Genomic DNA, 121,665 nt, shown 5'->3' with positions numbered 1-121,665 from the left:
AAATTGTGCTTTTCTGTGTTGTCGTGTGAAATATTGTGGCAATAATGGCGTGTGAGAAACGTAACACTAGGCTCCAAAGTAAACTGTAAAATGACAGTGAAGACGAAAGCAGTGTGTTAGCGCCACCGTGTAATGAATTAACTAATGTTCAAAGTAGTAATTTGGTAATTGTGCATAGGGAAATGGAGCGGGCTGCAAATAATGGTGTAGGCAGTGAAACAATTAGTGAACAGGGAAGCATTATCGATCGATCGGTCGGCAACAGCTTGCCTCAGGTATCCGAAATGACAGGACACAATCCTGCAAATACTGTAGATTCAGGTTTTGCGTCCTCACCGTTTTCTCAAATAAGTCAAGACACATTTCCTGCTTTTCAAAATGCGAATATTGGCGGTTCAAATGCATTGCCGAACAGCACTGAGGAACATGTTTCAGACACCAGTGCATTGTTATTACAATTAATGCAACAAATGGGACAAAAGCTTCAAAAGTTAGACACAATGAAACAAAATCAGAGACAAACACAGCAACAGTTAGACACAATGGAACAAATTCTTCAAAAGTTAGACACAGTGGAACAAAATCTTAAAAAGGTAGACAGAATGAAACGAAATCTTCAAAAGTTAGATACCACACTTGAACAAACACGTGAAGGTTTAACTGCTGAGTTACTTAAAATCGAATCGAAATGTCAAAAGGTCTGTAATGATGTAAAAACACAAAATTGTGAGCATTTCCAACCTATTTTTTCGCGTCATGAAAATGCATTACAGAATCACGAAGCAGCCATAATAGAACTGCAAACTATTGTTCATGAAAATCATGAGACCTTGCAAGCTAAAATTGACTCAGTTGCATCTACCGATTCGGTTACGCAACTTGCAAAAACTCAGGAAAACTTAAAGGACACAGTAGATACGATTTCAACACAAATGGACACTCTGAAACTTGGTGCAGAAAAACACACAGAGGAAATAATTTCACTATCGGATGAAGGAGCCGAACTTTCAGATCAGTTCACTAACTTATCTACAAAGGTAGATGATGATCTGAATGACACAAGACCTATAGCCTGCACGGACACTGAAGAGTATGAACAAATTAGAAAATTCAAACAAAATCAAAATCAAATCAATACACAGTACAAAAGAGAAATCTGGGAAGTACAAGATCAGTTGGCACAAGTAATACAAGAATTACATATTTCAGAGGACACTCGCGCTCCAGTACGGGAAGAGGGACATAGAAATACGGAACAACCACAAAATAATAACACAGGAGATTTCGGAAATTATGAAAGAAATTGGCAAGGTGCACCGAATTTTGAAATGGAACCGCCGAAACGACGTAACAATGACCGAAATGCGACTCGCCGACATGATGATTTTGACTATAAGCTATTCATTACTGCACGTAAATTTAAAACATTTAAGAATTCTGGCAACGACATTCATCCACAAGCGTGGCTCCATCAATTCTCTCATTGTTTTCCTCCCAACTGGTCATTAGAGCACAGATTAGAATTTATGTGTGGCTATTTAGAGAATGAACCAGCTTTAAGAATGCGATCGGTCATTCACGATTGTCACAGTGAAGGAGAATTTTACCATGCGTTCCTCTCAGCATATTGGTCTCAAACTACACAAGACCGAGTAAAACATAGCATCATAATGATGAAACATTTCGAAGAATCTGAATTTTCCAGTCTTGTGAAATATTTTGAAGACATGTTGCACAAGAATCAGTACCTGTCAAACCCATACAGCCCTTCAGAACTCATCCGCATTTGCTTAATCAAATAGCCTGAACATTTACGACAAATTATTTTAGCAGGACGTTGAAAAGACGACATTGAAGCTTTTCAGGGACTCTTACAAGAATTGGAAATTGACACTGACTATAGCGGAATGCGAAAACACGAGAACAATAATTACAGGTCACATCCGTCACAATTCCGTGATGATAGAAATAATAACCGGACACGACAAGGCTATTCTCACAACACAAATCGTGACCAAAACAGACACCATCCGTATGACAACCGTTGGCAGAGTACTAATAATTACAGAGAAAGATCGCATTTCCTAGTAATGAATATGACATAGATAACCACAGAAACAGACAATATGGTAACAAAAATAGTTATTATCATGGGAGACAGAATAACTTCAGACGCAACAGTTCAGAGCACAGTTACGAATCAGGGAGATATTCTAGACCATGTGACCAACAAGAAAGATATTACGGAATCTACCGTTATGACGACAAACGATATAATCGTAACAACAGACCAGAATTTAATCAGAACTGGCGGGTTTCAAACAGGGCAGGGCCTTCTCATCAAGGTGAATTTGTAGAAGTTAGGTCTCCTAATCCCAATAACGGTGTGCGCCAACAAAGAGACAGACAATGACTCACACCGAAGGCAGCCACGTGCGCCGGCTGCCTCAGAGAAAAATAACATAGACGCTATAACTTGAGAAAAATTCCAGCATTCTTTACCGATGTATACCACATGATAATTGCGTTAAAGTTGAAACTCTGCGTACTAGGAAGAGCAAAGGGTTACAACACATTTCACATGTAAAACCATTTATTGAGAGATAATCTGCTTTTTAACTTAGTCTTTGCTATAAAATTTTTCACTTCACATTACTAGTACTCCTTTTCAATCTTAGAAACTGTTACCATGCAACAATGTTTGAAGTTAAATATCCAGTCAAGAACCAAGAGAACTTATTTAAACAGAAATTACGAATGCATTGTTATTGTGAACAGATGACACAGTGTTATTGTGTGTGTACATTCTTGCTTGTTAGTTGCACGATTACGTAATGACTATAAGGCTCACATACTTAGGACATTTACCAGTACTGCTAATGAGATTTTAATGCAACATTTTGGTTTACTTGAAAATACATTCTGGACTTAAAGTACTTTCTGTGAGATACCAGATGAGACAGTGGTTAGTTTATGTGACAGCTACACGATTTTATCACGACGCTACTAATGAGTGACAATTTACAATGTTGCTTTTGCGGTGTTTCTGTTTTATGTCTGCACTGTTTTCTGTATTATTCTGGAAAGTAAAACATGTTTTAGTAGTAACTTTTGTGGTATAGCTACAATGAGACAGCCTTTTCCGTAGCACAACAATACGTTACAGCACAGTACTTTCTTCATCACGGCAATAAGCGCAATAACTAAGATATCTATAAGCAAAGCATTTCACTTTTGTGTATCATGAGGTAAGTACATTGACTTCTGCAGAACTTAGCTTTTGGAGCACGATAACTAGGACACTTCCACAGAGATTATCTTACAGCAAGACGCACATTTAGTGCTACAGGACACGTATTTGAGTGATTAATTTTGCACTTAAATAATTTATTTTTAAAGCTATTTGAAGTACAATGATACAAAGGTGATACATTTCATTCCACTGCTGTAATCTGTAACACCTGAGGGTATAATTACATTAATCCTCAGGGGGGTACACGCCTACTTTGTGTACTATGTGTTTGGCAAGCACAAGGAGCCCTAGCTAATATGGTATTTGCTTATACAACTTTACACATCGGTACCATATTCCTCTAACACATAAATTACACAGCTACCTGATCATTTAAATGAGAGATAAACATTTTTTTTACTACATCAGTGACACATGTTTACGCAATTACACAGTTGGGTAACTTCACACTTATGAAATTGCATTTTGTCTGTACTTAGTGAACTGTTCATATTTTTTCGGAACCATTGTGATACTATGAGAGCTTTGAATGATGTGTTTGGTAAGGGAGCATGATTTTAAAGTACGTTTGAGGTAGATGACACTATTGAAATGAGCAGAGAATTTTTTTTTAGGTTTTGACATTATTGCAGAAAACTACGACGATTTTGAGATTTGACTGAGGTGTTATGATGTTATTATTATGATGACAATGTGTATTATGCTGTTGAAGTATGTTTATTATCAATAAACTGATGCTATATGAGGAATTTGATTATGCTGTGTATTTATTATGATGAAATATTGAAGAAGTGTCAACGAATATGTATATGAGTAATAAGGTAAGGAATAATAAGTAGTAGTTAGGGACTCTGATTTGTGAAACAGGATGTTGCAAACCAAGAATCGTACTTTAAGAGTTATGAAATGTGTGTATATGCATGAATGTATCACAATGCCGGCGAAAATATTTTGGACACTGTTATACAGGGTGATTCAAAAAGAATACCACAAGTTTAGGAATTTAAAACTCTGCAACGACAAAAGGCAGAGCTAAGCACTATCTGTCGGCGAATTAAGGGAGCTATAAAGTTTCATTTAATTGTACATTTGTTCGCTTGAGGCGCTGTTGACTGGGCGTCAGCGTCAGTTGATGCTAAGATGGCGACCGCTCAACAGAAAGCTTTTTGTGTTATTGAGTACGGCAGAAGTGAATCGACGGTATGGGGCACTGAGAATCCGCGGGAAACAACTCAGTATGAACGTGACTCGCCTAAGGTGAACGTTTTCTATGCCATTTCAGCCAATAAAGTTTTTGGTCCCTTTTTCTTCGAAGGTGCTACTGTAACTGGACTACAGTATCTGGAGATGTTAGAGAATTGGCTGTTCCCTCAGCTCGAACAAGAAGCACAACAATTCATATTTCAGCAGGATGGAGCGCCACCACATTGGCACTTATCTGTCCGTAACTACCTGAACGTCACCTACCCGAGGTGATGGATCGGCCGCCAGGCAGCCCGTGACAGAGCACTTCATCACTGGCCTCCAAGAAGCTCTGATCTTACCCCCTGCGATTTTTTCTTTTGGGGGTATGTTAAGGATATGGTGTTTCAGCCACCTCTCCCAGCTACCATTGATGATTTGAAACGAGAAATAACAGCAGCTATCCAAACTGTTACGCCTGATATGCTACAGAGAGTGTGGAACGAGTTGGAGTATCGGGTTGATATTGCTCGAGTGTCTGGAGGGGGCCATATTGAACATCTCTAAACTTGTTTTTGAGTCAAAAAAACCTTTTTAAATACTCTTTGTAATGATGTGTAACAGAAGGTTATATTATGTTTCTTTCATTAAATACACATTTTTAAAGTTGTGGTATTCTTTTTGAATCACCCTGTATTTACAGGATTTTGTTTCTACACATTTGTAAAGCAAATTCTCGACTCGTGAAATTTTTATATGAGACTGTCACTGTAGCAGAAACTGCTGTCGTAAATATTTTAGTAAGAAAGGTAAGTGACCTTGACGTAATGCGTTTTGGGCGCCCAGCTGAGAGGTAGTCATCTGACAAAAGAAAGCCATTAGGTGGAAAAAAAAGAGGCCATTATCCTCGCTATTGACATTTCTTTGTCGAAAGCATCGCAAATACGGCACGCTCAAACTTGAAAACATGATTACACTGTGTAGCTCTTAATTTACGATATTTACTAAAATGCCTAATGAAATGATGAGAAACATTTTACATCTATTGTCTTTCTAGTTGAGAGATTTTTTTGCCTTTGGAGACGCCATTTGCCTAGTGAATGACGTTTCATATGTTGCTTTATATATATATTTGCTCATTTCGTTTAACATCTAGTTTCTAGCTGCACTGCAGCATTGGTTAAAATAAAATTTAATAGATGTACTAATATAAATATTTTATGCCTACAGATCCAGTAAATAACCATTTTAAAATCTACTTAAAAAAAACGAGGGAGTACAAAAAGACATTTCCCTTCACAGGAATTGCATACATAATTTTTGTCAATGACTGGGTAACTTATTTAGTGGTGTAAGTTAAGGTGATGCATCACCCTAGTGTTAAGATGTGACATAGGTATTAAACATGGCCATTTTTGCTGTAATAATTTTTCTGCTTGAGCTTTGTCATGTTTAGATATAAGTTATTGCATTTGCTGCTGCTGTTTGCCAGGCATAGTGCTACTAAATTTCACTTTGTATTACTCTGTTAAGCTAGTTTTACTACTAATTTATTTTTCTTGTTGCTGCACATTGGCTCATATTAGTTGTAATGTTGCATTGCTTGGTAATTTAGATTTACTGCAGCTTGCTTTGACAATTTCCATTTTTTTGTCATTGCTGTTTGTGTTAATTATTTTGTGCTGCTGCATTGCCTCGTCCCTTAGTTTAGCATCTGAGCTCAGTAGATTTAAGTTAGCTTAAGACGGGGTAGGCCATATAAGAGAACAAGTTGTGATGAACTGGAAGAAATGCACTGAGAAGCTATAAGAAAATGGTTTGGCCAAACAAGTATTTTGAAAGAGGATATGAACAAAAAAAAGTAGGGTTTAGGGACAACAGGTTTAGGTAGGATTTTCTTGTAAATAAATGATGAGGTAAGATAATGGAAAATAAATAATGAGGTAAGAAATATGTGAACATATAAATACAGAAAGCATGCTTGAATAGGATTTTTTTGGTGGGAACAAATGTTGAAATAAGACGAAAGATCTATGGAATGAAGTTTTGGGTTGGACTGCAGTGCCAAATGTTACCCTGAAAACGAACCCTGTCTTTCCTTTCGTATTATTCCGCTATGTTTTTACGTATCCTTGTGTATTTGTCTTTTTCCTGTCTTTATGTTTTTAGCTAATAAGATTCATGTTGTTGAATTTTTCAAATACTATGTTATTTTCTTTGTAAAGATGTTTAGACATTATTTGTTCTGTTCTGTTTTAATGCTCATGTGTGAAGTTGATGTTTCGAAAGTTATTCTGATCTTTTATGTATGTACTCATGTCATAATTCCTGTAACACTGATGTGTATGTTATTTCGATTCTTTTGTAAAGCCTGTACTACAAATGTTATCTGTATTGTTATGTTCTTTAATGATGTATTTTGTACCTTTGTAATTGTATTCTTATGTTATAAAATTGTAATTGACACCAGTTCATCATATTATTAACTTGTAAGTTCCATTTCACTGAACACGTTTCTGTTGGTCATAGTATATGGACAATATATGAGAAGTAGGGACTGTTAGTGTTTGCACGTGTGTTAATAATTCAGCAAGGGACTGGATAACAGCATTGCTGGTTCTAAGGACAATTCCAAAAACTTTGTGAGTGCACAAGTGGTGGTTATGGACTTGCTATATTATCCGCAAGACCCTTCAATGGTGATTGTGCACCTGCACAGTCACAACAGATGGCTGCTGGCCATCTCTACAAGGACTACAGTGGGTCTACACCTTTGCTGACTCACCAGTACCATTATTTCTAAAAAAAATGGCTCTGAGCACTATGGGACTCAACTGCTGTGGTCATAAGTTCCCTAGAACTTAGAACTACTTAAACCGAACTAACCTAAGGACAGCACACAACACCCAGCCATCACGAGGCAGAGAAAATCCCTGACCCCGCCGGGAATCGAACCCGGGAACCCGGGCGTGGGAAGCGAGAACGCTACCGCACGACCACGAGATGCGGGCAATTATTTCTACAAGGACTGCAGTGGGTCTGCACCTCTGGTGGCCCACCAATACCGTAATCTCTACCAGGGCTACAGTTGGTCTGCTCTGTTATGACCTACCTACCAATATCCTTCAACTTTGACTGACTCTGCTGTGGGTTTGCTCTGTTGTGGCCCATTACCTGTCTGCATGTCAAGAGTCAGCACTGTCTTTCTGTTGGAAGGACACCACTACTTCTTCAAAACTGCATGGAAATCCACTACTTCCGTGTGCATTTTCTTTTACTGCTTAGACATTAAGAAAAACACTGCTATTTTATTGTGATGAACGATCAGAACTGTCTTTATGGACTGTGAGAAAATTTTAGCTTTTGACCAACATTGTATTAATAAGTGTGTGCATTTGATATCTTTCTTACTGTAACTATGAAAATTATTTTCAAATCTGTATTGGCTAGTGCCCAAAACAATTTGTAAAATTTTTTGTGGGGTGCATGGTGGCTATGTAAGTAGGCTTTTTAGGTTTTCTTATTGGTAACGCCACGTAGCGCTCTGTATGAAAAATCACTGGCTGTGCTGTGTGCTGTCTGTGGCTAATTTGCGTTGTTGTCGGCCATTGTAGTGTTGGGCAGCTGGATGTGAACAGCGCATAGCGTTGCACAGTTGGAGGTGAGCCGCCAGCAGTGGTGGATGTGGGGAGAGAGATGGCGGAGTTTTGAAATTTGTAAGACTGGATGTCATGAACTGCTATGTATATTATGATTTTTCAACACTATTAAGGTAAATACATTGTTTGTTCTCTATTAAAATCTTTCATTTGCTAACTATGCCTATCAGTAGTTAGTGCCTTCCGTAGTTTGAATGTTTTACTTAGCTGGCAGTAGTCGCGCTTGCTGTATTGCAGTAGTTCGAGTAACGAAGATTTTTGTGAGGTAAGTGATTTGTGAAACGTATAGGTTAATGTTAGTCAGGGCCATTCTTTTGTAGGGATTTTTGAAAGTCAGATTGCGTTGCGCTAAAAATATTGTGTGTCAGTTTAAGCACAGTCATGTGTAATTTTTCTAAGGGGACGTTTCACTTACATTACATGCACAGCCACACTATTTTCGGCATACGAGATATATTCTTCAAGCCAATCCACTGATGTTTTGAGAAGAGAGATTTTACTTACAATACGATTGAGCTCCACTTCACAAAATCGATATGCCAGGACGTGATTGAAATGGGCGATTGATGCGTCGAAGTGATATTGTGGAGTATCCACCACAATCCATGTACTTAAAGTTTCTTGACTTTTTCTCAAGTGAACTATGAAGTATGTCATCTACGAAGGCGTGCAACATTAAAGTAACCAGGAGAAAAGTTTGAAGCATCTTGTACAACTGTCATATTGATCACATTGACATCGCTAGTTTGCTTAGAAGTTCGACGCCACTGATATTATTTCGGTGTTGATGAGGTACGTAGAGTCCTACCGACATCTACCCGACGGCCTTTCATGAAAACTAGTGTAATCTGCGCTTTGTTTAAACCGCTCGGTACCCTTCGTTACTCCAGTGTCATACGATCAACTACTGTTAAAGACGCAGCAAGTTCTTTCGCATAATCTGTGTAGATTCTCACAGGTATCTCATCCCGTCCAGTTGCCTTTCCACTGTTGAGCAGTTTTGGTTGACTTTCTAATTCAGAATCGCCTAACTCAATACGTGCCATTTCGGCATTTGTGCGATGATTGAAAGGAGGAACCATATTACCTTTTCTGCGGAAAACAGTTTTGGAAGACCGAATACAATGTTTATGGACTCAGAGCGACTGCATAGATGGTTTCGATCGAGTTACTGACGTTACGTAACACCAAAACTTCTTTGGATTTTTAGTCATATGGTTAGAGAAAATTTTACTTTGAAATTCAGTGAATGTTTCACGCATCGCTCTCCTCATACTTGTTTTGGCTTCATTGAGCTTCCGTTTATCTACCAGACTCAGGCTTCGCTTACATCTTTCATGGGGACCACATGGCAACTCTATTTTTTTGTATTTTTATTTATTTATGGTACGTAAAGTTCAGAAATCAGATATTCATCTTCAAAAGCAGTTCGATGCAACCCATAAAAATTCTCGAGAAAATAGACTTCGACTTTGTGATTAATATACTCAAGGAATGTCAATTTTTTTCCCCCTCAAGGAGTGATGTGGCTGTGTGGTACAATGCAAGTTCACCACGCGTGTGGCACAGGTTCGATTCCCAGCCGTCCCAAAATTTTAAACGAAGGTTCATGCTCCAATAAAATTTCCGTGAAGCGTTAAATACTTAACGATGAAAATGAATGTAATTCTTAATTTTTTAAAATTCAAACCATCTTTTAGAATAGATCGGTAATGAAAAATTATACTGACAGAAAAAAATCACGACAACAAAAAATAATTAATGTAGAGTAATGAAATTTTGGGAATACATTTGTCTAAGTAACATGGTCACATGATTGACTTGTAAGGTCACAGGGTAATGCAAGAACGGTATCAGGCATTCGAAATATGAAAATCTGGTACACTAAGAACCAGTGTAACCGCCAGAATATTCAAGGCAAGCTTACAAACTTGCATGCATTGTGTCGCACAGGTGACGGGTGTTAGTTTGTGGGATCGAGTTCTAAGCCTATTGCACTTGGCTGGACAATAAAGGAACGTTTAATGGTGGTTGTGGATGACTCTGCAGTTGTCGACTGATGGCGTCCCATATGTGCTCAACTGGTGATCGAGCAGGGCAAGGCAACATGTCGACACTCGATGCAGAGCACGTTGGGTTCCAACAGCGGTATGTGGGCTTCCTGTTGGAAGACACCCTCTGCAGAGGGTTCATGAATGGCAGCACAACAGGTCCAATCGCCAGACTCACATACAAATTTGCAGTCAGGTTGCATGGGATAACCATGAGAGTACTCCTGCTGTCATACGAAACCTCACCCTAGACCATAACTACACATATACACTCCTGGAAATGGAAAAAAAGAACACATTGACACCGGTGTGTCAGACCCACCATACTTGCTCCGGACACTGCGAGAGGGCTGTACAAGCAATGATCACACGCACGGCACAGCGGACACACCAGGAACCGCGGTGTTGGCCGTCGAATGGCGCTAGCTGCGCAGCATTTGTGCACCGCCGCCGTCAGTGTCAGCCAGTTTGCCGTGGCATACGGAGCTCCATCGCAGTCTTTAACACTGGTAACATGCCGCGACAGCGTGGACGTGAACCGTATGTGCAGTTGACGGACTTTGAGCGAGGGCGTATAGTGGGCATGCGGGAGGCCGGGTGGACGTACCGCCGAATTGCTCAACACGTGGGGCGTGAGGTCTCCACAGTACATCGATGTTGTCGCCAGTGGTCGGCGGAAGGTGCACGTGCCCGTCGACCTGGGACCGGACCGCAGCGACGCACGGATGCACGCCAAGACCGTAGGATCCTACGCAGTGCCGTAGGGGACCGCACTGCCACTTCCCAGCAAATTAGGGACACTGTTGCTCCTGGGGTATCGGCGAGGACCATTCGCAATCGTCTCCATGAAGCTGGGCTACGGTCCCGCACACCGTTAGGCCGTCTTCCGGTCACGCCCCAACATCGTGCAGCCCGCCTCCAGTGGTGTCGCGACAGGCGTGAATGGAGGGACGAATGGAGACGTGTCGTCTTCAGCGATGAGAGTCGCTTCTGCCTTGGTGCCAATGATGGTCGTATGCGTGTTTGGCGCCGTGCAGGTGAGCGCCACAATCAGGACTGCATACGACCGAGGCACACAGGGCCAACACCCGGCATCATGGTGTGGGGAGCGATCTCCTACACTGGCCGTACACCACTGGTGATCGTCGAGGGGACACTGAATAGTGCACGGTACATCCAAACCGTCATCGAACCCATCGTTCTACTATTCCTAGACCGGCAAGGGAACTTGCTGTTCCAACAGGACAATGCACGTCCGCATGTATCCCGTGCCACCCAACGTGCTCTAGAAGGTGTAAGTCAACTACCCTGGCCAGCAAGATCTCCGGATCTGTCCCCCATTGAGCATGTTTGGGACTGGATGAAGCGTCGTCTCACGCGGTCTGCACGTCCAGCACGAACGCTGGTCCAACTGAGGCGCCAGGTGGAAATGGCATGGCAAGCCGTTCCACAGGACTACATCCAGCATCTCTACGATCGTCTCCATGGGAGAATAGCAGCCTGCATTGCTGCGAAAGGTGGATATACACTGTACTAGTGCCGACATTGTGCATGCTCTGTTGCCTGTGTCTATGTGCCTGTGGTTCTGTCAGTGTGATCATGTGATGTATCTGACCCCAGGAATGTGTCAATAAAGTTTCCCCTTCCTGGGACAATGAATTCACGGTGTTCTTATTTCAATTTCCAGGAGTGTAGATCCGATGTGTCTAGCAAGCAAACAGTTTGAGTGCAGGCTCTCAACTGGGCTCCTTCTATCCAACAAACGGCTATCACGGGAACCGTCGGAGAACCAACTTTCATCAGAAAAATACAACAGACCTCCACCCTGCCCTCCAGTGAGCTCTCGCTTGACACCACTGAAGTCACAAATGGCGGTGGTCTGGGGCCATTGGAATGGACGGTACAGGGTGTCTGGCTGGAAGATGCCTTTGAAGTAACCGATTTGTAACAGTTTGTTGTGTCATTGTGGTGCCAGATGCTGCTCCAATTGCTGTTGCAGCTGACGTACGATGCCCCAGAGCCATACACAAAAAACGATGGTCTTTCCTTTCATTGGTGCCACGTGGCTGTCCGATGCCAAGTTTTCCTACGACCGTGTATTCGCGTGACCACCGCTGCTAGCAATCATGCACAGTGGCTACATTCGCGCCAAATCTTTCTGCAGTTGTTGTTGTTGTGGTCTTCAGTCCAGAGACTGGTTTGATGCAGCTCTCCATGCTACTCTATCCTGTGCAAACTTCTTAATCTCCCAATAGCTACTGCAACCTACATTCTTCTGAATCTGTTTGGTGTATTCATCTCTTGCTCTCCCTCTATGATTTTTACCCTCCACGCTGCCCTCAATGATAAATTGGTATTCTCTTGATGCCTCAGAATACGTCCGACCAACCGATCCCTTCTTCTGGTCAAGTTGTGCCACAAATTTCTCTTCTCCCCAATTCTATTTAATACCTCCTCATTAGTTGTGTGATCTACCCATCTAATCTTCAGTATTCTTCTGTAGCACCACATTTCGAAAGCTTCTATTCTCTTCTTGTCTAAACTATTTATCATCCATTTTTCACTTGCATACATGGCTACAATCCATACAAATACTTTGAGAAACGAGTTCCCGACATTTAAATCTGTACTCGACGTTAACAAATTTCTCTTCTTCAGAAACGCTTTCCTTGCCATTGCCAGTCTACATTTTGTATCCTCTCTACTTCGACCATCATTAGTTACCCTGCTCCCCAAACAGCAAAACTTATTTACTACTTTGAGCGTCTCATTTTCTAATCTAATTCCTTCAGCAATACCCGAATTAATTCGACTACATTCCGTTATCCTTGTTGATGTTGATCTTATACCCTCCTTTCAAGACACTGTCCATTCCGTTCAGCTGCTCTTCCAGGTCCTTTGCTGTCTCTGACAGAATTACAATGTCATCGGCGAACCTCAAAGTTTTAATTTCTTCTCCATGGATTTTAATACCTACTCCGAATTTTTCTGTTGTTTCTTTTACTGCTTGCTCAATATACATATTGAATAACATCGGAGAGAGGCTACAACCCTGTCTCACTCCCTTCCCAACCACTGCTTCCCTTTCATGCCCCTCAACTCTTATAACTGCCATTTGGTTTCTATACAAATTGTAAATAGCCTTTCGCTCCCTGTATATTACCCCTGCCACCTTCAGAACTTGAAAGAGAGTATTCCAGTCAACATTGTCAAAAGCTTTCTCTAAGTCTACAAATGTTAGAAACGTAGGTTTGCCTTTCCTTAATCTAGTTTCTAAGATAGATAGATAGATAAGATAGTTTCTAAGATAACGTTAGGTGAGTCACACTGTATACTCGCGGTGTCTCCACTTTCAATCAGATTATCACACGTAACTTAGACTAGAAATCTCGTAATTCCTAAACTAGACAAAATACATTACCACAAAATAAATTACTAATAAATTTAATACCCAACGACTCTTCTGGCGGCCTTTGCAAAAGCAAGCTCACTCGGACATACCAAACAGATTCCCCTATTACACAGCAACTTTCTCACGCTTACATCTACGCACTCTTAATAAAATATCACATTCTCACTTTACGCATGTCCTCCATTCACTCTCAGTCTCTCCAAAACCTCACACAACGAAAACACAATGATTTAATAATTCTCCATAGTACTATTAATTTCGCCAGAAGTTTGTGACAATCAAACGCTCTCTTGGAGGGCACTGCCAAGTCGTAGGTGACTGTGTGAAAAAGATCGAATAACCAACGAAAGGATAATGTTCTAGAGTCAGGGCGTGGAATGGCAGCGATCTGAACGTTGTAGTGAAGCTAGAAAATCTGAAAAGGGAAATACTAAGGCTCAATCTAGATGTAATGAGAGTCAATGAAGTCATTTAGAAAGGCCGGCCGCTGAGGCCGAGCGGTTCTAGGGGCTTCATTCCGGAACGGCGCTGCTACTACGGTCGCAGGTTCGAATCCGCCCTCGGGCGTGGATGTGTGTGATGTCCTTAGGTTAGTTAGGTTTAAGTAGTTCTAATTCTAGGGGACTGATAACCTCAGATGTTAAGTCCCATAGTGCTTAGAGCCATTCATTTAGAAAGAAGACGATTTCTGGCCAGAAGAGTATAGGGTAATATCAACAGCAGCAGAAAGTGGTATGACGGAGGTAGAATTCGTTAAGAATAGGAAGGTAAGGCAGAGAGTGAACAGTTTCAGTGACAAGGTTGTCTTCATCAGAGTCGACAGCATATCAAGACGGACAACAGTAGCTCAGGTATATATTGCGACGCCACAAGCAGAAGAGATAGAGAAAGTATGTCAGAATAATGGATAGGTAATTCAGTATGTAGGGGGGGGGGGGGGGGGCAGTGAAAATCTAATACACTCCTGGAAATGGAAAAAAGAACACATTGACACCGGTGTGTCAGACCCACCATACTTGCTCTGGACACTGCGAGAGAGCTGTACAAGCAATGATCACACGCACGGCACAGCGGACACACCAGGAACCGCGGTGTTGGCCGTCGAATGGCGCTAGCTGCGCAGCATTTGTGCACCGCCGCCGTCAGTGTCAGCCAGTTTGCCGTGGCATACGGAGCTCCATCGCAGTCTTTAACACTGGTAGCATGCCGCGACAGCGTGGACGTGAACCGTATGTGCAGTTGACGGACTTTGAGCGAGGGCGTATAGTGGGCATGCGGGAGGCCGGGTGGACGTACCGCCGAATTGCTCAACACGTGGGGCGTGAGGTCTCCACAGTACATCGATGTTGTCGCCAGTGGTCGGCGGAAGGTGCACGTGCCCGTCGACCTGAGACCGGACCGCAGCGACGCACGGATGCACGCCAAGACCGTAGGATCCTACGCAGTGCCGTAGGGGACCGCACCGCCACTTCCCAGCAAATTAGGGACACTGTTGCTCCTGGGGTATCGGCGAGGACCATTCGCAACCGTCTCCATGAAGCTGGGCTACGGTCCCGCACACCGTTAGGCCGTCTTCCGCTCACGCCCCAACATCGTGCAGCCCGCCTCCAGTGGTGTCGCGACAGGCGTGAATGGAGGGACGAATGGAGACGTGTCGTCTTCAGCGATGAGAGTCGCTTCTGCCTTGGTGCCAATGATGGTCGTATGCGTGTTTGGCGCCGTGCAGGTGAGCGCCACAATCAGGACTGCATACGACCGAGGCACACAGGGCCAACACCCGGCATCATGGTGTGGGGAGCGATCTCCTACACTGGCCGTACACCACTGGTGATCGTCGAGGGGACACTGAATAGTGCACGGTACATCCAAACCGTCATCGAACCCATCGTTCTACCATTCCTAGACCGGCAAGGGAACTTGCTGTTCCAACAGGACAATGCACGTCCGCATGTATCCCGTGCCACCCAACGTACTCTAGAAGCTGTAAGTCAACTACCCTGGCCAGCAAGATCTCCGGATCTGTCCCCCATTGAGCATGTTTGGGACTGGATGAAGCGTCGTCTCACGCGGTCTGCACGTCCAGCACGAACGCTGGTCCAACTGAGGCGCCAGGTGGAAATGGCATGGCAAGCCGTTCCACAGGACTACATCCAGCATCTCTACGATCGTCTCCATGGGAGAATAGCAGCCTGCATTGCTGCGAAAGGTGGATATATACTGTACTAGTGCCGACATTGTGCATGCTCTGTTGCCTGTGTCTATGTGCCTGTGGTTCTGTCAGTGTGATCATGTGATGTATCTGACCCCAGGAATGTGTCAATAAAGTTTCCCCTTCCTGGGACAATGAATTCACGGTGTTCTTATTTCAATTTCCAGGAGTGTATTTAATCTTGGGGAACTGGAATGCGGTTGTAGGGGAAGGAGTAGAGGAAAGTGTTAAGAGAGAATATGGGCTTGCTAGTAGGAATGAGAGAGTGGAAAGGCTGGTTGGGTTCTGCAATAAATTTCTGCTAATAATAGCAAATACTCTGTTGAAAAATCACAGGAGGAGGAGGTACACTTGGAAAAGACCAGGAGACAGGGGAAGATTTAAGTATGTTATATCGCGCTCAGGGAGGCATTCCAAAATCAGATATTGGATTGTAAGATGTATCTAGGAGCATATATAAACTCATATCACAATTTAGTAATGATAGTAATGATGAAGAGTAGCCTGAAGTTTAAGAAACTGATCAGGAGGAATCAATGGGCAAAGTAATGGGATACGGAAATACTAAGGAATAAAGAAGTACAGTTGAAGCTCTCCGAGGCTATAGATACTGCGATAAGGATTGCCTCAGTAAGCAGTTAAGTTCAAGAGGAAGGGACAACTATAAAAAGAGCAGTCACAGAAGTTGGAAAGAAACACATACATACAAGAGAGCTAACTACGAGGAAACCATGGGTGACAGAAGAAATGCGTCAACTGATCGACGAAAGGAGGAAGTAAAAAAAATTTTCAGGAAAGTCCAGCAATAAAGGAATGATATAAACAGGAAGTGCAGGGAAACCAAGACGAAATGGCTGCAAGAAAAACGCGAAGAAGTCGGAAAAGAAATAATTGTAGGAATGGCTCAGCATATAGAAAACTCAAAACAATCTTCGTTGAAATTACAAAAAGGGCGATTACATTAAGAGTGCAATGGGAATTCCAGCGTTACATACAGAGCATAGAATGGATAGGTGGAAACACGTGGATTGAGGTCATTGCGAGAGCGAGGACTTGTCTGATGACCTCATAAAGATGAAACAAGAGAGGATAATGAAGAAATAGCGGACCCACTATTAGAATAATAATTTAAGAGAGCTATGGGAGATTTAAGATCAAATAAGGCAGAACGGATAGATAACATTCCACTGGAATTTCTAAAATCATTGGAGGAAGTGGCAACAAAACGACTATTTTCTAAGAACGTATGAGACTGACTTTTGGAAAAATATCATCCACACAATTCCGACGAATGAAAGAGGAGAAAAATGTGAGAATTTTCGCACAATCAGCTTAACAGCTCATGCATCGAAGTTGCTGACCGGAATAATGTACAGAAGAATGCAAAAGAAATTGAGAATCTGTTAGATGACAATCTTTTTGCTTTAGGAAAGGAAAAAGCACCAGAGAGTTGCTGTTGATAATGGAAGCAAGAATGAAGAAAAATCATAGCTCGTTGTCGAACTGGGAAAAGCGTTCGATAATGTAAAATGGTGCAAGCTGTTAGAAATTCTGAGAAAAATAGGGGTAAGCTATAAAGGGTGGCAGACAAAATTGAAGTGTTTGAATTAATAGGGGGTAAGACTGAGATGTAGACTTTTACGCCTAATGTTCCATCTATATATCAAAGGAGCGATGACGGAAATGAAAGAAAAGTTCAAGAGTAGGATTAAAATTCAAGGTGAAAGGATGTCAATGATAAGATTCGATGATGACATTGCTATCCTCAGTATAAGTGAAGAAGTCTAATGAGTACAGAATATGGACTGAGAGTAAACGCAAGAAAGACGACAGTAATGAGAAGTAGCATAAATGAGAACAACGAGAAAATTAAGGTCAGAATGGGGGACCACGACGAAGTTAAGGAATTCTTATATCTAAGCAGAAAAGTAACCCATGATGGACGGAGCAAGGACATAAAAAGCATATTAAAATTGGCAAAAAGGGCATTTCTGGCCAAGAGAAGTCTCTTAGTATCAAACATAGGCTTTAATTTGAGGAAGAAATATGTGATGTAATATCTCTTTATATTCGATGAATTATTCTGATAAAATTCTACCCTTGAATGACGTTTACAAATTTTCTATCTTCATACTCGCAGAATTCATGCTCAAAATAGTTTCATACAATAGTTATGCCATGAGCGCATAATTATTCTTTGTAGTACTCTCTCTGGTAGTTGTTAGAAAAAAAGCTTCCGAGATTGTCTTCGTGCCGATTAGCCTGAGCTTTTTTTTGAAGAACTGTAATCTGATTATTGAGATTTATGACAGAAGATAACTGATACGAACTGTACAATTAAAAGGGAAATATATATATATATATATATATATATATATATATATATATATATATATATTGCTCGTTGATGCAAAAGGTGTGTATTTGACATTTGAGAATTAATGATATTCATCGATATATTGCATAGTTGTTAATCAGAAGGGAACTTCCGAAAGACTGGATACGAACCTGCATTTAATAATCCAAGAGCTCCATTACTTCTTCGGAAGGTTAAACTTCAGCAAAGCCAAATATCCGCTTGATCTGAGGTTTCCCGATTGATTGTACAACGCTCCCAAAATTACGAGCCATTTTATTTGTACAGATTAGCAGACTGCCGCAAAGCACGAGCCTGCAGAGAAGAAGAATCATCGCCTGATTTCATTCTAACAAGTAAAATTTCTGAATCATTTTGAGTGACTGAGCTATGACTGTGTTTCCTATCATGAATGATTGATTGCTCAAACGAATTGAGAGCTGCATAATCACGTAGATAGGAGGAAAAATTACAGTGAAAATGTACGTTTTGAGCACAGCACTGAATGGAAGTGAATGGTGGACAGTGGTAAAAGCGGATCGGAAGAGAATTGATGAATTTGTGATGATGTGCTAAAGACGAATGTTGAAAATCAGGTGAACTGATAAGGTAAGGAGTGAGGTGAAGCCGCAGAATCGGCGAGGAAGAGGATATATGGAAAGCACTAACGAGAAACGGGATGATAGGACAACTGTTAATACATCAGGGAATAACTTCCATGTTACTAGAGGGAGCTGTAGAGGGTAGACACTGCAGAGGAAGACCGGGATGAATACATACAGGTAATAATTGAATACTGGTTGTGTTGTGTACATAGTTCCGCCCAGTCAGCGTGTACACAACTTTCCCACTAGAGCGCGCCCCACTAAGCACAACAGCGCAGGCGCAGCGCTCGTCCATCTCCGCACTACGAGATGGTGCTCCCTTAGAGACGGACCAAATTCTGCTTCCGCCGATCCGCTTATTAATATGTAACGCAGCCAATGAGATCACTGCTAACGTAGAACCTTTTCTCCTCGCGGATCACACTCGCACAGTGATACCTGAATGTGCAAGGTATTATAACGAGTGTACAGACCTCCTATTAGTCAGTCTGCATTAGTCTGTACCAGTCTGCATTAGTCTGTACCAGTCTATAGTCAAGTTTCAGCCTGCACCTAATAAGATTACCTTATTCCTGTGCACAGCCATGAAGATAAATGAATAGACACTTTGCAAGTATCAGAGATATGTGAGAATAAGATTAACGTATCAAGACCAAAGGAACTTCAAATTGTCAATTGTAATCAGCATTCAGAATCAAGTTACGTAATGTCTATGCTTTTTATTATTTTAATAAATGTGTGTGAAAATTAATCAAGTTCTGTTTAAAGTTGGTCACCGTCAATCTGCTACTCTAAGTGTGCAAGTGGCATTTCTATCGTCTGACCTAACGGCAGAAGATAAACACGCCACGATAAGACCAGGAGACATATTGCTGACACTCGCCTACTTCGTTAGAGCGACAAGTCAAATAATCTGATTGTGTGTGTACCGAAGGTCTTACAGTACACACACCACAGGTAGATTGCAAGTACTACAATGAGATGAAAAGATTGGCAGAGGAGGAGAAATCGTGACGCGTCGCATCAAACCCGTCAGAAGATTGATGACTAAAAAATAAAAAAAAATTATAGTGATCTTTACGATAGTAAAAACGTCGCCACCACCGGCTTGTTCCTTTTGTATTACAATCCGAATATATTTTTTCACCGCTGTTCATCTCTGGTTTCTGCCAAATTTCTGTTCCTAGTGCTACGTCGATATTGTTACCTTTAATCTGTGAGACTAATTCTGCGACTTTACCATACATTCCTGCAGCTTGCTGATAACAACATTAACATTTTCCGATCTGCAAGGCCGAAAGTGCTCCTCTGAGGTGTGGCGAAATTAATAAAAAAGTTAAATTTATTGATTTTTTGAAAAGAGAAAAAATCATGGATATGGGACTGTAAATTTAGAATATTTGAAAGGCTTTTTTAAGGACTGTATTGACTGGCTTGAATGCGGACAAATTCAGTGCTGCGTGAAATTTGCTTGTAATATAATTTACCATTCCGATTAATTATATTTTTGAATTCTATGTTATTGTTTATTTAATCAGAGTTCTCACCTTAGACGTAGAATTAGTCCTTCTGCCACAATATTAATTCATTAGTCGCCATAGATGTTTTTCTCTTTGTTGACCGTGTGTATCTTCCTGAGTCGGCATCCGCTCACTTCACGAAGACGGTGGCAACCAAGGAATACAATGCTACATCGCTTTAAATAATTCTCGTAAAACTTAGATACTTCTCACTATTTTTTTATTCACAACACAATAAGACTTGCTGTGCTCGTCGCACAAACCATAATTACTAACAAGATGGCTGCCTTTCCGCACACACCAAAAATTACGTCCATCCTCTACAAGGCAACAATCGAAAGTGTCTCTTAACTCCTTCTTGGAGTATGAAACAAAAGAGAATCCAATATGAACATTACAGAGATTATATTCTATATCCCTCTCAATTTAATCTTTGGCGCAGCCTTTATGGTATTGTATGTCTCTGCGTCGGAATGTGTCATTACAGAGGGTAATGTTGCTGAACAGGAAAATTTGAAGAATCTCGCTAGAGAGGAAACATTAATCTTTAAAAATACCAGAATTTGTACTGTCATTGGCATGTTTTATTGCCACCAAATCCTTTCCGATAGCAGACGTAAACATTTACAAAGTGGAATAAATAAAAAATACACAAACACGAAGGTAGCTTTGATTAATTCCTCTGCGTCAGCTTCAACTTTATACCAGTAACAGATTCCAGAACCAAGGCCCACGGATTGTACTGAAGAGGTACCGAAGTCTCTTCACATCGGTGTACTTCATATTTGGACATCATATATGCCAGGCCAATCTTTGACTGTAAAAGACCCAGTCTCATTCCTGTAAAACAGATATTAGTCCAATCACATGAGTCTCATATTGGCTTCCCTTAACTAGAACCGGGAGTTAATATTGACAAATACTTGTGAAATTAGGTTTCAAACATAAAGAAACCTGAAGTGGAGTGGTGCAGTTGTAAAATGATAATAGCAACCGAAATGAAAATCATTTAGCTACCAAAACGATAATCGAAATGGGCATCATACTGCCGCCACGAAAAAAGCTAGATCTTTTTTTAGATTCGAATCAAGATGTTAATAACGAAACGGAAGTGTAACATCATACAGGGTGCAATCAGTTTATCATAAATTCTTTACATTGAGTATCATTAGTACCGAACTGCTGCAAGCAGTGTTCTCTGTATGAGGACTTACCTATACAGTTCCTGGGACCGTCACCAAATGGTATGTACACATATGGGTGTCTCGCAGCTTTCTGCTCTTCTGAGAACCTCTCGGGGTCGAAGCGTTGTGGTTCTGGGTAGTACTCGGGGTCGTGGTGCAGGGCGTAAATCGGGATGAACACAGGCGTCCCTTTCTCAATAACAGGTCCACCATTGGGAAGATTAACGTCCTGTACACACTTCCGGTCAACAAGGCCAGCCGGTGGGTGTTTCCTCAACGTCTCTGTGAAAAGAAATTAATGTCTTTAAAGTATCTAATACCGTCTATTGCGGTTGTAAAATTACAGTTTTAAATCTTTCAGCTGTTCCATCGAACAGAAAGTAAATGACAGATACACTGACGTAAAAAAATCGCAAAATACATTTGTCTAGGCAACATATTTAAGTTATTAACATAGCACGATCCCATGTTAACGAAAGCAAGAGATAAGTCATTGCAGATGTGAAATGCTGGTACGTTAATATCGGTTGTAACCGCCAGAATGTTGAATGCTAGCAAGCAAACGTGCTTGTATTGTGTTGTACAGGTGCAAGATGTCAGTTTGTGTGATGGTGTTTCATGCCTGTTGCCTGTTGCACTTGGTTGGTTGCAGAACTACACTGGTCTAGCGGTTTGATCTGAAAGTCTACAGGCGACTGTGGGTTTAAGCACTGACAGCAATCGTTTTAACTTGTAAGTCTTCCACTTGCCTACCAGGCTATGCATCTGCTAAATTAAATCTGCTTTCTGACATTGCTCACTATTGCTAGCCTGCATTGGAGAGTGTCACTTTTATGAGAATCTTAAATAAAAATTAAATGCTGAGAAAAATTAATGAAAAGGTGGTCCTGCCATTATTGTAATCAGTTAGTGAAGGGTGATTAATGTATACCAACAAGGTCGCAATCTTTAATAAAAATGGCAAGAGTTTATTAATCATACACTACTGGCCATTAAAATTGCTGCACCACGAAGATGGCGTGCTACAGACGCGAAATTCAAACAACAGGAAGAAGATGCTGTGTGATAAGCAAATGATTAGCTTTTCAGAGAATTCACACAAGGTTGGCGCAGGTGGCGACACCTACAACGTGCTGACATGAGGAAAATTTCCAACCGATTTCTCATACGCAAACAGCAGTTGACCGGCGTTGCCTGGTGAAACGTTGTTGTGATGCCTCGTGTAAGGAGGAGAAATGCGTACCATCACGTTTCCAACTTTGATAGAGGTCGGATTGTAGCCAATCGCGATTGAGGTTTATCATATCGCGACAGTGCTGCTCGCATTGGTCGAGATCCAATGACTGTTAGCAGAATATGGAATCGGTGGGTGCAGTAGGGAAATACAGAACGCCGTGCTGGATCCCAACGGCCTCGTATCACTAGCAGTCGAGAAGACAGACATCGTATCCGATTGGCTATAACGGATCGTGCAGCCACGTCTCGATCCCTGAGTCAACATATGGGGACGTTTGCAAGACAACAACCATCTGCACGAACAGTTCGACGACGTTTGCAGCAGCATGGACTATCAGATCGGAGATCATGGCTGCGGTTACCCTTGACGCAACATCACAGACAGGAGCGCCAGCGATGGTGTACTCAACGACGAACTTGGGTGCACGAATGGCAAAACGTCATTTTTTCGGATGAATCTAGGTTCTGTTTACAGCATCATTATGGTCGTATCCGTGTTTGAACGTACATTGGAAGCGTGTATTCGTCATCGCCATACTGGCATATCACCCGGCGTGATGGTATGGGGTGGCATTAGCTACACGTCTCTGTCACCTCTTGTTCGCAATGACGCATTTTGAACAATGGACGTTACATTTCAGATGTGTCACGACCCGTGGCTCTACCCTTCATTCGATCCTTGCGAAACCCTACATTTCAGCAGGATAATGGACGACCGGATGTTGCAGGTCCTGTACGGGCCTTTCTGGATACAGAAAATGTTCGACTGCTGGCCTGGCCAGCACATACTACAGATCTCTCCCCAATTGCAAACGACTGGTCAATGGTGGCCGAGCAACTGGCTCCTCACAATACGCCAGTCAGTACTCTTGATGAACTGTGGTATCGTGTTGAAGCTGCATGGGTAGCTGTACCTGTACACTCCACCCAAGCTCTGTTTGACTCAATGCCCAGGCGTATCAGGCCGTTACTACGGCCAGTGGTGGTTGTTCTGGGTACTGATTTCTCAGGATATATGGACCCAAATTGCGTGAAAATGTAATCCCATGTAAGTTCTATTATAATATGTTTGTCCAATGAATACCCGTTTATCATCTGCAGTTGTTCTTGATGTAGCAATTTTTATGGCCAGTAGTGTAAATAGGACAAACAATACAAGTTAACTGAGGTGACAAATAAATCATGAAAAGTTGGCAACACAAATACAAGCAAAAAATAATTAGCATTCCACTGGTTGGCAACGGCTAGGATTTACCTGTGTAATCTGTTTACTCTGGCTCAAAACATGGATAACGCAATCTGAAATTATGTAACACTGAACAGACTTTGATGGGTTTATTCTACACAGAAGTTGCACTACGTTGGTGCAGCAGAGAACAAGCGGCCGGACTGTGACTCGGTTGGCCCTAGTGAGCCGGAGCAGCAACGCTGTACCCCTTTCTCAGCGCTGTCTCAGGTGACGATCGTGGCCGTATCGTCGGCACAGTAGCGATGTGCAGCGCCTGAAATTCGTTATCACGGGTACGAAATCTGCAAAGTTACGGGCAGGCGATCTGTCAGATGGATCGCAATTAGTCTCTAACGGAGCCCCAAAATCTCGGCAGATTCCATCATACGACACTTCTGTTCTCCGGTCATACCGTGTACCAATTTGGATCCCTCTTACAGCAACATGCACAACAAGATCAAACTTCAAGGTGGCAGACCTGATACGAATGGGATTATCCTCAGCACACCGAAATGCCCAAGATGATTGAGGCCCAAACTGTCGGTACAGCTAAGACTTCACCACAGACTCCCCAGTCAAGACCAATGCCAGTGCCAAGTCACGCTCAGGACAAGTGTCCCAAGGGAACCCACTCATAACAAGTGTCAAGACCAGAACTTCCTCTTCAGAGTCTGAAACAGAAGACTATTTTCTCCATTCGTCATCTTTCCATCAAAGCTCGGTAAACTCGAAAAGTGCACCAACGAGGAGGAGGGAGGAGGAGATTGGTGTTTAACGTCCCGTCGACAACGAGGTCATTAGAGACGGAGCGCAAGCTCGGGTGAGGGAAGGATGGGAAGGAAATCGGCCGTGCCCTTTCAAAGGAACCATCCCGGCATTTGCCTGAAGCGATTTAGGGAAATCACGGAAAACCTAAATCAGGATGGCCGGAGACGGGATTGAACCGTCGTCCTCCCGAATGTGAGTCCAGTGTGCTAACCACTGCGTGCACCAACGAAACTGCCCCCACACGTGTTTCGTCCCAATCACAAGACCCCACGAACGCCATTTCTCCCCTCTAGCTCCCAAATTGTGTTCTCCAAGCCACTTTAGGCAGCGTGTCTTGAGAGTTTTTAGTGAACAACACATTCGTCACAGAGATCATTATCTTGATGGCACCAACGTTACAGCATTTCAGGCTAGGGCCCTTCGCTGAAGTAAGAAAAATGCTTTTGTGTCCCAACGTAGACCATTTCAGAGCCGTCCTAAATTTCTTGCAAAGGTCCGAAGCTTCCCAAAAAACTGGGCAGAAAGAGGGACACAACCACCAGAGGGCGCCGTCTATAGCGTCCGGCGCAAGGCTAACGTAGAATCTAGTGGGTTTTTATGGATGTCAGCTCTATTCACAATGGGCATTTACAACAAATTTGAAACGCCTCGTCCGGGGGCCTACTTTCTCTTCTATGCTTCTGTCCCTGCCATGGCCAGAAACGCCTAACAGGTAGATCCAGGTAGGCTGTTATTCAACTCTTCGGCTAAAATCATTCTCTACACAATGGTTCAAGAAATTCTTGGGACCAGCACTCTTTCCCTGGTAAGTATTTTGAGATATTCCTTTCCCTAGCAGTTGTACGTGGCTTCCAAGCCCCGAATGTCCACTACAAGATTTACTGTTGAATAACCAAATAGCCTGTTTGCTCTCAATTCCAGAAAGTACTTTTCGAAGGAGAGATTCCGTAAAGATCCTGCATGCATTAACACTGTACGTGCCCCCACCACCGCCTGCTCATGTTGATAACTCCTTGTCGTCTCAGAAAAAAATGATATCTCAGGTATAATAACAGCAGTAAAGAATAGCTTTGAATATAAGAATAAGTGAGAATGTGACTTTTCCTCTCATAGTCAATACAGGGATGCTTAACCCATTTGTGCTCGATTGGAAAGATATCTGGAAATCAAGCAGGCCATGGCAACATGTTGACACCATGTAGAGCATTCTGGGTTATAACAGTGACATGTGGTCGAGCGTCATCCTGTTCAAAAAGATCCCCTGGAATGCAGTTCACGAATAGCAGCACAACAGATCGAATCATCAGGTTGACGTCCACTTACTTAGCTGGATGGTAACGTGCTCGCTTCCCATGTAAGCGGGCCCGGGTTCGATTCCCGGCCGGGTTGGAGATTTTCTCCGCTCGGGGACTGGGTGTCGTCTTCATTTCATCCCCCTCACCGGCGCGCAAGTCGCCCAGTGTGACGTCGAATGAAATAAGACTTGCACTTGGCGGCCGAACTTCCTCCCGAACAACGATGTCATACGCTCATTTCCATTTCATTTTTTTTTTATTTATCAGGTTGACGTACAATTTTGCAGTCGGGGAGCGTGGGATAACAATGCGAGTGCTAATGCTCTCATACGGAATCACACCCCGAACCATAACTGCAGGTGTAGGCCCAGTGTGTGCAATACAAAGACTGGTTGGTTGCTGGCCGCCTAGTGTCCTCCTCCTAACCAACACACGGCCATCACTGGCACTGAGGCAGAACCAACTTTCTTCAGAAAACACAACAGACTCCACCCTGCCCTCCTACGAGCTCTCGCATGGCACAACTGAGGACACAAATGGCAGTGAATTTCGTGTCAGTGGAATACACAGTGCTGGTCCTCTGGCTGGAAATTTTCCTTGAAGTAATCGATTTATAACAGTTCGTTGTGTCACTGTGGTGCCGACTGCTGTACTACTTACTGCTGCAGATGGAGTTTGATGCGCCAGAGCCATCCGCCGAACGCGATGGCCTTCCACACGGCCGGAGTGGCCGAGCGGTTCTTGGCGCTACAATCTGGAACCGCGCGACCGTTACGGTCGCAGGTTCGAATCCTGCCTCGGGCATGGATGTGTGTGATGTCCTTAGGTTAGTTAGGTTTAAGTAGTTGTAAGTTCTAGGGGACTGATGACCTCAGCAGTTAAGTCCCATAGTGCTCAGAGCCATTTGAGCCATTTTGATGGTCTTCCATTTCGTTACTGCCACGTGGGTATACTGGCTGTCCGCAGGAGCTAGAAAGCTCACAACCGCTGCCAGCAATCATGTACAGTAGCTACATTCTTGCCAAGCCTTCTGCAACACCGCAGAAGGGACATCCAGCTTCTAGTAGCTCTATTACATGACCTCGACCAAATTCTGGGAGGTGCTGATAATGGCGTCTCGGCCATCTTAAAAAGACAATCTTGACCAACATCAACTGGCCACGTCCAATATCGTAGACAACTAACGTTCCCGACTGGCACAGCGTGTATTTAAAGCAAATCTCGTTTCAGTCCTCATTGTAGCGCTACAAGCGCCACTCTTACGCGTCTGGTGCGAAACCTGAATAGATATCGCCACTCAGATGTAGAAACATGGCTACCAACTATCGTTTACGTCGCACAACTCCTTCTTGATGTTGCAGTTTTTTTCCGTTAGTGTAGATACACTTCCGTAAGTCTTAATTTCATAGATGTTCACTATCGATGAAGAATGAAGAATCTCGCCCGTAACTTGAATCGGTGCAGTTACAAAAGCGTGTCGGGTTACGAATATGTGCTATTTGTACATGAATCTTTCTGGAAGAAAGGCAGAAGTCAACCAAAGCACACGGTAATCGAGCCTCAATACGATCACTTTGTAGTGCAAAAGTCAAAACCTATGCTACCAGATACGCTACTGGCCATTAAAATTGCTACACCATGAAGAAATGCAGATGATAAACGGGTATTCATTGGACAAATATATTATACTAGAGCTGACATGTGATTACATTTTCACGCAGTTTGGGTGCATAGATCCTGAGAAATCAGTACCCAGAACAACCACCTCTGGCCGTAATAACGGCCTTGATACGTCTGGGCATTGAGTCAAACAGAGCTTAGATGGCGTGTACAAGTACAGGTGCCCATGCAGCTTCAACACGATACCACAGTTCATCAAGAGTAGTGACTGGCGTATTGTGACGAGCCAGTTGCTCGGCCACCATTGAACAGACGTTTTCAGTTGGTGAGAGATCTGAAGAATGCGCTGGCCAGGGCAACAGTCGAGCATTTTCTGTATCCAGAAAGGCCCGTAAAGGACCTGCAACATGCGGTCGTGCATTATGCTGCTGAAATGTAGGGTTTCGCAGGCATCGCATGGAGGATAGAGCCACGGGTCGTAACATATCTGAAATGCGACGTCCACTGTTCAAAGTGCTGGCAATGCCAACAAGAGGTGACCGAGACGTGTAATCAATGGCACCCCATACCATTACGCCAGGTGATACCCCAATATGGCGATGACGAATACACGTCTCCAATGTACATTCACCGCGATGTCGCCAAACACGGATGCGACCATCATTATGCTGTAAACAGAAATTCGGATTCATCCGAAAAAATGACGTACTGCCATTCGTGCACCCAGGTTCGTCGTTGAGTACACCATCGCAGGCGCTCCTGTCTGTGATGCAGCGTCAAGGGTAACCGCAGCCATGGTCTGCGAGCTGATAGGCCACGCTGCTGCAAACGTCATCGAACTGTTCGCGCAGATGGTTGTTGTCTTGCAAATGTCCCCATCTGTTGACTCAGGGATCGAGACGTGCTGCACGATCCGTCACAGCCATGCGGATAAGATGCTTGTCATTTCGACTGCTAGTGATACGAGGGCATTGGGACGCAGCACGGCGTTACGTACTACCCTCCTGAACCCACCGATTGCATATTCTGTTAACAGTCATTGGATATCGACCAACGCGAGCAGCAATGTCGCGATACGATAAACCGCAATCGCGATGGGCTACAATCCGACCTTTAAGTTGGAAACGTGACGGTACACATTTCTCCTCCTTACACGAGGGATCACAACAACGTTTCACCAGGCAACGCCGGTAAACTGCTGTTTGTGTATGAGAAATCGGTTGCAAACTTTCCTCATGTCAGCACGTTGTAGGTGTCGCCACCGGCGCCAATCTTGTGTGAATGCTCTGAAAAGCTAATGAATTGCATATCACAGCATCTTCTTCCTGTCGGTTAAATTTCGCGTCTGTAGCACGTCATCTTCGTAGTATAGGAATTTTAATGGCCAGTAATGTATTTCTCTAAGTGTATGAAGACTCGTTACAAATATTGCAGCAAGAAACAAAGTGCACCTCTCAGTGTTAATAAGCAGTTTTAATGGCCAGTAGTGTAGTAACCAGAAATGGACATGACCAGGAGACACAGGCCGACCACCGGATGACGTCGATGCCGAGGCGCCGAAAACGACGGAAAGATAACAATAGCGATGGATGGACAATGAAGAAAACACAACGAAACTACAAGTACGGAGAGTGGACCAAGTTGAGAATGTAGAAGTAGCAATATCTGGAACCAAGCAATGCTGAGTTCAGCGAGCAATATGAGATCGCAGTCGGAACACGACTGAGGTCAGGACCCCTGCACTGCTAGCTGTATAACCCGGCAGCGAGCGCCAGTAGGCTGCAGCGCGAGTGTAGCCCACACCCAACGCTGAGCCGGCGACAGCAACACTCGAAAATACACTCCTGGAAATGGAAAAAAGAACACATTGACACCTGTGTGTCAGACCCACCATACTTGCTCCGGACACTGCGAGAGGGCTGTACAAGCAATGATCACACGCACGGCACAGCGGACACACCAGGAACCGCGGTGTTGGCCGTCGAATGGCGCTAGCTGCGCAACATTTGTGCACCGCCGCCGTCAGTGTCAGCCAGTTTGCCGTGGCATACGGAGCTCCATCGCAGTCTTTAACACTGGTAGCATGCCGCGACAGCGTGGACGTGAACCGTATGTGCAGTTGACGGACTTTGAGCGAGGGCGTATAGTGGGCATGCGGGAGGCCGGGTGGACGTACCGCCGAATTGCTCAACACGTGGGGCGTGAGGTCTCCACAGTACATCGATGTTGTCGCCAGTGGTCGGCGGAAGGTGCACGTGCCCGTCGACCTGGGACCGGACCGCAGCGACGCACGGATGCACGCCAAGACCGTAGGATCCTACGCAGTGCCGTAGGGGACCGCACCGCCACTTCCCAGCAAATTAGGGACACTGTTGCTCCTGGGGTATCGGCGAGGACCATTCGCAACCGTCTCCATGATGCTGGGCTACGGTCCCGCACACCGTTAGGCCGTCTTCCGCTCACGCCGCAACATCGTGCAGCCCGCCTCCAGTGGTGTCGCGACAGGCGTGAATGGAGGGACGAATGGAGACGTGTCGTCTTCAGCGATGAGAGTCGCTTCTGCCTTGGTGCCAATGATGGTCGTATGCGTGTTTGGCGCCGTGCAGGTGAGCGCCACAATCAGGACTGCATACGACCGAGGCACACAGGGCCAACACCCGGCATCATGGTGTGGGGAGCGATCTCCTACACTGGCCGTACACCACTGGTGATCGTCGAGGGGACACTGAATAGTGCACGGTACATCCAAACCGTCATCGAACCCATCGTTCTACCATTCCTAGACCGGCAAGGGAACTTGCTGTTCCAACAGGACAATGCACGTCCGCATGTATCCCGTGCCATCCAACGTGCTCTAGAAGGTGTAAGTCAACTACCCTGGCCAGCAAGATCTCCGGATCTGTCCCCCATTGAGCATGTTTGGGACTGGATGAAGCGTCGTCTCACGCGGTCTGCACGTCCAGCACGAACGCTGGTCCAACTGAGGCGCCAGGTGGAAATGGCATGGCAAGCTGTTCCACAGGACTACATCCAGCATCTCTACGATTGTCTCCATGGGAGAATAGCAGCTTGCATTGCTGCGAAAGGTGGATATACACTGTACTAGTGCCGACATTGTGCATGCTCTGTTGCCTGTGTCTATGTGCCTGTGGTTCTGTCAGTGTGATCATGTGATGTATCTGACCCCAGGAATGTGTCAATAAAGTTTCCCCTTCCTGGGACAATGAATTCACGGTGTTCTTATTTCAATTTCCAGGAGTGTATTAGGAGCGCCACCTAGCGCATGTCGTCTTGATCCATACATTCTGGCGCGCTTTCGAACTCATCAGGCCGGTGTACCAGAGTGTCCCGGGCTAAAATGACGAAAAGAGTGTGCAAAACCCCAAGGAAAGCAGGAGAAAGCAATGGAACCAACTGGATTGTTGAACTCCAGAAGGATTTGTCGGAATTGAGGATGGAGACTGAAGGAGGGGAAAATTTGAGAAGCAAGTACACACCGACCAATACGCTGGCGATCGATGACTGATAAAGGAAAAGGATAGAGAGTTACCAGTGGAACAGACAAGAGAAGAGGATACTGGGGAAGACCATGACAGAAGAGAAGAAAGAATGAAGAGATTCTGGGAGGACAAAAGGAAAATGTAATCCATAAAGAGGCTACCCGTGGTCCTCGAGGGCCATTACACCAAGAAGAAGATGAAGAAGAAGAATATAGCACTACAGAGCCTCTAAATTCAGGATCCTTCTGTGGAAGCAAGAAGAGTCAATCAGTTCAGCCACGTTTGTGACTCGTATGGAAGATCAGCCTGCAGCAGCTCACCTGCAATAACCTTGTCCAAATACTTCATGTCCGAGATGACCTCGTACGTCAACTGTCCTGCGTTCTCCTTCAGCGTCGCGTCCACCTCCTCGTGCAGTCGCCTCTGCACGTCTGGATTGAGAGCCAGCTCGTAGAGTGCGAAACTCATGGTGGTCGACGACGTCTCGAAGCCTGCGGCGTAAAACAGGATGCACTGTGCTGCCACGTCGTCGATCGTAAACTCTGCGGAAAGAGATCGTGTCCTTAGTACAATTCCTATATCTGATAGTAATGGGTTCAACTTTGAAATATAGCAAGGCCTTGATCACACAGTTCTCTATCAAGCGTTACGCGTTTCAAAATTTCGTCATCAGACTCAAGTGTACAAGAAAATTAACTATAGCTAATTTGGATGTATTAACAGAAGTATGCATGTTAGTATTCCATATACAGATTTTTCAGTTGGTATCAAACTTATATTTAAATCAAACTTTAGTAAAAAGCTCGTTAAAGTGAGCACATAGACTGAATATATTACAGATCTCATCTCATATAAGTACGTTTGACAGTGCCATCGTCAATTCGAAGAGAACCAGAGCCAGACTGACTGGCGATTAAGCTACCAAAAATTAACGAAAGCCGGTAATTGGCGCTACTATTAATCATAGAAATAAAGACGAAGAGTAACTTTCCAGACAGCTATGCATTGCTATTCACTACATGTCACAAAGACGTGAATCACTTGTTAAAGATACATTTATCCTGACTGGAGGAGAACTTCATATACTGACAGCATGAAGTGTGAGACATTACGCAGCATCGCGAACAACATTACAGAGGTAGTCGTTAGTCAATATCCAAAACAGAAGACATGTTTGCAATCACTGGTGTGGTACAATACAAACATAACACTGATTTAGATTAGAAAAAAAAGTTGTAAAATAATATGTTTGCAACCATCAGTTTACAACCATCACTAAATGAAATGTCACGTAAGTATGACCAATCATAATCATATTACAGTAGACGAACATATAATAAATGATATACAACATGATTTAGGTGAGCATAGGTTAGTGGCAACAACTTGAAATAAGAAGGAACTATTATTACAATAAAAGGGACTTTTGCGATTTTTTTAAAAAAAAATAATAGTACAGTACTAGATTGTATAACAAGTCAGCTGTTATCAGTTTACAGTTATCAGCAAATTAAATGTTACAAGAGTATGAAAAATTGTAATCACATTCCAATAGTCGAATAAACAATAGATGACATACAATATAATAGTTTAGGTAAGCCTAAATGAGTGGCAACATTTTTAAATAAAATGGAAACTAATATTAAATTATTTCTCTCTTTATTTTTCCCTTTTGCTTTGTTTTATATTAAAAAGCATAAAGGAATAATATCAAAATGTATAACAGCTTAGCTTCAAGCAGATGCGTCAAGATACTCAAAAAACTAAGCATATTGTGGTTGAGGTTTAGAGTTAGGATAATTAGTTGACAGACAGTGACAATTGTAATGCTGAAATAGAGGTCATACTCTTTCGGAATTAATGGATTGCGTTTGAATATATAGTTATAAACAATACAATGCAAAACTATAACGAGACTAGCACTTTGAAGTAGTAGTGAAACCGAAACTTTCTACATTCGTGAGGTTAACCATAATGTAATATACGTGTGATGTAACTATATTCGATTATTTTTTCCTTTATTGTAACTTCATGCCCCTGCCCCAGATGGGCTTAACAATAAATATAAACAGGGGAACTCATACATAAACAGGGCGAAAAAAGAAGGAAATAAAAATACAGTAAATGGAGAATATGGAAGTTAAAATATGTACTAACACGTGGACATTTACTGAGGGGCAGTTAAAAAAGTCGGCATACAGTTAAAAGAACACAGCTGGCAATTTTTGGGGGTCTTAAAATACACTGAGGTCACAGACAACTTAAAAGTCGGCCACAGTGTAAAAACACACAGAGCGAGGGACATTATATTCGATACGAGAAGTCAAATTTACTGTACCGATAATGTGAAACGCATGGCGAGGAAGCATGGGCGTGTTGCGATAAAACCGTAAAGAAAGTCAAATGAATAGCGTAAAGTATTCATGTTGGCGAAATGCAAAGTACCGATGCACTACGCATCGTCTGTAATTAAAGGTTACACAGCGGGGCACGTACATTGCGGCGGCGGCCTTCGACAGCAGTTGGCTCCATCTCTTGGTATCGAGTGAAGCTATAGAGGAAATCTGACACAATAGTACGTATATCACATCGGCCCATGAAAATAGTGGCACCATCTAACAGGGCGGAATATACTAATGTACCTTCAGGTATAACTGTTGCTCACGAATTATATATGATTATGTCTTATCTAAGCGATCTTAGAACAATTGTGTCAAATCTGTGATTTATTTCGTATAGTGTCTTCAAATAAATGTAGGAACCAGTTCCTACTGAAAAACTCCTGCTCATTAGGTAACCGATACCACTGACAGATTCGATTTCTATATACACTACTGGCCATTAAAATGGCTACACCACGAAGATGACGTGCTACAGACGGGAAATTTAACAAACAGTAAGAAGATGCTGTGATATGCAAGTCATTAGCTTTTCAGAGCATTCACACAAGGTTGGCACTGGTGCCGACACCTACAACGTGCTGACATGAAGAAAGTTCCCAAGCGATTTCTCGTACACAAACAGCAGTTGACCGGCGTTGCCTGGTGAAACGTTATTGTGATGCCTCGTGTAAGAAGGAGAAATGCGTACCATCACGTTTCCGACTTTGATAACGGTCGGATTGTAGCCTATCGCAATTTCGGTTTATCGTATCGCGACATTGCTGCTCGTGTTGGTCGAGAGCTAATGACTGTTTGCAGAATATGGAATCTGTGGGTTCAGGAGGGTAGTACGGAACGCCGTGCTCGATCCCAACGGCCTCGTATCACTAGCAATCAAGATGACAGGCATCTTATCTGCATGGCTGTAAAGGATCGTGCAGCCATGTCTCGATCCCTGAGTCAACTGACGGGGACGTTTGCAAGACAACAACCATGTGCATGAACAGTTCGACGACGTTTGCAGCAGCATGGACTATCAGCTCGGAGACCATGGCTGCGGTTACCCTTGACGCTGCATAAAAGACAGGAGCGCCTGCGATGGTGTACTCAACTACGAACCTGGGTGCACGAATGGCGAAACGTCATTTTTTCGGAAGAATTCAGGTTCTGTTTACAGCATAATGATGGTCGCATCCGTGTTTGGCGACATCGCGGTGAATGTACATTGGAGACGTGTATTCGTCATCGCCATACTGGCATATCACCTGGCGTGATGGTATGGGGTGGCATTGGTTACACGCCTCGGTCACCTCTTGTTCGCATTGACGGCACTTTGAACAGTGGACGTTACACTTCAGATGTGTTACGACCCGTGGCTCTACCACTCAATCGAATCCTGCGAAACCCTACATTTCAGCAGCATAATACATGTCGCAAGTCCTGTACGGGACTTTCTGGATTCAGAAAATGTTCCGACTGTTGCCCTGCCCAGCACATTCTCCAGATCTCTCACAAATTGAAAACATCTGGTCAATTGTGGCCAAGCAACTAGCTCGTCACAATACGCCAGTCACTACTTTTGATGAACTGTGGTATCGTGTTGAAGCTGCGTAGGCAGCTGTACCTGTACACGCCATCCAAGCTCTGTTTGACTCAATGTCCAGGCGTGTCAAGTCGTTATTACGGCCAGAGATGGTAGTTCTGGGTACTGATTTCTCAGGATCTATGCACCCAAATAGCATGAAAATGTAATCACATGTGAGTTCTAGTATAATATACTTGTCCCATGAATACCCGTTTATCATCTGCATTTCTTCTTTGGTGCAGCAATTTTAATGGCCGGTAGTGTACTTCAGATTTTTCTAGAAAGTCCAACGGACGACTAATGGGTCCGGGTCACTAACTTATTGCCTTAACAATGCAATAAAAATAACCACGACGATGACTCTTGCGGGTGCTAGATGAGGTCTCAACATAATACGTTCACGTATAGCTCAGAGATGTGCACTGTCACAGGTGAAACAACTGAGTTCCCACGAATTTAGCTGTGCAACTGGTCACTCATAACATTAACGTTTCATCTTGGCATGCAATGAATTTCGGGTTGTACAGGACAAAACAGATACCATAAAAGGTAATTTTTTTTGTCCTTTAATGAAAATAACATGAAAGGCGTCTTTGAAGACCTCTTGAAATGATGATCAGGAAGGCGAGAGGGAAATAATGACTTCAAAGAAGTACATTAGTTGATAGATTTAAAACTTTCCGGGAAAGCAAAGAGCTGGCTTTGAAACTGTTTACGGAAATAACAAGTATTTTCCGAGAATATTCGGTGATGGACAGGAAACAATACTGAGCGATCAATGACGCCCTCGAAGAAGACTAGATTCAAAGCCACATTTGTGAGGGTTGGGCCATGAGAACTCTGCCCATACAGAGCTGAATAGCATTTGCTCCACGTATGGTAAACGTTTCAGTAAGAATAAATTAATATTTTGATTTAGGCGTATTCTACCCAGAATAACTTTATGAATTTTAGCGTACTTGACTCAGTTTCATCCCGACGTGGAAACTTTATACTAAGATGAATAATTTGTACTTGCTTAAAGTTTTATAACTGTTTAAGTCTCAGTTAAAACTTTTTGTAGTAAAATGACTGTTATACGTGATTCAGTTATTCAGTTACATGTTCGATACAACCATCCAACAGATGTAATTGACGTAAATGCAAATGCGGAAACAATATTTTAAAAACATCGTCGAAAATACGATACTGGCCATTAAGATTGCTACACCAGGAAGAAATGTAGATGATAAACGGGTATTCATTGGACAAATATATTATACTAGACCTGACATGTGATTACATTCTCACGCAATTTGGCTGCATAGAGCCTGAGAAACCAGTACCCAGAACAACCACCTCATGCTGTAATAACGGCCTCGATACGCCTGGGCATTGAGTCAAACAGAGCTTGGATGGCGTGTACAGGTATAGCTGCCCATGCAGTTTTAACACGATACCACAGCTCATCAAGAGTACTGAATGGCGTATTGTGACGAGCCAGTTGCTCGGCCACCATTGACCAGACGTTTTCAATTGGTGAGAGATCTGGAGAATGTGCTGGGCAGGGCAGCAGTCGAACATTTTCCTTATCCAGAAAGGCCCGTAAAGGACTTGCAACATGAGGTCGTGCATTATCCTACTGAAATGTAGGGTTTCGCAGGGATCGACGAAGGGTAGAGCCACGGGTCGTAACACATCTGAAATGTAACGTCCACTGTTCAAAGTGCCGCCAATGAGAACAAGAGGTGACCGAGACGTGTAACCAATGGCATCCCATACCATCAAGCCGGGTGATACGCCAGTATGGCGATGACGAATACACGCTTCCAAAGTGCGTTTACCGCGATGTCAGCAAACACGGTTGCGACCATCATGATGCTGTAAACAGAACCTGGATTCATCCGAAAATATGACGTTTTGCCATTCGTGCACCCAGGTTCGTCGTTGAGTACACCATCGCTGGCGCTCCTGTCTGTGATGCAGCGTCAAGGGTAACCGCAGCCATGGTCTCCGAGCTGATAGTCCATGCTGCTGCAAACGTCGTCGAACTGTTCGTGCAGATGGTTGTTGTCTTGCAAACGTCCCCATCTGTTGACTCAGGGACCGAGACGTGGCTGCACGATCCGCTACAGCCATGGGAATAAGATGCCTGTCATCTCGACTGGTAGTGATACGAGGCCGTTGGGATCCAGCACGGCGTTCCGTATTAGCCTCCTGAGCCCACCGATTCCATATTCTGCTAACAATCATTGGATCTCGACCAACGCGAGCAGCAATGTCGCGATACGATAAACCGCAATCGCGATTGGCTACAATCCGACCTTTATATAAGTCGGAAACGTGATGGTACGCATTTCTCCTCCTTACACGAGGCATCATAAGAACGTTTCACCAGGCAACGCCGGTCAACTGCTGTTTGTGTATGAGAAATGGATTGTAAACTTTCCTCATGTCAGCACGTTGTAGGCGTCGCCAGTGGCGCCAACCTTGTGTGAATGCTCTGAAAAGCTAATGATTTGCATATCACAGCATCTTCTTCCGGTCGGTTAAATTTCGTGTCTGTAGCACATCATCTTCGTAGTGTAGCAAGAGACTTAAAACACAGTGACGGGAAAAATTTGAAATATCAAGAAAGAGTTTTGCGCGATAAACGAAAGTTGGTAGGATCTTTCTACATCCGAAACATGACATCTATTGACATTTTGTGCCAGTCGGTTATGAGTGGCTCTAGTGCCGCCACTACGGGGATGCAAATCAAGTTGACCTTAAATACGCGCTGTAACGGTCATTAGTGTTTGTTACCTTCGAGATTGGACTTAGTGAGTTGGTGTTAGTGAAGAGTGCGTTTAAGAGAACGACGACGTCATTATCAACAGCTCACTGAGTTTGTACGAGGTCGTGGAATAGAGCTACGAGAAGCTGTATGTTCCTTCGGCGATACTGCAGAAAGACTTAACAGCAATTATTTTAAACATAGCTGCGTAACAGCAACGGTTCCACGTAATTAGATTAAAAACAGCCGACCAGTTGCAAAGGATAAAGTAATCTTTACCTAGGTTTCGATAGATTTAAACCTAACTTCTTCAGAAGGCGGCCTGAGGAAAATGAACATCGTGTTTTATATGAAAGGTATACACATAAGTCAAGATTAGAGTTTAACATATATTAAGAGAATCTTGTGTTACAAAATATGAGAAGGATTTCTTGTACTTACAGTATTACATTAACATGGAGTGATACGTCATTGCCATTTTTACAAACATCTCCATAGCTCCATTAGTCCAAATAAAATATAGCCCTAAGAGTAGGGTTTGTCAGATAAATGTCTAGAGCTCAAAGACGGTAATATACTCAACGATCAGTTGAACCTTGCCTGTAGACAATTTTTTGAAGGCTTTAAACCCGTACTATTTAATTCATAACATTAATGTTGATAACCTCAGTAGTCTATTTCCTCAGGAAGCTATAATGCACTTTTATATGTCTAAGCTCACTACCTTTTATGCAATGTGATTTACTCATGATGTATGGCTGCCACTACACCGGCCCTCATGTAATTCTCGCTTATCCTAAAACCCCGGATCCCAGTGAATGTATAATAACTAGATTGTGGACCAGGTTTCGTAATTTATGTCTTAAGATGCCATTTCTGTTTATTCTTAAAGTTTTGACTTATATACGTTCTATGTGCTTAACTAAATGGTAATATAATTTTATTTTGGCTGTATATGCCACTGCATGTAACTCATGGCGTATGCGCCACCTGCCTTTTTGATGTATGTTTCTATGTTATTGTTTCTAAGGCTCCCACATTGTCATAATGGGAATGTTAAATTCTTTCCTTTTATTTATTGTCACTCTATCTAAGGACGCAATTAATATTTACATTTTACACGTTGCTTCAGTACGCCAATCGGCACATAGTACGCGACCTGAGCGCCACCTGCCCTGGCCGCAGTGCTACCACGCAGGCCGATTTTACTCAGTTACTTACGCGCTCTCCAACTTCCATGTACTTAATTTTATTTATCTGACAAACCCTACTCTTAGGGCTATATTTTATTTGGACTAATGGAGCCATGGAGATGTTTGTAAAAATGGCAATGACGTATCACTCCATGTTAATGTAATACTGTAAGTACAAGAAATCCTTCTCATATTTTGTAACACAAGATTCTCTTAATATATGTTAAACTCTAATCTTGACTTATGGATCTCCGGCGGTACACCGAAAGGTTACCGCCCTTCGATAGTGCACCTTCGCGCTAATCGAAGTGTTAGGGGTTCCAGGTGCCAGCCAGCCAGCCAGCCAGCCAGCCAGCCAGCCAGCCAGCCAGCCAGCCAGCCAGCCAGCCAGCCCGCCCGCCAGCAGCAGCAGCAGCAGCAGTTCGCGGTACCGGCCTGCAGCAGTGGTCAGCCAGCCAGCCAGCCAGCCAGCCAGCCAGCCAGCCAGCCAGCCAGCCAGCCAGCCTGCCAGCCTGCCAGCCCGCCAGCCCGCCAGCCCGCCAGCCCTCCGGTGGCAGCAGTCCAGCCAGCAGCAGCAGCAGCAGCAGCAGCAGCAGCAGCAGCCGCCGCCGCCCCGGCCCCGTCCGCGGCAGCAGCGTCCCTGCCTCTCGCCGTCGCCGCCGCCGCCGTCGCCGCCGTCGTCGCTGCCGTCGTCGCTGCCGTCGTCGCCGCCGTCGTCGCCGTCGTCGCCGCCGTCGACGTCCGTCCGCCGTCCGCCGTCCGTCGTCTCCCAGTGTATGTCCTGTCCTTTTAGTGTTGTGTTTTTTCTTTCTTCTTCTTGCCGTCATGTCCGCCCCCACCACCACCGTCACTACTACCACCACCGCCATCGTGTATACGTCCCCATCCGCCGCCTCCACCACAATCACTTGGTGTGCCCAGTCCCACCCCCCTCCTTCCATCCCTCCCCTCCTCTCTATCCCTTCGCCCTCGCTCTTTGTCGCCCCCTCTCCCGCTTCCTCCTCTCGTTCTGATCCCTTCCCCCCACTCCCCCAGCCTGTCACTGCCGCTCCGGCTAGGGTGGTGGCCCGTCGGGCCACTGCCCACGCCCAGCTCTCCCCGTCGCCGTCGCCATCGCCATCGCCACCGCCGTCATCATCATCATCATCATCGTCGCCATCGCCATCACTGCCACATTCGCCTGCACCGTCACAGTCACTTCCTCCGGCGCCGACTGCTGCGTCTGTGCCGGGACCTGTCCCTTCCCACCACCTCCCCATCGTTCCCGTCCCTCCTGTCACCACCCGCCCATCTGCCGCTGTCAAACGCCCTAGTGGCGCCTCCGCTTCCTCTACTCCTAAAAAGGCTCCACCCCGCCCCCCATCCCCACCCCAAAATGCCATGGACGTCTCCCCACCAGGCCCCGCTCCCTCCTCCTCCTCCTCCTCCTCCTCCTCCCCCCCCCGGTCTCTACAAATATATCCTGTCCCGTCCCGATCCTTCCTTCCTCGAGGCCCGGAATCTCTCCCTCCTCCTCCGCCAACATTTCCCAGGCGCCCCCATCTCTCTCCTTACTCCCAGGCGGGATTCTGTTCTTATCTCCTCCCCCAGCCCGACCCTCCATACTGACATCCTCTCCCGCCTCCCCATCACCCGTTTTGGTCCTCACGCCTCCCTCACCCCTGCTCCCTCCCCATCTCCTACCCGCCAAACCCAACCCCCGCGTCGCCCGCCGACCCTCACCGCCGTGATCACTCGGCTTAGCCCGTCGATCACGGAGGAGGAGGTGCTGGCGGAGCTGAAGGCCCATCCCACCCTGGAGGTGCGGGCAGTCCGCCGCATCTTCAACGCGACCGGCCCCACCCGCCTTATGCGGGTTTTCTCAGAGGACGCCCCCTCCATTGACCGTCTCCTGAAGGAGGGTGCCCTCCTCTTCAATCAGCGGTACAAAGTCGACCCCTCCCGTTCCCCCCCTCAATCCCTGCGCTGCCAGAGATGTCTGCGCTACAATGCACACACAACAGCCGAGTGCCGCGAGGCCCCCACATGCCCGCATTGTCGCCAAGCGCACTTCCTCCGGCAGTGCCCCAACCTCCAATCCCCTCCCTCCTGTAATACCTGCAGCCTCCCCCACCCTACCTACTCCCAAAAGTGTAAAGCCCGGCCCCCTCCCACCAACCCTGAACTCACCGTCCCTGTCCGTCCCCTGGACGCCCCCACCCCTCCTGGCAATTCCCTTCGTCCCCCCCCCCACTGCTGAGGACATCATCAGGTTCCTCACCATTGTCCTCCAAAACGTCCATCCCTTTCAGCGCCCCCACACCCTCCAACAGATCTCCCTCGCCGCCCGTTCCATATTCCACCTTAAAATGTACGCCACCTATTCCAATAACCAGGCCCATTTCACCTTCTCCCGCCTTGACACCCTCGTCTAAATCCTTATCATGGCGCGACAGCATCGTATCCTTTTCAACAATATCCGCTCCCTTCCCTCCAACAAGAACCTCTTCCTGCACACCCTTGCTACCCACCGTGTGGATGCTTTCCTTCTCAATGAAACCTTCCTCCAACCCCACCACTCCATCCACACCTCCCCCTATCTCCTCCACCGCTCCGATAATCCCCTCCCAGTTGCGCGTGGCGGAGTTGCCATTGGCCACCACCGCCAGATCCCCGTTCGGCTCCAACCTCTCCTTCCCGACCCCACCGAACACCTGATCCTTAGTCTCTTCTTCCCCGGCCTTACCGTTACCTGTGCCACCATCTATGTCCGCCCCAACGCCCCTCTTCCTTTCGACTTCCTCTCCCACATCGACCGTACCTTCTCCTCCTATGTGATCGCCGCCGACCTCAACATCCATAGTCGCTCCGCTGCCCAGTTGCGGCGGTGGCATCGGTTCCTCTCCTCCCTTCAAGGCGACCTCGTCCCCATCCCCCAGCACACCCGCCCCGAATCCAATTCCACTCCCGATGTTATTCTTTCCTCCCCCAACCTCCTTGGTCGCATTACGGTGGATGTCCTGGAGCCTATTGGTAGTGACCATCTCCCTGTCCTCCTCACCGTTTCCGACGGTCGTCGCCTCCGCCCCGACCCTCGTCATGACCCTCCCCCCAAGTACATCCATGACTATTCCCGTGCCAACTGGAATGCCTACCGGGATACCCTCTCCACTCAGGTCGACAGCCACCCTCTCGCCTACCGCCATCCCGATGATGTCTCCCATGCCGCCTCCTTTCTCCAGCAGACCTTGTCTGAGGCCGTGGAGGCCCACGTCCCTACTGTTGCCATCCACCCCCACCGTCCTACCTTACCACCACAGGCCGTCCTCCTCCTCCGTGAATCCCGTCGTCTCTACCGTGCCTTCCTCCGCACGCGTGACCCGGACACCCTACGACGCCACCGGCAACTACAGCGACACATTCGAAATTTGCTCGCGGCTAAGAAACGCCGGGACTGGCGACAGACATGCACCCGTTTAAATGCTACCCTCCCCATCAACTCGTCCAAGTTCTGGACCGCCTTCCGTCGCCTTACCGGAACTAAGCCCTCCCCCTACTATCCTCTTCTCCACGATGACCACCCCTTCCCTGACGCCCTTAGTAAGGCCAACCACTTTGCCTCCTACCTGTCCGATGTGTTTTCCATCCCTGATGATCCCCGGTTCGATTACTCCCTCTTCCCAGATATCCGCGATCGAACTGACACCTCTGTCCCTCCCCTCGCTCCTGGTTTCCAGTACTTGGACAACATTCCACACACGGAACTTAACGCCCCCATCACTACACAGGATCTCATTACTACACTCCGCACCAAACGCAACACCGCTCCTGGTCACGATCGTGTCACCTACCGTCACCTTCGTGAAGCTCCTGTCTCTTTTCTCTCCACCCTGGCCAGGCTCTACAATGTAGTCCTGTCCACTGGTTACTACCCCGACCTGTGGAAAACCTCCCGTATCCTCATGTTCCTCAAACCTGGCAAACCGCCGTCCGCCGTCTCCTCCTACCGTCCCATCAGCCTTACCTCGGTCTTCAGCAAGGTCCTGGAATCTATCCTCACCCGCCGCATCCACCAGCATCTCCGCCAGCACCGCCTCCTCCCCGTTACCCAGTGTGGCTTTCGGCCGTCCTTCTCTTCCAACGATCTCCTCCTTCACCTCACTCATCTCCTTTCCGAACAGCTCAATTCCCGTCGCTCCGCAATCTTCCTCTCTCTTGACCTCGAACGCGCATATGACCGCGTATGGCATTCCGGTCTCCTCTTCAAGCTCCAAACCTTCGCCCTTCCCATTAACTACGTTCGTCTGATCGGTTCCTTTCTCTCCCGCCGTCCTTCCCATGTCACCATCCATAACACCGATTCCTACACCTTTTTCCCCTCCGCCGGTGTGCCCCAAGGCTCCGTCCTCTCCCCCCTTCTGTACTTGTTGTACACGGCGGACATGCCGCCGCCGTCACCCCCCGTCCACCTTCTCCAGTTTGCCGATGACACCGCCTTCCTTGCCCTTGCCCCCACCCTGCGACGCTCCCAACACCTTCTCCAATCCCATCTTGACCGGTTCACCGCTTGGTGCAACCAGTGGTTGCTCAAGGTCAATCCTTCCAAAACCCAGGCGATCATTGTAGGCAAAACCACTCCCTCCTTCCGCCTCCTTGATTTTTATCTCACCGTTTATGGCCGTCCCATCGCTCTCACCCCCACCCTTAAGTACCTTGGCGTCACCCTCGACCGCCGCCTCTCCTGGACTCCCCATCTCCAGACAATCCAAGCCAAGGCACGTTCTCGACTCCGTCTCCTCAAGCTCCTTTCCGGCCGAACGTGGGGTCTGGACCCCTCCACCATCCTCCACACCTATCAGTCCCTCATCCGCCCTATCCTCTGTTACGCCCATCCAGCCTGGATCTCCGCCCCCCCTTCCTTTTATAAATCCCTCCAAATCCTTGAACGCCATGCTCTCCGCCTTGCCTATCGCATCCGTCTCCCCTCCCCCACGCGGATCCTGTATGACCTTATCCCCTTCCCCCACCTCCTCCTTTTCCTCGAAAGGATACGAATCCTCTACATCTCCCGTAAACTCGATCCTCCTCACCCGCTCGTCTCCCCGATCCTCTCCCAACCCCGCCCGCTGCCGCGCCTGTACTCCCATGTCCCACCCGGTCTCCATCTCTCCACCCTCCTTACCCTCTCCCAAGGTGGCTTCCGCCAGCTCCCCCTCCCTGATGATGCCCTCCTCCCCTCCATCTACCCCTCCTACCAACTTTGATCCTCCCGCCCTCCTCCTGTGCTTGCTCCTCAGGGCACCCTCCCTCCCTTCTCTCCCTTTTCCCTCCCTCCTCCTTTTCTCGTCCCTCGTCCCCCGGGCCCCCCCTCTCCTGTCCCTATCCTCCTGTCCCCGTCTCCTCAGCCGTGGCATCCTCTTTTCCTCCCCTCTCCCCTTCCTCATCCCTGTTGCCCTCTTGGCAGGTCCCCGGACTCGCACACGCTAAGTGGACATTCGCGCGCCGGAGATCACCGCCATCAGTGTATCGTGTGTGCCGTCATGTTTAGTGTTCCGTTTCGCCGTCACGCTCCATTGTTCACCTGTGACATCGTCTTCTTCAGTGTTTGTGCGTCGGGTCTCCAGTTCCTAGTGTGGATTGTCATCAAGTGTGAACGGCTTCTTGTGCTTTTCTGTTCTTGTGTCTCCTGTGTTTTCCCGCCGTTTTTCTATGTAATGTCTCTTCTTTGTTTATCTCCATGTACTCTCTTCGGCTGAAGAGCAGCGTATTGTGCTGCTGCCAGCCTACCTGTTTGTTCAGGTTTCAAAATTACAATAAAGTAAAAAAAAAAAAAAAAAAAAAAACTTGACTTATGTGTATACCTTTCATATAAAACACGATGTTCATTTTCCTCAGGCCGCTTTCTGAAGAAGATAGGTATAAATCTATCGAAACCTAGGTAAAGATTACTTTATCCTTTGCAACTGGTCGGCTGGTTTTAATCTAATTACTTAGCAGCAACGTAGCCACTGTGCATGATTGGTGGAAGCGATGGTCATAGGATGGTGCGGTGGCTAGAGGACCGCGGCCCGGACGGCCACGTGGCACTATCGAGAGGGAAGACCATCTTGTTCGGCGTATGGCTGTGTCGCATCGTACTGCATCTGCAGCAGCAGTTGGCACCACAGTGACACAATGAACTGTCGCAAATCGGTTACTTCAAGGACAGTTTCCAACCAAACGTCCTATAACGTGAATACCACTGACCCCAAACCATCACAGTTCACGATTACGATGGTGTCAAGCGAGAGATCATTGAGAGCAGGATGGTGGTCTGTTGTGTTTTCTGATGGAAGATCGTTCTGCCTCAGCGTCAATGACGGCCGTGTGTTGGTTAGGAGGAGGTCAGATGAGCACCTGGAACCAATCTGTCTGCGGCCTAGACACACTGGATCTACATCTGGGATTATGGTCTGGGGTGCGCTTTTGTGTGACAGCAGGAGCTCTCTGGTGCTGACTCCGCGCACCATTACTGCAGGTTTGTTTGTCATTCTGGTGATTGGCCTGTTTCGCTACCATTCATGTGCAGCATTCTAAGTGTGTTTTCGAACGGGATAACGCTCACCCACTGTCGGATCCTAACACAGGATGGAGGGAAGACTGGGAGTTTGAAGTCAGTCTGCAATTTCCGGTGAGGTGAGGAGCAAATACAGAAAGGCAAATTCCAAGTGAAGGCAAGCTGATGACTCGGACCGGCGCCAAACACCGTCTCATGGCATCTACGAGAGGAGCGGATTTTGGGACTCAACAGGACGCTTGTAGCAGGAGAGTCATGGAATTAAATACAAAAAATGGTTCAAAATGGCTCTGAGCACTATGGGACTTAACATCTATGGCCATCAGTCCCCTAGAACTTAGAACTACTTAAACCTAACTTAACCTAAGGACATCACACAACGCACAGTCATCACGAGGCAGAGAAAATCCCTGACTCCGCATGGAGTTAAGACTACTTCACTGAAGGCTAGTTCTAAACATTAGGAAATGCAAAGGATGTTGCACCGCAGAAGTCAGAGTCAGAAATCATGGGGTGAGCACTAACAGGAGTAGCGAACACTAGATGCATGTTTAGTACAAACTTGACAGCAGCACTTCAAGTGAGAGAAGCAGACATGTCGGAACTTATCGAAGAAACGTGGCTGCACACTATTCCTCCCTTCTTATAGTCGACCCACCATCCCACCGGGACTTAACAATCTTCGGCCAATCTGACGAGTTGTTCCGCACCTCAGACCTTTGGAGAGTGGGGACTGCTGTAGTAACACTCTAACTTACGTAACCCCACTGACGTTGCAGTTCTCAGGAACAAGTATCAAGCTTGCTGCCTCTGTGAAGACGTGACTTTTCGCGGCCATCTTCTACTGCGACGCCTTACAACAGCGTCTGGGCGGAGCATGGAGTTACCAGTTAATTCTCTGAGTGAAACCTCCAGTGCGTCTGCAGTTTGCATGGCTCTAGTGTTACTACGTATTTAGCTCCGACAACCTAAACTTTTGCCTACTCTCTGCATTGTGTCTTTGATTTCCTATCTTGTAGTGCCATTGAGGGCTTCCAACAGCCTTAAGGGTAACAACATAAATTCATTATATAGTCAGTATGTGACACGACATACCGCCGTTGTACCCCAACATGCTCTTCAGAGTGTCGTCATGTTGCTTTGGCCTGCTCGATCAGCAGATCCGTCTCCAATCGAGAACGTATGCTACATGATTGAACGAGGATTCCTGCGTCATCCACTAACAGCATTAACCGGCACTGTATTGACCGACCAATTGCAACAGGCACGGAATTCTACATACTGACATCGGGCACCGTGCGACACAATGCTTCCACTTATGCATGCCTGCGTTCGACATTTTGGCAGTTACACCAGTTTTTAATGTACCAGAATTTCAGATGTGCAAAGGCTTACCTCATGTTTATATTAACCTGTGATGCGATGTTAATCACAACAGTATGTTACCTAGACAAACGTATTCTCGAAATTTCGTTACTCTACATTACTTTTTTCTTGGTGTTGCGATATTTTCCGTCAGTGTATATTAAGTTACATATCATTGTTAAGCGTGAGTAAGTTCCAATACAATCTTCAGAAAAATAGTAAGACTTTCCAAAATGTTTATGTATCCAATAGCATCTATGCTCGAGAGGACGACGGTTCAAATCTCCGTCCAACCATTCTGATTTTGGATTTCTGTGATTTTCCTGAATCGCTTAAGGCGAATACCGGGATGGTTCCTTGAAAGGGAACACAGGATTTCCCATTCCCATCCTTCCTCAGTCCGAGCTTGTGCTCCGTCTCTAATGACCTCGTTGTCGACGGGACGTTGAACACTAATGCTCCCTTTCTCCTATGCCTGCCAGTCACACCTTCGCACGAGTGTGAATACAGACACTTTGCAGATAGCTGGTGAAGAAATGACAACTAGTGTGAACACAATTCCATTGGGTTTTGTGTTCATACTTACTCCAATTATCAATTTCCTGGGAGCCAGTTTTACTTTGTTCGTCAATGAAGCCCTGGTTCTTCAGCTGCATCATTAGATGCAGTAAGTCGTTGCGAACTACGCCGTGTTGCTCCCGGTATTCCATGGTCTCCTTCACCATATTCCGGAAGTATCTCGTCACGTGTACAGCGCCGCTCGGAAGCCTGGAAAAAATGGAAGTGCATAAACATTCAAAGTCTTGCATACAGTGGTATTTGTGAAACCGACGCATATGAAATGTAAAGTAACGCACATGGTTGTCAAACTACACGGTCCGAGACACTGTTCAGTGGAAAATCCTTTTAAACATTTTTTGAAGCTGATTATCAACAGTCGACAAGTAATGTATAAAATGCATGTTTGACCATCAGCTGTTTTCATTTTAAATCCAAATATTAACCGGTTTCACTCTTGGACCATCTTCACAGATAAGGATTAAAATGGTTTTAAGCCACCACATTACATTTGTCATTACTTAGATGATGTGCAGAGAACGTCATGAATGTCAATATACGACACAGGACTTGTAGAATCAAACATACGAATACTAACGTTCACAGAGCAGTACTGAAGGGAAGATCATTCTTCGCACCTCATTAAAAGAAAATTCTTCTCTTTTAATTTTAATCTTGTTTCCGGGTTACAAATATCTTAAACGAACTTCAATGTGAAGGTGTGACTGGCAGGCATAGGAGAAAGGAAGATTAGTGTAACATATTCCTAATTTCTGTTAGAGCTAAGGGTGTTTCACACTAGACTAGTTAAGTGTAGATTTTAAGAATATAGTGGCCGTCCTGCATACTCTAGTATTCTGCTGTAAGTAGGCTAATTAGACGAAGTGACATTATTATCCTTAAAATGTAAGGTCAGTTTTTTTAGACAACGGTAGTGGACTGCAACGTAGGTGTTCTTTGTGCTACGAAGCAATGCTCTCTTCTTTGTCACGACGACATACCAGTGAAGGTGATTTTCTGAAAGTTTGGTGTTTACCATACAACGGTCTGGCAATAATTAGAGAAGAGACACTAACACAGCTCGAATGGAATAGAGGCGAAGTAACTGTTTTTTTTTCCGTAGAATCACCGCTTTCATTCACTTGAACTGGTTTAGGATACCCACAAAAAACATATTCTGAGAGGCTGGAAGATGTTATCCCAGGTCCTCCCAAATGCGGTCCCACTGTTATAGCCACTCAGCACCTCACTTCGTGTGCAAGAGAGGAATGGGAAAGGGGGAACTGTAAATCTATGGGTGAAAAATATATTGTTAGACCCAGCGGTGATGATAGGTTTTCCGAATTTTGTAGAATAAATGTGCAAGTGACGGATGACTACTTTTGTAGCGTCTCTTCCCTCATTTGTGATTTCACAACTACAAGATGGTCCCGTTTTCGTATGTCTTTTCAATTCATCATTCCCTGCATTCTCCAAACACACCATAACTTGGCGTTCAAATTAATGAGTACAACAAATCGCGTTCTTTAACGATCGCTGCCCCTAACCACCTGGTCGTAGTGCGAGCTGTGGCGTTCCGCCGATCCTGCACTTACAGCGGCAACCATCAACGTTCACATTATATTGTACTAGCAAATCCGGCAATGCTTTGTAATTGCTAAATATGTATGAGGAATGGAATCACATCCTAATCTGTGGTATCCCTCGGAATTGCGTCAGGACGCAAATTTCGGTTCCGTGATGAGCCTTCGCCCACTTTGATCGTATGGTACTAGAAATTATAATGAACCTTTTTGAATAGGAATGACAAATACTCCTTTGTTTTTGCTTTTGATAATTATTTTTAATTTTTTTCATGGTACAATTACAAAACTTCAGAATATAGGTACAACATATTTCGATTTTTGGGTACTGTGTGGTAAAAGTACGAACTGGTTACAAATGGCTACACGAAAAACTCTCTGATCGTAAAACAGTCCCAACATGTTTAGAGTGGCGGCTCATGCAAAATTTAACCAATGTGCCACACATGTGTTGGCCTATAGCCTTTTGACTTACAAGGGTAGTAATTCTAACGAAATTGAATATATTAATTAAAAGTGTATAAACTGAACTATTTAAATATATTTAAATTTTACAATTTATCACTTAAGAGTGTGAGAAGCAAAATGAAATTTAAGAAAATTTACTAAGTTCAGCATCAGTATTATCACCTGACTAAGGAAATCTAATTATTCTATTCAGCATTGAATGAAAAACTGCATATAGTTGAGTTGGAAAACTTTTAAATATATTATATCTGTACAATATTTATAAAAAACATTAAAATGGTGTCTACCTTCGTGTTCAGGAAGCCTTAGATCAAGAAAGCTAATACAATCATTATCCACAATTTCAACAGTGAAATTAATGCGAAAGTGTTAGTTGTTAAACAGGTGGCATACAGTTCGTATACCATTTGAGCTTCACATACATAGTGTATGTAAGTAAGCTTGGTTGGTATCATGTATGTATACCACTCTCTTTGTATTTATTGATAATTTTATTATTATTTTTGAGATATTGTACTATACTTGTTATAGAATTGCTTTCTACTCATTTAAGCTTCTTTGGTATCATGTATGTAAGCTACCCTGCTTGTATTTCTTGATATTGTCTTGTTATTTTTGATACCATAACATATGGTTCATATATTACATTACCCATTCATGTCCTTCCTTAGAAATATGAGATGTCCTATTACTGCTTTGGTGTGACTATATGGTTTATTGGAACTGAAGTATCTCAGTCTCTGCTGTAGATAGTTATGTAAGCATGTCAATAATGTGTAATGGCTGAAAACTGTTTTTGTATTTTTGATTTTATATTTCAAATTTATGCATTTACTGGTCACACCCTTCATCACACACAATAAAAGTTTAATTGCCTAAACCTGATGGCTCTGAACCTTTCTTCATTTTGAATAACTTTTATAAGCTCATTAGTTATTTGTCTGATGTACCATATTGATGCCACACATTTGGGTATAGTGTATTGAGCCCTATGAGGAAAAGTATGGTTCAAATGGCTCTGAGCACTATGGGACTCAACTGCTGAGGTCATTAGTCCCCTAGAATTTAGAACTAGTTAAACCTAACTAACCTAAGGACATCACAAACATCCATGCCCGAGGCAGGATTCGAACCTGCGACCGTAGCGGTCTTGCGGTTCCAGACTGCAGCGCCTTTAACCGCACGGCCACTTCGGCCGGCAGGAAAAGTATTCCAAGGAACTCCAGTTTGACTATAAATCAGATGTGTGATATTTTAACCACACAAACGGACATGAAATAATGCTTTCTGACAATTCTTCTGCATACCATCACTCAAGTATTCTTTATTAAGTTATTGAGTTGTAAAAATATGTACTCTGTACTGTTTAACCCTGGTTTTCTTGTTTCCAGGTTGATGTAGCTTCGCAGAGAGATACTGGGAATCAAAATTATTTGTTTCTGTGTCTCTGTCTGTTGGGACATGTGATACATTGATTTATGCATTGTACCTAGGATTTGGCACTCTTTTAATTTTGGTTCAAAGATTTTTGGCATAGGTAAGTTTATTGACATTAGTATCATATAAACCCCGCCCCCCCTCTATGAGCCATGGACCTTGCCATTAGTGGGGAGGTTTGTGTGCCTCAGTGGTACATAGAGCCAAACCATAGGTGAAACCACAACAGAAGGGTATCTGTAGAGAGGCCAGACAAACGTATGGTTCCTGAAGAGCCTTTGCAATAATTGCAGGGGCAACAGTCTGGATGATTGACTGATCTGGCCTTGTAACACTAATCAAAACGGCCTTGCTGTGCTGGTCCTGCAAACGGCTGAAAGCAAAGGGAAACTACAGCCATAATTTTTCCTGAGGGCATGCAGCTTTACTGTATGGTTAAATGATGATGGGGTCCCCTTGGGTAAAATATTCCATAGGTAAAATAGTCCCCCATTCGGATCTCCGGGGGGGACTATTCCTGAGGACGTTGTTATCAGGAGAAAAAAAACTGGCGTTCTACGGGTCGGAGCGTGGAATGTCAGATCCCTTAATCGGGCAGATAGGTTAGAAAATTTAAAAAGGGAAATGGGTAGGTTAAATTTAGATATAGTGAGAATTAGTGAAGTGTAGTGGCAGAAGGAACAAGACTTCTCGTCAGGTGAATACAGGGTTGTAAATACAAAACCAAATAGGGGTAATGCAGGAGTAGGTTTAATAATGAATAAAAAAAAATACGAATGCGGGTAAGCTACAACAAACAGCATTATTGTGGCCAAGATAGATACGAAGCCCACGCCTACCACAGTAGAACAAGTTTATATGCCAACTAGCTCCACAGATGACGAAGAGATTGATCGAATGTATGATGAGATAAAAGAAATTACTCAGATGGTGAAGGGAGACGAAAATTTAATAATCATGGGTGACTGGAATTCGATAGTAGGAAAGGGAAGAGAGGGAAACGTAGTAGGTGAATATGGAATAGGCATAAGGAATGAAAGATGTAGAATTTTGCACAGAGTATAACATAATCATAGCTAACACTTGGTTCAAGAATCATGAAAGAAGGTTGTATACATGGAAGAAGCCCGGAGTTACTGGAAGGTGTCAGATAGATTACATAATAGTAAGACAGAGATTCAGGAACCAGGTTTTAAATTTTAAGACATTTTCAGGGGCAGATGTGGACTCTGACCACAATCTATTGCTTATGAACTGTAGATTAAAACTGAACAAACTGCAAAAAGGTTGGAAATTAAGGAAATGGGACCCGGATAAACTGACAGAACCAGAGGTTGTAGAGAGTTTCAGGGAGAGCATTAGGGAACCATTGATAAGAATGGGGGAACGAAATACAAAAGAAGAAGAATGGGTGGCTTTGAGAGATGAAATGTTGAAGGCAGCAGAGGATCAAGTAGGTAGAAAGACAAGGGCTAATAAAATCCTTAGGTAACAGTAGAGATATCGAATTTAATTGATGAAAGGAGAAATTATAAAAATGCAGTAAATGAAGCAGGCAAAAAGGAATACAAACATCTCAAAAATGAGATCGACAGGAAGTACAAAATGGCTAAGCAAGAATGGCTAGAGGACAAATGTAAGGATGTAGAGGCATATATCACTAGAGCTAAGATAGATACTGCCTACAGGAAAATTAAAGAGACCATTGGAGAAAAGAGAACCACTTGCATGAATATCAAGAGCTCAGATAGAAACCCAGTCCTAAGCAAAGAAGGGAAAGCAGAAAGGTGGAAGGAGTATATAGAGGGTCTATAGAAGGGCAATTTTCTTGAGGACAATATTATGGAAATGGAAGAGGATGTAGATGAAGATGAAATGGAAGAGATGATACTGCGTGAAGAGTTTACAAAGCACTGAAAGACCTAAGTCAAAACAAGGCCCCGAGAGTAGACAACATTCCATTAGAACTACTGACAGCTTTGGGAGAGCCAGCCCTGACAAAACTGTATCATCTGCTGAGCAATATGTATCAGACAAGCGAAACACCCTCAGACTTAAAGAAGACTATAATAATTCTAATCCCGAAGAAAGCAGGTGTTGACAGATGTGTAAATTATCGGCCAGAGTGGCTGTGCGGTTCTAGGCGCTACAGTCTGGAACCGAGCGACCGCTACGGTCGCAGGTTCGAATCCTGCCTCGGGCATGGATGTGTGTGATGTCCTTAGGTTAGTTAGGTTTAAGTAGTTCTAAGTCTAGGAGACTGATGACCTAAGAAGTTAAGTCGCATAGTGCTCAGAGCCATTTTGTAAATTATCGAACTATAAGTTTAATAAGCCACGGCTGCAGAATAATAACACGAATTCTTTCCAGACGAATGGAAAAACTGGTAGGAGCCTACCTCGGGGAAGATCAGTTTGCATTCTGCAGAAATGTTGGAACACGTGAGTCAATACTGACCCTACGACGTATCTTAGAAGCTAGATTAAGGAAAGGCAAACCTAAGTTTCTAGGCATTTGTAGACTTAGAAATAGCTTTTGACAATGTTGACTGGATTACTGTCATTCAAATTCTAAAGGTGGCGGGGGTCAAGTACAGGGAGCGAAACGCTATTTACAATTTGTACAGAAACCAGATGGTAGTTAGAAGAGTTGAGGGGCATGAAAGGGAAGCAGTGGTTGGGAAGGGAGTGAGACATGGTTGTAGCCTCTCCCCGACGTTATTCAGTCTGTATATTGCGCAGTCAGTAAAGGAAACAAAAGAAAAATTCGGAGTAGGCATTAAAATCCATGGAGAAGAAACAAAAACTTTGAGGTTCGCCGATGACATTGTAATTCTGTCAGAGACAGCAAAGGACTTGGAAGAGCAGCTGAGCGGAATGGACAGTGTCTTGATATAAGATGAACATCAACAAAAGCAATATGAGGATAATGGAATGTAGTCGAATTAATTCGGATGTTGCTGAGGGAATCAGATTAGGAAATGAGGCGCTTAAAGTAGTAAAAGAGTTTTGCTATTTGGGGAGCAAAATAACTTAAGATGGTCGAAGTAGAGAGAATATAAAATGTAGACTGGCAATGGCAAGGAATGCGTTTCTGAAGAAGAGAAATTTGTTAACATCGGGTATAGATTTAAGTGTCAGGAAGTCGTTTCTGAAAGTATTTGTATGGAGTGTAGGCATGTATGAAAGTGAAACGTGGACGATAAATAGTTTGGACAAGAAGAGAATAGAAGATTTCGAAATGTGGTGCTACAGAAGAATGCTGAAGATTAGATGGGTAGATCACATAACTAATGAGGAGGTATTGAATAGAATTGGGGAGAAGAGAAATTTGGGGCACAACTTGACTAGGAGAAGGGATCGCCTGGTAGGACATATTCTGAGGCATCAAGGGATCACCAATTTAGTACTGGAGGGCAGCGCGGATTGTAAAAATCGTAGTGGGAGACCAAGAGATGAATACACTAAGCAGATTCAGAAGGATGTACGTTGCAGTCGGTACTGCGGGATGAAGGAGCTAGTACAGAATAGAGTAGCACGGAAAGATGCAAAAAAGCAAAAAAAAGGACATGTTTACTGATGCTTATGGTTTTCTACATTTTTTTACTTGTTTCTGTAGTGTAATTGTTGTAATCATGGTTGCTTTGTTCTTAAAATTATCTTTGTAGGTTATATATCGGCTGTACATCTTCTTATGTGTTGTCTTGAAGGCTGCAAGGGTTTTGGTTTCTCGTGAAATGTCCTCACTACATATGGCCAGTTTCCTGTTGCGGGTACATGGAGTAGATTGTTTATGTATAAAAAGTATTATTCTTCTATGGTATCACTCATGAGATTGGCAGTTAATACAACTGTATGTTTCGGCATGATTGACATGTCACCTGCAGTAACCAATTTTTCGTGAGTTACATTTATGTATTTCGTGTTTTTATGACTTTTTGCACTTGAGTTTTTACTGTCAATTCTGTTTTCTAACATTGATTCAGTTGCCAGATGACGGCCAGTGACCGACTGTGGTAGCAAATTAATAAACAGCTCTAATGCAACCAAGTGTCACGAATTTCCTGGAACATGTTTGCTGCTGATAGTTACCTGAAAAATACTTCAATAGTGTAACATTGCGAGGAATAAAATACAATTTAAAGAAAAAATTAGCAACAGCACCAACTGAACTCGAATTGCACTAGACCACTTGGCCACATCACTGTTGTGACAACAACAGTCCTCGTACTCTACACTTGCACAATACGCTATTAGCAATATCCAAGAAAAATACTGACTTGCCGTTGTGAAAAACTTAGCACCCATAGTTCCAGAAGGGATGACGTCATATCGGGCATGTATAATCGAAAACAGACTGCTGCTGCCCCTATTTGGGTGTATCGTAGCAAGGCTGACCATCATTTCAGCACTGATCACTGGTTTCTGGTTATCATGGTCTGTGTGCTAAAACACCTGTTCGCTACATCTACATCTACATACATATTCCGCAATCCACCATACGATACGTGGCGGAGGGTACCTCGTACCACAACTACCATCTTCTCTCCCTGTTCCACTCCCAAACAGAACGAGGGAAAAATGACTGCCTATATGCCTCTGTACGAGCCCTAATATCTCTTATCTTTGTGGTCTTTCCGCGAAATGTAAGTTGGCGGCAGTAAAATTGTACTCCAGTCAGCCTCAAATGCTGGTTCTCTAAATTTCCTCAGTAGCGAATCACGAAAAGAACGCCTCCTTTCCTCGAGAGACTCTCATCCAAGTTCCTGAAGCATTTCCATAACACTCGCGTGATGATCAAACCTACCAGTAACAAATCTAGCAGCCCGCCTCTGAATTGCTTCTATGTCCTCCCTCAAATCGACCTGATAGGGATCCCAAACGCTCGAGCAGTACTCAAGAATAGGTCGTATTAGTGTTTTATAAGCGGTCTCCTTTACAGATGAACCACATCTTTCCAAAATTCTACCAATGAACCGAAGACAAGCCGCAGAAGCATACAGCTTCTTCGGCTGCTCTTGCTAGGAAGGGGTCTCTCGAGGCACTCCCTTCGCAGGTTTCTATCCGCCTTGCTCACAACTGCCATTACATGCTTGTCTCACTTCATATCGCTCTGCAATGTTACGCCCAAATATTTAATCGATGTGACTGTGTCAAGCGCTACACTACTAATGGAGTATTCAAACATTACGGGATTCTTTTTCCTATTCATCTGCATTAATTTACGTTTATCTATATTTAGAGTTAGCTGCCATTCTTTACACCAATCACAAATCCTGTCCAAGTTATCTTGTATCCTCCTACAGTCACTCAACGACGACACCTTCCCGTACACCACAGCATCATCAGCAAACAGCCGCACATTGCTATCCACCCTATCCAAAAGATCATTTATGTAGATAAAAACAACAGCGGACCTACCACATTTCCCTGGGGCACTCCAGATGATACCCTCACCTCCGATGAACACTCACCATCGAGGACAACGTACTGGGTTCTATTACTTAAGAAGTCTTCGAGCCACTTGCATATTTGGGAACCAATCCCATATGCACGTACCTTAGTTAGGAGTCTGCAGTGGGGCACCGAGTCAAACGCTTTCCGGAAGTCAAGGAATATGGCATCCGTCTGACGCCCTTCATCTCGTCCGTTCTATTTCCGTACCAACACGCATTCGTAGAGAAAGTGTGTAATTTTAATACAGTTTCTTGCTTGCATTCGGAGACAAATGGCGTAACTTTAGTTTGATGTTTACAGTGTGCTGTACCACATTAGCACATGATAACTAGTTGAACTGCATGCTCGAATGTCTGATCTTTAGTCTTGTTTATTGTTATTTCAAATGAAACATTGATTGGGAACTGAAGGTAAAAATGAATGGGTAAATCAGTCGGAGTCATTGGTAAGAGATGTGAGAGAAGCATCCCCAGCTGCTGGACCTTTCAGGATACTTTACCCGGGCCAGTGAAACGTGTCACCTGACAGCTTGCGTGTAGTTGGCTATACTGCGATTGCGAGATTACAGTAGCTGCCACCGCACACGCCCGTAACTGCCAAGTACGTTTTGTAAATGTAAGCTACAATCAACGTTTATACGTTAAGTACAACAAAGTACGTCTTTCTAACAATAGAGGGAACGACGACGGAGGCTAAGCACTTGAAAGTATATGAAACCGGGAGGTAAGAACACCCGAAGTTAATGAAAATATCTATGAAAAATAGTTCCAAATTGTTACTGTAATAGCTGCATGTAAGACGTCGTATAATAATGTGAACCTAAGCGAGCAAAGAATACGCTATCCACATTCATAGAAAGAAATGAAGCAAAACACGCATAGCCTACTCGACTGCAGAGAGAAAGAATTAATTCTGTATACATTTACGCTAGACAATTTATGATGTCAGTGACGCAATTCCATCCAGTTCTCCTTCGCTATCATCGGATTCGGCGCCAAAATCGTTGTCAGCATAATCTTCATCATAATCATCATCATTAAGAGAAATCATTAATTGTTCGTTTTCATTTATAATCCCGTCTAAGTTTAGTAACATGGTCTACTTTCTTCCTCCATGAGGTAGCATCTATAGTAGTAAGACCTTCACATAGCAGTCTTTCCATTCCTATTGTAGTAAAAGTGTTGTTCTTACTTCTATTGTACGCCTTGACTTCACTACAAACCAATTCAATTGCATTAAAATGGCAGTGATACGGCGGTAGTCTCATTACCAAGTGACCCTGTTCCTTTTCAGTTTCAACTACAACGTATTTAGGCGTCGAAGACTTATTTTGTTTTACGAGCGAATATAACAACAGCTTTGTCATGCACATGTCTGCAGAAATGTCTCTCGCCTGCAACCGCTGCACCATAGTTTCTTTACGGTCACTAGTGGCGCAAGTTTTATGTAAAATCACGTAATGGTATGCTGTGTTGTCCATCACAAACACTGTCGGAACACTAAACTGGGTCTGCCGGCGTGGCCGAACGATTCTAGGCGCTTCAGTCTGGAACCGCGCGACCGTTACGGTCGCAGGTTCGAATCCTGCCTCGGACATGGATGCGTGTGATGTCCTTAGTGTGGTGTCACCGCCAGAAACCACACTTGCTAGGTGGTAGCCTTTAAATCGGCCGCGGTCCGTTAGTATACGTCGGACCAGCGTGTCGCCACTATCAGTGATTGCAGACCGAGCGCCGCCACACGGCAGGTCTAGAGAGACTTCCTAGCACACGCCCCAGTTGTACAACCGACTTTGCTAGCGATGGTTCACTGATAAAATACGCTCTCTTTAGCCGAGACGATAGTTTAGCATAGCGTTCAGCTACGTCATTTGCTACGACCTAGCAAGGCGCCATTATCAGTTACTATTGATATTGAATCATGTAGCGTCCAGACCGACGTTCACCATTAATGGATTAAAGTTAAGTATTCCACCAGCTATGTCCGTTTTTCTAAATTCTAATTTCCTTGTTCTGTTCCAGACCTCACGCCAGCCTGCGTGAGCTAAAACGCGTGCCTTTCGGCCTCCTCTAGTAACACGGTGTTGGCTCTCCTGCCAACCAAAACATTGGCGACGAGGCAAATCCGCGTTCTTCTTTCAACTGCCCTGATTTACTTGTGTAATGGCTTCGCCACAATCTCCAGATGTACTGTCCGAATTTTATCACTTACAGAATCAGCAGATGCAGGCCTTACCGGATGCCCTTGGACAGCTCGTCCAGGGTCAACGGGCAATGCAAAACGATGCGGCAGCCGCCACTCCCCCGCTAACGCAGCCACAACACGCTGTTGCACCAACATTTCGACCTTTTGATGCTGCACTGGAAAGTGCCGGAGTGGTCACGCCAATTTGGATTCCATCTCGCCGCCTACAGAATTCAAGGTAACGAGCGGCAGCCTTTTTTGTTATCGTCCGTCGGGGTGACCACGTACCGTGTGATAGTCAAATTATTTCCCTTTCACGACGTAGCAACTCTGTCCTACGAAGAAATTTTGTCTGTATTAGATGCATATTTCAAAGAATCAGTCAATGTAGTTGAAAAAAGGTATACCTTCTTTCGTACAAAACGTACGGCAGGTCAGACTAATCGGGAGTGGGTTGCAACCTGGCAAGGCCTTACTAGGGATTGTGCTTTTGAGTGTCAATGTGGACTCCCTTATTCAGATACTATGGTACGTGATGCAATTGCACAGAACGTGTCTGAAGTTCGTATAAGGGAACAGATTTTGAAACTAGTCAGTCCCTCCCTTCAACAAGTGATGAACATATTGGATCGGCAGGACACACTTGACTTTGCTCAGGAATCATTTGAAACTTCACCAGCCATGTGTCAGGTTAACCGGCCCGCCGGGCGAGCTGCACGGAGCAGTAAACAGCCCTTGCGCCCGGCCGTGCCGCTGCCGCCAGGCTCTCAGCCACGTGTGCCGCGCAGGCAAGCAAATGCAGTGCTAAAATCATGCCCGCAGTGTGCTACTAGACATTCGCGTGAGAATTGCCCATCACGCCAACCTATTTGCTTTTTCTGTAATAAAAAAGGACATGTTCGGAGTGTTTGCCAGAAAAAGCTCAGATCAGAAACTCACAACCATTCCAGGCCCTTTGCTTCGCGCCGGATTCGAACCAAGGATACTCTGGCTCGTGAAACTTCGCCCATGGAAATTCATGTAGTTTATTCCACTCCGCCCAGTGCCACTCTCTCTAACAGTGACTGTGTTCGTCCCACAAATAGTGTGCGTCGACATTGTCGGAAATCTCGTCAAGTCCCAAGTGATTATGTACCAGTGTCAGTTCACGTTGCACGAGACAGTCGCTCTTGTCGTCAGCAGGACAATAACCTTTTTGTAGACTTGGACATTAACGGCAAAGTGATACCATTCCAGCTCGATACCGGAGCTGCAGTTTCGCTGATCAATCAAGGCGCGTACAAACAGCTGGGCACACCTCCGTTGCGTGCTGCAAATGTTAAGTTAACTAGTTATTCAGGTCAAGATATCCCTGTGTTAGGACAGTGCAGCCTTCTTGCAACATACGAAGGACAAACAAAACTTGTGTCATTTTACATCCTTCGTTCTTCTTCTGCAGTGAACTTGTTTGGTTTCGATTTATTTCAGTTGTTTAATTTGTCTATAGTAAATCAGGTCCTATCAGTGAACCAGAATGTGCCTTCAGACAGTGTTTCTCGTCTATGTGAAGAATTTGCAGACTTTTTGCACCGGGCCTTGGTTGCGCTAAGAACTATAAAGCACATGTGGAACTGAAAGTAAACATGCAACCGAAATTTTTCAGCGCGCGCAATATTCCCCACGCATTGCGTGATGAGGTCGCAAAAACATTACACGATTTGGAATCACAAGGTGTAATTGAACGTGTGCAGGCTTCTCTCTGGGCATCACCCTTAGTAATTTTGCCAAAACCTTCGGGAAAATTGAGACTTTGTGTGGACTTCAAGGCAACAGTGAATCCACAACTAGTGATTGCAATTTTTCCTTTACCTCGCCCGGAAGATCTTTTTGACAAACTGTGCCCGGGTAAATATTTTTCGAAGTTGGACCTAGCAGATGCGTACTTGCAAATACCAGTGGACGAAGACTCCCAGCGCGTTTTGGTGGTTAACACGCATCTTGGGTTGTATCAATTCAAACGACTGCCATTCGGGTGTGCATCTGCCCCTGCATTTTTTCGGCAATATCTACAAACTGTTTGTGCATCGGTCCCTACTGCAGCAAACTATCTGGACGATATTGTGATCTCCGGAAAGACGGAAGAAGAACATTTAGCCAATCTCAGAACATTATTTCAGGTCTTGCGACAAAATGGTCTTCGCTTCCAGAAGAACAAATGTTTGTTTTTTGCTCGTGAGTTGCCCTACCTGGGACATGTACTCAATGCCCAAGGCATACATCCCAGTCCCGAGCACCTCCGTGCCATCCAAGACTTGCCTTCGCCGCAGAATTTGAAGCAGCTACAGAGTGTGCTGGGAAAAATCAACTATTAACATTAATATGTGCCGCATGCCTCTTCCATTTCAGCTCCGCTTCATCGCTTACGCCGTAAAGGTGTTCCGTTCGTCTGGACGACGGAATGCGAACGCGCCTTTCGCCAGTTGAAATCGGCGTTGCTTTCCAATACTTGCCTTAAGCCATTCGATCCCCAGAAGCCCCTTTTGTTGATGATGGATGCATCGGATTTCGGAATCGGTGCTGTGCTTGTGCACAAAGATGGATCGCACGATCGCCCTATTGCCTTTGCGTCAGAATTGCTCTCGTCTGCGCAAAGAAATTATTCACAGATCGAGAAAGAAGCATTGGCTGTCGTATTTGGTGTTAGAAAGTCATATGACTTCTTGTATGGTCGTCACTTTACCATCAACACACCACAAACCTTTGACATCGCTTTTTCATCCGAACAAGCCTGTACCTCCACGTACAGCGCAGAAATTCATTCGCTGGTCTATTTTCCTCTCGCAGTACCGCTACTATATCTTGTATCGGTCCACTGCTCAGCACGGAAACGCCGATGCGTTGTCCTGTTTGCCTGTTGCTGAAGATCGAGCATTCGATTCCTCCGAACTTGCTTGCATGTTCATTGATTCGGAAACGGATGAAGTGGTCGAATCGTTTCCGATTTATTTTCGTCGTGTAGCTACAGCCACAACTGCCGACCCTGTCCTTGCTACCGTTCTGCGTTTTGTTGCTACGCAATGGCCCTTGTCAAAGTTACGGATCAGGGATCGGTTGGTTCGTCGATTTTTTGCTCACAAGGAGAGACGTTTTGTTCGACGTGGTGTTTTGCTGCTGCGTTCTCATAATGATCAGTCCAGGGTCGTGGTCCCACGTTCGTTACAGTCCTCTGTCTTACAGCTTCTCCACCAAGGACATTGGGGTATAGTGAGAACGAAACAACTTGCTCGTCAGCACTGTACTTGGTTCGGAATTGATGCCGCGATTACGAATATGTTCTCTTCTTGCATGGTGTGTACCGAACAACAATCAGCCCCACCGCGGAAATTCTTTGCATGGCCAAAAGCCACTTCCCCTTGGAAACGCTTACACATCGATTTTGCTGGTCCATTCTGGAATGCTCGATGGTTGGTTGTGGTAGATTCATTCAGTAATTTTCCTTTTGCTGTCCGGATGTCTTCCACGACTTCATCTGCCACCATCCAAGCGTTATCTGCTATCTTTTGCATTGAAGGTCTTCAACAGAATATTGTTTCCGACAATGGCCCACAATTCATGTCCGCAGAATTTCAGTCATTCTGCAAGGCCAATGGCATTCAACATCTGACGTCCGCGCTGTTTTCGCCACAGTGAAACGGTGCCGCTGAACGATTGGTCAGGACTTTCAAGTCGCAGATGTTGAAGTTAAAAGGGTCGCATTCTCGGGAGGACGCGTTAATGCTCTTTTTGTCCTCGTATCGCTCTCAGCCCCGAGATGGTCGCTCGCCGGCTGAGTTGCTCCACGGTCGTCATCATCGAACCTTGATGTCTTTGCTACATCCGCCGCATCAGGTTCCTGTGCAGCGGCAGACACCTGCTTTTGCTCCAGGCGACGTTGTCTACTATCGTCACTACCAAGGTTCACGGCGTTGGCTCGAAGGGCGCATTCTTCGCTGCCTCGGACGCGCTATGTATCTGGTTTTGGGGGCCTCTGGTGAGGTGCGCCGGCATCTCAACCAGCTGCGCCTCTGTCGTCGCATGGGATCTGCCGCTCCCCGTCTGCTTTCAGCGACGGTGCCATCCGGTCAGCGCCCTGGGGACCCATCCACTGGCTCGCCTCAGCCCCAGGTGTTACCGACGCTGCCTTCCATTTTTCCCCATGGCGCCGCGCCACCACCGCCGCCGCCTGTTCTCCCGCCGGCGACGCCCGCAGTGGACGCGTCGCTGCAACCGCCGGGCGCCTCCCTGGGTCCCCCACTTGCCGATCGCTTCCCGTGACCGGATGTCCTCCGACATGGAACTCTTGCCCGCTCTGGACCATATGTCGTCTTCGCCCGTCTGGTGCCCCGACCCGATGGAGGTCGACACTTCGGCCCCTCCTGTCTCTCTGCGAGCGCATACACCGCATGTTGGCGTGCACCCTGGAGCAGGTTTTCAGGCGTTTCCTAGCTCCATGCGGTCCGAATGGCAGTGTGCGGGTGGCACAGCCTCGACTGTTTTTAGGCTCCCCACCTAGTCGCATACGTCAACATGGGGTCCTCCCCATGGCGGAAGCCTTATGCCACAACCGTACGCCGATTTGCCGGGGAGGAATGTGGTGTCACCGCCAGACACCACACTTGCTAGGTGGCAGCCCTTAAATCGGCCGCGGTCCGTTAGTACACGTCGGACCAGCGTGTCGCCACTATCAGTGATTGCAGACCGAGCGCCGCCACATGGCAGGTCTAGAGAGACTTCCTAGCACACGCCCCAGTTGTACAACCGACTTTGCTAGCGATGGTTCACTGACAAAATACGCTCTCTTTTGCCGAGACGATAGTTTAGCATAGCCTTCAGCTACGTCATTTGCTACGACCTAGCAAGGCGCCATTATCAGTTACTATTGATATTGAATCATGTACCGTCCAGACCGACGTTCACCATTAATGGATTAAAGTTAAGTATTCCACCAGCTACGTCCGTTTTTTCTAAATTCTAATTTTCTTGTCCTGTTCCAGACCTCACGCCAGCCTGCGTGAGCTAAAACGCGTGCCTTTCGGCCTCCTCTAGTAACACGGTGTTGGCTCTCCTGCCAACCAAAACACTTAGATTAGTTAAGTTTAAGTAGTTCTAAGTTCTAGGGGACTGATGACCTCAGATATTAAGTCCCATAATGCTCAGAGCCATTTGAACCACTAAACTGGAGCAACAAATGTTTAAGCCACTATGGAAACAGTGGGTGGTCCGCACCTCATGATAGTCATCGGATTTTCTTGGTCGAAAAACAAAATGTCCTTCAGGCACAAAGGCGTTTGAAGATCCTGCATTGGCCACAATTAATGTGGATCCTCTTCCTGTTGCCTGATGACCGCTGCTATTCGGAGGATCATCCGTCCAGCACTTCTCAACTGATTCTCCAGCGTTGACCCAGGTTTCGTCTAACCATATGACTGAGTGTGTACGAGCTGCAATGACATGAGATTTTTCAAGCAACAGTTTTCGTCCATCTAACTTATTAAAATGGAATCCCATACTTTCTAATATCATCTTAAGCGACGTTTTCCCTTCTGAGAAAAGTTCGATTTCTTTTAAATAAATTAGCAGCTTCGCTATTGTGGGGTATTCTTTCCTTCAATAATGTCCGTACATGTGCTGACGAATTGCATCGGATTGGAAGCAATCAATGTCTGTAAAAGGACGAGGCTGCTTTTTTCTTTCAAGGAGTGCTTAAAAACACTGATTTTCCCACAGGGGCTTTCTTCCACACTGTTTACTTTAGTGTCTTCTAAGTCTTGTGGTCAAAATAGATACGAAGCCCACGCCTGCTACAGTAGTACAAATTTATATGCCAACTAGCTCTCCAGACGACGAAGAAATTGAAGAAATGTATGATAAAATAAAAGAAATTATTCAGATAGTGAAGGGTGACGAAAATTTAATAGTCATGGGTGACTGGAATTCGGTAGTATGAAAAGGGAGAGAAGGAAACGTAATAGGTGAATATGGATTGGGGCTAAGAAATGAAAGAGGAAGCCGCCTGGTAGAATTTTGCACAGAGCACAGCTTAATAATAGCTAACACTTGGTTCAAGAATCATAAAAGAAGGCCGTATACATGGAAGAAGCCTGGAGATACTGACAGGTTTCAGATAGATCATCTAATGGTAAGACAGAGATTTAGGAACCAGGTTTTAAATTGTAAGACATTTCCAGGGGCAGATGTGGACTCTGACCACAATCTATTGGTTATGACCTGTAGATTAAAACTGAAGAAACTGCAAAAGGTGAGAATTTAAGGAGATGGTACCTGGATAAACTGGCTAAACCAGAGGTTGTACAGAGTTTCAAGGAGAGCATAAGGGAACGATTGACAGGAATGGGGGAAAGAAATACAGTAGAAGAAGAATGGGTAGCTTTGAGGGATGAAGTAGTGAAGGCAGCAGAGGATCAAGTAGGTAAAAAGACGTGGGATAGTAGTAATCCTTGGGTAACAGAAGATATATTGAATTTAATTGATGAAAGGAGAAAATATAAAAATGCAGTAAATGAAGCAGGCAAAAAGGAATACAAACGTCTCAAAAATGAGATCGACAGGAAGTGCAAAATGGCTAAGCAGGGATGGCTAGAGGACAAATGTAAGGATGTAGAGGCTAATGTCACTAGGGGTAAGATAGATACTGCCTACAGGAAATTAAAGAGACCTTTGGAGATAAGAGAACCACTTGCATGAACATCAAGAGCTCCGATGGAAACCCAGTTCAAGCAAAGAAGGGAAAGCAGAAAGGTGGAAGGAGTATACAGAAGGTCTATACAAGGGCGATGTACTTGAGGACAATATTATGGAAATGGAAAAGGATGTAGATGAATATGAAATGGGAGATACGATATTGCGTGAAGAGTTTGACAGAGCACTGAAAGACCTGAGTCGAAAAAAGGCCCCTGGAGTAGACAACATTCCATTGGAACCACTGACAGCCTTGGGAGAGCCAGTCCTGACAAAACTCTAGCATCTGGTGAGCAAGACGTATGAAACAGGCGAAATACCCTCAAACTTCAAGAAGAATATAATAATTCCAATCCCAAAGAAAGCAGATGTTGACAGATGTGAAAATTACCGAACTATCAGTTTAATAACTGACACCTGCAAAATACTAACGCGAATTCTTTACAGAAGAAGGGAAAAACTAGTAGAAGCCGACCTCGGGGGAGATCAGTTTGTATTCCGTAGAAATGTTGGAACACGTGAGGCAATACTGACCCTACGACTCATCTTAGAAGCTAGATTAAGGAAGGGCAAACCTACGTTTCTAGCATTTGTAGACTTAGAGAAAGCTTTTCACAATGTTGACTGGAATACTCTCATTCAAATTCTGAAGGTGGCAGGGGTAAAATACAGGGAGCGAAAGGCTTTTTACAATTTGTACAGAAACCAGATGGCGGTTATAAGAATCGAGGGGCATGAAAGGGAAGCTGTGGTTGGGAAGAGAGTGAGACAGGGCTGTAGCCTATCCCCGATGTTATTCAATCTGTATATTGAGCAAGCAGTGAAGGAAACAAAAGAAAAATTCGGAGTAGGTATTAAAATCCATGGAGAAGAAATAAAAACTTTGAGGTTCGCCGACGACATTGTAATTGTGTCAGAACCAGCAAAGGACTTGGAAGATCAGTTGAACGGAATGGATAGTGTATTGAAAGGAGGATATAAGATGAACATCAACAAAAGCAAAACGAGGATAATGGAATGTAGTCGAATTAAGTCGGGTGATGCTGAGGGAATTAGATTAGAAAATGAGACACTTAAAGTAGTAAAGGAGTTTTGCTATTTGGGGAGCAAAATAACTTAAGATGGTCGAAGTAGAGAGGATATAAAATGTAGACTGGCAATGGCAAGGAAAGTGTTTCTGAAGAAGATAAATTTGTTAACATCGAGTATATATTTAAGTGTCAGGAAGTCATTTCTGAAAGTATTTGTATGGAGTGTAGCCATGTATGGAAGTGAAACGTGGACGATAAATAGTTTGGACAAGAAGAGAATAGAAGCTTTCGAAATGTGGTGCTACAGAAGAATGGTGAAGATTAGATGGGTAGATCACGTAACTTATGAGGAGTATAGAATAGGATTGGGGTGAAGAGAAGTTTGTGGCACAACTTGACTAGAAGAAGGGATCGGTTGGTAGGACATCTTCTGAGGCCTCAAGGGATCACCAATTTAGTATTGTAGGGCAGCGTGGAGGGTAAAAATCGTAGAGGGAGACCACGAGATGTCCTACGTTGCAATTCCGAAGCATGAATTTTCGCTTGGTGAACGACATCGTTTTGGTGACATTGTATAATAAAAAGAAACCGTAGTCGAGGCGGTAACACAACACAACACAACAAGAAAGCAGGTGGTCGCGCACTAACATACAATGTTTACATGGAAGCCGCCTACGTTGTAGCGTCGACGCCGGAACCAGCTTTAGTTCGGTGCTGTTATTGGTTCAGAAGACGTAGCGCCTTGCGTTTCTCACTTGTTTGGCAGTTACATTGCCAACATTGCGCGCTTGTGGAGCAACCTTGAAGTGACATGTTTCAGTGGCTCAGAAATATGTCATAATGACATTATTTCAGATAGTAAATTACATAGTTTCGAACGATTCACAGTTCCCTTAGTTCAGGTTTCTCAATATATTGGTTTTCCGTTCAAACCGACTGCGAGGAAGAATACGAAACAGCACATTGTTGTGTATAGAATTTTTGCTTAAAATTATGTATGTGGAGGAACAATATATATGGGAGAAACATTCTGTATAATGGCTTAAATGCGCTGCTATCATTGTTAATAACTGCTGCGAGAAAGAAAAAGAAACCGCGTATTTTCACAATATAGTGCATAACAGCATAGTATTTCTTTGCTAGCACTTGATTTCTTGTACGTTGTTGTTTTAAAGAAGTACATAGTCTACGTCCGTCCGAATGTTTATTAGATTATCGTGTAAAAATTTGAAGGAAAGGGGTGAAAAAGTTATCGAGATTTTTGCTTTTAACGTTTCCCATTTTACATTAACATAGATATGATCCTATCAGCTGTCGTCCCCTTGTCACAATACCGATGACTCGTTTTCTTAACGTCTTCCGATAATTCCCCACATATTTATCGTGAGACAACTTCCCGAAGAGAACGGCGTTTCTTATGAACAATGCACCATTTTGTAATATTATCTAGTGACTCACTGAGCTACAATAAGAATATTAACTCTAAACGGAGACATGATTTTGCGTTCCTAAATATAACGCCAGTTTTATCGAGTAACGTTGCTAACTACAACAGGCTACATCTGTGAACAACTTACCTTAGGGCCTTGGCTACCGCTGGAAAAAATCTGTACATGAGATTGAAAATCCTTGATTTGACTGTTGTTTCGAACATCTTACGCCCCCATTGGCGGAACTCTGTGTCCGGGTTCCGTTGAGCGTTACACTCGACTCCGAAAAAGACGGAAGCGATGTTGTCGGTGGTGAACCTGGCGGCTATCTCCCGCATCTCCAGGATCTGGCCCTTCTTCGCTGGCTCCTCCAGCACCTCCACCAATTCGCGTCCGCAGTCCTGCATTGTCTGAAAAGGACAACAGTCGTTCTTAGAGGTTGAGAAATTTCAAGTGTCATCATACTAAAACTGTCAAAAGGTCACAGGCCATGATATGTGGCTTCACATAATCACGTTTCTATTTCACCCAGTAAATGACTAACCCTCTCTTCTAGTCTATCAAGCAATCCTCTACAGTTTAGACTCGTTTTTCTTGCTCGTCATGCCTAAGTTCTGTGTCACTAAGATATTGCTGTAATAACGGAACCTGTTCCAGTTGGAGCCCAGTTTCTACAAACCGTACATCCTGTCCAGCCAACATTTGTTTAGCCTCCTTATTCCTTAGTCTGGGCTTTTGTGTCTCGCCTCGAGCTATAAATAATATTTACCTTGCCACCCTACTAGTTCTAGTGATAACTCACTGGACTGGTTCAGTTGAGCGTGATGCTCACTAGGTGTGGCAAGATCTGACCTAACGTCGTCTTTCTCTTTGAAGGACTAAGTTTTGTCGTGGGGGTTTACATTTAGTGACATCGCCATATTTTCATTCACACAGTCCCCGGACCTGTATTCCATGACCTCTGCACTCTTTCCCATACCAAAAGCCCCAGCTCACTCGCTCAGATTTGCACCCTATGCAATACAATTACCTTGCCGCTCTACTGCAGAAGTTTCTACTCTACTAAGTGATCGACTTCCAAGCTTTCTCGCCGATTTCTTCTTCCTGATTCTCTCTCCATCCTGGTTTGACTGTCTGTTCGCATTCATTTATTAACCTGAGTAAGATTTTCGTTGAAACTACTCATAATTCGATGCGACAATTCTGGGAGAATAATTTGTCTACGTGTTTCGACACACCTATCCACTGTTGATACGCTCTGCAGCTACACCACGGCGCATATTATGAATAGAAACTTGGAAGAATGCTCTGTCCACAGATTTTTCTGCATGCCTCGTAGTTTCCGTGCGGTCATCTTGTGAATCCCCGGAGGTATTTACGAATAACCCTTACTTAATGTCTCACACGATGTGACATCGTATACGTTCAAGTATATTCTCAATCACGGTTTAGCAACCGGAATTAAACACCACTTAGAGAGTCGTTAAGTTTGCTGGAAATAAAACATCGTCCCACCTCCTTCTCTGCGGGATTTAAAAACCTAGTGTGGCGAAACGCAGCATAATGATAGTATAGTCCAATCTCACGTTCTATGTTGGCTTACAAAGTTAAATAAATACTGGCCAGGGCTTTAGCAAATTCAGTTTCATACGCTGTGAGACATTTCATCAATGTGAGCCGCTAACGACGTCGTGTCGTCCCGGCCTCGTAGTTCTTAGCTACAAAACTGCGTTGGGATTATATGAGGAAGAAAAGAACGCAATTATGTTTACTGCAGTGTCAGAAGTGCTTAATTTAAGATAAAAGTGGACTATTAGGGAGAGTGAAGAACGTCTATCGTAAATTGAGTTGTTATTTTTAAAACATACCTGACTCATCATTTTGAGCTTTCCCGTCGTAAATGACGGGGTCAACTTAGTACGCAGTTTCTTCCATTTAGGGCCGTTCGTGTTAATTAAGTTATGGTTCAGTGGATCACTCTCATCGAAGTTGATATTTCTGTGGGAGAATGCTTCAAATTCCTTGACCAGTACTATCCGAATATAATCCGGGTTGACCAGCAACAGACTCGGATTGCTGAATAGGTATATTCCCACATAGCTCTGATCTGAAATGCGTAAGCCGTTAACAGTGGACGAAAATATATTTAGTATAAGTAGGTAAATTAAATTACGGTTCCAGTGAAAAGGGAAATGATATGATATGCAGATGAAGGAAGTATTACTCCAACATTACCTCTGAAACGAAGATAGAGCTCTTGGAACACGAAATCTAATCGAGTGATTCCAAAAAAAGCTCTCGCTATGTTGCCAAATGGTATTAAAGTCTCTGCCTGAAGAACGCCTTTCCTGGTCCAGTAGCTGTAGCGGTGAGAGTACCAAGCGTAGAGCGCCGCCGCCGCCACCACGGCTACGGCCAGGAATTCACTCAGCCACGATTCCAGAAACACGCCCATGGCGACCCTGCTTTTACCTCGCGGTTTTCAGAAACCTTCAAACAATCTGTAAAAGAAGGAACAAAAACTACAAAGTAATAACTGGATTGTATCTGATTGTTTACAAAGGTGTGGCTAATACGCTGAGGTGACAAACTCAGGGAATAGAGATTTGGGGGATAGCGTTAGTATCGCGTACACAAGGTGATTCATATGAAATGGTTTCCGGCGTGATTATAGCCGCACGACAGGAATTAACAGACCTGAAACGCGGAATGGTGGTCGACCCGCCGGGATAGCCGACAGCGCTAACGCGCTGCTTCCTAGGTGGATACCGGGCTGGTCTCCACACCCCGCCTCAGTTACACGGCTCGCAGACATTTGAAAACATTCACACTCTTCCACGATCCACACTAGACGCAGACAGCTGGGGTACGCTAATTCCCTCCCGGGGGGTATGAGGTGGCGGCATAACAATAACTTCCATAATTAAAAACAAAGTATTCTATTGGTTACGATGAAATATCAACAAAGTTAGTTAAGGCGTGTAATACGTATTATTTGTGGAGTAAATTCACGGACGTCCTGTAGAAACCTCTTCAAAGGACTGGGTATACTAACTACTGCCTCTCAGTATACTTACTCCTTAATGAAATTTGTCCTAAATAATACGCTCCTGGAAATTGAAATAAGAACACCGTGAATTCATTGTCCCAGGAAGGGGAAACATTATTGACACATTCCTGGGGTCAGATACATCACATGATCACACTGACAGAACCACAGGCACATAGACACAGGCAACAGAGCATGCACAATGTCGGCACTAGTACAGTGTATATCCACCTTTCGCAGCAATGCAGGCTGCTATTCTCCCATGGAGACGATCGTAGAGATGCTGGATGTAGTTCTGTGGAACGGCTTGCCATGCTATTTCCACCTGGCGCCTCAGTTGGACCAGCGTTCGTACTGGACGTGCAGACCGCGTGAGACGACGCTTCATCCAGTCCCAAACATGCTCAATGGGGGACAGATACGGAGATCTTGCTGGCCAGGGTAGTTGACTTACACCTTCTAGAGCACGTTGGGTGGCACGGGATACATGCGCACGTGCATTGTCCTGTTGGAACAGCAAGTTCCCTTGCCGGTCTAGGAATGGTAGAACGATGGGTTCGATGACGGTTTGGATGTACCGTGCACTATTCAGTGTCCCCTCGACGACCACCAGTGGTGTACGGCCAGTGTAGGAGATCGCTCCCCACACCATGATGCCGGGTGTTGGTCCTGTGTGCCTCGGTCGTATGCAGTCCTGATTGTGGCGCTCACCTGCACGGCGCCAAACACGCATACGACCATCATTGGCACCAAGGCAGAAGCGACTCTCATCGCTGAAGACGACACGTCTCCATTCGTCCCTCCATTCACGCCTGTCGCGACACCACTGGAGGCGGGCTGCACGATGTTGGGGCGTGAGCGGAAGACGGCCTAACGGTGTACGGGACCGTAGCCCAGCTTCATGGAGACGGTTGCGAATGGTCCTCGCCGATACCCCAGGAGCAACAGTGTCCCTAATTTGCTGGGAAGTGGCGGTGCGGTCCCCTACGGCACTGCGTAGGATCCTACGGTCTTGGCGTGCATCCGTGCGTCGCTGCGGTCCGGTCCCAGGTCGACGGGCACGTGCACCTTCCGCCGACCACTGGCGACAACATCGATGTACTGTGGAGACCTCACGCCCCACGTGTTGAGCAATTCGGCGGTACGTCCACCCGGCCTCCCGCATGCCCACTATACGCCCTCGCTCAAAGTCCGTCAACTGCACATACGGTTCACGTCCACGCTGTCGCGGCATGCTACCAGTGTTAAAGACTGCGATGGAGCTCCGTATGCCACGGCAAACTGGCTGACACTGACGGCGGCGGTGCACAAATGCTGCGCAGCTAGCGCCATTCGACGGCCAACACCGCGGTTCCTGGTGTGTCCGCTGTGCCGTGCGTGTGATCATTGCTTGTACAGCCCTCTCGCAGTGTCCGGAGCAAGTATGGTGGGTCTGACACACCGGTGTCAATGTGTTCTTTTTTCCTTTTCCAGGAGTGTATATCTCTTTCTCCAACAAACAGCTCAATTCATACATACAATACCAGGAACAAAAATGATCTGCACAAGGACTTAAAAGCACTTACTTTAGTTCAAAAATGGGTCCAATACTCAGGAACACTCATCTTCAATAATTTGCCAGCAAACATAAAAAATTTAGTTACAAACAAAGACCACATTAAAAGCAGCCTGAAAGACTTACTAGTGGTCAACTCCTTCTACTCCATTGACGAATTTTTTAATAGAAACAAATGATGTATTGTATATACTCATACTATTAGTATTGTTATTTCAGCTTATATTGTATATACCCATACTATTAGTATTGTTATTTCACCTTACAAAAAATTGACGTGTTCCACATCCACGAGGATCTCCTCAGCACGGATCTATGGAACGAAAAACTAATCTAATCTAATCTATTACAGTCCAGTGACAATTCAGGACAAAGTATCGCAAGCCACCACCTCAAAGGCAAACTGTTATAAATTCGTACAATTGTTTCATCCAAACTGGCTGTGTGTCACATGGGGAACCGGATCAGGGTCGGCCAACTATCATACATTCTCAGTCCCGGAAAATAACGAGACGTGCCAGCTTAGAGTTGAATACGCCTAGTGTCACAGTGTGGAAAGTGTTACGGAAACTCCTGTCACGGATTCTCTACAATTTGGAACTTTTGCAACTTTTGGAACTTTAATAAAATGCATGCTAAAGAAGTAGGCAACTCCTGAAATTTCCCCGCCGTATTTCTTCTTCTAATAATTTTCTGGTGTACAGCCGGTTCCTGTCGACATTATGCCACCATATTTCGGACCAGAGACCTCCGGTGAGTAGATCAAGGTAGCTAGACATGTAAGGTAAGCCATTCCAGCAGTGTCCGCGAACAATTTACCCACAGTACCCTTCGCACTGTGACGTCACCGGGCAGAGAATTGAGTATGGCAGCGGTGTGTTTATTAGTGGCGCGTGTTGCGAGCAGACCGAATTATGAATAGAAATACGAGTAACTGTTCAGATGCAAACTGTAAAAATTATGGAACTTAGACTAGTGGTATTGTGTATCATTATTTTCCCAAGAATTCCCAACAAAGGGAATGGATATCTCTGTGCAAGCAAGCTGACGAAATTGATGTTATTAGTGCCCGTACCTGCTTCATTTTCTTCCTGAGGATTACGGGCGAAATTTAAAGAACTAACTCCTGGGGTTGCTGCAAAAGAAAAAGCAGATGCAGTTCCATCTCAACATTTACCCAACTGGCACGGAGATTTAAGTACAGCTGAAAACAGCACTGAACCTGACAATGAGGTAAGCAAGTTGCTCTGTTATACTGATCAATTAGATTAAGCTACTAATTCGTTAAGTTTTATCTTCTCAAATGAGTTATTTTTTAGTGAAAAAGTATCATTTTAGTACTAATTATTAATCATAAACGAAACAATTAATAGGTTTTTTTGTTACTGTAGGATGTTCGTGAGCGAGCTCTACGTTATCAGAAGAGACACAATCAATACCTTCGCGGCACGATAACAACGGTAAAGTCACTGATGACAGTGCCACTAAAGCAGAGTTATTAAACAGTTTTCCGAAACTCCTTCACCAAAGAAGACGAAGTAAATATTCCTGAATTCCAATCAATAACAACTGCCAAGATGAAAAACATAGATGTAGATATCCTCGGTGTAACAACGAACCTTAAATCACTTAATAAAGGCAAGGGCTCCGGTCCGGATTGTATACCAGTCAGGTTCCTCTCACAGCATGCTGATAAAATAGCTCCATATTTAGCAATTATACAAAACCACTCGCTCACAGAAAGATCCGTACCTAAAGACTGGAAAATTGCTCAAGTCACACCAATATCCAAAAAGAGAAGCAGGAGTAAACCGCTGAATTACAGGCCTATATCGCTAACGTCCATTTGCAGTAGGGTTTTAGAACATATACTGTATTCGAACATTATGAAGTACCCCGAAGAAAAGGATTTATTGACATATAGTCAGCACGTATTCAGAAAATATCGTTCTTGAGGAAACACAACTAGCTCTTTATACACATCAAGTAATAAGTGCTATCGACAGGGGATGTCAAATTGATTCCATATTTTTAGATATCCAGAAGGCATTCGACACCGTTCCTCACAAGCGTCTTCTAATCAAACTGCGTGTCTACGGAGTATCGCCTCAGTTGTGCGACTGGATTCGTGATTTCCTGTCAGAAAGGTCACAGTTCGTAGTAACTGACGGAAAGTCATCGAGTAAAACAGAAGTAATATCCGGCGTTCCCCAAGGAAGTGTTATAGGCTCTCTATTATTCCTGATCTATATTAACGTCATAGGAGACAATCTGAGTAGCCGTCTTAGATTGTTTGCAGATGATGCTGTCATTTACCGTCTTTTCAAATCATCAGATGATCAAAACGACTTGCAAAATGATTTAAATAAGATATTTGTATGGTACGAAAAGTGGCAATTGACCCTGAATAAAGAAAAGTGCGAAGTTATTCACATGAGTACTAAAAGAAATCAGCTAAATTTCGATTACGCAATAAGTCACACAAATATGAAGACTGTAAATTCAACTAAATACTTAGGGATTACAATTGCTAATAACCTAAATTGGAACGATCACATAGATAATATTGTAGGTAGAGCAAACCAAAAACTGCGATTCATTGACAGAACACTTAGAAGGTGCAACAGGTCTACCAAAGAGACTGCTTACACTATGCTTGTCCGCCCTATTCTGGAGTACTGCTGTGCGGTGTGGGATCCGCATCAGGTGGGACTGACGGATGACATCGAAAAAGTACAAAGAAGGGCAGCTCGTTTTGTATTATCGCGAAATAGGGGAGATAGTGTCGCAGACATGATACGTGAATTGGAGTGGCAATCATTAAAAACAAAGGTGTTTTTCGTTGCGACGGGATCTTCTCATTAAATTTCAATCACCAGTTTTCTCCTCCGCTTGTGAAAGCATTCTGTTGACACCCACCTACATAGGGAGAAATGGTCATCACGATAAAATAAGGGAAATCAGGGCTCGCACGGAGTGGAGCGATAGACAGACATCATGAAGGTGGTTCATTGAACCCTCTGCCAGGCACTTTATTGTGAATAGAAGAGTAATCACGTAGATGTAGATGTAGTTGTAGAGAGATGTGCGCAAGAGAGCAATTGATACCTTGCAGTCCGTGTCCCCAAGGGAAAGGAAACTGGACCAAGACACAAATACAGTGCCCATTTGTGAACTCTCTGATTTGAAAATGAAGGACGAAGAAATAAAAAATCTGAAATCAGAACTAGAAGTTCTTTATAAGAAAAAGGCCGTGCTTTAAAGTAGCCTTAAAAAGTGTGAACCAGCCCTGAAGAAAGCCAATACTGTTAGACGCGTCTTGTTAAAGAAACAAAATTAAGTGCTACAGTGAAAGAAAGTGTCGTAAAGAAAGAATTACAAAATATCTTATCTAAGTGTTTTACTCCAGGACAAATTCGCTGTTTATTGCAAAGCAACAGACGTGTTAAATGGGGTGCTGTGGATATTGCCAATGCGCTAACTCGAAAAGCTTATACATATTTGAGGAAGCGAAATTTTCTTTTGCCATGTCGAGCAACACTTCAAAAATGGACTACGAATTTTAAGCAAAGAGTCGTACATTTACTCCCCTATAGAAGAAAAGTGTGTTGTGTTTCGATAAAATGAACATTGATGGTAGAATCTGCTATGACACTTCGGAAGACAGGATTTTAGGACATCACACAAATGTTCTAGTTGCAATGATTCGTGGTTTGTGTTATCTTGCAAGCAGCCGATTTATTACAATTTTGATATGACAATGAACTGTGGCCTGCTACTAGATATAATATTAAAAATTGAAAATTCAGCACTACATGTTGTGGCTGTAACGTGTGATGTGGCTGAAAAAAACTCTTAAGTGTGGAATAAACTTTGTGTCAATATCTCAAAAACATTTTTCAAAAATCCAGCGCACAATGAAAGGAAAATCTGGGTTTGTTACGGTGTGCCACATTTATTGAAGTTCCTTAGGAACCACTTTTTAGATGAAGGGTTATCTTTTCCTGATGGAACTTTGATAACCAAGAATGTAATTGAGAATTTGTTAGACAGCCAGAAAAGCGATCTGAATGTAGTATATCACATTTCAGAAGCGCACATCAGTGTTACAGGACTTGCTCGACAACATGTTAGGATGGCAGCCCGCGTATTTCCGCGTCACACGGGTAAAGCTCTCTTGTATGGTTTGTGAAAAGAATGGAAAAGCATATTTTTTGATTTAGTAAACGATGTTTTAGTCGTTTTAAATTCTAGAACTCCCATTGATGATTTCACGCCTTTACGCTGCGGATTTGGTCTGAATTTTAAAAGTCAAGAGAACACTTTAAAAAGATTTCGCGATGTTTGCCATGACATGCGCTGTGGAAACAGGAAGGGTTTGTTGCCATTTCAGAAGGGGTTTATAGTCTCAATAACATCCCTTCTAGGATTACTCGAAGAGGTAAAGAAAGATAACGTGAAGTTTATCTTAACATCACTTCTAAATCAGGACTGCTTGGAAAATTATTTTTCTAGAATGCGAGGAATTGGTGCGTTCTATAATAATCGGCTAGTATTTTTGCGACCTTTCTAAGGCATTTGATTGTGTGCATCGCAATATTCTCCTAGATAAATTGACGTTTTATTGGACTGATGATATTGTCAACCAATGGATGTCATATCTAACTAAAAGAATACACAAAGTTGACTTAGTAATTCAAGCAATATAATCCGGGGAAATAATTCTCACTGGGGAGAAATCACGTATGCGGTTCCCCAAGGTTCAACCTTAAGTCAACTGTTGTTCCTCTTATATGTAAACGATCTTCCATCTAATATATGACAAGCAGAATTAGTTATTTTTGTAGATGACACTAGTATTCTAGACAGTCCATGCATATATACAGAAACAGAAGAAATGGCAAATAAAGTTCTTAAATGTATTTCTGACTGGTTTTCTGAGAATGATCTCATACTTAGTTTTGAAAGGATGCAGCATATTCAGTTTGCACATCTAGGGTTACTACATCAATGATAAGTGTAACATATGGTAAGTAAATAATAAATACAGTTGAAACTTCAAAATTCTTAGGGGTCCATATTGACAAGAATTTAAACTGAAAAGAAAACACGTTTTGACGCTCCTTAAACAACTTAGTTCAGCCACATTTGCGCTTAGAATCATTGAAAATCTTGGACAGAGACAAATCAGTAAGTTGACATATTTTGCACATTTTCATTCAGTGACGTCATATGGAAGAATGTTCTGGGGTAAGTCATCTTTAAGAAAGAGTCTTTATTGCACAAAAACCTGCCGTAAGAATATGTTGTGCTCGCCTAAGATCATCTTGAAGACATCTGTTTGAGGAGTTGGGCATTCTGACTACTGCTTATTTGCTCATGAAGTTCGTTGTAAATAATCCACTATAGTTCAAAAGTAATAATGATGTATATAATTACAATACCAGAAACAAAAATGACATTAATTAATCCACATTAATGTTGTTTTTAGTACAAAAAGTGTTGCACAATTCCGCAACAAAAAATTTTGATCACTTACCCAGTGGTATAAAATGTCTGATAGAAGCAAATTAAGATCTGAAAACAAACTGAGAAAGTTCGTCCTTGACAACACCTTCTATTCCACAGAAGAACCTCTGTTACTGTACATGTAAAAGGTGGTGGGTAGGAATTACTAACTAACTTCTAGTAGATCTCTTTTTCTTCCGTAGTAAAAAATTAAAGAAAACTTAGAAATGTAGGAATGTAACCGTATGTGGAAATTAATTTGCGATGTGAATGTCAAATGACTTGTTCCACATTATTAAGATCAATGTGCAAAATGGTCCATGGGACATGTAACTAACTAACTAACAAAACAAAGATGGTTTCAAATGAATGGAATATCAGTAAGTAGAATGAAATACCAGTAAGCAGAAGCTTTCTGGTAGATGCTACACAAGCACGCAGAATTCAAAACGGAACGTGAAACTAGAAGACGAGGAGGGAGGAAAATGAGAATTCCTGTGCCAAATGGTCAAGAGCCACCGGCAGGATGTCAAAATCTGTAGAATTGCTAAACCTAAACATAGGAAAGAAACAAAAGAAATGTCTGTATGATATTCTTGACTGGCAGCCAGCCAGTCTGGCAGAACGTTAGCTCACCTGTTCAGCTGATGCGTAACACAGATCCAGGATGCTGGAGTCCCCGTTTTATGTGCGAGAACACAGCTGAGGAATTCCCGACGCAACCTTATATTGTTCACGATCCAACAGCGCTTACGGAGCGTTGCTGATAAGATAGGCACTATGAGACTGCAATACTTCGGGTGCCTTGGTACATCCGTGTACGGGATGAGTCACGTATGACGCAAAACCACTTTTACTTCGTGAATGGTTCCAGACATCGAAAAGAGATTTTCGACAAATAAGGGACATGTTTTTGGTGTATGTTACACTGAATCCTAATTCTTGTATCGATTGAGATAATAAAGCAAAGTATGATTTTTTAAAATAGATAGAATGACATACTTTCTTTCCGACATGCGAGAGCACTTGAAAGACGAATACAGTGTTAATTTTGAGGTTGAAACTATTCGCAAAAGAATCCGAGTAGTTGAAAAGCAGGTCTGCTGTAACCGGCTCTTACCTTGTAAACACTCTCAAGCCAGGCTATGTCGTTCTATCGAGCCTCTTTAATGTTTACTTGTCGGCACCGCAAAACTGTGGTTCAAATGGCTCTGAGCACTATGGGACTTAAATTCTGAGGTCATGAGTCCCATAGAACTTAGAACTACTTAAACCTAACTAACCTAAAGACATCACACACATCCATGCCCTAGGCAGGATTCGAACCTGCGACCGTAGCGGTCGCACGGTTCCAGACTGTAGCGCCTAGAACCGCTTGGCCACCCCAGACTGCTGCACCGCAAAACTGTGTTGTCTGTCATTTCCGCTTCAGCAATTCTTGCATAAAAACATGTAGACTGAGGAAACAAAAGTTATGGGATAGTCAATAGCGATATGCAGATATACAGATGGTGGTTGTATCACGTACACAAGGTACAAACGGACAGTCCATTGGCGTAGCTGCCATTTAGACTCAGATGTAGCACGTGATAAGATTTCCGACGAGATTGTGGCCGAAAGACATGGGACATACAAATTCGAAAACCGTTACGGAATTCAGTATTCCGAAATCAGCAGTGTGAATAATGTGCCGAGACTATCGAATTTCCGACGTTACCGCTCACCAAGGAGAACGCTATGGCCAACGGCTTTCACTTAACCACCGAGAGCAGCGGTATTTGCGTAGAATTCTGCGTGCTAACAGACAAGCAACACAGCGTGAGATAACCGCATAAATCAACTTCGGACGTACGATGAACGTATTCGTTAGGACTTGTTGTTCTTGTGGTCTTCAGTCCTGAGACTGGTTTGATGCATCTCTCCATGCTACTCTATCCTGTGCAAGCTGCTTCATCTCCCAGTACGTACTGCAGCCTACATCCTTCTGAATCTGCTTAGTGTATTCATCTCTTGGTCTCCCTCTATGATCTTTACCCTCCATGCTGCCCTCCAATACTAAATTGGTGATCCCTCGATGTCTCAGAACATGTCCTACCAACCGATCCCTTCTTCTAGTCAAGCTGTGCCAAATTCTATTCAATACCTCCTCATTAGTTATGTGATCTACCCATCTAATCTTCATCATTCTTCTGTAGCACCACATTTCGAAAGCTTCTATTCTCTTCTTGTCCAAACTATTTATCGTCCACGCTTCACTTCCATACATGGCTACACTCCATACGAATACTTTCAGAAACGACTTCCTGACATTTAAATCTATACTCGATGTTAACAAATTTTTTTTCTTCAGAAACGCTTTCCTGGCCATTGCCAGTCTACATTTCATATTCTGTCTACTTTTACCATCATCAGTAATTTTGCTCCCCAAATAGCAAAACTCCTTTACTACTACAAGTGTCTCACTTCCTAATCTAATTCCCTCAGCATCACCCGACTTAATTCGACTAGATTCCATTATCTTCGTTTTGCTTTTGTTGATGTTCATCTTATACCCTCCTTTCAAGACGCTATCCACTCCGTTCAGCTGCTCTTCCAAGTCCTTTGATGTCTCTGACAGAATTACATGTCATCGGCGAACCTCAAATTTTTTATTTCTTCTCCACGGATTTTAATACCTACTCCGAACTTTTCTTTTGTTTCATTTATTGCTTGCTCAATATACAGATTGAATAACACCATGTCTCACTCCCTTCCCAACCACTGCTTCCCTTTCATACCCCTCGACTCTTATAACTGCCACCTGCTCTCTGTACAAATTGCAAATAGCCTTTCGCTCCCTGTATTTTACCTCTGCCACCTTCAGAATTTGAAAGAGAATATTCCAATCAACATTGTCAAAAGCTTTCTCTAAGTCTACAAATGCTAGAAACGTAGGTTTGCCTTTCCTTAATCTTTCTTCTAGGAAAAGTCGTAGGGTCAGTATTGCCTCACGTGTTACAACATTTCTACGGAATCCAAGCTGATCTTCCCCGAGGTCGGCTTCTATCAGTGTTTCCATTCGTCTGTAAAGAATTCGCGTTAGCATTTTGCAGCTGTGACTTATTGAACTGATAGTTCGGTAATTTTCACATCTGTCAACACCTGCTTTCTTTGGGATTGGAATTCGTTAGGACAATGCGGCTAAAAATGACAGCAGACGACCAACGCCTGATTCAAATGGCTCTGAGCACTATCGGACTTAACATCTATGGTCATCAGTCCCCTAGAACTTAGAACTACTTAAACCTAACTAACCTAAGGACATCACAAACACCCAGTCATCACGAGGCAGAGAAAATCCCCGACCCCGCCGGGAATCGAACCCGGGAACCCGGGCGTGGGAAGCGAGAACGCTACCGCACTACCACGAGCTGCACGACCAACGTCTAACAGCATGACATCGTTAGCGACGCTTCCCCTGCCCTGGTAATTATAGCGGCTGGACCCTAGACAACTGGAAAACTGTAACCTGATCAGATTAGTCCTGATTTCAGTTGGTAAGAGCCGATGATAAGATTCGAGGGTGGTACATATCACACGAAAACATGAACCCAAGTTTTCAACGATGCACTGTACACGCTGGTGGTGGCTATGGTCAAAATGAACCGATCACCGACTGAAAATTGTTACGTTCAGCTTCTTGGAGACCATTTGCCGCCATTCGTGACCTCATGTTCCCAAACAAAGATGGAATGTTTATGGATGACACTCGGCCACAGTTGTTCGCGATTGGTTAGAAAAACATTCTGGACGATTCGAGCGGATGATACGGCCACCTAGATCATCCGACATGAATTCCATTGAACATTTGTGAGTCATAATCGAGATGTCAGTTCGTGTCCAAACTTCTGCACCGACAACATTTTCGCAATTATGGATGGCTACAGAGGTGGCAAAGCTCAATATTTCTGAAGGCGACTTCCAACGACTTCTTGAGCACTTGCCGTGTCGAATTGCTGCGCTAGACTGGGCAAAAGGAGGTGCGGCACGATATTGGGAGATATCCCCTTAATTCCGTGGCCTCAGTGTACACCAATGAGGAGAATTTAGATATGCTGCTTTTATACGGCGAATGTGAAACAAATACTGTAGAAATGATAACGAAAAACTGCCTGACGAAACTGTAGTTGTTTCCACAAAAATTGGAAATATATAAGCATTTGCAATAATTTTCTTAAGCCACATCTGATGCGCCAGAAGACAGCATTTGCCGTAGTTCATTAAACAAAACATTTTAGTTGATGTTGTATCTATGTAGTACAGGAAGTGGCGTTTCATCTTACAAGGGGAGGCCACAACGTTTGGAACGCGGATTTACTGTAAACTTCGTACACTCGTAATACTCCATGAGGACAACAAAATGGTCGTTTACTAGTCGATAGTTAGGAATATTACACTATTTGTGATAGTACAAATTAGTAGACTGCCAAATAACATTGTAAATTTAATAAAAGTTCATCCGATTACACGTATTTTTCCCATTATATCAAAATTAATATAAACAGTAAAGAAAATGACTGTGTTGAAAATAAAAAAAAACTGACAAACGGAACTCGATCCAGCGATCCAGCGGCTTGAACGCCAAAGACTTTTTTTTTAAAAAAAAAAACACCTTTGGTTCTATATTGTTCGTTGAATTTGTTCAGGGCGTACTAATTTCGGTGGTCGTCAAATATATACCTGTGGGTGGTCATTTTAACCATGAAGCAGCCGAGTGGTGCCGGCACGATAGCTCAACGTGTTCGGTCAGAGCGTTAGCTATCATTTCTATAGAAAAAAAAAACAAATCTGACCGAACGGATCAACGAACCAACTGCCCGGGTGTCATCGGACGTCCACTCTGAACAAATTCAACGAACAATATAGAACAAAAGTTTTGTTTTAAAAAAAAAGAAAAGTGGTCGCTGGCACGGTAGCTCAGTGTGTTCGGTCAGAGGGCTGCTTGCTCTCTGTAATAAAAAAAAACTGAGTTAATGGATCAACGATGAACTGAAACGGGTGTCTTGTGGCGTCCGCCACGAGCAGATGCAAAAAACGAAAAGGAACAAAATGAGATTAAAAAAAAAGCGTGTTCGGTCAGAGCGTTAGCTACCCTTTCTAATAAAAAAACTGACGAACGCATCAACGAAGCAACTGACCGGGTGTCATCGGACGTGCGCTCAGAACAAATTCAACGAACAATATAGAACAAAATGTTTTTTTTTTTAAGTGGTTGGTGTTCAAGCCGCTGGATCGAGTTCCTTTCGACAGTTTTTCTTTATTTTCAACACAGTCATTTTCTTTATTATTTATATTACAGTTGATATAATGGGAAAAATACGTGTAATCGGATGAACTTTTATTAAATTTACAATGTCATTCGGCAGTCTACTAATTTACATTATCACAAATAACATAATATTCACAACTATCGACTAGTAGACGACCAAACGCATAAAGTGATACTGAAAATGTATGCTCATCCGTGTCTTCAAAACCGTTCGTATTTAATCCACAGAGAAAGAGAAGTTGCTTCTCGGGAGACGCTATTGAAATACACTCGATACAACGTAATCAATGATCAGCACCGATTTTTAAGGAAATACTACGTTATGCATGATTTGCTTCCAAATTATCGTCTGGAAGAGAGGTTTTTGAAAATGTTAACGAGGTTTGTTTTTCCACGGAAAACGTCAAAAGGCCTTGCGTATGCGGAAATATAGCATTTATTCAATGCAGTTGGTGCCGTTTAACTTTATGTTTTCCATGTTTTTACGAAAAATACCATCCTGCAACTTGTACTCGTAATATCGAAAGCGACGATTAATTGTACATCTTTCGAAAGCAGTCTGTGCCGGTCAAAACTTGGAGGTAACAAGTCGTTTCGGGCTCCTTCCAGGTATAAGGGATTTTTCAAATCACGGACAAGCATACATATTCAGTATCACTTTATGCGTTTGGTCGTTTACTAGTCGTTAGTTACGAATATTACATTGTTTGAGATAATAAAAATTAGTAGACTGCCAAATAACATTCTAAATTTAATAAAAGTTCATCCACTTACACGTACTTTCCCCATTATATCAATTGTAAAATAAATAGTAAAGAAAATGACTGTGTTCAAAATAAATTAAAAAAACACAGACGAAGGGACTCGTACCATTGATTACGGGGCTGGAACGCTAACCACTTTCTTTTTAATTTTTTTTTAATCTCATTTTCTTCGCTTTTGTTCGTTGCATCTGCTCCGGGCGGACGTCGTAAGACGTCCAGTGAAGTTCGTTGTTGATCGATTAACTCAGTTTTTTTGTTACAGAGGGCACGTAACCCTCTGACCGAACACGCTGAGCTACCGTGCCGGCTACCACTCGGCTGCTGCCGCCTCATGGTAAAAATGGCCACCCACAGGTATATATTTGACGACCGAAATTATCTTGCGATTTTCTCAGTAACGCTTGAGAAGTGCGCGCTACTGCTTACACATTTTGTTGTCCTCATGGAGTACTACGGGTGTACGAAGTTTGCAATAAATCCGCGTTCCAAACGTGGTCTCCCCTTGTTAGTAGCGGAGACCTGTCTTTCTGTATATAACGACGAAGGTTGACACGAAAGGTCAGATTGGCGTTGTTTACGCCGCAACAACTGACTATAATCGCATAGATTTCCAATTTTAGTACATTTCTCGGAGTTTTTCAGTAAGGTTTCGACGTCAATACTAACAAGCGCTATATCACTCCATCTGTCTTTTCAAGAGCTGTTCAATGCAGATCTGAAATGGGTACGGTTCCATTAAAATTCCATACTTGTTTCAGAATGTCGATCGATACCAGAGTTCAGAGGAATATCCGTACTAAACATGAAGTGCCCTTGATCAGCTATCAGCTGCAGAAAAACTCGCGTCTGTATCTGGAACCGTTCAGGAAATAAAAGGGATGTTACATCCTTTATTTGGGATAGTGCTGCTATTAGGGTACAGTAACAATAAAAAGAACATAGTGTTTCAATTACGTATGTAAGTAGGCTGTTTAGATTTTTATATGGGTAATGCCACGTAGCGCTCTGTATGAAAATCACTGGCTGTGCTGTGTGCAGTCTGTGGCTAGTTTGCATTGTTGCCTGCCATTGTTGTCATGAACTGCTATAGCTGGATGTGAACAGCGCGTAGCGTTGCGCAGTTGGAGGTGAGCCGCCAGCAGTGGTGGATGTGGGGAGAGAGATGGCGGAGTTTTGAAAAATGTCATGAACTGCTGTATATATTATGAATCTTGAGGTAAATACATTGTTTGTTCTCTATTAGAATCTTTCATTTGCTAAGACTATCAGTAGTTAGTGCCTTCCGTAGTTTGTATCTTTTATTTAGCTGGCAGTAGTGGCACTCGCTGTATTGCAGTAGTTCGAGCAACGAAGATTTTTGTGAGGTAAGTGATTTGTGAAAGGTATAGTTTAATGTTTGTCAGGGCCATTCTTTTGCAGGGATTTTTGATAGTCAGATTGCGTTGCGCTAAAAACATTGTGTGTGTCAGGTTAAGCACAGTCTTGTACAATTGTTCTAAGTGGACATTTCATATGTACAATTGTTCAAAGGGGACGTTTCATATGTCGACCCTTAGCCTAGGATACCTCACTGGAATCTTCTGATTTTTTCTTGTAGTTTGTGTATTTAGTGTAGCTTTTGTTTATTGCTAGCGCGTAATTGTAGAGAGAATCTCCTTTGTAGTTGCAGTCTTTCATTGTTGTAATGTAAAACAGTTGTGGCATGCATGTAGATTTGCAACAAGTATTTCGCAGCTGCGCTTGTAATTAACTACATATTATTTTCAGTGCTATGTTAATGTGTTCTCTTATTTTTGCTATTCAAATTGTGCTTTTCTGTGTTATCGTGTGAAATATTGTCACAATAATGGCGTGTGAAAAACGTAACACTCGGCTCCAAAGTAAAATGAGAAACGACAGTGAAGACGAAAGCAATGTGTTAGCGCCACTGTGTAATGAGTTAACTAATGTTCAAAGTAGTAATTTGGTAACTGTGCATAGGGAAATGGAGCGGGCGTCAAACAATGGCGTAGACAGTCAAACAGGTAGTGAACAGGGAAGCATTATCGATCGATCGGTCGGCAACAGCTCGCCTCAGGAATCCGAAATGATAGGACACAATTTTGCAAATACTGTAGATTCAGGTTTTGCGTCCTCACCGTCTTCTCAAATGAGTCAAGACACATTTTCTGCTTGTCAAAATGTGAATGTTGCTGGTGCAAATGCACTGCCGAAAAGCGTAGAGGAACAGATTCCAGACACTAATGCATTGTTATTACAATTAATGCAACAAATGGGACAAAATCTCCTAAAGTTAGACACAATGGAACAAAATCTTAAAAAGTTAGACACAGTGGAACAAAATCTGCAAAAGTTAGACACAATGGAACAACACTAGAGACAAACACAGCAACAGTTAGACACAGTGGAACAAAATCTTAAAAAGTTAGACACAATGGAACAAAATCAGAGACAAACACAGCAAAAGCTTCAAAAGTTAGACACCACACTTGAACAAACACGTGAAGATTTAACTACTGAGTTACATAACATAGAATCGAAATGTCAAAAAGTCTGTAATGACATAAAAACACAAATTTGTGAACATTTTCAGCCTATTTTTTCGCGGCATGAAAATGCATTACAGAATCACGAAGCAGCCATAAAAGAACTGCAAACTATTGTTCATGAAAATCATGAGACCTTGCAAGCTAAAATGGACTCAGTTGCATCTACCGATTCGGTTACGCAACTTGCAAAAACTCAGGAAAACTTAAAGGACACAGTAGAAAGACACATGGGGGAAATTAGTTCATTATCAGAGAAAGTAGCCGAACTTTCGGATCAGGTCACTAACTTATCTACAAAGGTAGATGATGATCTGAATGACACAAGACCCGTAGCCTTCACTGACACAGAAGAGTATGAACAAATAAGAAAATTCAAACAAAATCAGAATCAAATTAATACGCAATACAAAAGAGAAATGCGGGAAGTACAAGATCAGCTGACACAGGTAATACAAGAATTACGTATTTCAGAGGACACTCGCGCCCCAATAAGGGAAGAGGGACATAGAAATACGGAACAGCCACAAAATAATAACACAGAGCATTTCGGTAATTATGAAAGGAATTGGCAAGGTGCACCGAATTTTGATATGGAACCGCCGACACGACGTAACAATGACCGATATGTGACTCGCCGACATGATGATTTTGACTATAAGCTGTTCATTACTACACGTAAATTCAAAACATTCAAGAATTCTGCCAACGACATTCATCCACAAGCGTGGCTCCATCAATTCTCTCATTGTTTTCCTCCCAACTGGTCATTAGAACACAGATTAGAATTTATGTGTGGCTATTTGGAGAATGAACCAGCTGTAAGAATGCGATCGGTCATTCACGATTGTCACAGTGAAGGAGATTTTTATCATGCCTTCCTCTCAGCATATTGGTCTCAAGCTACACAAGACCGTGTAAAACATAACATCATAATGATGAAACGTTTCGAACAATCTGAATTTTCCAGTCTTGTGAAATATTTTGAAGACATGTTGCACAAGAATCAGTACCTATCAAACCCATACAGCCCCTCAGAACTCATCCGCATTTGCTTAATCAAACTGCCTGAACATTTACGACACATTATTTTGGCAGGACGTTGCAAAGACGACATTGAAGCTTTTCAGGGACTGTTACAAGAACTGGAAATTGACACAGACAGTCGCGGGATGCGAAAACAGGAAAACAATCATTACAGGTCACATCCGTCACAATTCCGTGACGACAGAAACAATATATGGCCACGACAAACCTATTCTTACAACGTAAATCGTGACCAAAACAGACACCACCCATATGATAACCACTGGCAGAGTAATAGTTACAGGGAAAGATCACCTTTCCGCGGTAATGACTATCACAGAGACAATCAGAGAAACAGACAATATGGGACCCAAAATAACTATTATCAAGGGAGACAGAATAACTTTAGACGCAACGGTCCAGCGCGTAGTTACGATTCAAGGAGAAATTCTCCACCACATGACCGACATGAAAGAAACTATCGAACCTACCGACATGACGACAGACGATATGATCGTAACGACAGACCTGAATTGCATCAGAACTGGCGAGATTTAAATAGAGCAGAGCACTCTCGTCACGATGAATTTGTAGAAGTTAGGTCTCCAAATCCCAATAACGACGCGCGCCAACAAAGAGACAATAGGCGATGACTCACACCACTGGCAGCCACAAGACGTACTTATGAAACTGACGACGCAGCTGCCGTAGCTAGTAATTACGTAAAAATGGAAGACATTAGGGACATCTTACTCCAGGAACACGACGTAAAACATAACAACATTGCATATCCTGTGATTCACATTACTGTAAATGACGTAAAATTTACGGCAGTACTTGACTCTGGCAGTCCCATTTCAGTAATTAGTGAAACAGCTTTTAGCAAATGCAACAAATCGAACGATTGCCCCACACTTCCGTTACGTAAGATTAAATTACAAGGTGCAATCTTTGGAAAAAGTGTAGATGTACGCCAACAAACCAATTTAGAATTCTTTTGTCAAAGCCACAGCTTCTCTATGAACTTCCTTATTGTTCCATTATTGTCGACGGAAATTATACTGGGAGTAGACTTTTTGAATGAATATAAAGCAATCTTAAGCTTTCACGATGCTGAAATAAGTTTAGAGAAAGAAGGTAAGTCAATAGCTTTGAAATTTGAAGACTGGCTCTCAAACCATGATGAGGAAATTAATCGGCTTTACGTTCTGTTAGACAACAGTTCGGAATTTTCTACGGAACTAGACACCAACAATCACTCTGCAAGTACTGACAGGGATGACATCGACGGCATATTTGAAATTAATGAGTTAATTCAGAATAAAATTCAGACAATTGAGAATTGTAATGACACTGATAGGCAGGACCTTTTTGAGATTTTACAAGCACATTCCACAGTTTTTACTCACAAAACAGGAACAATCAAGGGGTTTCAATACCAATTTCGTGTTCGTGAGCATACTAAATTTTGTGTTAGACCTTACGTAATTCCGGCGCATTATAGGGACCGTGTTAGAACAGAAATACAATCTATGCTTGTCGAGGGCATTATTGAGCCTGCAGTAAGCTCATACAACAACCCATTACATGTTGTTGAGAAGAAGAATGGATCGATCAGGCTTGTTTTAGATTCGAGACAAATCAATACTATCATCATTCCTGAAAGAGACAGGCCGCAGACGATGGAAGAACTTCTTCAAAATTTTAATGGTGTAAAAGTGTTATCTTCCATTGATCTCAGATCCAGCTTTTATCAGATCGAACTTCATCCAGAATGCAGAAAATACACAGCTTTCCTTTGTTTCGGCGTTTGTTATCAGTTTCGGAAACTTCCTTTTGGTTTGAACATTTCTTCGGCAGCATTCATTCGTGGGTTAAATTCCATATTACCTGAGTTCTTAAAACGTCACATCACTTTATATGTGGACGATATTCTAATAGCAGAAGCTTCATGGGAACAACATAACCGCATCCTCAACAGTTTGTTACGTATTTTTGCAGAATCTGGAATTACAGTTAACTTGGAAAAGTCAGAATTCGGTAGGTCAAAGGTGAAGTTTTTGGGACATATTATTTCTTCTGAAGGCATTCAGCCGGATCCTGAAAAGTTAGAAGCAATCAGAGCCATTCCTGTTCCATCCACAAAAAGACAAGTCCGCAGTTTTCTAGGTCTCGTAAATTTTTACCGTCGTTTTCTGAATATGCAAATTCTAGTTACACCAAAACTTTGTTCTCTCACTGGAAAAAATACTAGTTGGAACTGGGACGAACAAGCACAGTTGGAATTCAATTCTTTGAAAGAAGCGTTACTTCACGCGCCAATACTAGCTCATCCAGATCTGTCACAAGATTTCTGCCTTAGCACTGATTCTTCCAAAGTTGGTCTTGGTGCCCATTTATTTCAAGAAGCCATAGAAGATGACATTACTGTTCAGAAAACCATTGCTTTTGCTAGCCGAGTGCTAACAAAATCTGAAAAAAATTATTCCGTTACTGAATTAGAAGCTTTAGCTATCGTTTGGGCATTTAACAAATTCCGTTTCTTTCTTTCTGGTAAGCACGTAAAAGTATACAGTGATCATCGTGCATTACAATTTCTTATGTCTTCAAAATTAAATCATGATAGGTTAAAACGTTGGGCATTGTTTCTGCAAGAATTCCGCTTCACAATAGTCTACATTCCCGGCAAGGAGAACATTGTTGCGGACGCGCTGTCACGCGCACCGGCTGGGCTTGAGAAAAGTAACACAGAAGGCAACCTCGAGAAAAATTTCAGTATTCTTTACATTCAGAAAGTCGCCTTTGAAAACTTCATCACCACATCTTTAAAGGACATTGCTCATGAACAAGATAAAGATCCGATTTGGAAAGATATCAAAAGTAAATGGCATGAAAAGACACAGACTCAGATTCGGCATTATTACCTGGTTAGAAACAACATACTCTTCAAACGCTGCACTGTTGATGACAAGCTATGGGTACTTTGCATTCCAGACGATTTTGTTAATAAGCTCATTTGGTACATTCATTTCAGCTACGCACATTTTGGCCCACGAAAATGTTATCATATTCTTCGAACGACTTGTTATTTTAACAATATGGAAAAGCGAATTCGAAGAGTCTTGTCTATTTGTAAACTTTGTCAAAAGGCGAAACCATCTACTATCTCACATCGTGCTCCGTTGTTTCCTATTATTCCTTCTAAATTAAAAGAATTTGCTGCTGTTGATCTCTTGGGACCCCTTGTCAGAACATCGAATGGATTTTCGTACGTTCTAGTCGCTGTTGAACTTACTTCAAAATTTGTTTCTTTCACTCCGTTACGTAAAGCCACTGGACGGTCTGTATCCAACGCCTTTGTTAAAAATTTCTTACGTGAAGTTGGACACGTTAGTAAAGTCATTTCAGATAATGGACCGCAATTCAGATCTGCTGTTTGGTCACGCATGCTTCGGAATCATAAAATCAAACCTGTTTTTATTTCATTGTATTCACCACATTGTAACCCGTCTGAACGGATTATGAAAGAAATCAATAAGCTTTGCAGACTTTATTGTCACAGAAAGCATCAGCATTGGGACAGATATTTACACTTATTTCAAAATGTGCTGAATGAAATGCCTCATGATTCCACTGCTTTACCACCTACTCTTGTACTGAAGAATGAAGAACCTCCGAACAGAATCAGAGAGCTTGTACCTTTCCCGAATACACGTAAAGTTCGACACAAAGACATAATTGATTTGGCTCTAAAAAATATAAAATCTGCAGCAGACAAAAGGAGAAAACTACACGGTAAAACAAATGCAAAGAAATTATATATTGGTCAGAAAGTTCTCATTAAAGCTCATTCATTGTCACATAAGAAGAAACACTTGAGTCACAAATTCTTTCTAGTTTACAATGGACCTTACAGAATCCGACGTATACCACATGATAATTGCGTTGAAGTTGAAACTCTGCGTACTAGGAAGAGTAAAGGTTTACACCACATTTCTCATGTAAAACCATTTATTGACAGATAATCTGCTTTTTAACTTAGTCTTTGCAATTTTCACTTCACGCTACTTGTACAATTTGTCACACTGAGAAACTGTTAACATGCAACATTTTGGTTTGCTTACGAGTGGATTCTGGATTTGAGGTGCTTTATGTGAAATGCCAGATGACACAGTGGTTAGTTTATGTGACAGCTACACGATTATATCACGATGTTACTAATGAGTGACAATTTACAATGTCGCTTTTGCGGTGTATCTGTTTTATATCTGCACAGTTTTTTCTGAATTCTTCTATAAAGTGAGACATGTTTTAGTGGTGACTTTTGTGCTATTGCTACAAGGAGACAGCCTTTTCCGTAGGACAACAATACGTTACAGCACAGTACTTTCCTCATCACGGCAATAAGCGTAATAACTAAGTTATCTATACGCAAAGCATTTCACTTTGTTTATCATGAGGTAAGTACATTGACTTCTGCAGAACTTAGCTTTCGGAGGACAATGACGACGACACTTCCCAGAGATTATCTTACAGCAAGACGCACATTTAGCGCTACAGGACACGTATTTAAGTGATTAATTTTGTACTTAAAACATTTATTTTTAAAGATTTTTGAATTACAAAGAAAGTTTTTCGTGATACATTTCATTTCATTGCTGTAAGCTGTAATACCTGAGGATACAATTACAATAAACCTCAGGGGGGTACACGCCTGCTTTGTGTACCATGTGTCTGGCAAGCACAAGGAGCCCTAGCTAATATGGTATTTGCTTATACAATTTAACACATCGTTACCATATTTCTCTAACACATAAATTACACAGCTATCTGATAATTTAACAGAGAAACAAACATTTTTTTTTATGTCAGTGACACATGTTTACGCAATTACACCGTTGGATAACTTCACACTTACGAAATTGTATTTTGTCTGTACTTTGTGCACTGTTCATATTTTTTTGGAACCATTGTGATACTATGAGAACTTTGAATGATGTATTTGGTAAGGGAGTATGATTTTAAAGTACGTTGGAGGCAGATGACACTTTTGACATGAGCAGAGAATTTTGTTAGGTTTTGAAATTATTGGAGGAAGCTACGACGATTTTGAGATTTGACTGAGGTTTTATGATGTTATTTTTACGACGACGATGTGTATTATGCTGCTGAGGTAAGTTTATGATCCATAAGCTGATGCTATATGAGTTATTTGATTATGCTATGTATCTGTTATGATGAAATATGGAAAAAGTGTCGACGAATAAGGTAAGGAGTAATGAATAGTGGTTAGGCACTCTTGACTTGTGAAAAAGGATGTTGGAAACCAAGAATCGTACTTTAAGAGTTATGAAATGTGTGTGTAAATGCGTGAATGTATCACAATGCAAGCGAAAATTTTTTGGACACTGTCATATCAATAGCATTTTGTTTCTACACATTTGCAACGCCAATTCTTGACCTGTGAAATATGTTTATATGAGACTGTCACTGTAGCGGAAACTGCTGTCGTAAATATTTCCGTAAGAAAGTTAAGTGACCACCTGCACATAATGCGACGTGGGCACCCAGGTGTGTCAGACACCTGGAGAACAAGCCATTAGGGTGTGCCAGAGGCACAGGTGGAAGAGAAGGACAAAGAGAGGCCTATACATCTGTTAATGACATTCCTTTGTAGAGGGAATCGCTAATGCGACACACTCGTTACTTGAAAACATATGATTTTTGTAATGCGTTGTGGGCACACAGCTGTGTCAAACACCTGGAGAACAAGCCATTAAGGTGTGCCTTTCACCGCTAATGCGACACCCTCGTTACTTAAAAACATTGATTACTCACACTTTGTGCTAATTATTGAAATGCTTATGAATTGATGGGAAATATTCGTACATCTGCACACCTGATTATGACAAGTGTCTTTCTACGAGAGTTGAGAGCCATTAACTTATGAAATGAAATGTCACATGACTACTGAATGATATTTTTATGCTTTGGTTTGCGTAATTGCTTATTTCATTTGATATCTGGTTTCCAGCTGTGTTACAGCATTGCTTTGATAAAATAAAATGCATTTGCTAATGTGAACTCTTTCTGTCAACAGATCTATTAAATAATTATTTTATGATCCACATTCTTTAAAAAAGGAGCACTTGGAAAGGAAAGAACAATAAGAAGGAACTACTAACAGTAACACAAAATTTTCTTTTCAAGTACATGGTAATATTTTTTTTACAATAAGTTGTTATGGTGCACCACTTTAATTACATAGACATTAAGATGTGAATATGCTTTTCCCTTGTCTGCATTGTTGTTTTTACTGTAATATTTTTTCTGCTTGAGCTATGTCATGTTTAGGTATAAGTTGCTGCTGTTTGCCAGGCATAGTGTTATTGAATTTGACTTTTGCTAATTTATGCTGCTAGCTTTGCCAATTTGCATTTTTTTTGTCATTTCTGTTTGTGTTGATTTGTTGTGATGCTGCATTGCCTCGTCCCTTGGTATATAAATCTGAGCTCAGTAGATTTAAGTTAGCTTAAGAGGGGGTAGACTATATAAGGAACTAACTATGATGACTTGGAAGAAATGTATTGAGAAGCTATAAGAAAATAGTTTGGCCAAAAAAAGTAGTGCACAGTGGAGAAAAACTATTTTTGAAAGAGGATGTGAACAGAATACAGAAAGCATGCTTGGATAGGATTTTTTTGGTGGAAACAAATGTTGAAATAAGACGAACAATCTATGGAATGAAGGGAGATCTCCAAGCAAAATACTGCAGTACCAAATGCTACACTGAAAACAAACCCTGTCCTTTCCTTTTGTGTTATTCCGCTATATGTTTGTGTGCCCTTGTGTATTTGTGTTTTTCCTGTCTTTATGTGTTTAGCTGATGAGAGCTATGTTGTAGAATTTTTCTAATACTCTGTTATTTACCTTGTAAAGATGTTTAGACATTATTTATTCTGTTTTAATGCTCATGTGTGAAGTTGACGTTTCAAAAGTGATTCTGATCTTTTATTTTTGTACTCATGTCATCATTCCTGTAACACTGATGTATATGTTTATTTCTATTCTTTTGTAAACCCCTATTACTACAAATATTATCTGTATTGTTATGTTTTTAATGATGTATTTTGTACCTTTATAATTGTATTCTTATGTTATATAATTGTAATTGACGCCAGTTAATCAAATTAAGTAATTTGTAAGCATTCATTTCACTGCACACATTTCTGTTGGTCATAGTATATGGACAATATGTGAGAAGTAGGGACTGTTAGTGTTTGCACGTGTGTTACTAATTCAGCAAGGGACTGGATAACAGCATTGCTGGTTCTAAGGACAATTCCAAAAACTTTGTGAGTGCACAAGTGGTGGTTATGGACTTGTTATATTAACTGCAAGACTCTTCACTGGTGATTGTGCACCCGCACAGTCGCAACAGATGGCTGCTGGCCGTCTCTACAAGGACTACAGTGGGTCTGCACCTTTGATGACTCACCAATACCACAATCTCTACCAGGACTACAGTGGGCCTGTCCACACTTTCTACAAGGACTGCAGTGGGTCTGCACCTCTGGTGGCCCACCAATACCACAGTCTCTACCAGGACTACAGTAGGTCTACTCTGTGATGACCTATCTACCAATCTTCTTCAAAACGTCGAATGACTCTGCTGTGGGTTTGCTCTGTTGTGGCCCATTGCCTGTCTGCATGTCAAGAGTCAGCACTGTCTTTCCGTTGGAAGGACCACACTACTTCTTCAAGACTGCATGGAAATCCACTACTTCTGTGTGCAATTTTTTTTACTAATGAGACAATCTGAAAAAAAACTGTAATTACTATTGTGATGAACGATCAGGACTGTCTTTATGGACTGTGAGAAAATTTTAGCTTTTGACCAACATTGTATCAATAAGTGTGTGCATTGGATATCTTTGTTAGTGTAATTATAAAAAAAATTTCTCAAATCATTATTGGCCACTGGCCAAAAAAATTTGTTAAATTTTTTGTGGGGAGCATGGGGGCTATGTAAGTAGGCTGTTTAGATTTTTATATGGGTAATGCCACGTAGCGCTCTGTATGAAAATCACTGGCTGTGCTGTGTGCAGTCTGTGGCTAGTTTGCATTGTTGCCTGCCATTGTTGTCATGAACTGCTATAGCTGGATGTGAACAGCGCGTAGCGTTGCGCAGTTGGAGGTGAGCCGCCAGCAGTGGTGGATGTGGGGAGAGAGATGGCGGAGTTTTGAAAAATGTCATGAACTGCTGTATATATTATGAATCTTGAGGTAAATACATTGTTTGTTCTCTATTAGAATCTTTCATTTGCTAAGACTATCAGTAGTTAGTGCCTTCCGTAGTTTGTATCTTTTATTTAGCTGGCAGTAGTGGCACTCGCTGTATTGCAGTAGTTCGAGCAACGAAGATTTTTGTGAGGTAAGTGATTTGTGAAAGGTATAGTTTAATGTTTGTCAGGGCCATTCTTTTGCAGGGATTTTTGATAGTCAGATTGCGTTGCGCTAAAAACATTGTGTGTGTCAGGTTAAGCACAGTCTTGTACAATTGTTCTAAGTGGACATTTCATATGTACAATTGTTCAAAGGGGACGTTTCACGTATACAGTGTGTGTCTCTTAAGAGTTGTGAGGTGCATTTTCTCTGGTGTTTCAGCAGATATTTGCAATGTCGTTTCTGCATTGTGTAGCTGGAGTCAGTACAGACAAATGGTATACCACGTCTTTCCTGCGAGACCCACTGTCAGAGGAAAGTGTCAGTTTGTTTTCCGTTACGAAAAAAATTATTTTTAAAGCGGAATTTCATTTTCTCATTTGATAGAGAGGTCCCAGGTTAGTCTAGTGCGATATTTGTTTTATCGATATGTATTAACAGTGACAGTAAAACTCGAAGAATGACTTGTGTTCTAGCAGCGACAGCACCGCCGTGGCTAGCGCTATTACTGCCAAGCAACGTGTAAGTAGGCTGTTTATGTTTTCTTATTGGCAACGTTACGTAGCGCTCTGTATGAAAATCACTGGCTGTGCTGTGTGTAGTCTGTGGCCAGTTTGCATTGTTGTCAGCCATTGTAATGTTGGGCAGCTGGATGTGAACAGCGCGTAGCGTTGCGCAGTTGGAGGTGAGCCGCCAGCAGTGGTGGATGTGGGGAGAGAGATGGCGGAGTTTTGAAATTTGTTATACTGGATATTATGAACTGCTATATATATTATGACTATTAAGGCAAATACATTGTTTGTTCTCTATTAAAATCTTTCATTTGCTAACTATGCCTATCAGTAGTTAGTGCCTTCAGTAGTTTGAATCTTTTATTTAGCTGGCAGTAGTGGCGCTCGCCGTATTGCAGTAGTTCGAGTAACGAAGATTTTTGTGAGGTAAGTGATTTGTGAAAGGTATAGGTTAATGTTAGTCAGGGCCATTCTTTTGTAGGGATTTTTGAAAGTGAGATTGCGTTGCGCTAAAAATATTGTGTGTCAGTTTAAGCACAGTCTTGTATAAATTATTCAAAGGGGACGTTTCAAACGTGGGGTTCATTCGTCTCTAAACAGTTCTTGTTATTTATTTCCCTTATATTGTTCTGTGGGGCAGAGCGCCTTATGGAAGGAATGTAAGTTTCTTACAAATCACCTTGTCTTGAAGACACTCCTAAATCAGCAGCATTATATTCAATTTCATCAAGGAAATCCCTCATAGTGATGGTTTTCACTAATCTCCCAATTATAGTGGAGATTTTTCTTTTACTTTTTCTGTATGTTTTCTGCGAGGGTGTTTGTGTATGTTTCCCACTTCTTCACTTCCACTCTCTCGATTCGAGAACTCTCCACTTTATTCAGGAATTATGGAAGCGTCTGCTTTGAGGAAGTGAGCAATCTCTACTTTAGGAATTTTGTGAACCACCAATCCCCAGAGTCTTAATAACCTACGGGCTGTGGGTGTTGCATTTTGCCGGCCATAGTCGCCGAGCGGTTCTAGGTGCTACAGTCTGGAACTGCGCGACCGCTACGGTCGCAGGTTCGAATCCTGTCTCGGGCATGGATGTGTGTGATGTCCTTAGGTTAGTTAGGTTTAAATACTTCTAAGTTCTAGGGGACTGATGACCTCAGAAGTTAAGTCCCATAGTGCTCAGAGCCATTTGAACCATTTTTTTCTATTCTCTTCTTGTCCAAACTATTTATCGTCCATGTTTCACTTCCATACATGGCTACAGTACGTACAAATACTTTCAGAAACGACTTCCTGACACTTAAATCTATACTCGATGTTAACAAATTTCTCTTCTGCAGAAACGCTTTCCTTGCCATTGCCAGTCTACATTTTATATCCTCTCTACTTCGACCACCATCAGTTATTTTTCTCCCCAAATAACAATACTCTTTTACTACTTTACGTGTCTCATTTCCTAATCCAATTCACTCAGCATCACCCGACTTAATTCGACTACATTCCATTATCCTCGTTTTGCTTTTGTTGATGTTCATCTTATATCCTCCTTTCAAGACCCTGTCCATTCCGTTCAACTATTCTTCCAAGTCCTTTGCTGTCTCTGACAGAATTATAATGTCATCGGCAAATCTCAAAGATTTTAGTTCTTCTCCATGGATTTCTTTTGTTTCATTTACTGCTTGCTCAATATACAGATTGAATAACATCGGGGAGAGGCTACAACCCTGTCTCACTCCCTTCCCAACCATTGCTTCCCTTCCATCTCCCTCGACTCTTATAACTGCGATCTAGTTTCTGTACCAATTGTAAATAACCTTTCAGTCCCTGTATTTTACCCCTGCCACCTTCAGAATTTGAAAGAGAGTATTCCAGGCAACATTATTAAAAGCTTTCTCTAAGTCTACAAATGCTAGAAATGTAGGTTTGCCTTTCCTTAATCTACCTTCTATAATAAGTCGTAAGGTCAGTATTGCCTCACGTGTTCCGATATTTCTACGGCATCCAAACTGATCTTCCCTGAGATCGGCTTCTACTAGTTTTTCCATTCGTCTGTAAATAATTCGCGTTAGTATTTTGCAGCTGTGACTTATTAAAGAGATATTTCGGTAATTTTCACATCTGTCAACACCTACTTTCATTGGGATTGGAATTATTATATTCTTCTTGAAGTCTGAGGGTATTTCGCCTGTCTCATACATCTTGCTCACCAGATGGTAGTATTTGTCAGGACTGGCTCTCCCAAGGTTTATTAAAACTAGATATGGTTGTCTCACTGGGAATTCCGCGATCGTTCTTTAAGTAAAATATGGCGTTTCAGTCTTCGATCGCTATTCTTTATTTTCAATTACCGGTTTCGGGCTAGCTGCCCATCTACAGATCATATGTTGTAGTTACAGAGTAACTTGTCCGTAGAGAACACACCGTTCACTGTCATAAGTAAAGGAAATTTACTTTGCTTATGACAGTGAACTGTGTGTTCTGTACGGACAAGTTACTCTGTAACTACAACATATGATCTGAAGATGGGCAGCTAGCCCGAAACCGGTAATTGAAAATAAAGAATAGCGATCGAAGACTGAAACGCCGTATTTTCTCCCAAGGTTGTCAGTAGTTCTAATGGAATGTTGTCTACTCCCGGGGCCTTGTTTCGACTCAGGTCTTTCAGTGCTCTGTCAAACTCTTCACGCAGTATCGTATCTCCCATTTCATCTTCATCTATATCCTCTTCCATATCCATAATGTTGTCCTAAAGTACATCGCCCTTGTATAGACCCACTATATACTCCTTCCACCTTTCTGCTTTCCCTTCTTTGCTTAGAACTGGGTTTCCATCTGAGCTCTTGATATTCATACAAGTAGCTCTCTTTTCTCCAAAGGTCTCTTTAATTTTCCTATAGGCAGGAGAAAAGAAAATCTCCATCGGATCAGTGCAGCTATTAAAGAGGGCGTGAAATTTTCAAGAAGACGATAAATAAATAAAACTGCAGATAAGGTCTACTTACGTTTGGTAGAGAGCATATTTCATGTCTTAAGATGGGAGACGGCACAGTGCTCACTGTAACATCTCCACCATCATGTTCCAATGTCGAATGGTGCGTAGTAACAACAACTGTTGGAAGCCTGCGTGTGAGTTCTAATCTTACTAATTGTAGCTTCGTGAGTTTTTACACGAGATGTACGCAGAAGCAAACAATGTATTAGTTGAATCTTCTAGGAAATCTGACAATAAACCACACGGTGGTGAGCGATGCCTCTCGTGTAACGTCTGCTACTGTAGCTGCTTTAGCCTGTAACGTAACACCCTGCTGTTCTTTGGATTTACTCTATTTCCTCTAGCAATCCTTTGTGGTAAGGGTCCCACATTGACAAGTAATATTCAAGTATTACTCAGTATTGCAATTTCCTTCGACTTCCTACATTTTTTGTACTATAAGAACCATCACACGTGCAAGTTTGAGGAAAATAGCAGCATCAGCATGACAGTTGTAAGTAGGCTGTTTAGGTTCTTATGTTGGTAACGTCACGTAGCGCTCTGTATGAAAATCACTGACTATGCTGTGTGCAGCTGTGTGGTTTGCATTGTTGGAATATTCGCTATTGTAGAACTGGGCAGCTGGATGTGAACAGGGCGTAGCGTTGCGCAGTAGGAGGTGAGCCGCCAACAGTGGTGGATGTGGGGGGAGAGATGGCGGAGTTTTGAGAGCGGATGATCTGGCCGTGTGTCCAGCAGTGACAGTAAATTATATATATATATATATATAATGACTTTTGAACACTATTAAGGTGAATACATTGCTTGTTCACTGTCAAAATCTTTCATTTGCTAAGTATGCCTATCAGTAGTTAGTGCCTTCAGTAGTTAGAGTCTTTTATTTAGCTAGCAGTATTGGCACTCGTTGTATTGCAGTAGTTCGAGTAACGAAGATTTTTGTGAGGTAAGTGATTCATGAAAGGTATAGGTTATTGTTAGTCAGGGCCATTATTTTGTAGGGATTATTGAAAGTCAGATTGCGTTGTGCTAAAAATATTGTGTGTCAGTTTAGTGTTGATCAGAATAAGTAAAGAGCGAAATGTCTGAGTACGTTCAGTTTTGCTCAGCTGTTTGAGAATCAAATAACGTAAGGGGTTTCTCAGCACAGTAATTCATAAACTTTTGTAAGGGGACGTTTCACAGTGAGCATCGATTTGACGATCCTTGGCGTTTCGTGGTATACTGATAAGAGACCCGCCTACAAATCGTGCGTTATCGGAAAAACAGCAGCCTCAGCGTGACACCGCTTATCTCTGTAATCGCAGACGTTGTGACTCAGCACGGAAGTAGCTACTAAGTGCAGAGGAGCCAGCAGCAAATATCATTACTCTCACTAGTCCGTCAGCTGTATATCTTCTATTGCGCATCAAATGAATTCGCATTCGCGAATAACGATATCCATGGACTGTAGACTGGAATGACGAGAACGAAAATTTGTTCCCGAGCGGGACTCGAACCCAGAATTCCCGTTTACCGCGAGCGGTCCCCTTATCATTTGGCTGTCCGTGCACGATTCACAACCAGGCCCAAACTTCCATATGGCGCCAGCCATTCGTCTAATATCTGGACCTGTATCAGACGTTATTCTTGAAAGTCGCTTGCCCGGTATCGGCAGAGAAATACGACATTGCAGTGCCTATGTTATTCCGTTTACGATGCACGCATCTCCAGGCACGGCTGCGACTACAGCCGTTATGAAACACATTAAATGCATTTGCAATTGCGATAATGTAAACCATCAGCTGTAGAATGGACTGACGACAATGAAAATCTTTGCCCGACCGGGACCCGAACCCGGATTTCTCCTTATAGCGTGCGGTCGCCTTATCATTCAGCTGTACGTGCACGACTCAGGCTACACGCAAACTTACATTTTTCCACACGCACGCCTCTACGACCTGGACTCATGCATCCAATACGTATATTCTCGTACAGGTCAGACGTTATACTTGAAAGTATGCAAGTCCAAAGGAACTTAGCTTCGTAGTTAGAATGAAACAGGCACTGCAGTATCGTGTTGCTCTGTCGATACTGGGCAAGCGACTTTCAAGTATAACGTCTGACCTGCACGAGAATATATGCTACTTGCCATTAAAATTGCTACACCAAGAAGAAATGCAGATAATAAACGGGTATTCATTGGACAATTATATTATACTAGAACTGACATGTTACTATATTTTCACGCAATTTGGGTGCATAGATCCTGAGAAATCAGTACCCAGAACCACCACCTCTTGATACGCCTGGGCACTGAGTCAAACAGAGCTTGGATGGCGTGTACAGGTACAGCTGCCCACGCAGCTTCAACACGATACCACAGTTCATCAAGAGTACTGACTGGCGTATTGTGACGAGCCAGTTGCTCGGCCCATTGACCAGACGTTTTCAATTGGTGAGAGATCTGGAGAATGTGCTGGCCAGGGCAGCAGTCGAACATTTTCCGTATCCAGAAAGGCCCGTAAAGGACTTGCAACATGAGGTCGTGCATTATCCTACCGAAATGTAGGGTTTCGCATGGATCGAATGAAGGGTAGAGACACGTTTCGTAACACGTCTGAAATGTAACGTTCACTGTTCAAAGTGCCGTCAGTGCGAACAAGAGGTGACCAAGAAGTGTAACCAATGGTACCCCATACCACCACGCCGGGTGATACGCCGGTATGGCGATGACGAATACACGCTTCCAATGTACGTTCACCGCGATGTCGCCAAACACGGATGCGACTATCATGATGCTGTAAACAGAACCTGAATTCATCCGAAAAAATGACGTTTTGCCATTCGTGCACCCAGGGTCGTCGTTGAGTACACCATCGCAGGCACTCCTGTCTGTGATGCAGCGTCAAGGATAACCGCGACCATGGTCTCCGAGCTGATAGTCCATGCTGCTGCAAACGTCGTCGAACTGTTCTTGCAGATGGTTGTTGTCTTGCAAACGTCCCTATCTGTTGACTCAGGGATCGAGACGTGGCTGCACGATCCGTTACAGCCAATCGGATACGATGTCTGTCTTCTCGACTGCTAGTGATACGAGGCCGTCGGGATCCAGCACGGCGTTCTGTATTTCCCTACTGCACCCACCGATTCCATATTCTGCTAACAGTCATTGGATCTCGACCAACGCGAGCAGCAATGTCGCAAAACGATTAACCGCAGTCGCGATAGGCTACAATCCAACCTTTATCACAGTCGGAAACGTGATGATACGCATTTCTCCTCCTTACACGATGCATCACAACGACGTTTCACCAGGCAACGCCGGTGTATGAGAAATCGGTTGGAAGCTTTCCTCATGTCAGCACGTTGTAGGTGTCGCCACCGGCGCCAACCTTGTGTGAATGCTCTGAAAAGCTAATGATTTGCATATCACAGCATCTTCTTCCTGTCGGTTAAATTTCGCGTCTTTAGCACGTCATCTTCGTGGTGTAGCAATTTTAATGGCCAGTAGTGTACATAATGGGTGTAAGAGTGCAGGTCGTAGACGCGTAGTTCACGGCCATTGGAAGTTTGGGTCCGCCGGCGGGTTGTGCGCGGATAGCCAAATGGTAAGGTGACCTCTCACGATAAGCGGGAAACCCAGGTTCGAATCCCGTCCATGGACAGTTTTTCACTGTTGTCATTCCATTCCCCAGCTGATGGTAGGTCTTATTCGCAGTTGCGAATTCATCTCATGTGGCCGGCCGGTGTGGCAGAGCGGTTCTAGGCGCTACATCTGGAACCGCGCGACCGCTACGGTCGGAGGTTCGAATCTTGCCTCGGGCATGGATGTGTGTGATGTCCTTAGGTTAGTTCGGTTTAAGTAGTTCTAAGTTCTAGGGGACTGATGACCACAGCACTTACGTCCCATAGTGCTCAGAGCCATTTGAGCCAATCCATCTCTTGTGTTTCGTGACGTCTGTGGTCGCCGCTGTGCCTGTTCCTTCTGAGATGCATGCATGTCCAAAGGAGCTGTGGATCGTAATAATAATAAACAGGCACTGCAATACGGTACGTACGTACGTTCTACTGCTGTTTCTCAAATGATTACTATTTTCTGCAATCGTATTCTTCAATATATTTCTAACGCAACAACTCTGTGTATTTAAAAATCGAAGTTCAACATGAAATGCATACCAGCGGCAATAACTATGTGTTAATGTTTTTTCGGAGTGGTGATACTTTGTAAAATTATTCTTCCATTTTGCAGAAACTGAAAGGTACTAAACGGCAAGTGGTGATTTTAACAGTACATTTTATATGCAAGTCATGTGGAAAGCCAGGTGCTGCAACTAACTACTTATCGCTCCTGTGTGTAGAGACCTACTCACAGACACACTTATTCGTGAATCACCTAACTAATTGAGCTATAAAATCCCACATCAATGGATAGAATTATGTTACGAATCACACACAGTTTAATTTGGGTATGGAATGGTCAGACCTATGTAGCTTGCGCACATGCTGCGGAATAAATGTTGAATCTGTACTGGTAATTGACACGTGTCCAACAAAAAGTAACCACTTACGAAAGGTAGGGTTCATACCAAAACATATAGTTGCCGAAATATTAAACATTAACACATTTTCAATCTTTACAGGAAGCGCGGAACACAGATACGTAATTTCTTAAAGTGCCAAAGTCTGTAATACCTTAGCTACGGACGAAATTTAATTATTCTTTTTTGTTAATCTTTTAACTACCGTAGTGCGCCGAGTTCCTCACACAGTCTATGTATAATAGTTTCCGTATTTCCTGCCATTCTTTAGTGAATGAGATTGTAGTTTTTAATTGAATAGTTAACTGCAGAAAATAAACTTGTCGTGTTCTTGTAAATGTTAGTCAACAGAACGATATTAAAACTGAAATGTATGAGTGTATGAAGTCTGCAGCAGTTGTCAAGTACTGCCGATTCGATGAAGTCTTTGTTAATACGCTGCGCGCAACTGTAGTACGATTAAAATTACATGATAGTTGACTCTTGACGCGATGGAACTGGTTTCTTCCAGTCAGACGGCTGAACTTCACCCGAACATTGCACGCAGTTGCCAAACTGCCGCAACAATTAGTTCACTTCCAATTCCTTGTCTGCCATTCTTCCTTGATATGTTTCGATCCCTAATCATGGGTCTGCCTCTTTTATTTCGTATTTCATCTCGTAGCGGGAACGAGAACAGTTGATATCAAATTAACTTTGCAAATTAATTGATCAATTAATTCCAACCCTCACATAATGACGTCATGGGTTTTCGCCAACCAGCATGTGGGTCCCTCTGAGAAACCTTCCCCCACCCCTCCTCCTCCGCTTCCTTCCCCAACCCCTATGGAAACTTCCGACCCTCCCCTCCTCCCCCTCTCTGATACATGTACACTTTCAAGCCTGCGTTATTCTAATAGCCCCTCTCACTCTATCAGTTTCATTGACTGTTTAATTAAATTGATAATGAATTAACCGCTACCTCTGTGGTAAAACCCCACTGCGCCCCTCCCCCTCTACCCCTTCCCTACCAGGAAATTGACGGCTCTGTGCTTGAGAGGAAGGATCTCACGACAGAAAATTCGATTACAAAGCTGTGGTGTCACCGCCAGACACCACACTTGCTAGGTGGTAGCCTTTAAATCGGCCGCGGTCCGCTAGTATACGACGGACCCGCGTGTCGCCACTGTCAGTGATTGCAGACCGAGCGCCGCCACACGGCAGGTCTAGAGACACTTCCTAGCACTCGCCCCAGTTGTACAGCCGACTTTGCCAGAGATGGATCACTGACAAATACGCTCTCATTTGCCGAGACGATAGTTAGCATAGCCTTCAGCTACGTCATTTGCTACGACCTAGCAAGGCGCCATTACCAGTTTATATTGAGACTGTTATTAATGTACCGTCAAGAGCGATGTACACAAATTATGGATTAAAGTTAAGTATTCCAGCAGCAACGTACCTTATTGGCTATATTAATTATATTGTCCTGTTCCAGACCTCACGCCAGTCTGCGTGAGCTTAACGCGTGCATTTCGGCCTCCTCTAGCAACACGGTGTTGGCTCTTCTGCCAACACATCAAAAGCAGAAGGTATATTGTTTACTTATAAAAAGTTCAGTTTGCAGGGGTTAGATCTCTCTTGCTCATCATTCTATGCTGTTTGGGAAGATGCAGGTCATGCAAAATACATCTAAAAAAGTAATTATATCGATCGCTTTTGCTACCCCAATCGCACAAGGAATACCCTTACAAAACAGTCATCACATCTAATTACACCGTTAAAAATCTTACGATCGCAAAGCATGTGCTGTCACTGGCCTGCACAGAATGCCACCTGCACAGATTGCCCGGAGTGGGGTGCAACAACGGCGGGGGGGGAGGGGGGGGGGAGTGATGTTTCCATCAGCGACCGCGCCACGCGCTGGAGTCCAGGAAGTGTCCGCTCGGGCCCCGTGACTGACAGACCAAATGTCACGCTAAACCCCCAAAAAAGCATCAGGCGGCAGCAACCTTTTGATACTTGACACCCAAGAAATTCGTGTCGAAACACGTGCTTTCTCTGTTTCTCCTCCAGTAGCGTCCTACTGTCGGGCCTGAAAGCAACGTCGGTCGCGGTTGTACCGAACTACAAACAAAACAGAGTTTACCTGGTAAAAGCCTGCAGAATACCGATGCACACGAGAACTCCTTCCAAGACAAATACCCGACTGAGAACGTATTTCGCCATGGGCTCTAAGCTGCTGTCTGTGCTGGAGAGGATGGATCTCATGACAGGAAATTCAATTACATAGCATGTTTATTTATAGAATAGCATGTTTATTTATAAAATTCATTCCGCAAGGACTGCACCTCACTTTCATTTGGTGGGAAAAGCTCACGTCCAGCAACTACATGTCCTAATTACATAATTACACTGCTGCAGATTGGTGGTGTCGTCTTATTGGGAAAATTTCATGTGTGCGCTCACCTTCACAAGCAGGGACCGACCGAGCTAATGCAGAGTACCACCACCAGGGCTGCACCTCACTTTCATTTGGTGGGAAAAGCTCGCGTCCAGCAACTACATGTCCTAATTACATAATTACATTGCTGCAGATTGGTGGTGTCGTCTTATTGGGAAAATTTCATGTGTGCGCTCACCTTCACAAACAGGGACCGACCGACCTAACGCAAAGTATCACCACCAGGGGACGTCCCAACCCCTAACTCTCGCCCCCTCCCTCCGCACCCAGCGCCGAAAAAATTGATAGGAAAAAGACTCAGTCGGTGCTGGAAAGGAAGTATCTCACGACACGGCACGAAATTCAAATCAAAGTCAATAATACACTCCTGGAAATTGAAATAAGAACACCGTGAATTCATTGTCCCAGGAATGGGAAACTTTATTGACACATTCCTGGGGTCATATACATCACATGATCACACTGACAGAACCACAGGCACATAGACACAGGCAACAGAGCATGCACAATGTCGGCACTAGTACAGTGTATATCCACCTTTCGCAGCAATGCAGGCTGCTATTCTCCCATGGAGACGATCGTAGAGATGCTGGATGTAGTCCTGTGGAACGGCTTGCCATGCCATTTCCACCTGGCGCCTCAGTTGGACCAGCGGTCGTGCTGGACGTGCAGACCGCGTGAGACGACGCTTCATCCAGTCCCAAACATGCTCAATGGGGGACAGATCCGGAGATCTTGCTGGCCAGGGTACTTGACTTACACCTTCTAGAGCACGTTGGGTGGCACGGGATACATGCGGACGTGCATTGTCCTGTTGGAACAGCAAGTTCCCTTGCCGGTCTAGGAATGGTAGAACGATGGGTTCGATGATGGTTTGGATGTACCGTGCACTATTCAGTGTCCCCTCGACGATCACCAGTGGTGTACGGCCAGTGTAGGAGATCGCTCCCCACGCCATGATGCCGGGTGTTGGCCCTGTGTGCCTCGGTCGTATGCAGTCCTGATTGTGGCGCTCACCTGCACGGCGCCAAACACGCATACGACCATCATTGGCACCAAGGCAGAAGCGACTCTCATCGCTGAAGACGACACGTCTCCATTCGTCCCTCCATTCACGCCTGTCGCGACACCACTGGAGGCGGGCTGCACGATGTTGGGGCGTGAGCGGAAGACGGCCTAATGGTGTGCGGGACCGTAGCCCAGCTTCATGGAGATGGTTGCGAATGGTCCTCGCCGATACCCCAGGAGCAACAGTGTCCCTAATTTGCTGGGAAGTGGCGGTGCGGTCCCCTACGGCACTGCGTAGGATCCTACGGTCTTGGCGTGCATCCGTGCGTCGCTGCGGTCCGGTCCCAGGTCGACGGGCACGTGCACCTTCCGCCGACCACTGGCGACAACATCGATGTACTGTGGAGACCTCACGCCCCACGTGTTGAGCAATTCGTCGGTACGTCCACCCGGCCTCCCGCATGCCCACTATACGCCCTCGCTCAAAGTCCGTCAACTGCACATACGGTTCACGTCCACGCCGTCGCGGCATGCTACCAGTGTTAAAGACTGCGATGGAGCTCCGTATGCCACGGCACACTGGCTGACACTGACGGCGGCGGTGCACAAATGCTGCGCAGCTATCGCCATTCGACGGCCAACACCGCGGTTCCTGGTGTGTCCGCTGTGCCGTGCGTGTGATCATTGCTTGTACAGCCCTCTCGCAGTGTCCGGAGCAAGTATGGTGGGTCTGACACACCGGTGTCAATGTGTTCTTTTTTCCATTTCCAGGAGTGTATATAAATAAATACTGTTTATTTAATCAGTTTGCGGGAGGCAGCTAGATATCATGACTGCACCCCCCCCCCCCCCCACACACACACACACACCGCAACCTTGCTTCCCATGACATGATACTGCAATCACCAGGGAATGGAACGAAGTGCGGTGTAGTAGCCACCATTTGAGGTTTCCCACATGTGTCTATCACCAGGGCGCCACCACGAAGGTGAAAACAACCCAATGTCTAATTAGAGATCACGTTCCTAAATCTACATCTACATCTACGTGATTACTCTGTTATTCATAATAAAGTGCCTGGCAGAACCACCTTCATGCTGTCTCTCTAACGTTCCGCTATCGAACGGCACGCGCGTAAAACGAGCACTTAAATTTTTCCGTGCGAGCCCTGATTTCTCTTATTTTATTCAAAAATGTTCAAATGTGTGTGAAATCTTATGTGACTTAACTACTAAGGTCATCAGTCCCTAAACTTACACACTACATAACCGAAATTATCCTAAGGACAAACATACACACCCATGCCCGAGGGAGGACTCGAACCTCCGCCAGGACCAGCCGCACAAAAAAAAAAAAAAGGTTCAAATGGCTCTGAGCACTATGGGACTTAATACTATGGTCATCAGTCCCCTAGAACTACTTAAACCTAACTAAGCTAAGGACATCACACAACACCCAGTCATCACGAAGCAGAGAAAATCCCTTACCCCGCCGGGAATCGAACCCGGGAACCCGAGCGTGGGAGGCGACAACGCTACCGCACGACCACGAGCTGCCCAGCCGCACAGTCCATGACTGAAGCGACCTAGACCGCTCGGCTAATCCCGCGTGGCTCTTATTTTATTGTGATGATCATTTCTCCCTATGTAGGTGAGTGCCAACAGAACGTTTTTGCAATCTGAGGAGAAAACTGGCAATTGAAATTTCATGAGAAAATCCCGTCGCAACGAAAAACGCCTTTGTTTTAATGATTGCCACTCCAATTCACGTATCATGTCTGTGACACTATCTCTCCTATTTCGCGATAATACAAAACGAGCAGCCCTTCTTTGTACTTTTTCGATGTCATCCGTCAGACCCACCTGATGCGGATCCCACACCGCACAGCAATACTCCAGAACAGGGCGGCCAAGCGTAGTGTAAACAGTCTCTTTGGTAGACCGGTTGCACCTTATAAGTGTTCTGCCAATAAATCGCAGTCTTTGATTTGCTTTGCCCACAATATTATCTATGTGATCGTTCTAATTTAGGTTATTTGTAATTGTAATCCCTAAGTATTTAGTTGAATTTACAGCCTTCAGATTTGAGTGACTTATCTCGTAATCGAAATTTAGCTAATTTCTTTTAGTACTCATGTGAATAACTTCAGACTTTTCTCTATTCAGGGTCAATTGCCACTTTTCGCACCATACAGATATCTTATCTAAATAATTTTGCAAGTCGTTTTGATCATCTGATGACTTTATTAGACGGTAAATGACAGAATCATCTGCAAACAACCTAAGACGGCTACTGAGATAGTCTCCTATGTCGTTAATATATATCAGGAACAATAGAGGGCCTATAACACTTGCTTGGGGAACGCCGGTTATTACTTTAGTTTTATTTGATGACTTTCCGTCTATTACTACGAACTGCGACCTTTCTGATAGCAAATCACGATTCCAGTCGCACAACTGAGGCGATACTCCGTAGGCACGCAGTTTGGTTAGAAGACGCTTGTGAGGAACGGTGTCGAAAGCCTTCTGGAAATCTAAATATACGGAATCAATTTGACATCCCCTGTCGATAGCACTAATTACTTCATGAGTATAAAGAGCTAGTTGTGTTTCATAAGAACGATATTTTCTGAATCCGTGCTGACTATATGTCAATAAATCCTTTTCTTCGGGGTACTTCATAATGTTCGAATACAGTATATGTTCTAAAACCCTACTGCAAATGGACGTTAGCGATATAGGCCTGTAATTCAGCGGATTACTCCTACTTCCCTTTTTGGATATTGGTGTAACTTGAGCAATTTTCCAGTCTTTAGGTACGGATCTTTCTGTGAGCGAGTGGTTGTATATAACTGCTAAATATGGAGCTATTATATCAGCATACTCTGAGAGGAACATGACTGGTATACAATCTGGACCGGAGGCCTTGCCTTTATTAAGTGATTTAAGGTGCGTTGTTACATATCTACATCTATGTTTTTCATCTTGGCAGTTGTTCTTGATTGGAATTCAGGAATATTTACTTCGTCTTCTTTGGTGAAGGAGTTTCGGAAAACTGTGTTTAATAACTCTGCTTTAGTGGCACTGTCATAAGTGACTTTACCGTTGTTAACGCGCAATGAAGGTATTGATTTCGTCTTGCCACTGGTGTGCTTTATGTATGACCAGAATCTCTTTGGATTTTCTGTCAGATTTCGAGACAGAATGTCGTTGTGGAAATTATTAAAAGTATATCGCATTGAAGTATGCGATATGTTTCGAACTACTGATAAACTTTGCCAATCTTGGGGATTTTGCGTTCTTTTAAATTTGGCACGCTTTTTTCGTTGCTTCTGCAACAACGATCTGACCCGTTTTGTGTACCATGTGTGATCAGTACCATCACTTATTAATTTATGTGGTATCTATCTCTCAATTGCTGTTGATACTATCTCTCTGAAAACATTCCTCAGCTTTTCTACACTTACATGATCAGATCGGAAGGAATGAAGACTGTCTCTTAAAAAGACGTTAAGAGCATTTTATCAGATTTTTTAAATAATTATACTTTATGTTTATTTTTGATGGTTGTAGGTGTTACGGTATTCAGCCTAGCAGCAACTGCTTTGTGGTCGCTAATCCCTGTATTCGTCACAACACTCACTATTTTTCCAGGATTATTGGTTGCTAAAAGGTCAAGTATGTTTTCGCAACCATTTACGCGTCGAGTGGGCTCATGAACTAACTGTTCAAAATAATTCTCTAAGAAAGCATTCAGTACAATTCCGGATGATGTTTTATGCCTGCCGCCGGCTTTCAACGTATAAGTTTTCCAGCATATCGAGGGTAGATTGAAGTCAACACCGACTGTTATTGTATGAGCGGGGTACTTATTTGAAATACCACCTTTGATCTCCCAGCCCCAAAACAAAGCATCAAGTGGTGACATTCTGTTGATCAGCAAATTCCAGACTCCCTTCCTGTCTCTGCCTCTCTCAAGAGGCCACTCCGTACTTGTCTGTGTGAACCAACGTCTCCAAACATGAAGATGGAGGTCTTCATCTCTCCCCGGAATATTGTATTCCTATTGGTTAGTGCTGAAGACAAAGGGAAAGCTGACACAATTCGATATCAGTAATAGAGTGAAATAATCCATTTGCACTATCCTGTCAAATTAATTGCTTAACAATTTACAAAAGTCAAATAGTTCTCTTAAAAAACTCAATCAATGGAGAGACGTCTACAGACGTTAAAGTAACCTCTGGCGTGCCACAGGGGAGTGTTATGGGACCATTGCTTTTCACAAAATATATAAATGACCTAGTAGATAGTGTCAGAAGTTCCATGCGGCTTTTCGCGGATGATGCTGTAGTATACAGAGAAGTTGCAGCATTAGAAAATTGTAGCAAAATGTAGGAAGATCTGCAGCGGATAGGCACTTGGTGCAGGGAGTGGCAACTGACCCTTAACATAGACAAATGTAATGTATTGCGAATACATAGAAAGAATGATCCTTTATTGTGTGATTATATGACAGCGGAACAAACACTGGCAGCAGTTACTTCTGTAAAATATCTGGGGGTATGCGTACGGAACGATTTGAAGTGGAATGATCATATAAAATTAATTGTTGGTAAGGCGGGTACCAGGTTGAGATTCATTGGGAGAGTCCTTAGAAAATGTAGTCCATCAACAAAGGAGGTGGCTTACAAAACAATCGTTCGGCCTATACTTGAGTATTGCTCATCAGTGTGGGATCCTTACCAGGTCGGGTTGACAGAGGAGATAGAGAAGATCCAAAGAAGAGCGGCGCGTTTCGTCGCAGGGTTATTTGGTAAGCGTGATAGCGTTACGGAGATGTTTAGCAAACTCAAGTGGCAGACTCTGCAAGAGAGGCGCTCTGCATCGCGGTGTAGCTTGCTCGCCAGGTTTCGAGAAGGGTGCGTTTCTGGATGAGGTATCGAATACATTGCTTTCCCCTACTTACACCTCCTGAGGAGATCACGAATGTAAAACTAGAGAGATTCGAGCGCGCACGGAGGCTTTCAGAGAGTCGTTCTTCCCGCGAACCATACGCGACTGGAACAGAAAAGGGAGGTAATGACAGTGGCACGTAAAGTGCCCTCCGCCACACACCGTTGGGTGGCTTGCGGAGTATAAATGTAGATGTAGATGTAGATGTAGAATTGCACCTTACGATGATCCGCCTTCATAATAAAACATATTTTCAATATTTGCGTATCACACGCAAACATTATGCAGATCAAGTAATGAAATTTCAATCACGCTAAATATATCTGACGTCTTGCTTGCATTGACGTTTGCGAGCACAAACAAACTCCATCACCATAGCATTTCCACTAAACATACGTGGTGAAAAAAAATAAATCTGACGAGCACACAAACTCGTGATCACGAAACACACCGCCCGCCGACTGCAGGGTAGCCCCGTCCGCACTAGCTGGGAGAGAGACACCCACATGCACTCTGGCCATTGCCCGCCCACACCAAACACATGTGTGCACGTAATACAACTATCGGGAACAATAAATTGATCAGTCGGGAATATAGCGTCGCATTTGGGTTTTTAGCAGTACTGAGACTTCCTAAATTGGTTCTCTCTACTACATTCGGAAGGAGGGAGGTTGTATGGTGTGATAGAATAGAGACAACAGCAGATACCACTGCGAAGTACAGAGTAGCGCTAAACATGACACACTTAAACCACGACCCAGTCAGTCCGTAGCAGTAGCTGCTGTGGGTAGATGCCCATGTCGCTGAAACATTTGCACACGCTGCGCACTCAACTCCCAGACGTCCACACTGAGCGCGCCCACGCACCCGTACATCACCAGCACCGATGTTCAGGGACCAGAGGAAACTACAACCACAGCCGCAGTCGTGCACATGTGTGTATGCAAGAGTGCACCACTCCCGGCCATGGAGGGCATCCGGGAATGATTTGAGTGATAGGAATTCGGATGTTGTCAATACATCCAGAGCAAAAGGCCTCACAAAAGGCTATCATTTTGAATTTTCTCTCACGCAACACACACATGTCCCCCTCTGTCGCAATCACCCAGTCCACTGGTCACTTCGCTAGCCTTTGCTGCTGTGAGAAAGATCAGACAGGTTGGTAAATTTTTTTTTATCCGACCAGGGCTGAGCTAATCCGTTTGTTCCAGTTCTCGACTCCTCGTGACCGTTGCTGCAGCCAGCTGCAGTGCACTACAAAACAAGCAGCTATAGCTTAGACGTATGCGGTAATTCTAAACAATTCCACGCCGATATAGGCCTACCAGTTTAAAAAATCTACCAATCCGAGGCAGCAATGTTGTTGACCATACACCTCGAATTCCTCACGCGGAATGTAGATTTCTCCCTTTTATACGAGTTATTTTCGAAGATAGGAGAAGTCGGGCTACACACACGTTTTCATATAGCTTAAGTATCGTTGCCTGTTGTGAAAATATTGTATAGGACTGTGACATAGGCTGTATTCCCACTAAGTATTCTCGCATCATGTAGAAACATATCTTTTCTTATATGCCATGACCTCCATCACTTCAGACTCTCTCTTAAGGTAACAACACAGAGAAGTTGTAAATATAAGGTTTATACTATGTTTCACTTTATCAATTCGGTAATGCATCGGATTTTATTACGATGACCGTCTGTCGCTGTGTAGACGAGAGGTTCAAATATCGTCAAAAGAAAAAAAACGCTAAGTCAAGAATCATAGCCATTGTGCCCCAGCCATCATCTCCATCCGCCAGGCAGCATACCACTGATATGAAATTGATAGGCTTTTAAATTGATCATGAGAGTCACTCCAAATGGCGAGAAATTTTTCTTTTTCAGTAGTCGGATTACACTCACCAGGTACATTAAATGGGAATCCCTGAAGGGAAGACGATTTTCTTTTCGAGAAATACTACTGAGACCCGACATTTGAAGCTGACCATAGAAGGATTTTACTCTTACCCTGCATAAAAAGCCGTCTTGGTTGTACAAGCACACACAAACTCGCTGATAGCTTTTGTGGTAGAAATGCCATCTGCGATTTGGTATCAGGTCTTGTAACGCTGCGCGCGTTGGAGCACACGATACTCATTAAAGCCTGCACTATGGTAAGTTGACGGGCTTCACCTTATGAGAAAGGATTTTCGTACAGATATTGACCGCGTGTACCTGAATGGAGGCAAATCAGACTTACACCCACTCTGTAATAACAATGATACGTCAAGTGATTCCGAAATGCAACTACACGTTAGGACGGACAAAAAGCAACACAGCAGATGCTACCAATTTGTTAATAATACGGTCGCCAGCCTAATTAGGCATTAACTGAGTTTCTTCCCTGTACAAGTTGATGTACGTTCATGCAAAACAACACGTAGTAACACTGCATAATATAGTAAATTTTAGAACCAGAAAATCTATTGAACTGATAATTTCACTTTCTGTACTGATATGGATAAACCATAAATACATAACATTACACTATAATGTTTACTACAAAACTTCGTACTGTCTATTGATCTGATTAAAATCGGGCATAGGTTACCCTAGAAATAGCACTTTCGAATCACACACACAATGTCAACTTTCATAAAGATAAAACACTGATAAATTTTGGTTTTTATATTGACTTTAACTTTGCTGGTCAAATCAGTTTAGAACACTTCAGAATTCAAATGAATACAAGAAAATGAGGGGGGGGGGGACCCTGAAACTGTTATGGTCACTGTATAAAAAAAATTTGATTACTGAAATCATTATGTGCTCAAGATTTCCAATATATCAGTTACTACTCTTTTCATCTTATTTACTGCTCATTTAAATACCATTATATCTGTCTCAAAATAATTAAACTTTATTACTAAATCAATATCAAAATTATCTTCCAACTTTGTCAGGCCTTCGTTATTTACCTATTGGTTCATTAACAAAACAGTTCTTTAAACATCATTCTAACATAGTTAGGTCTGCAGGTAATTATTATTAACACAAACTAAAATGTTTCATTTCGGGACACTCGGATTGCACAACATTTGGAAAGGACCCTGTCTAGGTTAGTTGTAGGGATAATTAAATGATAGGACAGTTCTGGTAAAATTTAAGTTGTTATTGAACAGTATGGAACAAAAGTAACACTGGTCCACACGAATACAGTACTAAAAGTTTCAACCTGTTCGTATCGATGCGGCGGTTGGCGAGCGGTGAGATGGCGAGGCACAGAGCACACATACAACCACAGCAATGGCTCTTGACGTATCGGCACTTTACTTCTTCTTAGCGTCGCAATACTTTTCCATTTAGTGCCTATGGAATTTTGCCATGCTGTACAGGCGTTGGAACGGCATATCCGAGGCTCAATGAAACTACGTCTTCCAGGAGAGCCTCCTCGCTCCAGAACGTGTTGCTCAGACCAATGTCAAACTCCAACTACTACTGCTGAGCCCGTTATGCCGTGCAGCGCCCGTGTGCATTTTCCCGCGCTCGCCTGCCATCCACCTTTTACCGCTCCCTACAGACAGGGTATTCACCCGAGGTTTTGCATTCTACATATCCTAATACATTGCCTACGTATGGACCAAACGCACAATTACAACTTTAACATCTTACAACAGTCTCAACATTTGTTACACTTCAATTCTATTACAATATTGCTTGAAATTTGACGTAAACATTAATATTCACATTGAAAATTGTTTACAGTTTTCCTAACACAATGACATGGAACAAAAAAAAATGAAATCAGAACATCGATTACACTAATTTATCGAAAAATCAGAAGAAAAAATTATTGTATGTACAATAGTACAGTGTTGTTGCTGTTACAGTCTCTCCATGTATTTGTGTTGGATCCTATGGAGCTCTCTTTTAATGATTACAGCCACTAGCGAATCATATTTGTGCCACGCTCATATCTCGAAACGAGTCACCTTTTTCAAACCTATTTGTTACAGTAAAACTCCAATGTGGTTTTTTAGGCAGCCCGTATGCATCTTGTAACTGTTCCTCTGTCTCTGTCCCGCCCTCACTGCAGCTTTGTGCGTGTTATCGTTCCCGTTTAAGTTGGAACTGAGCAGAAGTCGGAGAGCGCTACATCTGTCAGCTTCTGCGTCCCATGTAGAAACAGGCTGAGTTAATGCGACAGGACCATATTTTGACCACTTCGTGGAAATGGGAACATGGTGTCATAGCTCCACCAAAAGTGTACAATGTGTAAGGCCAACGCCAAACGAAGCTTTCTCCTGCAACACGGGGTAGTAGTAGAAAACGACGGTACAGGAACTCGAAGAAAGATGAGGATTTTGCTACGCATTGTGGCGCGTCTCCAAACTAAATACAGGTACCGCTGAACGAGATCTGCGTAACTCAGGGTGCATTCCACGTCTGTCACCCAAACATTCTCTCTATCTTCGTTATTTTATACCATCCAACAGAGAACAAAAAACATCAAAATTAAACACTCTGCTAACGTCATCCGGTAGAGAACTTCATAAGATTTAACCTCATTCCTTTCTTCTGATATATATACAGTATACACACAGGGTGTTTGGGGAGGAAAGTCAATATTTTACACAGTTATAGTATAAGTAATTCTGAACAAAAAATGTTATATGAACGTAGGTCCGCAAATGCTTCGTTGGGAGGTATGGCTATTGAAAGGAACTTTAATTCTGCAAAATTGATGTGCACAAAGTCAACGTATACGCTATAGAACTGGACCATAGCGTGATTTTCTTGAAAACAATGTTACAGAGAAGTACAGTTATGTTTCACATTTTTACATAACGTTTATTTACTTTGCATTTAGTACATAATGCATTACAAATTGCATGTTGCTTGTATTCAGTTGAAAAAGATGTACCACTTTTATTCAAATAGCTTTAACACTTATCGTACAGATGTTATACAGTTCACAGAACAGGTTCGAATATCCCACCATGAACGTCAATGCACTTTTGCGCTCCAGCGATGACATGTTGTGTTGCTTGTTCAGTTGCCTGTGGTTGGTTCCTAATCAATTCAGCGGCGTCCATGATGCGACGAAGCAGTTCATCTCGTGTATTTACGTTCACTTTGTGCACCTCTGATTTCATCCAACCCCACAAACAGAAATATAAAGATGTAAGGTCAGGTGATCATTGAGGCCAGCTAATAGCATCCACAGCCAATCCAGCAATTAGAGTAGGTGCGGTTGAGATGGTCCCTCACACGTAAGGTAACATGTGGAGGGGCACCGTCATGTTTAAAGTACATTCCAGTTCGCTTGGCTAAAGCAACGTCTTCCGATAGATCCACAAATGAATTTTCGAACAAAATGCAGGTACCTCTTTCCCGTCAGTCGCTGATTGATAATAAATGGACCTATCAGAAGGTTACCGATCATGCCACACCAAACATTTATGCCAAAACGAACTTGGAAATTGCTATCCACTGAACCGTGTGTATTTTCCCGTGACCATCGATGATTATTGCATCGTATTCTTCTCTTGCAGCGGTACCACTACCGACGCAAAAGCTATAAACATACACCATATGTGCGTATTCCTCATTACTGTAGACGTGTGGCATTGTTAGCAGCTCCATAGTTAACACAGCTAACCGATCCGTCGGCGGTACACTACACAATGCAGCTTACACGGCACAACTGCGCAAACAACACATGATTGTACTATGTACGTCACATGACCATAATACGTGGTAGGTTGCATAGCGTAAACATGGCATGTACCTGAGCATTGTTTGCAAGAAAATCACGTTTCGGTCCAGTTGTATTGCGTATACGCTCACGTTGTGCACATAAATTTTGCAGAATTAAAGTTCCTTTCAATATCCGTACCTCCATAACGGAGCATTTGCGGACCTATGTTCATACAATGTTTTGGTCAGAATTACGTATACTATCACTGTTTAAACTATTGACCTTTCCTCCCCAAACACCTTGATATATATCGAAAACAAATACCGTATGCATATTGGCATCGAGCATAAGCGCCGACCCCATTAAATACACAGGTATTGATCCACACAGTGATCAAGGTCTTTTACACAGATCAGTGTAAAGTGTCATCGCCTGTACTGTAATAGGAGGACCGTATCCCACAGATTATCAGTCGCAAGAGAGGACCCCTGTTTTGTTGTTTGGCATTGTTTTTTCCAGATGTAACACGTCCAAACACCATATGACACAGCTTTTAATGACACCATTCATTATGTTTCCTTCACCACAACTTCGAGATCTGTGTGAGGTTCTAAACTAGCAATAACACATTTCAATGCATTACCTCTGACTGAAAGATCGACGTTGCACAGTTTAAATTATGCTGCTGCTCCCAAAAGACACACAGTGTGTAAAGTGAAAGACAGTCATAACACACGAAAACTGAAAGAGTTTTGCGACATTGTGGAGCGTTTCCATACAGCTGTCTGAAGGTGATTGACGGCCTCTACATTTAAACTCATCATTCACAGTGACAGAACAACAGATGGTGCAGTCTTCCATTTCGAAGTTGAACTTTTTACAGATTATTTATTGGAATATGGGCTACAACTTAACACAGGGATTTTACAAAATTTTAGTTCAGTTATTAAAGATGATTTTTTTTCAATTGTAATGAAAATTCACAACATTTTTTTGCAATTTTTTATTTATATATTCAAAAATATACAGTTTTTTGGAAAAAGGCTGTGTTAAATTATGCAGAAGGTACTGTGTAACATTTACTGAAAGTTTGAAACAAATATGTTTGGAAGATCCTTAGAAAACATGTAATTAGTATGAGAAAATAGAAGTTTTGGGAATCGAGCGACAAAGATTGGATTAACTTTTTAGTGCATTCCAGGTCCATAGAATGGATTATCTTCATCCTCTGCAAACTCCTCCTCCAGCTTCCTCTTGTTCCTCCTCCTGTTTACCCTTCTTGTATTTCTAGACTCTTTACAGCCCTGTCTGCAGCCCGAAGGCGTTCCTTGTCTAAAGCAAGCATCGCTCGTACCATGTTAGAACCTATCTTCATTCCCATATTTCTAAATACCTTGCATCTTACAATGTTGCCATCATTGAAAGTCGCAACAGCAACTTTACTTTTACTCATTATTATACTTCAACAAAACAGAGACTCAAGAAACAGAATTAATTACGAATATTTTCGAGATAACGACAGAGTGAATAAACACGAAACAATCGACAATCACACCAGCGATATATATTGAACCATCACAGGTTAGCCACAACACATACTTTATCTCACATCACTAAAATGTACCTGATGAACACGGACGTTAAAAATAACACCATTTGACAGCAGTTTAACAGCGCCACAGTGGGTCACGCCCATGTAGAACACATTTCAAAAAAATTTAAAAATAGTTGTAGTCTTCGGAAGTGAATAAATTATATATCTATTAAAAGGTAATAGTCTGCAGATTCAGAAAACGCAAAAAAGTAAACATTGAACTTTTCATGATTTTGAGCCTTTCCGGAGCCCCTTAAGATAATCGCTGATTTAATTTGCAGCTGATCAGAAGTAGACCACTACATTCCACGTCTCTTGAAGGAGCAGAGTGAGCTGAGTTCGTAAGTACTGTTCCGCACCCATCCAAGAGCACAAGGTCTCTCCAGAAGGGCGCATTTTCGTACCTATACGAAACTGAAGATTCTATTTACACCCAAGACGTGGCAGAGAAATGGGATCCTTCGCATACATCTTCGTTCGTCTGTAGGAGAATATCGAAACAGGTTTTCCATCGATGGACATGTTTCATCACACGTGAGTTGAAAGTCCTCTGATGACTGTGATTTGGAGAGGTTTGCTGTTAACGGTCGCAGATAGATAGTGCTCTAAGCCGCACACAGAACACAGAACACACGGTTGCATATGAGTCGATAGCAGGTTATGCCACACAACTGATGCACCCGGAGAGAACGACGGAAAAAAATGGTTAAATGCTTGATAAATGACCGGAAGCAACGCTCCCTCTGTCCCCCTCAATCGATCACTCCATCTACTTCCTTTCATTCTTTAACGCAGCGCCATTTAATCTTAGAGGCAGATGGCTCTCTTTTCCAGGAAAGCATCAAAGACACCAATCGACTTGCATGTATCGCTATTACCTCAATAGACATGCAGTAGAATGTTTCCATACAGCAACTGTTTGTCAGCTGACGCCACAATATTGTGATTGGCGGGAAGTACAGAGAAGCATACTGTAAAACCTGTTTGTTAGGGTTTAAAACACCTAAGTAGTCCAACACGGGGTCAAACGTGCGATCTATTCTGTAGCTGTATACCACAGTCACCCCAGCCGGTAATACAACGCTCATTAGCGAAGGACATTTTACAAAAAATTATAACGCCATTCCCGATAACTTTGGGGTCACAACCGGGCTTGTGATCCGACATATATAAATTTATTACTCTTCATTTTGCGGTCATCCACATTAAGCATTCTATTCCAATCGTCTTATCGCTATCGACGAAGACTGATTTTTCCCTGGTTCCCAGTGCTTCCATGTCAACATTTTCTCGTCTTCCTCTTGCGATCGTATACTCGTTCCCACGTACAAGAACTGTCCTGCACCAAGCTGAAGACGTGCAAGTACTCCGTCAATATTCCCACATTTCGGCGTACTTTTCCTCAATTTATATTTAATTTCTGTCATTTTTCGTAATTTTATCGATTTTGTGTTACTTCTACCCATGCGTTCATGCCATAACTTCTCGTTCCATATGCTAAAATTACTTGTAAAAGTAGTACAGTTTCCAACACCTAGTGCATATGCACTATTTTTCCGGTAGACAATATAGCACTATTCTCGAATGTATCCAGTCACCTCCAATAGTTGCAGTGCGTTTACTCTATTTTCTGAATGTCTGCATGTACATCGGCCGAACCACCAGGACTGTGGACATCAGGTGTAATGAATACCAGATGCGCACCAGACTCAGACAGGTAACAAAATCAGCCAAAGCGGAATACTGTCTAGAACTTGGTCACTCTATGAACTACAATGACACCAAGATTATCACACAGACCCCAAGATACTGAAACAATGTCATAAAAGAAACCGTCGAGATAAAGGTCACGGATAATGTCATCAACCGTGACACTCGATCCCAGCTGAGCGTTGCTTGGGATACGGCTCTTAAGCTTCTAAAAACTCAACGTAGGACATTTCGAGATTTCGCAAGAAACAGACGTGCAGACCGAGAAAACACTCATGAGACAGAGCACCAAACATTACAGG

At 43.4% G+C, this 121,665-nt stretch overlaps 1 protein-coding gene across 1 annotated transcript; it reads right to left on the bottom strand.

Moving 5' to 3' along the window:
• Nucleotides 1–20,889: 20,889 nt before the first annotated feature.
• LOC126088206 (cytochrome P450 6k1-like) lies at nucleotides 20,890–78,542 on the bottom strand. Its single transcript, XM_049906332.1, has 8 exons — nucleotides 78,505–78,542; nucleotides 69,992–70,257; nucleotides 69,625–69,863; nucleotides 67,904–68,166; nucleotides 47,479–47,660; nucleotides 31,399–31,620; nucleotides 21,462–21,713; nucleotides 20,890–21,087 (listed from the first exon to the last, which is right to left on the bottom strand). The coding sequence occupies exons 2-8, from the start codon at nucleotides 70,209–70,211 to the stop codon at nucleotides 20,921–20,923; spliced, it is 1,545 nt and encodes a 514-aa protein (XP_049762289.1). The 5' UTR covers nucleotides 70,212–70,257; nucleotides 78,505–78,542; the 3' UTR covers nucleotides 20,890–20,920.
• Between the last annotated feature and the right edge of the window lie 43,123 nt (nucleotides 78,543–121,665).

The sequence above is a fragment of the Schistocerca cancellata genome, chromosome 6, assembly GCF_023864275.1.
Source record: "Schistocerca cancellata isolate TAMUIC-IGC-003103 chromosome 6, iqSchCanc2.1, whole genome shotgun sequence".
Taxonomy (NCBI): Eukaryota; Metazoa; Arthropoda; class Insecta; order Orthoptera; family Acrididae; genus Schistocerca; species Schistocerca cancellata.
Note: the sequence above shows the minus strand (reverse complement) of the source record. Positions and strands in the feature narration are given on the sequence as shown.

Excerpts from the sequence above, each read along its gene's own strand:
- LOC126088206 (XM_049906332.1), bottom strand. The coding sequence starts at position 70,211 with ATGGGCGTGTTTCTGGAATCGTGGCTGAGTGAATTCCTGGCCGTAGCC. Across the intron at positions 68,167-69,624 it reads AGCTCAAAATGATGAGTCAG|ACAATGCAGGACTGCGGACG; the intron begins GTATGTTTTAAA and ends TGTCCTTTTCAG. Across the intron at positions 21,088-21,461 it reads CGGTCCCAGGAACTGTATAG|GAATGAGACTGGGTCTTTTA; the intron begins GTAAGTCCTCAT and ends TCTGTTTTACAG.